The sequence below is a fragment of the Gobius niger genome, assembly GCF_951799975.1.
Source record: "Gobius niger genome assembly, chromosome: 3".
Classification (NCBI taxonomy): Eukaryota; Metazoa; Chordata; class Actinopteri; order Gobiiformes; family Gobiidae; genus Gobius; species Gobius niger.
The window spans coordinates 22,604,940-22,748,178 of NC_136854.1; the positions used below are offsets into that span (position 1 = coordinate 22,604,940).

The 143,239-nt window shown below is 41.0% G+C and overlaps 8 protein-coding genes and 5 long non-coding RNA genes across 16 annotated transcripts in view; 8 read left to right on the forward strand and 5 right to left on the reverse strand.

Annotated features, from left to right (window-relative positions):
- The first annotated feature begins 11,579 nt into the window (after positions 1 to 11,579).
- On the forward strand, positions 11,580 to 12,867 carry LOC306961309. The gene is made up of 5 exons (XR_013792749.1): positions 11,580 to 11,643; positions 11,719 to 12,084; positions 12,263 to 12,394; positions 12,602 to 12,642; positions 12,749 to 12,867. It is a non-coding gene; the product is annotated as an uncharacterized lncRNA (long non-coding RNA).
- Positions 12,868 to 13,864: 997 nt separating this feature from the next.
- Positions 13,865 to 14,961, forward strand: LOC306960941. The gene is made up of 4 exons (XR_013792734.1): positions 13,865 to 13,934; positions 14,000 to 14,383; positions 14,581 to 14,712; positions 14,894 to 14,961. It is a non-coding gene; the product is annotated as an uncharacterized lncRNA (long non-coding RNA).
- A 24,586-nt stretch (positions 14,962 to 39,547) lies between these two features.
- On the forward strand, positions 39,548 to 40,127 carry LOC306961540. The gene is made up of 3 exons (XR_013792780.1): positions 39,548 to 39,673; positions 39,867 to 39,907; positions 40,009 to 40,127. It is a non-coding gene; the product is annotated as an uncharacterized lncRNA (long non-coding RNA).
- A 4,416-nt stretch (positions 40,128 to 44,543) lies between these two features.
- Positions 44,544 to 45,998, forward strand: LOC306960743. Its single transcript, XR_013792701.1, has 4 exons — positions 44,544 to 44,659; positions 45,020 to 45,157; positions 45,638 to 45,681; positions 45,778 to 45,998. It is a non-coding gene; the product is annotated as an uncharacterized lncRNA (long non-coding RNA).
- Positions 45,999 to 47,107: 1,109 nt separating this feature from the next.
- Positions 47,108 to 48,982, forward strand: LOC306961285 (uncharacterized protein). Its single transcript, XM_079553977.1, has 5 exons — positions 47,108 to 47,133; positions 47,629 to 48,030; positions 48,458 to 48,601; positions 48,671 to 48,714; positions 48,786 to 48,982. Exons 1-5 carry the CDS (start codon positions 47,109 to 47,111, stop codon positions 48,909 to 48,911), a joined length of 741 nt encoding a protein of 246 aa, XP_079410103.1. The 5' UTR covers position 47,108; the 3' UTR covers positions 48,912 to 48,982.
- Positions 48,983 to 53,427: 4,445 nt separating this feature from the next.
- Positions 53,428 to 56,666, forward strand: LOC306960696. Its single transcript, XR_013792692.1, has 5 exons — positions 53,428 to 53,518; positions 53,589 to 53,990; positions 56,281 to 56,403; positions 56,488 to 56,516; positions 56,600 to 56,666. It is a non-coding gene; the product is annotated as an uncharacterized lncRNA (long non-coding RNA).
- Positions 56,667 to 61,697: 5,031 nt separating this feature from the next.
- LOC306960730 (uncharacterized protein) lies at positions 61,698 to 69,335 on the reverse strand. Its single transcript, XM_079553207.1, has 11 exons — positions 69,207 to 69,335; positions 67,805 to 67,916; positions 67,614 to 67,725; positions 67,358 to 67,473; positions 65,741 to 65,915; positions 65,495 to 65,672; positions 64,213 to 64,374; positions 63,993 to 64,093; positions 63,682 to 63,923; positions 63,417 to 63,609; positions 61,698 to 63,182 (listed from the first exon to the last, which is right to left on the reverse strand). The coding sequence occupies exons 1-11, from the start codon at positions 69,306 to 69,308 to the stop codon at positions 61,745 to 61,747; spliced, it is 2,931 nt and encodes a 976-aa protein (XP_079409333.1). The 5' UTR covers positions 69,309 to 69,335; the 3' UTR covers positions 61,698 to 61,744.
- Positions 69,336 to 71,555: 2,220 nt separating this feature from the next.
- On the reverse strand, positions 71,556 to 80,131 carry LOC306960944 (recombining binding protein suppressor of hairless-like). The gene is made up of 11 exons (XM_079553534.1): positions 79,995 to 80,131; positions 79,454 to 79,492; positions 79,261 to 79,356; positions 79,014 to 79,179; positions 78,726 to 78,900; positions 78,511 to 78,648; positions 74,485 to 74,597; positions 74,262 to 74,402; positions 73,558 to 73,713; positions 73,140 to 73,243; positions 71,556 to 72,773 (listed from the first exon to the last, which is right to left on the reverse strand). The coding sequence occupies exons 1-11, from the start codon at positions 80,012 to 80,014 to the stop codon at positions 72,437 to 72,439; spliced, it is 1,485 nt and encodes a 494-aa protein (XP_079409660.1). The 5' UTR covers positions 80,015 to 80,131; the 3' UTR covers positions 71,556 to 72,436.
- A 1,289-nt stretch (positions 80,132 to 81,420) lies between these two features.
- On the reverse strand, positions 81,421 to 87,512 carry hgsnat (heparan-alpha-glucosaminide N-acetyltransferase). Its single transcript, XM_079553537.1, has 18 exons — positions 87,302 to 87,512; positions 86,629 to 86,744; positions 86,397 to 86,530; positions 86,172 to 86,293; positions 86,010 to 86,079; positions 85,869 to 85,938; positions 85,696 to 85,799; positions 85,536 to 85,612; positions 85,424 to 85,454; positions 85,171 to 85,331; positions 84,967 to 85,082; positions 84,185 to 84,306; positions 82,753 to 82,879; positions 82,500 to 82,586; positions 82,351 to 82,428; positions 82,196 to 82,266; positions 81,985 to 82,097; positions 81,421 to 81,906 (listed from the first exon to the last, which is right to left on the reverse strand). Exons 1-18 carry the CDS (start codon positions 87,474 to 87,476, stop codon positions 81,725 to 81,727), a joined length of 1,956 nt encoding a protein of 651 aa, XP_079409663.1. The 5' UTR covers positions 87,477 to 87,512; the 3' UTR covers positions 81,421 to 81,724.
- Positions 87,513 to 87,909: 397 nt separating this feature from the next.
- Positions 87,910 to 89,818, forward strand: LOC306961610 (dynactin subunit 6-like). The gene is made up of 7 exons (XM_079554447.1): positions 87,910 to 88,017; positions 88,185 to 88,249; positions 88,359 to 88,464; positions 88,546 to 88,631; positions 88,705 to 88,752; positions 89,334 to 89,476; positions 89,554 to 89,818. Exons 1-7 carry the CDS (start codon positions 87,989 to 87,991, stop codon positions 89,641 to 89,643), a joined length of 567 nt encoding a protein of 188 aa, XP_079410573.1. The 5' UTR covers positions 87,910 to 87,988; the 3' UTR covers positions 89,644 to 89,818.
- Positions 89,819 to 89,827: 9 nt separating this feature from the next.
- Positions 89,828 to 98,600, reverse strand: gtf2e2 (general transcription factor IIE, polypeptide 2, beta). Its single transcript, XM_079554448.1, has 8 exons — positions 98,407 to 98,600; positions 97,842 to 98,002; positions 91,682 to 91,764; positions 91,181 to 91,288; positions 90,910 to 91,092; positions 90,689 to 90,782; positions 90,502 to 90,617; positions 89,828 to 90,422 (listed from the first exon to the last, which is right to left on the reverse strand). The coding sequence occupies exons 2-8, from the start codon at positions 97,999 to 98,001 to the stop codon at positions 90,303 to 90,305; spliced, it is 864 nt and encodes a 287-aa protein (XP_079410574.1). The 5' UTR covers position 98,002; positions 98,407 to 98,600; the 3' UTR covers positions 89,828 to 90,302.
- On the forward strand, positions 93,091 to 95,968 carry smim18 (small integral membrane protein 18). The gene is made up of 2 exons (XM_079553800.1): positions 93,091 to 93,326; positions 95,433 to 95,968. The coding sequence occupies exon 2, from the start codon at positions 95,438 to 95,440 to the stop codon at positions 95,753 to 95,755; it is 318 nt and encodes a 105-aa protein (XP_079409926.1). The 5' UTR covers positions 93,091 to 93,326; positions 95,433 to 95,437; the 3' UTR covers positions 95,756 to 95,968.
- Positions 98,601 to 137,929: 39,329 nt separating the features above from the next.
- adgrl3.1 (adhesion G protein-coupled receptor L3.1) overlaps positions 137,930 to 143,239 on the reverse strand; it is a 150,629-nt gene continuing 145,319 nt past the window's right edge. For all 4 annotated transcript variants that reach the window (XM_079553088.1, XM_079553087.1, XM_079553086.1 and 1 more), the window contains 3 exons: positions 142,714 to 142,731; positions 141,769 to 142,071; positions 137,930 to 139,768 (listed from right to left, as the gene is read on the reverse strand). In XM_079553088.1, coding sequence (XP_079409214.1) covers positions 139,128 to 139,768; positions 141,769 to 142,071; positions 142,714 to 142,731 — 962 coding nt within the window. In that variant the 3' untranslated portion in view covers positions 137,930 to 139,127. The remainder of the gene's footprint in view (positions 139,769 to 141,768; positions 142,072 to 142,713; positions 142,732 to 143,239) is intronic.

The following is a 143,239-nucleotide window of genomic DNA, read 5'->3' on the forward strand; positions in this document are numbered from 1 at the left end:
CCAAGAAACCAGCTCTAGCATGAATCCAGAACAAAACAAGCACAAAGCGCAAGTCACCCATAAAACGCTTAAACTCGGCTTACATTGTGCATTGTGCGCAATGTGCTCCTGAATCGGATACAAGGAATATACAAGCCCACAATGGAGGTGCTCACACTGTTAGCAGCAATAACACAACTGACCTGCTCACTGTACGAGTGACATGTGCCTTCCTATGGATTGGATACAAGTGAGCTCCATCCTATTCCTGCCATCCTCTCAACCAGCGCCTCAAAACACCCATTACAGTAAGTAACTTTGGCAAGGCTAACTTCAGCAACAAATGACAAGTGGCCTAGCTTAAATTAGAGTTGATAGTATCTGTACTTTATGTAGTGATATGGGGTATAGCGTCCCTGCATTTGGCTGGTGGGATGTAGGGGGCGCTCTATAAATAGAGCCCTTTTCCGCCTTACCTGCCCTCTCCTTTCTCTGACGTCACATCTGCCGGTGTGGGACCCCTGTAGCCACAGGAGGGCTATTGTTATTGTAGTTGCTAATCCGTCCTGTTGGAGCGTCAAACCTGCGGCCTGAAGGCGTAAAGCCGGCAACAATGTAGACAACCATCCTCGTTGGCACGCTGATGCTGATCTGAGGGCTTTTGGCTGGACTGTGTCGAGGGTCCGGGTCTGCGGCTGCCTCGTAGAGTGTCTAGCATCCCTACTGGGGTCCTGGTGGCACCACCATGCCTCCCTTTTGTACACTCAATATCGAAATGTGATGCAGACAACCAACTTCCGTTCGGCCGCTGATGGCTCTACGGTGTTTGGACTGTACAAAAGCAACCTAACTGGACATTGATGTGAAAATGAATGGACTGTACATGAATCAAACTTTTATCCAAGCAACGACGAAGTAACATCTTAATTTGACAAGTAAATAAATTATTGGTAACTCTTTATAAATCAAGTGCCGCTGCCCTGTTCATTTTAACTTACCTGTGTGCCTTGGAACCTTGCTAAATGTATTATCCCAGTTATACTGGGTGGCGTTGTGGCAACAACTTACTTCTATCTATTTACTTTTATTTGAACAAACTATTATAAACACCACTCTGCTACATTTAGCAAACTTTCGGACAAGCGAAAGATAAGCAAATGTGGAAATTCTATAGGTAGACCCGCTCTAGCAGTGGCTCATATGGTTGAGCGGGTTGTCTTATAACCAGGAGGTTGGCAGTTTGAATCCTGGGTCCTGCAGGTAGCCTTCTTATAACTTGTCCACACAATCCACTTTGTACAATGGATGAGTGGTTTCTTGATGTAAAGCACTTTGAGGGCCTAATGTAGGTGGGAAAGGGCTATATAAATTGAGACCATTAACATCTAAGAGGTTATTTAAAAAAGACAATACTGTACAAATCAGCTTTTGTCTCAAATTCACTTACAGTTGGAAGACTAACTTATCTTTTACTCAAGTTAGAATATTAATCCTTTATTACTCTAGAACAGTGCGACAGTGGCACAGATGGTAGAGCAGGGTGTCTCATGATCAGAAGGGTTCGAATCCTGCCTGTCCTGCCGGTGCACAATGTGGTTGTGTCTTTGGGCAAAACACTTCACCCTCCTTGCCTCCAGTGTTCACATACACTGGTGTATGAATGCAAGAGTGAATGGTTGAGTGGATCCTTGATTTAAAGCACTTTGAGTGCCTAATGTAGGAGACCATTCACCATTTACCATAAGAAGAAGTTAAAAAAAAAAAGTCTTGTAAGTAAAAAGTCGGAGACATATCTCAATTCAGAGAGTATAAAAAACAACTATAAAAGTCCAAAGACTCGTAGTCAATGCTCAAAGGGAGGGAAGCAGTTTGGTCCAGCCAAATGTCTTCGTCTGGTTGGTGCTCTTTCTCCACACATGACCTTAGCGCTGGCATGCCGTGAGAGCGAGCTGTGGTGTGAGGGACTATTCACCATGTGGGCGGACTCCAGTGTGCCCGTGAACACTGTTGTCCATTGTGTTGGCCGTTGTGTGTATGCGTGGGATTCTGCATGAAAGGAAATGAGTGGAAATTGCATCAGAGAATGATTTTTTTTGGGACAATTTGTCTTTTGCATCGTCTGAGGGTCGCTGATCATGTGGCCACTGTGAGCTTTTCTGTTCCTTACCACCAAATCATGGAAGCAGCTTGACAAAAAAAAGGGGATTCTCTGGCCAGCTGATTCCATTTCCCCCTGTTTTGTTTGATAAAGTATGGCATTCTAATAGACTTTTTGATGAATTAAAAACACCTTTTTTAAGGTTGCTGAAGGACACGCTGTCTGTGTGTCTGAGTGAATGATCTATGAAGAATAAGACTTGCACAGAACAACTTGGAGTTATCAGCCGTGTTTCAGATTCTTTTTTTTTTTTTTTTCTTGTTCACTTTATATCTCGTAATCCTGCAAAAATGTTTACACCGTTTGTACAAAGTGGGGCGGTGTATGCGGAATACTTCAAAAGCAACACATCGTCAGCATATAAAAGAGTTGGTGTTCATCATTCCTTTTTCCCTTGAAGGCCCATAACCTGACTTCTTTTTGTAGAGTAAAAACATTGTTAACCCATAGACTCTTTAGGCCGTAGAGTATATTCTAAAAGTAGTAATTTGTAGGGGGAAGATTATAATCTGCTGCATTGTGATTATGGTCCAAGCCCTGAAGATTTGTTGATACAAAAATGTAAGGTTGAAGAATGACCATGACAGTCAAATGACGACAAACCCTTTATTCCATTATTACTTTATATCTTATTGCAATAGCTAAAGGTTATATCTGTAGTGTATATTTTAGTAGGCAGGATTGAAAGCATTAGAAACTTTTGGTTGCCTAGCTGCTTTAACTTCTGCTAATTGGCCAGATAGAAGAAGAAGAAGAAGAAGAAGAAGAAGAAGAAGAAGAAGAAGAAGAAGAAGAAGAAGAAGAAGAAGAAGAAGAAGAAGAAGAAGAAGAAGAAGAAGAAGAAGAAGAAGAAGAAGAAGGAGGAGGAGGAGGAGGAGGAGGAGGAGGAGGAGGAGGAAGAAATAGAAGAATATTGAGGAGGAGGTGGAGGAGAAGAAGATGATTGAGGAGAAGAAGAAGGGGGAAGAGGGCGGATGGAGGGAGGGGGAGGAGGGAAGAAGAAGAGAGAGGGAGGGGGAGGAGGAGGAAAGAAGAAGAGGAAGAAGATTGGGAGAAGGAGGAGGAGGAGGAGGAGGAGGAGGAGGAGGAGGAGGAAGAAGAGGGAAGGGGAGGAGGAGGAAGGAGGGAAGAAGAAGAAGAAGAAGAAGGAGGAGGAGGAGGAGGAAGAAGAAGAAGAAGAAGAAGAAGAAGAAGAAGAAGAAGAAGAAGAAGAGGAAGAAGAGGAAGAAGAAGAAGAAGAAGAAGATTATTTATATAGTGCTTTACATGAGACATTTTATACATTCACTCCATACGTAGTGGTGTTGAGTTTCTCCTGGAGGAGACTGACAGAAGCGTTGTCACGACTGCACACATCTGAGCCACCACCATACATTCACGCACACAAAAGCCTATGTCTACTTCCTTTGCAAAACCACTGCGCTATAAGAGAACAGTTAATTTCTTCAAGCGGAAGAGCGAGCTTGTGATTGTGTGACCAGATTACTGTCTTCAAGAATAAAAGGCATAAATCAGTTCTTGTGTTATTGTCGTAATCATGGTTATCTCTCTTTCAGAATAAGTGTTTCAAAAATCAGTCGACATAGTTTCAGTTACCCAGAAACTCAAGGCCAGAGCGTACACAAATTGCAGTTATCCACTTATGAGTGACCTCAGATGCCTCAAATCAAACTGTATTCTGCTCGCCTTTGTGAGCCGCAGAATCCATCTATGGAACAACCTCCAGATGCAGACTGTGCCGCGCGGCGCCTATTCAAATCGCTTCAATCTTACAAGGACAAAAAAGCTCTTTCTAAAGTGTGCATAGTAGAAGGCTTTTTTTGCCCTCAAAAGCCGTATTGTTAAAGACCTTGGTCGCTGGAATGTCATTGTAAAGTAAATAAAATGGGAAAAAAAGCAAAAGTAAAAGAGGCCTCTAATCTGAACTGAAAGACCGAAAAGCTGAAGGTGACTTTTTCCACAAACTTTTCATCACCAATTATTGGCATGAATTTCAAACACTTTCCTTTCAAACTCATGGTGGTTTTATGTGATGTGCTTGTAGTCACATACAAGAGTACATTTTCAAACTTTAAACGATAATTTATTTTAGATGTTTTGACTTTTCTAGTTAGTGCTTTAGATTAATGGCTCTGAATTTTTTGATACGCTGATAATACAACCTTCATCTAAATTAGTACTCAGTCCTCAGCCTTCCTTATTATTATTGCTAGACCATTACTTATGATTGCAATACAGCCATGATTTATTTTATAACAAATATTTCTAGTATCTTGTTTACTGTGTTTGGCCTGTGCTGGCACCCATTGGACATGTTCATGATTAAGGGTTTAACAGCTAAGAGAAAATATGCCCAGTAATTGAAAGACTACATCCTGCCCACAACTGACTATTTTGGATTTTTGGGCAACTTGTTTCTGGTACAGGCCCTTTAACCAAAAGAATATGGCATAATATTATCCATGTCTTTTGAATTAATCCAAGATGATACTATGTGTCACAACCATGTCACTGGTCGTGACTGGAGTGGTTCTGTAATGCAAGGGCGGTTCTCCGTGTGTCTAGGCTCACTTTCTCTCAGCACCTCATGCTCACACTGGCCGTCAAGCATGACGTCCACCTTTTTCTTACCTTTGGATTATTTTTCGTAACTTAAACTTAACTGTACCCTGGACAATCATTAGACTCATTTGCCAAGTCACAACAGCACTGAACATAGCAGTCAAATTCATCCTGCCTTCACTTTGGCTTTGTCATTTGGATCAATCCGGCTTTCTGCAAAGGCAGTGCAGATTCAGAACACTTTATCTATCCCAGAATGCAACCTTTTGAATAATCATGACATAGTCATGCAGTACTTGTATTTGTTCACTGCTTTATCACATAGTCTCATAATGCGACCTAACTCTGTAATATCTAATGAGAGTAAATATGATTGTATTCATATATGAATTGCCACAGCTTGGGCTGAAAATGCATTGAAACAGCCAAATGACATGACTGCAGTGTCCAATGATGGCCAATGCTTCTATGAATGTGAAAATTATCCTGGCTTTAATGAAGCTTAACGGCGCATTTATGCCACAATGTTTTTCTCAGTTGGGGCCTCGATTCAAGTGCCGAGTCTGGTGCTTGTTATGTCAATTGTATTGCATTGTAAGGCTTTTCTTTTTTTCTTTACATCTTTCAGCATCAGCACCTGGGAAGGTATCAAGAAGGAATGGATGATTCAAGCTTCTGAATGGCTGTTGTTTTTTTTCTTCCCCTTCACAGCAGCCGGATTGGGATTGCATCATTCAGTACAGCTATGCACAATATCCAGTCTGTCCATTTTAGTCTGATACTGTGAGTGTGAGTATGTATATATATATATATATATATATATATATATATATATATATATATATATATATATATATATATAACCACTTGATACCTTAATTCTCAGTTTATAAACAATATTCCAATTTTCACCTTGAATAAATAGTCTATTCATTTATTAATTCTTCAGTACTTCACAGGCATGCTCGCCTTTTTAGCCATGTGCCCTGGAACTGGGTGACAAAGATGTGATTGCTTGCAGCTCTATAGTCACAGTCGCAAAATGTGTCATGATACATTGGGAAATACGTAGTGATGTATCTTGCCCAAGGACCCCACATTCATTTGGGGTTGTTGTTGTTGTTGTAGTTATTAATTGGCTGTATGTGCATGGGCTATCTATCAATAAATCCACTGTAAAAAAAATAAAAATAAAAAAAAAATAACAAAAAGGGATCCCCACCAAAACTGAGCTAAAAGCAGCCCTGGGGTTCATATGTGATTGAAGCCAGAAAACTATTAACCAAATGATACATCCTAAATGACTTTATGGCATATTATGATGCTCCTTGTAATAAAATACCATTCAGTTATTGCACAGGTTCCCTCAAATGTTATCTATCGTATCATTTCAGCAGCAAGGGTCAGAAGCTCAGATTCCGCTAAACGCACAATCTCAGCCTGGTTATGTGTAGTGTGTTGTTGCGACGTTATGTTGGTGCAGTGAGACTGTGTCGAATGAAATTTATGGAGCAGTGAAGAGACGAGAGAGAGAATAGACAGTGACAAAGTGAGAGCCATAATCGAGCATGACTGATTTTGCCATAACTCTATCAAGCAACTGAGCAGCTGTGTTTATACAACTCTGGTAGGACTGTATTCTTAACGTACAAATATAATTAATACATGGCACTAGCTATGGGGCCTTAAATGACATCACCAATGAGGCTTTATGTGACGGGAGTAAACAACAGGCACTGGCGAGGACATAGAAGCAGCCACATCGCCATCTAGTGGAGGCATGGGAGAAGTGTGGAGCAAGGAGGGGGATTTGTGAAGTTACTGTGTAAGTAAAACGCAATACTGAAGCACTGACCTTGTGTCTGTCATTGGGGATGTAACATTGATTCAAGATGGAAAAGACGTACAATAAATGCAGGCAGAAACAAAACAGACTGTCTCTTCACATTCTGTCAGAGCAGAGAGAATAGCATGTGGTCTCGGGTAATAACTAAACTGAGATCATAAATAATTTAGGCATTTCTCCACCTTAAGTCGATACCGTAAAATGCACATTTCTGACTATAGCATAGATACATTGGATATTCAGGATAGATTGGATATTCATGTGGGGTTTTACTGGCCCCTTGAGACTAACATTTCAACAATGACATGGGGGGGGGGGGAAACGTAGTACATTATGTTATTGTTGTTATAATAATTAACAATAAGCCTTGGTAAAATAATTCATACTTAGATTTATGCCATGAACGCCTAACGTCGGAGCTATATCTAGGTTGATCTTTGCACAGAGGTTGCACAAATATGCCAACTCTTATAAAATGTATATATTCACACCATGTCCACTGAGCCTGCAGTGTGACTGAGCAGTTTCCTGTGTAGATGCAATCGGCGAGAACAAGAGCGTCACACCTCACAGATATTCGCATATGTACGTGGTCTGCTGCGGTTGACCAGGCAGTCGACATCTGACAAGTGCATGGAAACTGTTGTGGTGGTTTTCAGGGCCGAGACCCATCCTTGTTTGAGCTTGAGCTGAAAATCCTCTGGGGTTACAATCGCTACAGAACACTATATATACTGTATATGAAAGTTGTTTTCTTTTGTCAATTACAAACTTTGTCTCCAGACTCTTTTCTCTAATAAACCACTCTTTGCACTTAAATTCAATATTGTGCGACTTGAGGAAATGTATTTAACAGTCTGTAAACATATTAATGTACTTCAGCTTTCATCTTTTAAAATGGACTCAAGCAGGACGGAACTACAGCATAATTCAGTATTTATTTTATTCACTCACTGCATGTAGTAAACCAATTTATTCAGACCCTGGGCCTGCAATCAAGCATTTCTGTCATCGCTTCACTTTAGTTCTAAACAAAAACAGCTTTGATAGAGTTTTTGATTCAGTAACTTGTATGCAAAAATGCACGCTTTGACTTGTGCCTCTTCAGTGGTAAATGGTGCAGTGCATCTCGCTTGAAGCACTTGGTGACAATGAAGGACTTCTAAGAAAAGGCTTGTTTGTAGGCTGCAAGGTGTTTAAGATTAGATGTTCCATAAAGATAACACTTCCCCTGCGAGAACAAAAAGAGCACAGGAAACCACAAAAAATAACAACCAGCACCAAGTGAAACCATCCCCTGTCTTAACTTCAAATACAGGCACTACACCACAAACCTAAAACATGCATAATAGGCAGGACAAGTTGCCCTAGGCATAGAAGGATGGCTCAAAGGCAGTAGGCACAATCCCCTACGGTGACAGTAAAGTGTATCTGACCCTTAACCTTATTATTGAATTTTTTTTACAATTTATTTAAAAAGATAGGTCCCAATGAACAAGAGCCGTGTTTTGGCTCACTGTGCGATAAAACTCCGCTATGACTATATGCCACAGATGCAATTTGATTAATGATTTAATGTTTTAAACAAGATATATGTGTGAGGTTATCTTCCAGCTTGATACAACTTTTCCAAATTTGGTTTGTGTTAAAATAGCCAATTTGAAGTGTAGCAGGTTCTCTTTTGCTGATGAGACAAATCAAAATTTGATTGTATAATTAATAATGTAACTTCAATAGGATAAGGTTTATTCGTAAATGTTGCGTGTATGTGTGCACGCTGCAGGGGTCGTGCAAGAGACTGATACGGTGCCTTATGCAGCATTATTGTTTTGTATTCAGTGTTACTCCTTTGTGGAGAATGTATACCATATGTCATGACTTATGGAAATGCCATCTTGTAAATGGTCTTTTATACCATGATCGGATACTGCGAGTATGTATTATCCTTTTTTTAATCCATTTTTTAAATGTATATTTTTTTGCTGTTGTTTCCTTGCTGTTTTGTTCCTTTTGCACTATATTCATTTGTATTATTTTATTGTATGGATTTTGGGGGGTGGGCGCTTATAAGCTTTTGCTTCGTCCCACTCCTTTTGAGCAGTGTGTTTGTTTGTTTGTTTATTAAGATCCCCATTAGCCATTGCCCTTGACAATGGCTAGTCTTCCTGGGGTCCAGATTATAAAATCACATTTTCATACAATGACCACAGATCACAACAGCATAAAAATATAAATACACAATTACAACATATTACAATTGTTGCAGTGTGACAATAGAGTCCTTTTAAAAATGTTTATGTCTGCAATGTTAGAAATGTCTTTAGGCAGAGAGTTCCAGGATTTCATTCCTCTGTTAACTGCTCAAATAAAACAAAATAAAATAAACAAATACTTACTCGGATCCAGAAATGACACATAGCCTAGAAGGTCAAAATCGCATGAGATGGCCCACTTGATCGAATTGTTTTGAATTTGACTGAACATCACAGCTCATAGATACATTTTTGAAGTTGACTCAGCTGAAGATGAACCAAGTCAATCCATGCTCAAAAGTAGCATATTTTTGCTGACTATTTGCACCACAAATGTATATATATATATATATATATATATATATATATATATAGTTGTTGTTGGTTTGAGTGACAATTTAGTAAAAGTTGTAATAAAGTAATATTAAATATTAAAACATGGTCAGAGTATTGCATTGTTACAACATATTTGTTCAACCTTACGGTAATATTATCGTTGCAATTCAAATTTAGTCTTCTATCATTTATTCATCATTTTATTCTCTTCCTGATTTTCCACTGCTCCAAGTCAAGATGTAATTGTCCAATAAATAGGAACTTTGGCACAGAAGAAATGCAGATATGAACGCGGTGCATAAATTATTTTAATTCATTTTTAGTGGTGCGGTGCAGTGTTAATTTTGTCGACTAAAATATTTGGTCATAATTTTAGTCAAAGAATATTTTTGCCGACTTCAATATCCAGATATTTTCGTTGACTAAAATATGGCTAAATGAAAATGAAAAGAAGAGACTGAAATCATCCAAACTTCCAAACCGCATTGCTAAATTTTTTGAAACATCTCATTTCAATTTCTGATTCTGGAAATCCATCTCTGCTCGTGCTCTTAGATCTGACGGCAGCGCTCAACACTATCGACCACAAAATTCTTCTTGCTCGCCTCGAGTCATATGCAGGAATTAAAGGCACGGTGCTCAACTGGTTTCGATCGTACCTGACTGACCGGTCGTTCTCTGTTAACCTGGGATCTTATAATTTGAGAAAATCTCCTCTCGATAGCGGAGTGCCCCAAGGCTCTGTTTTAGGACCAGTTTTGTTGTTACTTCACGTGTTGCCGCTATCTTTAAAAACACAACATGTAATTTCACTGCTTTGTTGATGATTCAGATGTATCTCTTGTTTAATGTAAAATCGAACTCAATCCAAGCCCTGCAGAAATGTCTTGTCGATGTAAAGGACTGGATGTCGCTCAACATTTTCAATTTAAAAGACAAAAAAATGACAAAAAAACAGAAATAGTAATATTAGGTCAGCTTCCTGATTTCACTGGTGCAAGTAATTTTTGAAGTTTGTATACTTTATTGTCCCCTTAGGGAAATTTATCCTCCGCATTTAACCCATCCTTCGATGCTGCTGGGGTAACCCGCCAGGAGCAGTGGTTGACGACAGTGCCGCCCGGAGACCCATCTCCATGATGTGGACCCCAGCTGGTGGTCAGAATCACCTGGCTGGAGGATTCACCTATTGCACATGTTTTTAGTGGTAGGGGAAACCAGAGTACCTGGAGGAAACCTACACAGACACTGGGAGAACATGCAAACTCCACACAGAAAGGCCCCGTCCTGGTGGGAATCGAACCCGGGACCTTCTAGCTGTGAAGCCAAGGCGCTAACCGCTGCACTAAATAGCCACCTATCGTCTTTCTGTCATCCATTTGCAAAGAGTCTTGGTGTTTATATTGATGGTGCATTTAAAATGGACAACAATAAGTTGGGTGGTCAAGACCAGCTTTTTCCAGCTGAGACTTTTGGGGAAGGTCACACCCTACCTACCACCAAGCCAACTTGACAGAGGGGTTATGCACTTATAACGTCACGGCTGCGCTATCATAATTTATTATATTATGGCTTTGACCAATCGTCCGCAAGAAAGACATTTATAAGAACTCCTTTGTGCCGAGAGCAGTAAAAGCTGCAAACTCTTTAAAGTTGTAAGAGAAGCTGTTCTTGCTGATGAGGCATTAGCCTGCATTGTTTTGCCTTTTCCAATGTTTTTAAGACTTTACTGCAAGTTGTACAATAAATGTGGTGCCACAAGATGATGTTCTGGATGTTGATGTGTTTTTATGTGCCTTAAAGGTGAAACCAAAGACAATAAAGTTTTCGTAATCATATTCATAATTCCCTGATCTGGATGTCAACATTACAGTACTGTCACAGAATCAAAATAGCAATTGAAGGTATACTCCATTAGCTAACATTAAAGGCCAGTGCTCTTCCAATGAAGACTGAGCCATCTCCCAGTTTGGCTTGAACAGTAAACAGTAATTAAAATTATATTGAACAGTGTCAGCTTGATATTTGAGCAAAGCAAGATCATTTAGAGCTTATTTTGGTTCACTTCAAACTCAACACTATAAATCTTTTAAGCAAACATTCCCATGGTTCACACGAGTTCAATTAAAAGTAAACCTAATTTAGTGGAGTAAACATTTATATAGTATATAGTAGATTATATATATATTTTCAGGGGGCCAGGACTCCCCTGATAAAGAGATTCTTAATCTCAGTGAGACATTCCTGGTGAAATAAAGGTCAAATAAAAAAATATTTAGTACAATCATTACATAGTAAAAATGTTCTTTCTATAAAGTGTGTTGCAATTTGAAACCACAGGCGTGTCATTAACCACCACAGGTCTAAATGTTCCATTCAGGTAGCCAATCACATCTTTGCTTGGTTTACAAAAATAACCTGACCACACGTGCTCAGTGCGTGTGGCATTGCTTTGTCTGAAGACATTCGAGAAATGGAGGAAAAGTTATGTGCTCTGTTTGCGATATCGGGTAAGTTTCATTTTCCTCCTGTGATTGTATTGAAATAGTTTTCAGTGTTATAAAGAATTTGAAATTCTCCACCAGGTTTTGCTGTTCTTTGCCCGTGGGTCTCTGGTTCTATTTTGGATGTGAGAGTTAAACCCGGAGACAACATCACAGTGGTCTGTGACTGTGCATGTGATTTAGGAGTCTACACTGTGTGGTACCGCATCTCTCAACAGAACCAGCCAACACTCGTTCTGAAAACCAAGAGGGAAATTCATCAGTCATGGATGAATCTACTGCCTCAATTTCAGTTTTTGAAGAACACCAAGTCTAAATGTTACAACCTGCATATCACTAATATCACAGAATCTGATGAAGGCCTGTACTTTTGTGGAACTGAGACCACAGAAGTTGTGGGGGTTGATAAAATTGACTTTGGAAATGCCACAACAAGAATTCTAATTAGTAAGTATATTTAATTTAAGACACTAGCAGCAAAAGGCTTCATCTTATATAATTTAAATACAGGTTTGTGTAAAAAGTAGAAATCAAAGGCCAGTCCACTTAATATACAAGCAATGACGAACTCAAAATAGTCATAAAGTAAACATTACCAAATGTGTCTCATGGGCCTGTTTTGCAGAGAGTACTGATGAACATGACGGTCAAAATGCTGTGAAGACAGTGCCATGGTCAGTGTGGTTAATGCCACCTGCGGCTCTTCTGTGTTGTAACATCTGCCTCATTCTGCTCTATCATTTCTGTTCCAATAAAGGTACGCTGACAGTCACAAATTATTTCTTTCTTTCTTTGTGGAATTTATCACTGGGGGAAAAAGCAAAGCGTCTTTCTAGAATCTTAACATGCTATGGAGCGTATTTAAAGTGTTTTTTTGCTTTGCCGTTATATAAAAAAAATAATAACATGGGAATCACTACTTAATATTTTATCATTATTAATATTACGTTGTGATTTTCAACAGCTTTCCACCTAAGACAAGGACTTCAGACTACAGCATGTCAGGTAACTGTGATACAATAATTAGGGCAAAATACTGACAAGATTGTGATATATCAAATGATCATGTGGGAGAAAAAATAACTAAAACTAAAATAACTTATTTTATCAGTTTGCAGATTCAATTTATACGACACAAGTTGTTTTTTCAACCAAGGACACAAAAACACAGTAACAAAACAAGATGACGGACTCTCTCGCTTTCTCTCCACCATTTCCTTTTGTTTGCACATTGTAATTGTATAATTGTATAATAATAAAACAAAAAACAGTTGCATTGTGTCTGTTCTCATTTACTCTCCAGCCAAAAGCAACATTTTGACACACGAGCTCAAAAGAGACACATTTTCACTGTATTTGTATAACTAATTTATATATATATTTTATATTTGTATTTCTACTACATAAATATTTTTTGTATAAAAAGAACTTAACATTTGCTGCCTCATTCCCAAAATAAAGCTGCTATCGGCATTGTTGTATTATAAATATTTTGTATTTATTCAAATATTTCTTTATTTTTGCTGCACTACACAAACGGAAACAACAATCCATTCTCCCAAACCAGTGTGGTTTGGGAGAATATTGGTCATGATTCTTGGTTGGTTGGTTGGTTGGTTGGTTGGTTGGTTGGTAAGTAAGTAAGTAAGTAAGTAATGTTTATTTATATAGCACCTTTCACAGACAAAAGTCACAAAGTGCTTCACAAAAATACAAAATATAAATACAAAGTACATTTACATTGACAGTCACAGAAAACGTGGTCATAAAACAACCCCTATTCCACTGGAATTTAAAATGCTTTCTGAAACAAGTAGGTTTTCAGGTTACTCTTAAAAACATCGACACTATCAAGGTTGGTTGGTTGGTTGGTTGGTTGGTTGGTTGGTTGGTTGGTTGGCAAGCGAGATCATTTGGAGCTTATTTTTGGTTTATTTTAAAACTCAGTTCTAGAAATGTTTAAAGTAAACATCCCCAAGGTCAACATGAGTGAAATTAAAAGTAAACCTAAATGGAACCTAGTTTTGGAATAAACGCTGCTCAAATAGCATATATAATACTTTATGATTTACAACTTCTAGTAAACATTTGCTTTCTATAAAGTGTGTTGCAATTTGAAACCACAGGTGTGATTTTAACCACCAAAGGTCGAAATGTTCCATGCAGATAACCAAGCAAAGATGTGATTGGCTAACAAAAATAACCTGACCACCCGTGCTCAGTGAGTGTGGCATTGCTTTGTCTGAAGACATTACGAGAAATGGAGGAACAATTATGTGCTCTCTTTGTTTTATCGGGTAAGTTTTAATGATTGTATTGAAATAGTTTTCTGTGTTATAAAGAATTATACATTTTCCTCCAGGTTTTGCTGTTCTTTGCCCGTGGGTGTCTGGTTCTATTTTGCATGTGAGAGTTAAACCCGGAGACAACATCACAGTGGTCTGTGACTGTGCGTGTCCTACAGGAGTCTACACTGTGTGGTACCGCATCTCTCAACAGAACCAGCCAACACTCGTTCTAAAAATGAAGAGGAAAATTCATCAGTTATGGATGAATCCATTGCCTCGATTTCAGTTATTGAGGAACACCAAGTCTAAATGTTATAACCTGCATATCACTAATATCACAGAATCTGATGAAGGCCTGTACTTTTGTGGAACTGAGACTACAGAATTTGTGGGGGTTGATGAAATTGGCTATAAATCCATGTACAACTTTGGAAATGCCACAACAAGAATGCTAATAAGTAAGTATGTTTCATTTATGACACTTTAAGCAGCATAGAGCTTCATCTTACATAATTTAAATGCAAGTTTGAAGTGTAAAAAGTCAAAATAAAAGGTCAGTCCACTTTTTATGCTTCACTGGGGCATAAAAATGACGAACTCAAAATAGTCATGAACAAAAACATTACCAAATGTGTCTAATGGGCCTGTTTTGCAGAGAGTACTGATGAACATGACGGTCAAAATACTGTGAAGACAGTGCCATGGTCAGTGTGGTTAGTGCCACCTGCGGCTCTTCTCTGTTGTAACATCTGCCTCATTCTGCTCTATCATTTCTGTTCCAATAAAGGTACGCTGACAGTCAATTATTTCTTTCTTTCTTTGTGGAATTTTGTGATATATATATATATATACATATAATACATATATATATTTTTTTTTTTCTTTTTTTTTTCTTTTAATAATTAAGATCATGGAAATCCTTACTTAATATTTTATCATTATTAATATTACGTTGTGTTTTTCAACAGATTTCCACCTAAGACAAGGACTTCAGACTACAGCATGTCAGGTAACTGATACAATTATTAGGGCAAAAATGCTGACAAGATTGTGATATTTGAAATGATTATGTGGGGGAAAAATAACTAAAAGTTCATATTTATTTTATCAGTTTGCAGATTCAATGTATACGACACAAGTTGTGTTTTTAACCAAGGACACAAAAACACAGTAGCAAGATGACGGACTCTCTCTTTCTCTCCACCATTTCCTTTTGTTTGCACATTGTAATTGTATAATTGTATAACAATTAAACAAAAACAGTTGTATTGTGTCTGTTCTCATTTACTCTCCAGCCAAAAGCAACATTTTGACACACAAGTTTTTAAGTTGACTCAGCTGAAGATGAACAATCAATGAGTCAATCCATGCTCTAAAGTGGCACATTTTTGCTGACATTTGTTTCAAAACATTAAGACATTATTTGTATATTTGTAGTTTATATATTTCTTATATTTGTATTTCGACTACATGGGTATTTTAGTATAAAAATAACTGTTAACATTTGCAGCCTTATTCCCAAAATAATACTGCTGTTGGCATTGTTGTATTATTAGTATTTGGGATTTATTCACACATTTCTTTATTTTTGCTGCACATTCACAAGCGCTCTGGTTTGGGGAATATTGTTCATTATTCTTATTAAAGGGGGGGTATTATGCAAAATCGACTTTTTCAAGCTTTACATCATGTTATTAAGTCATTCCCTCATTAAAACCATGCCTGAAGTGTTGCCTTAGCACATTCACGTATTTTCGAGTAATCTGTAGAAACTTTGATGGCGGCCATTTTAGGGATAAAACGCCTGATTCCTTCAGGAAACGCCCTCGACCTCCAGGATACGCCTCCGACCTTTCGTCACCAGCCGAGTAACCAACCACTGCTCCTCAGCAGAACCCCCTCCCCGCAGTGTCTAGCCCTAAGATGTAAACAGAGTCATCACGGAGGATTAGCTTCATGTGTTGTGAACCGGAGCCACAGCAGACTTTTACAAAGACACACATCAGTGTTTCTGTTACCTAAACACCCAGGATTAAAACCGGTGACAAGAACACTTATTTCAGTGTCTGGTTCTGCGCTGGGCCTTGATGATGCACAGAGCCTCCGGAGAAAGCTAATGCTAAGCTAAACCTCGAGTCATCACGTGAAAACGAGAAATATGCACACATAAAGTCAATAAAACCACCACACACATAAAGAACCGTTTAAAGGGGGGGTATTATGCAAAATCGACTTTTTCAAGCTTTACATCATGTTATTAAGTCATTCCCTCATTAAAAACATGCCTGAAGTGTTGCCTTAGCACATTCACGTATTTTCGAGTAATCTGTAGAAACTCTGATGGCAGCCATTTTAGGGATAAAACGCCTGATTCCTTCAGGAAACGCCTCCGACCTCCAGGATACGCCTCCGACCTTTCGTCACCAGCCGCGTAACCAACCACTGCTCCTCAGCAGAACCCCCTCCCCGCAGTGTCTAGCCCTAAGATGTAAACAGAGTCATCATGGAGGATTAGCTTCATGTGTTGTGAACCGGAGCCACAGCAGACTTTTACAAAGACACACATCAGTGTTTGTTACCTAAACACCCAGGATTAAAACCGGTGACAAGAACGCTTATTTCAGTGTCTGGTTCTGCGCTGGGCCTTGATGATGCACAGAGCCTCCGGAGAAAGCTAATGCTAAGCTAAACCTCGAGTCATCACGTGAAAACGAGAAATATGCACACATAAAGTCAATAAAACCACCACACACATAAAGAACCGTTTAACAATGATCACACACGGAGCCAGGCTTGTTGATTGTGTAGTTTATTGCTCACATTTCATCTACAGTGAGTCGTAGCCGAGTGGTTTTCTCCCGGAGCTAACAAGCTAGCCGCGATAAGCTAACGGTAAAATTCACTGAATACAAGCAGCATATTATGCATTGAAAACGTCACTAAAGCAGGCAACTACTTGAAGCAGCCTTTACGATGATCACACAATGAGCCTGGCTTTACACATTTGTGGTTTATTGCAGACTTTTCATCAACAATGAGTTGTAGTCGATTATAACAAGCTAACGGGTAACCTCGAAAAACCACTGTCCACCTGCACAGATAATGTCCGTCTTTGAATCGTATGGGCTCCTGCAGATCCTGGTGTCGTCCATGGGGGTATAGTTAGAGATCCATAGGGCATGGCAGATGCAAAGAGATAGCCTCCAAACAGCAGTTATTTTTCAGGCAAGAGCCCCTTCCAAGCGTCCGGTGTGGAAGGTTTGTCTCCAAATAATATCCTGTGTGGCCATTGTTCACAAAGTGATAAACAGTAGCTCCTTTCCAACAATAAAAAATAAAATGCACCAATCGTAGTTTCAATACAGTTGAGACAACGAGCGGAGTGTTGTGATGCCACAGACAGCGTGTGGAGGGGGCGTGTCGGAAAGGGTCAGAGGTTCTTAAAGAGACAGGGGCCTATTTCAAGTCATTTGCTAACGCCATTTTGAAAGAGCAATTTTATACAAGGCAGTTATTCTAATTTACTGCATTTACAGACCAACAGAAGGTTTCGTCATCATTGTAGTGTGCTATAGACTGGTGCTATGTGGCTGAAAAAAGCATAATACCCCCTCTTTAACAATGATCACACACGGAGCCAGGCTTGTTGATTTCGTAGTTTATTGCTCACATTTCATCTACAATGGGTCATAGCCGAGTGGTTTTCTCCCGGAGCTAACAAGCTAGCCGCAACAAGCTAACGGGAAAATTCACTGAATACAAGCAGCATATTATGCATTGAAAACGTCACTAAAACAGGCAACTGCTTGGAGCAGCCTTTATGATGATCACACACTGAGCCGGGCTTGTTAATTTCGTAGTTTGTTGCTCACATTTCATCTATAGTGAGTCGTAGCCGAGTGGTTTTCTCCCGGAGCTAACAAGCTAGCCGCGATAAGCTAACGGTAAAATTCACTGAATACAAGCAGCATATTATGCATTGAAAACGTCACTAAAACAGGCAACTGCTTGAAGCAGCCTTTATGATGATGACACACGGAGCCTGGCTTGTTGATTGTGTAGTTTATTGCTCACATTTCATCTACAGTGAGTCGTAGCCGAGTGGTTTTCTCCCGGAGCTAAGGCACTATTAGCCGCGACAAGCTAACAACCTTCACCTTCACAACATTCATTGAAAACAGGCAGCATATTATGCACAAATAACGTCAATAAAGCAGGCAACTACTCGAAGCAGCCTTTACGATGATCACACAATGAGCCTGGCTTTACACATTTGTGGTTTATTACAGACTTTTCATCAACAATGAGCTGTAGTCGATTATAACAAGCTAACGGGTAACCTCGAAAAAACATTGTCCACCTGCACAGATAATGTCCGTCTTTTGAATCGTATGGGCTCCTGCAGATCCTGGTGTCGTCCATGGGGGTATAGTTAGAGATCCATAGGGCATGGCAGATGCAAAGAGAGAGCCTCCAAACAGCAGTTATTTTTCAGGCAAGAGCCCCTTCCAAGCGTCCGGTGTGGAAGGTTCGTCTCCAAATAATATCCTGTGTGGCCATTGTTCACAAAGTGATAAACAGTAGCTCCTTTCCAACAATAAAAATTAAAATGCACCGATCGTAGTTTCAATACTGTTGAGACAACGAGCGCAGTGTTGTTGTTGTGATGCCACAGACAGCGTGTGGAGGGGGCGTGTCGGAAAGGGTCAGAGGTTCTTAAAGAGACAGGGGCCTATTTCAAGTCATTTGCTACCGCCATTTTGAAAGAGCAATTTTATACGAGGCAGTTATTCTAATTTACTGCATTGACAGACCAACAGAAGGTTACGTCATCATTGTAGTATGGTGCTATGTGGCTGAAAAAAGCATAATACCCCCTCTTTAAGAGAGAATGACTTTGTGCAAAACAAACCATAACAACGCCGCCCAAGAAGGGACTTCCTGTTTCAATCCAGCACACCAATATAAACGCACCATCTTATTCATTAGTTCAGCAGTTAATTAGTTCAACTTTCTTTCTGCTTAACTATTAACAGACAAAACACATAGACTGTGTGTATTTAATTATATTCTTCTTATAATTTTGCACGTACCTGCTGAACTAATCAATGAGAAGAGCTGTGTGCTTTTATTTTGGCGTGCTAGATCGAAACAGGAAGTCACCTGTTGATCGGTGCTGTCTTGATATGAAGTGATGAGTCAATTTGGTGATAGTTGTGATAAAGTTGAGTGTATCCAGATGATGAGACTGAAATGGCGGTGTTTGTGTTTTACAAGTGGATGGAAACTGTTGTGGTCTGTGATCTGCAAATGTGTTAACGCATGCACATGAAAACCTGGTCAAAGTATTGCATTATTACGACATATTTGTTCAACATTACAGTAATAGGCTGTGTGCAGAGCTAGGTTATGATTGCAATTGAAATGTGGTCTTTTATCATTTATTTTTATTTTCTCTTCCTAATTTTCCACTGCTTCAAGTCAATATGTTACTGTACTGGTTGGTTGGTTGGTTGGTTGGTTGGTTGGCTGAACTGTGTCTGCTTGATATTTGACCAAAGAGAGATCATTTGGAGCTTATTTTGGTTCATTTCTAAACTCAATACTAGAAATGTTATCGGCACACATTACTAAAGTTGGCATGAGTGAAATTAAAAGTAAACCTAATTTCGTGGAATAAACGTTTCTGAAATAACGTATACAGTACTTTATACTGTATTTTACTACTTATAGTAAACCTTTTCTTTCTGTAGTGTAGCAATTTGAAACCATAGGCGTGTCATTAACCGCCACAGGTCTAAATGTTCCATTCAGGTAGCCAATCACATCTTTGCATGGTTTACAAATGTGACCGGGTCACTGTGGGTAAATGTATGGGGCAGTCGTTTGTCCAACTGGGGTGCTGCAGTGAACGCACCATCCAAGGTGCGTGTTCACTTCCGCTTGCCCTGATTAGTAATGCTTTAAAGCTGTGGACGCCGTGCAGCATTCAGTCTCGGGGCCGTGGGTTCGAGTGGCGCATGTAAGTAGCTCGCTTTTGGTGCGTTTTAGGCATATTAATGCACATCAATACTGTCGCTAATACAATGTACTTCTGGCCCGGGTGTTTTAGGAGTTTACGGGTACTGGCCTCTCCTGTAAAGGCGCCAGAAGGCCCGGTTTGGCCATAGTCTGGTGTATGCAAGGTAGATGCGGTTCAGATTTGTTTTGTTTTTGCTTCCTAACGCACGGTGGAACTAACATGCATATGGTTGATTCAACAGTTGGCCTCTGTTGCCCAATTTACGCTCTCAGATTTGTGCTCTCCAGTTTTTTGTAAGTAAGTGAAGTTTGTCGGTTACTGGGTGGGTTACTGACGGGTCGCCCAAACATAGTTGCCTTAGAGATTAACCATAGCCCTGCCCCTAAACATAGCAATGCACTTTTCCACGTAAACATTAGCACTTAGAAACCAAGCACTTTAGGCAGTGAATGTGGATTTATCTTATTTTGTTGCTTTGACTTTGGTTTGGGTTTATTTGCAGTTTTGTTTATTATTCTATTCTTATTTCTGTTAAACTAGTCCATGTTTACTTTCTGGAGTGTGGGTGTGTGAAAAATACATTTTAAAGAAATAACCTATTGTAATAATTGTAAAATAAAGAGATATAAACTTTGTACTACTTCTGACTTTGCTCATTTTTGTAGCCAGACCCACCTGCCTATTTTCACAGGGAAACCCTCTGCTAACTTAACATACGAGCATAGTGCAGACCAGGGGGCTCGTTGCCCCGCCCTTGTCCACAGCACGTTAGAGAGGTTACACCTTTTTCTTGGCGTTGTCGGCAGGATCTGGTGAGCAAAACAGAAATAGAGGCAGTTGGGGGTAGTACCGGGTTTATTTTATTTTTTTGGAGAGCAACTTTTTTTTTTTTCAATTGAGAGCATAGGTTGGGCTGCAGGTGGCGCACCGTGGGACGTGGCTGGTTGGAGAAACACTACGTAACCGTTGAGGGCCAATCCCACTGAGCTAAGGGAGCGCAAATGTCCAGTCTTCAGAGGAACACACGGTATTGGGGTCGAGGAGTGGTTGGAGGAGGTAAAGGCCAGCATGCGGGTCAGGCATGTGGGGCCAGAGGACAAGGCTGCCTTCGTGTTTGATCATCTCGACGGGGAAGCGAGGGACGAGATTAGGTATAGGCCGGCAGCAGAACGGGACGATTCAGATCAAATCTTTGCCATTTTAAAGGAACTATTTGGATGTCAAAGGCCGTATGTGTCTCTACAGGAGGAGCTCTTTTCACGTCGGCAGTTAGACGGGGAAAGCTTGCAGGAATATTCTCATGCATTGTCTTGCTTGATGGGGAAAGTCGAGGCTAATGCACCTTATCGCTTAACTAATGTTTCTGTTATGCTTCGTGATCAATTTGCACAAAATGTTAACAACTCTGATCTACGCAGGGAACTAAAGAGACACATTCGTAATAATCCATTTTGTAGCATGTTGGATGTCAGAGCCGAAGCAATCAGATGGCAACATGAAGGTGGGGTTGGTGTCACAAATAAAAGTAGCTATGGGCCGACATTCTGTGCTGCTCAAGACGCTAGTTTACCACCTCTAGTTGAGTTTCCCCCTAGCACCGTTTCACAACTAGCCACCTTGTCGTCCATAATACAAAAACAAGAAGAGCAGTTGGATCAGATTACTAAAACTTTACTAAAACTGACTGATCTGCACCTCGGGCACATCCTTTTTTCTTTTTTTAATTCTTTTTTTTTCTTTTTTCTTTCTCTTTGTTTCTCTCTTACGACAGAAATAATGAAAACGCTGTTTTACAAATTAAAATCAGGCCGTAAGCCTAGAATTAAGACATTACATTACAGACGTCGAGCACTTCCGTTCCGCTGTTACGACACAACTGAACAATCAGCCGTTCACCAGGAGAGGGAGGAGCAGCTGCTCAGAGAGCAGGATTCAGGAGGATTACTGAGAGCTGCGTGAATGAAGCCACAAACCACTCTGGGGGTGTTTTTGATAAGGAAATAGCATAACAACATGGCTAAAAGCTCCAAAAAGTCCAAAATCCAAAATTTTGCATGATATAGGACCTTTTAAGGAGCATTTTCAAGATAAACTTAAGGCATGTCATTGGTTGGAATTGCAGGCGGCTAATGGTTTAGCCATTCCTTATCTTGGGTATTGTGGTGGTAAGTTTAGTTAGAGTTAAGCTAGTAACCAAACCGGCGCCATTCGGCCTGGCTCCCTGCTGTGTGGTTAGACCGGTTCTCCTTCCCGTATCCCAGACAGACAATAGGCCAAGACGACCCAACACCTTCCCCACAAAAGATCCAGATCCTGGGTCTGGTCAAGATCCTGGGCAGGGCCGTTTCGCACCTAGAAAGACACTAGGCGCACATGGCCCACTTCACATGACAATGGTCTCCTCCCAGGCAAAGCGCCTCTTGGCCGTTTGCATTTACATCTCCAAATGTACCACCATGTCTTTGTTCTGTTGTACCGCCTTTCATGTATGTGTGTATATAACCAGCTACGAAACCTTGCTCCGCAGATTTGCACACAGATCCGTCTGAGCGCACAATCTCCGCATGCGTAATAAATCCACATGTTGACTAGACAAACTTCTCTTAAGCTTTATTAAGTAAGAAAATCCACAACAATATTTGGCGTTGTTGGCACGTCCTAGCTCAATTTTTTTTTCCGGCGTGGAGACGATCGTGTGCGTTTGGCCGACCTGGAATTATTACTCAAACCAGCCTCCATACCTCACAGTAGCAATTTTCACGAGACGAAGGAGGGCACCAATCGCCTCGCGCGGGGAAATATTTTTTGAGCGACACGGGACTTTCAAAGAACCTGTTTGTGGTGAGTTTTTTTTGTCTTTTCAACTGTGTAAAGCCCAGGGCAGCGCTGAAGTGTACACAGCCTTTTTTTTGTTATGTTTTTTTTTTGTTTTCTTTATTTATTTATGTTTTGCTTTCGGATGTTTATTTGCTTGTGTAGAGTGTGTGAGACTTAATCTGTCGGCTGCGCGTTAGTAATTGCTTTGAAAAGCAAGCCTGATCTCTTTGTGTCTCAGCCGCCCGTTCCGATCCAAAAACGCGCGCCTGTTCTGGTTATAAACTAGCAGGGGGGGATCCGAACGCCCCAAAGTGGGGAAGAACAGGTAAAAGTCTAAGCGGGACAGACCCAAACGTTACCTTTAAAAGGGAAAATGGGGAAAAGTCAATCTACAGATGCTACATTCAGGGGAACCCAACCGTCGCCTATAACAATGGCAATGGAAAAACGCTTTGGAGTTAAAGCTCTGGAATGCTTGCCAATATGGTCGGCGTCGTTTGGTTTTCCGGAAGGTGGCTCAATGTCGTTAAATCAATTACGCGTGTTGCGTGAAAAATTAGAAGAAGAGAGAGAAAGAATACTGGGGTGTAAGAAAATCACCGCAGAAGATGTCAGAGCCATGCTTAAACATCAGACTTGTCTTGCTATGTGGGAAGATTTGGCTACAGAACGAGACCGCAAGAAAACCACTAAAATGATAGCTCCTCTACCTTCTGCAGAGGTAGAGAACATCCAGGCGCTCACAGACACGAAACCCCGTGGTAAACCTCCACCATATCGTTCCTTTTCCCCTACTAACCCTTTTGCGGAGGGAGCTGAGCTCCATGCCAAATACGCGCCCAAACAAAATGTTGGGTTAAACCACGAACACACTACTGTTGTCCCTTCTGCCTCCTTGTACCCAGATTTGTCGTCGCTTTCCTTCGTGCCACCGCCGTGTGAGGCTGCCCCCTGCCTTTTACCCCCGCCGTTACCGCAGCGCCATCACCCCGAGCAGCACCAGCCCATCCAGCCCTCACAGCGGCAGCACCCTCCAGCCCCAACGGTGCCAGCTGACAACCCGCAGGAAGTGGGTACCGCATCGCCAGCAGAAGAAGACGTGGCGGAAGCACAATGGAGCAGAAAAACGCAGTTGAGGCACGACCCGGAGCCGACAAAACATTTCGTTGCCACTTTTCCAATGATAGAGATGGTGGGACGCGAAGGACCGGAGTTGGTTTTCAGACCTTGGGGTCCGAGCGAGTTCTTATCCGCCTCACAACTGCTGTCTACGAGGCCAGAGACAAACTGTTCCAAATTCAGCGAAGATCTCCTCGCCTTTTGCCGCGAATACAAGCCCTCAGGAGCGGAGTGCGCCCGGGTTCTTGTTTATAAGATATCACCTGCGGACTTTCAGAAATTCAAGCCTTATTTGCCCGACCCATCACTACGGGCCAAGGACATCATTGAATCAGAATCTGGACCGTACATGACCGCTATGAAGAAAATGTGTGACGGGCTAGCGGTCGTTTTTCCCCGTAAATACGACCTCAGCGTTTTGGCTAAATGCAAACAGGAGACGGGCGAAAAAGTTGAGGAGTATTATAGCCGCTTGCTCGCTGTGTTTAATGAGAACTCTGGCGTACCCCCGAAGATCACTACAGCAGGAGAGGAGAAAGACAATCCTGTGTACAACGGATATTTGTGCTCCAGATTTATCGAAGGACTGCTCCCGAAGGTAGCGGTAAAGGTGCGCGACTCTTACATTGCGTTTGCCGATGGACCCCAGATAAAGGATCTACTAATGCACGCTAAACATGCAGTTTTTTGTCTGGAGGCAGCTCACAGTCAGGCCACAATGCTATCGGCTCAGGCCCGCACACCCCAAAACCCCAACGATAATTCCAACAAGGACGAAAAGATTTGGGAGAACAACAACGGGACGAGGGCGATAGAATGCTGGAACTGTGGAAGACGCGGACACAGAGCAAGAAACTGCCGCAACCCGCCGAAAAGCCAACAGACCCAAAACAGCCGCGAGCAGTACAACCAGCCCCAGTGGCAGCAAAATCAGACCCGTGAGCCACACCAGCAGCAGTATGATACGCCACAGTGGCAACAACAACAACCCCGCTATGGAGGCCCACAGGATGGGCCCTACACATTTATTCACGGAGAGTGCTATGAGGCTAACTAAAAGGGGAGAGATGGCAAGGCAGTGGCACACCCGGGGGACACACGGAGGAAAGCGTACGAGCGGCTCATCACCCGGTAACACATTCACACTCGTCACAGAAGCGATCACTCATCTGTCACGTAAGTTTGAACCAATTGCAATTGACACATACACGTTTTTGGAAGAAAATTCATGCTAAAACTCCGGAATACACGCTAACAATCAGCTGTGAAAAAAGTTACATTTATAGTTGATTCTGGTGCAACTAATTCTGTGCTTAAAATGACAGCCTTTCTGTCTCTCCTAAAATGAGTGAGCGCTTTACATTCACACTCGCAGCGTCGGGTGAAACAACCAAAGAGCAATTTACGTCGCCACTAACGTGTTTTGACCGGGATGCACACAGAGGCACCGGTCCCAACATTTGACTTCCACTGGAAATTGACACCAAATCCCATGATTGCTAATTTGTTAGCCACGACAGTGGATAGAGTAAAGCCCGTACAAGAATTAGAAGTCACCCACGGGGGAAGACTTACGCTGCTCTGCCCGGTTGCTCCCAGACTATCTTAGAACTTGAACACGCATGGCTTCAGTGTAGTGAAGATAGGCTACATATTGAGTATGTTTACTATGGTGGTTCTTTATAATGATATCAGCTAGCTTCTGATGCTTTTGAGTTTACCTTTTTGTGTACTTTGGGGTTGTTTTATTTCTGATTTTTCTCTTTATTTTTAAGTTCCCCATGATGAAGTACATGGATGCATCCCTACAAGAAAGACAATCAGGCTTTCAAAATAAGAGCGCTCACCAAATTCTGTGCAAACAAGGTGAAAATCCAGCCCAAAGGAGATAAAAATTTTCCAACAGATTCCGTGGGTTGAAAAAACATGATGAAGGCCTCATCACACAAAACTTGATTTTATTTTTTTTGTTGACCTGACCTAACGACTTTCTGCGCAAGCGACTTCTGTGTTGTGTTTTGTGTCTTTGTTGACTGCTGTGTGCGTATGTCTGTCATGCATCTCTGGCACTGATTACAGGCGTAGATGCGACCTGTAATATGAACACGATAACAAAATTCTTTTCTTCCAACAGGCCGGGCTTCGTATATAATAACCACTAACCACTAACAAACCTGAAACTAACAACTTCTTGTTCTATAGCAGGTGGAGAACGCTCTGACACATAATACGTGTCAAAAGGGGGGATATTGGGTGTTGGTTGAATAAGAAGATCTTTTAATGCTGTCAGAAAGTAAATTGTCTTGTCACAAGATCTGCCTCACAGAATGAATGAAGGCCCATGCCAAGGCCCATGGGCGCAGAGTGACCACGGAGAGCCGTGAGAGGGAAGCGCCGAGGGGACGACATGGATCCACGCCAACCACTGCTAGGTGATGCTGCCACAGATGACCCCAGAACGCTGACACCGATGGTGGGGACGGAGCAGGCACAACCGCGGCTCCCGACGCTGAAGGGGTGGGCTGTTGTGCGACCTCCGACGCTGGAACCGGCCAACAACAACAACAACAACAACGAGAGACACCCCCGAGAAGAACACAACGCCCCGACTCCCACGTGTCCCACTCTCCTGCCCAAGGCCATATCTCTGACCCCCGAGACTTGGCCATACTTGAGTCACAGAGAGCTGAACTTCGCAACCTACGTGCCGTTGCCCTTCAGAACCGGTTGGTTCTGGACCACCTGACCGCGTCTGTTGGGGGTGTATGCACGATCATTGGGTCATCCTGCTGTACCTACATTCCCGCCAACGATGAGGACGGAGGCCTCATCCAACAGGGCATAGCCAATCTGACCAAACTCCGGGACGCCATGCAAATGGACAATGTCACAGACACCCCTCACGGCCTGGACTGGTTCCTATCGTCCTGGCGAAGTGTACTCATTAATCTTGGTTTGGCCCTGCTGACTGTTTCGATTTTACTCTCATGTGTACTACCTTTGGTGTTCCGGTCCATTAGCAAAATTATGTCGACTCACTTCATGGCCGTCCAATGCACTGGCCCTGGGACGGACCCAGCAGCTAGCCCACTCAATCCCGACGCTGATTATATCAGCGATTCTGACGACGACTTTGTATAATTCTGCCACAATGTCTTTTTCATGTATATCCTTACTCTGTCTACCCTTTTTGACATACGTGTATCCCCTGCTGTTCACTTGCAGTGTGGAGGGAGTTTTTATCACACTGATCAGCCGTTGACAACCACCCCGCAAAATAGGAGGCTTGGGTGACGGCATTTCATGCCCATCAACAACTCCTGTTTTGCTCGGGACCAATGCCAGGTTCACTTAACCAAACGGGACTAATGTGATGTATACCAAAACTAGGTTTTGGAATCATCAAGAGAGAGGAGTGTGGTGGTAAGTTTAGTTAGAGTTAAGCTAGTAACCAAACCGGCGCCATTCGGCCTGGCTCCCTGCTGTGTGGTTAGACCGGTTCTCCTTCCCGTATCCCAGACAGACAATAGGCCAAGACGACCCAACACCTTCCCCACAAAAGATCCAGATCCTGGGTCTGGTCAAGATCCTGGGCAGGGCCGTTTCGCACCTAGAAAGACACTAGGCGCACATGGCCCACTTCACATGACAATGGTCTCCTCCCAGGCAAAGCGCCTCTTGGCCGTTTGCATTTACATCTCCAAATGTACCACCATGTCTTTGTTCTGTTGTACCGCCTTTCATGTATGTGTGTATATAACCAGCTACGAAACCTTGCTCCGCAGATTTGCACACAGATCCGTCTGAGCGCACAATCTCCGCATGCGTAATAAATCCACATGTTGACTAGACAAACTTCTCTTAAGCTTTATTAAGTAAGAAAATCCACAACAGTATCTTGTGCCAGACATTGAGGTGGGCGGGAGAGTCATCCCTAGGAGAGGGATCTTAGTTGCTAAAAACCCCCCTGGGTAGGTTGGTTCGCCCCAAGTGCCTGGTATAATTGGCATGAATGTCATTAGAGCTTACTATCAGCAGTTGTTTGCTCAACATGGTCCGGAGTTGTTTGATCTCCAGCCTGTGTTAGGGCCTCCCTCCTCCTGGCTACCTGTCCTCCAATTATGCCATCATGGGGAGCAGCAGAATGGCCCCAACCAGACCAGTGTAGCAAAACTCCAGGGTAGAGCGGTGGCGGTCCCTGCTGGTTGTACAAAGTTTGTCCCTGCTACTTGTTCCGCTATTTTGCGTCAACAGGCTCTGCGTTAATTGAGCCCTTGCGTGCGATGGCTGGTTTACCTGAGGGCCTGCTAGTATCGCCTTCGTTGGTTACTGTGATAAGAGGCACAGCATATGTTCCTGTGGTTAATGCGGGTGTATCTACAGTCACGTTGAAATCACGTTGCGCCCTTGGCCTTTTGTCCTCAGTGGAGGTTGTTAGTCTGCCCCCGGGCTTTCAGGAAGTCCCATGTGCACAGGACAAAGTTGTTGCAGCGGTTCGGTCCCACACCGCAGAGTCGGGTTCGGTTAAAGAGAAAATACGTTCATTTGACCTCTCCATGCTAAGTGCGGCAGTGTTTTCTGCGTCGGTGTTTTCTGCGTTTGAGGGTGATCTTGGCTGCACACAACTGCTGACACATAGTATACCGTTGTTGGATGAGGCTCCGGTGCGGCCGCGATATAGGCGCATCCCTCCGTCCGAATATGAGGCTGTGAAGTCACACATTAACCAGCTGCTGGCATCCCAGATAATAAGAGAGAGCAGTAGCCCCTATCCGTCACCTATTGTCCTGGTCAGAAAGAAAGACGGAAGCCTGCGCCTCTGTGTCGATTACCGGCAGCTGAACAAAAGGACAAGGAAGGACGCTTTCCCGCTGCCCAGGATTGAAGAGTCCTTGGATTCATTATCAGGGGCCAAATGGTTCACAACAATGGACCTAGCATGCGGTTACAACCAGGTTCCAATGGCTGAAGGTGATAAGTCCAAGACCGCATTCTGCACCCCTTTCGGCCTCTTTGAGTTTAACAGGATGCCGTTTGGACTGTGCAACGCCCCTGGGACTTTTCAGCGGTTGATGGAGAGAATGTTCGGGGCACAGCATGGACAATCCCTTTTGTTGTACTTGGATGATATTGTCGTGTTTTCTTCCAGTGTGGACGAGCACCTTAAGCGCTTGGAGACGGTGTAAAGCAGGCTGCACCTGGAAGGACTCAAAGTTAAGCTGGAAAAGTGTGATTTTTTCAAAACTCAAGTGTCGTACCTGGGTCATCTCATCTCCGCAGAGGGGGTATCCACCGATCCAGGGAAAGTCTCTGCTGTGTCCAACTGGCCCCGCCCCACCAATGTCGCGGCGCTGCGGTCTTTCCTCGGCTTCGCAAGCTACTAGAGGAGGTTTGTGGAGGGCTTCTCCAAACTCGCTGGCCCCCTTCATCGGCTGGTGGCAGAGGTCGCTGGGTCCACTGGTCGGCGAGGACGGGGGTCGCCACTGGAAAGTGCCTGGACGGAGGACTGTGAGCAGAGCTTTCATGAGTTGAAAGACCACCTTGTGAGTGCCCCCACACTAGCTTTTGCTAACTTTTCTTTGCCTTTTATTTTAGAAGTTGACGCAAGCCACTGTGGACTCGGAGCCGTGTTGTCGCAGGAGCAGGAGGTTCGGGTGAGGCCAGTCGCATACGCCAGTCGGAGTCTCCATGCTGCAGAAAAGAACAACAGCTCCATGAAACTCGAAATGCTGGCCATGAAGTGGGGAATGGCGGAGAAGTTTAAGGACTACCTCTGGGGGCATCAGTGCCTTGTGTGGACTGACAACAACCCATTGAGTCATCTGGACACTGCCAGGCTGGGGGCAACAGAGCAGCGCTGGGTGGCTGAACTTTCAGCCTTTGACTACACGGTCAGGTATCGTCCAGGGTGTGTTAACAAAAATGCTGACGCTCTTTCAAGGCAGACTACCGATGGGGGCCAGTTGCAGTTGGAACAGTTCCTTCCTGGTACAGTGTTGCCCGAAGAGCTCCATGGCAACGTTCCTGGGCCATCTCCAGTTGTCATTCAGTCCATTGCAGTCATGTCATCTCGCACGTCAGCTGACCTCGAATTGCTTCAAAGAGCGGACCCCGCCATTGCCGCCTTCATGGAGTTCTGGCAGCAGCAGAGGGTGCCAAGTCGGGCTGAGAAGGAGAAGCTGGATGTTGCTGCTCGTGGGTTGGTGAGGCAATGGGACCGGATCGTGCAAAGGGAGGGTGTCCTGTACCGCCGGATCTGGAGGCCTGATGGCGGAGAGGAGGTACTGTAGCTTCTTCTCCCTGAGAGTCTAAGGGCGGAGGTGTTGCGGGAGCTTCACCAAAACCATGGGCACCAGGTGATAGAGCGGACGACCGAAGTGGTGAAGCAGAGGTGTTTCTGGCCAGAGGTGGACAAAGATGTGAAGGACTGGTGTCAGCAGTGTGAGCGTTGTGCAGTTTCAAAGAGCACCCAACCAAAAGTCCGGGCACCCATGGGCCACCTACTCTCTGCAAAACCAAACCAGGTGCTGGCCATTGACTTCACCTTCTTGGAGCCTGCCCATGATGGACGAGAGCTGGTGATGGTGATGACGGACGTCTTTTCCAAATTCACGTAAGCAGTTCCGACTCGAGATCAGAAAGCGTCCACTGTGGCTCGAGTTCTGGTCCAGGAGTGGTTCTATCGGTTTGGGGTGCCGGGCCGCATACACTCCGATCAGGGGAGGAACTTTGAGAGCGTCTTGGTGCAACAATTATGCGAGCTGTACGGGGTCCAGAAAAGTCATACTACGCCCTATCACCCCCAGGGAAATGGCCAGTGCGAGCGCTTCAATAGGACTATGCACAATCTGCTGCGTTCCCTTCCTCCAGAGGAGAAGCGCAACTGGCCAGAGCACCTCCCTCAGCTTGTCTTCTATTACAACGCCACGACACATCAGTCTACAGGGGAGTCTCCACACTTCCTCCTGTTCGGCCAGGTGCCCAACCTACCTGTTGATTTCCTGCTCGGCCATCTCCCCGAACCTACAGCTGGCCGTGTGTGTGAATAGGTGGCAGAACATCGTCGGAGGCTTAGGATGGCTATGGAAGTAGCCAAGGACCGAATGGAACTGGCAGCCCAGAAGAGGAAGGATATTCCATCGCCCCGGTTGATAGACTTCACCAGGTTCGCCAAGTGCATCGCACCTCTTTGAAGCTTGCTCTGGCCCCCACAGATATTGAGGTTTGGCTTCCGAGTGTACCCGAGGAGATCAGCGATGAGGATGAGAACACCTGGTTGGTGTTAAGGGAGGCTAACAGCAATCCATCCACCCCCGTGGAGCCTCAGCCACCTGGGGTAGCTCATGCTCCCTCTCCTCTGCGAGTGCTGCGGACCCCTCAGGGTGATGGGACAGTTCCGCGCAAGTTTCTGCCCGAAAGACTGCGGGTAAACACTCAAACCCACATCACCTCCCATGATCGGCCAGGAGCAACGATCGTGGGGCAGCTGTCTCTCCTCTGATCCAGGGTGCCAGCAGCTTGGCCACAGCCATTTTTCGACCTTGGTCCTAATATTTAATCGGTGGGTGTTGCGGGGTTACGCCAGTTCCATGTGCAGTGCTATACAATATGTACAGTTTTTCAGTCCGCCTTTTCAGTTTTCCTGGAGCTGGTACCTGCGTTGTACCCAGCTCCCCTTCATGCACACACACACTGCCCTTGGGGTGCTGAAGGCCCCCCTTATATAGTATGAAGCCCCTCCCACAAAACAATTAACAGAGAAAACCCACGGTTTCTCTACATACAGAAACCAAAACACAAAGTAATTAATTTTGAAAAATCCCTAAAATAACTAAAGACAATAATCTGTATACTAACAGCTCAAAATACCCCAAACAAGAAAAATATAATAACGTCCTACGAAAAACGGAAAGTCACGTGATGCCCCGTGACGTCACCCGGATGCGCCCTGCGTATCACGCAACATAATGCGGAAGACGCCTTCACTCGGGTTGGCTGTGTGAGGGTGTGCGCGTGTGCTGTATACTGGAGAAATGTTTGTAACTTGGAATAATCTATGGATGGGAAAAGGATTGAGCAGCGGCCAAGTGTGCACCCATGGCGGCTGTGGTGGCTGAGAAATACCCAGAGGACAGCGGTAAACCGTCTACACGGTAAGGGAAACTTGGTCTGGGTGAGTGTGCGTGTGTGTGCGTGTATACAGGTGTGCTAGCGTCGTGGCCTCCCCGCGTTAGCTGACGGCGACTCCGTCACAGTGGGCCACCAATTCAGTTGGCGGGGGGGGGATGTGACCGGGTCACTGTGGGTAAATGTATGGGGCAGTCGTTTGTCCAACTGGGGTGCTGCAGTGAACGCACCATCCAAGGTGCGTTTCACTTCCGCTTGCCCTGATTAGTAATGCATTAAAGCTGTGGACGCCGTGCAGCATTCAGTCTCGAGGCCGTGGGTTCGAGTGGCGCATGTAAGTAGCTCGCTTTTGGTGCGTTTTAGGCACATCAATACTGTCGCTAATACAATGGACTTCTGGCCCGGGTGTTTTAGGAGTTTACGGGTACTGGCCTCTCCTGTAAAGGCGCCAGAAGCCCCGGTTTGGCCATAGTCTGGTGTATGCAAGGTAAATGCGGTTCAGATTTGTTTTGTTTTTGCTTCCTAACGCACGGTGGAACTAACATGCATATGGTTGATTCAACAGTTGGCCTCTGTTGCCCAATTTATGCTCTCAGATTTGTGCTCTCCGGTTTTTTAGAGTGTGTTGTGGTAAGTTTAGTTAGAGTTAAGCTAGTAACCAAACCGGCGGCATTCGGCCTGGCTCCCTGCTGTGTGGTTAGACCGGTTCTTCTTCCCGTACCCCAGACAGACAATAGGCCAGGACGACCCAGCTCCTTCCGACAAAAGATCCAGATCTTGGGTCTGGTCAAGATCCTGGGCAGGGTCGTTTCGCACCTAGAAAGACAATAGGCGCACATGGCCCACTTCACATGACAATGGTCTCCTCTGCCAGCCCGATTGCATTCCCATGCAAAGCGCTCCTTGACCGCTTGCATTTACATCTCCAAATGTATCACCATGTCTTTGTTCTGTTGTACCGCCTTTCATGTATGTGTATAAAACCAGCTACGAAACCTTGCTCCGCGGATTTGCACACAGATCCTTCTGAGCGCACAATCTCCGCATGCGTAATAAATTCACATGTTGACTAGACAAACTTCTCTTAAGCTTTATTAAGTAAGAAAATCCACAACAATATTTGGCGTTGTTGGCACGTCCTAGCTCAATTTTTTTTTTTTCCAGCGTGGAGACGATCGTGTGCGTTTGGCCGACCTGGAATTATTACTCAAACCAGCCTCCATACCTCACAGTAGCAATTTTCACGAGACGAAGGAGGGCACCGCTCGCCTCGCGCGGGGAAATATTTTTTGAGCGACACGGGACTTTCAAAGAACCTGTTTGTGGTGAGTTTTGTTGTCTTTTCAACTGTGTAAGCCCAGGGCAGCGCTGAAGTGTACACAGCCTTTTTGTTTTTTTTGTTTTCTTTATTTATTTATGTTTTGCTTTCGGATGTTTATTTGCTTGTGTAGAGTGTGTGAGACTTAATCTGTCGGCTGCGCGTTAGTAATTGCTTTAAAAAGCAAGCCTGATCTCTTTGTGTCTCAGCCGCCCGTTCCGATCCAAAAACGCGCGCCTGTTCTGGTTATAAACTAACAGGGGGGGATCCGAACGCCCGAAAGTGGGGAAGAACAGGTAAAAGGCTAAGCGGGATAGACCCAAACGTTACCTTTAAAAGGGAAAATGGGGAAAAGTCAATCTACAGATGCTACATTCAAGGGAACCCAACCGTCGCCTATAACAATGGCAATGGAAAAACGCTTTGGAGGTAAAGCTCGGGAATGCTTGCCAATATGGTCGGCGTCGTTTGGTTTTCCGGAAGGTGGCTCAATGTCGTTAAATCAATTACGCGTGTTGCGTGAAAAATTAGAAGAAGAGAGAGAAAGAATACTGGGGTGTAAGAAAATCACCGCAGAGGATGTCAGAGCCATGCTTAAACATCAGACTTGTCTTGCTATGTGGGAAGATTTGGCTACAGAACGAGACCGCAAGAAAACCACTAAAATGATAGCTCCTCTACCTTCTGCAGAGGTAGAGAACATCCAGGCGCTCACAGACACGAAACCCCGTGGTAAACCTCCACCATACCGTTCCTTTTCCCCTACTAACCCTTTTGCGGAGGGAGCTGAGCTCCATGCTAAATACGCGCCCAAACAAAACGTTGGGTTAAACCACGAACACACTACTGTTGTCCCTTCTGCCTCTTTGTACCCATATTTGTCGTCGCTTTCCTTCGTGCCCCCCTGCCTTCTACCCCCACCGCAGCGCCATCAACCCGAGCAGCACCAGCCCATCCAGCCCTCACAGCGGGAGCACCCTCCAGCCCCAACGGTGCCAGCTGAAAACCCGCAGGAAGTGGGTACCACATCGCCAGCAGAAGAAGACGTGGCGGAAGCACAATGGAGCAGAAAAACGCAGTTAAGGCACGACCCGGAGCCGAGAAAACATTTCGTTGCCACTTTTCCAATGATAGAGATGGTGGGACGCGAAGGACCGGAGTTGGTTTTCAGACCTTGGGGTCCGAGCGAGTTCTTTTCCGCCTCACAACTGCTGTCTACGAGGCCAGAGACAAACTGTTCCAAATTCAGCGAAGATCTGCTCGCCTTTTGCCGCGAATACAAGCCCTCAGGAGCGGAGTGCGCCCGGGTTCTTGTTTATAAGATATCACCTGCGGACTTTCAGAAATTCAAGCCTTATTTGCCCGACCCATCACTACGGGCCAAGGACATCATTGAATCAGAATCTGTACCGTACATGACCGCTATGAAGAAAATGTGTGACGGGCTTGCGGTCGTTTTTCCCCGTAAATACGACCTCAGTATCCTGGCCAAATGTAAGCAGGAGACAGGCGAAAAAGTTGAGGAGTATTATAGCCGCTTGCTCGCTGTGTTTAATGAGAACTCTGGCGTACCCTCGAAGATTACTACAGCAGGAGAGGAGAAAGACAATCCTGTGTACAACGGATATTTCTGCTCCAGATTTGTCGAAGGACTGCTCCCGGAGGTAGCGGCAAAGGTACGCAACTCTTATGTTGCGTTTGCCGATGGACCCCAGATAAAGGATCTACTAATGCACGCTAAACATGCAGTTTTCTGTCTGGAGGCAGCTCAAAGTCAGGCCACAATGCTATCGGCTCAGGCCCGCACACCCCAAAACCCCCAAAACAATTCCAACAAGGACAAACAGATTTGGGAGAACAACAACGGGACGAGGGTGATAGAATGCTGGAACTGTGGGAAACGCGGACATAGAGCAAGAAACTGCCGCAACCCGCCGAAAAGCCAAGAGACTCAAAACAGCCGCGAGCAACACAACCAGCCCCAGTGGAAGCGAAATCAGAAGAGCCACCACCAGTGGCAGCAAAATCAGACCCGAGAGCCACAGTGGCAACAACAACAACCCCGCTATGGAGGCCCACTAAACGGCCCCCACTCGTTTAATCACGGAGAGCGCTACGAGGCTGACTGACTAGACGGGGAGAAATGGCAAGGCAGCGGCTCACGCGGGGGACACACGGAGGAAACCGTACCAGCGGGTAACACATTCACACTTGTCACAGAAGCGATCACTCATCTGTCACATCTGCCTCACAGAATGAATGAAGGCCCATGCCAAGGCCCATGGGCGCAGAGTGACCACGGAGAGCCGTGCAGGAGGGAAGCGCCGAGGGGACGACATGGATCCACGCCAACCACTGCTAGGGGATGCTGCCACAGATGACCCCAGAACGCTGACACCGATGGTGGGGACGGAGCAGGCAAAACCGCGGCTCCCGACGCTGAAGGGGTGGGCTGTTGTGCGACCTCCGACGCTGGAACCGGCCAACAACAACAAGATAGATAGATAGATAGACCTTTATTGTCCCACAGGGGGAAATTTGTTTTCACAGCCGTCACAGAGACACACACAAAAGACACAGAAGACAAGCCAAAGACAGTAACAGCACACTACGCAAAAGAGAATATACGGGGGGGGGCGGGAATTACAGGTCGTTCAATGCGGCTATGGCGGAGGGGATAAAACTTTTCCTGAAGCGTACCCGCTCCCACCGCGGAGTCCTGTACCTACGGCCTGATGGCAGCAGGACGAAGTGAGTGTGGAGAGGGTGATCGGAGTCCATGGCTATAGTACGTGCGAGGCGTGTGACTGCTTTCTTATTGATGACAGAGGGGTCTGTGATGGGGAGATTAACAATTTTGGAGACTGTTTGTGTGACCTTGGTGATTTTTTTCTTGTTTTTGATGGTGAGCATGTTGAAGAAGCAGGGGGAACAGTAGAGCAGGATGGGTTGGATGATGCTATTGTACAGGAGGAGCAGGAGGTGTGGGGAAACACATAGAGCGCGGAGTTTGCGGATGATATAGAGTTTTTGTTGGGACCGTTTGTGAATGTCTGTAACATGTTGATCAAAGGTAAGCATATTGTCCAGAGTGAGTCCAAGGTATTTAAAATGATTTACTCTTTCAACAGTCTGATTATGAATGATGGTGGGGGCCAGGTCCAGGGCGGGTGAGCCTGTGTATATAAGCATCTCCTTGGTTTTCTCCACGTTGAGCTCAAGGAAATTCTCCGAGCACCACTGAGTGAAGTGATTGACTGATCGATGGTAGGCAGTAACTGAGTTACTATCTGTGAGTAGTGCGAGGATGGCAGTGTCATCTGAGTATTTGAAGTAAGTAGTGGTTGGTAGGGGGCTTAAACAGTCATTTGTGTAAAGAGTGTAGAGAAAGGGGCTGAGCACGCAGCCCTGGGGGGCTCCGGTGTTGGTGAGAAGAGTGGATGATGTGACCGAGTCTATTCTGACGGCCTGTGGTCTATTGCTGAGGAAGCAATGGATCCAGCGGATGAAGAGTGGAGACAGGCTGAGGAGTTGAAGCTTCTTAATCATCAGATGGCGTTGGATCGTGTTGAATGCTGAGCTAAAGTCGATGAAGAGGATGGATGCGAACGTACCGGGTGATTCCAGATGCCGCAAGAGGGGGTGGAGGAGACATGCCACCGCATCCTCCGTGCCCCGCCTGGCACGATACGCGAACTGGTAGGGGTCCAGCTGGGATCTGACCGCTGGAAGAATGGACTGGAGAATGAGTTTTTCCAGGCACTTGAGGTCAGTGCTATGGGCCTGTAGTGATTTGGCTGGGAAGGGCGGGGTTAACAACAACAACAACAACAACAAGAGACACCCCCGAGAAGAACACAACGCCCCGACTCCCACGTGTCCCACTCTCCTGCCCAAGGCCATATCTCTGACCCCCGAGACTTGGCCCAAACGAGTGTGGGGAAGGCCCCAAAGAGAGTCTCGTCACCCCAAAAAACCAGACCTCGCCAGGACCACCGATGCTCTGCACGCGCTCAGAGAGAGCGGCGCCCCTGAGAACAAGCCATGAACATTTGCCTTGCACAGGAAAGACTGCTGAACTCCCGCATATGCCTAGGACGGAAAAGGCTGACACTGACTCCTGCTGTCCGGATTCATCGTTTTATTCAAAACTCTGTGACTCACGACGTGGCTTGCGTTAAACGCCCTTATTGAAGAGTCTGTACCCTAAATAGGGGGTTTGGGTGACGGCATTTTGCCCATCAACAACTCCTGTTTTACTTTGTGTCTAAATGTCATGCTTAAATTCGACTCTAATGACAACAATGTTTCTCCCGAACACAAGTTTGAAGGTGGTGTGATTTCAATGTCTCTGATGCTTAACTGAATGTGATTTCTTCAAAACTGAGTTTTGTAATCATCAAGATGGAGGAGTGTTGTGGTAAGTTTAGTTAGAGTTAAGCTAGTAACCAAACCGGCGCCATTCGGCCTGGCTCCCTGCTGTGTGGTTAGACCGGTTCTTCTTCCCGTACCCCAGACAGACAATAGGCCAGGACGACCCAGCTCCTTCCGACAAAAGATCCAGATCCTGGGTCTGGTCAAGATCCTGGGCAGGGTCGTTTCGCACCTAGAAAGACAATAGGCGCACATGGCCCACTTCACATGACAATGGTCTCCTCTGCCAGCCCGATTGCATTCCCATGCAAAGCGCTCCTTGACCGCTTGCATTTACATCTCCAAATGTATCACCATGTCTTTGTTCTGTTGTACCGCCTTTCATGTATGTGTATAAAACCAGCTACGAAACCTTGCTCCGCAGATTTGCACACAGATCCTTCTGAGCGCAGAATCTCCGCATGCGTAATAAATTCACATGTTGACTAGACAAACTTCTCTTAAGCTTTATTAAGTAAGAAAATCCACAACAAGTAAGTTAAGTTTGTCGGTTACTGGGTGGGTTACTGACGGGTCGCCGAATCAAAGTTGCCTTAGAGATTAACCATAGCCCTGCCCCTTAACATAGCAATGCACTTTTCCACGTAAACATTAGCACTTAGAAACCAAGCACTTTAGGCTGTGAATGTGGATTTATCTTATTTTGTTGCTTTGACTTTGGTTTGGGTTTATTTGCAGTTTTGTTTATTATTCTATTCTTATTTCTGTTAAACTAGTCCATGTTTACTTTCTGGAGTGTGGGTGCGTGAAAAATACATTTTAAAGAAATAACCTATTTTAATAATTGTAAAATAAAGAGATATAAATGTTGTACTACTTCTGACTTTGCTCATTTTTGTAGCCAGACCCACCTGCCTATTTTCACAGGGAAACCCTCTGCTAACTTAACATACGAGCATAGTGCAGACCAGGGGGCTTGTTGCCCCGCCCTTGTCCACAGCACGTTAGAGAAGTTACACAAAAATAACCTGACCACACATGATATGGTAATCAGTGAGTGTGGCGTGGCTTTGTCTGAAGACCGTACGAGACATGGAGGAACAATTATGTGCTCTCTTTGTTATATCGGGTAAATTTCATTTTCCTCCTGTGCTGGTATTGAAATTGTTTTCTGTGTTGTAAAGAATTTTACATTTTCCTCCAGGTTTTGCTGTTTTTTGCCCTTTGGTCTCTGCTTCTATTTTGGATGTGAGAGTTAAACCCGGAGACAACATCACAGTGGTCTGTGACTCTGCGTGTCCTACAGGAGTCTACACTGTGTGGTACCACATCTCTCAACAGAACCAGCCAACGCTTGTTCTGAAATTTAGGAGCGCAAATGATGCTAAGTCATTTCCTCGATTTAAGTTATTGAAGAACACCAAGTCTAAATGTTATAACCTGCATATCACTAATATCACAGAATCTGATGAAGGCCTGTACTTCTGTGGAACTGAGACTACAGAAGTTGTGGAGGTTGAGAAAATTGACCAAAAATTCATGTACAACTTTGGAAATGCCACAGCAAGAATACTAACAAGTAAGTACGTACGCTTTAAGCAGCATAGAGCTTCATCTTACATAATTTAAATGCAAGTTTGAAGTGTAAAAAGTCTATATATATATATATATATATATATATATATATATATATATATATATATATATATATATATATTTTAATCTAAATAAGTCAGTCCAGTTTTTATGCTTCACTGGGGCCGTCATGCAAGCAATGACAAACTCAAAATAGTCATAAAAAAAACATTACTAAATGTGTCTCATGGGCCTGTTTTGCAGAGAGTACTGATGAACATGACGGTCAAAATGCTGTGAAGACAGTGCCATGGTCAGTGTGGTTAATGCCACCTGCGGCTCTTCTCTGTTGTAACATCTGCCTCATTCTGCTCTATCACTTCTGTTCCAATAAAGGTACGCTGACAGTCACAAATTATTTCTTTCTTTCTTTGTGGAATTATATATATATATATATATATATATATATATATATATATATATATATATATATATATATATATATATATATAGCTTTTAATAATTAAGATAATGGGAATCCTTACTTAATATTTTATCATTATTAATATTACGTTGTGTTTTTCAACAGATTTCCACCTAAGACAAGGACTTCAGACTACAGCATGTCAGGTAACTGATACAATTATTAGGGCAAAATGCTGACAAGATTGTGATATATGAAATGATAATGTGGGGGAAAAATAACTAAAAGTTCATATTTATTTTATCAGTTTGCAGATTCAATTTATACGACACAAGTTGTGTTTTCAACCAAGGACACAAAAACACAGTAACAAAGCAAGATGACGGACTCTCTCTCTTTCTCTCCACCATTTCCTTTTGTTTGCACATTGTAATTGTATAATTGTATAACAATTAAACAAAAACAGTTGTATTGTGTCTGTTCTCATTTACTCTCCAGCCAAAAGCAACATTTTGACACACGAGTTTTTAAGTTGACTCAGCTGAAGATGAACAATCAATGAGTCAATCCATGCTCTAAAGTGGCACATTTTTGCTGACATTTGTTTCAAAACATTAAGACATTATTTTTTATCACTAATTTATATATTTTTTACATTTGTATTTCGACTACATGGGTATTTTAGCATAAAAATAACTTAACATTTGCGGCCTTATTCCCAAATTAATGCTGCTGTTGGCATTGTTGTATTATTAGTATTTTGGATTTATTCAAACATTACTTTATTTTTGCTGCACATTCACACAAAGCGCACTGGTTTGGGGAATATTGTTCATTATTCTTAAGAGTGAGTGACTTTGTGCAAAACAAATCATAACGCCGCCCAAGAAGGGACTTCCTGTTTCGATCCAGCACACCAATATAAAAGCACCATCTTCATTAGTTCAGCAGTTAATTAGTTCAACTTTCTTTCTGCTTAACTATTAACAGGCAAAACACATAGAATGTGTGTATTTAATTATATTCTTATGTTGCACGTACCTGCTGAACTAATCAATGAGAAGAGCTGTGTGCTTTTATTTTGGCGTGCTAGATCGAAACAGGAAGTCACCTTTTGGTCGGTGCTGTTTTGATCTGAAGTTATGAGTCAATTCAGTGATAGTTGTGATGAAGTTGAGTGTATCCAGATGATGAGACTGAAGTGGTGGTGGTTGAGTTTTACAAGTGGATGGAAACTGTTGTGGTCTGTGAACTGCAAATGTGTTAACACATGCACATGAAAACATGATCAGATGAGTATTGCAGGCATATTTGTTCATTATAGTAATAGGAAGTGTGCATGTAGGTTATGATTGCAATTAAAATGTAGTCGTCTATCATTTATCTTTTTTCTTTTCCTGATTTTCAACTGCTTCAAATCAAGATGTTGTTGTCCAATAAATAGGAACTTTGCCAGTGATTCATCACCACAGAAGAAATACAGATATGAACACGGTGCATAAACTGATTTTATTTATTTTAATTCATGTTTAGGAGAGCGGTGGTTGACATTAACCCTTCAAAATAATTTTAGGGAATTTTGGAATATGGGAACAAACCAAGGAAAGTAATAAAACTTAATGATGATGCAATTCCTTCACTGGGTGTCAACATTTCAGTACCATCACAGAATTACACATGAAAATAACAAAACCAAGATATGTGGCCAGTGCTCTTTCAATCGAGACTGAACCATCTCCCCGTTAGGCTTGAACACTAAACAGTAACAAAAAAAATAACTTAAGGAACTTGGTTGGTTGGTTGGTCGGTCGGTCGGTCGGTCGGTTGGTCGGTCGGTTGGTTGGTCAGTTGGCTGACTGAACATTGTCTGCTTGATATTTGACCAAAGCAAGATCATTTAGAGCTTATTTTTAAACAAACATTCCCATGGCTAGCATGAGTTAAATTAAAAGTAAACCTAATTTGTGGAATAAACGTTTCTCAAATAACATATATAGCGCTTTATCATGTACAACTTATCGTAAAAAAAAAATGCTTTCTATAAAGTGTGCAGCAATTTGAAACCACAAGCATGTCATTAACCACCACAGGTTTAAATGTTCCATTTAAGTAGCCATTCACATCATTGCTTGGTTTACAAAAATAACCCGATACTCCTTGATCAGTGAGTGTGGAGTGACTTTGTTTGAAGACAAAGAGAAATGGAGGGGAAATTATTTGTGATATCAGGTAAGTTTCATTTTCCTCCTGTGATTGTATTGAAATAGTTTTCTGAAAGAATTTGAAATTTTCCTCCAGGTTTTACTGTTCTTTGCCCGTGGGTCTCTGGTTCTATTTTGGATGTGAGGGTTAAACCAGGACATAATATCACAGTGGTCTGTGATTTTGCATGTGATCTCTTAACAGAACCACACTCGTTCTGAAAACAAAAAACAGGAATATCGGCTAAATGAGGCATTGATGAATCTGCCGTCTCGATTTCAGTTTTTCAAGAACACCAAGTCTAAATGTTATAACCTGCATATCACTAATATCACATAATCTGATAAAGGCCTGTACTTTTGTGGAACTGAGACTACAGAATTTGTGGGGGTTGATAAAATTGACCAAAAATCCAAGTACAGCTTTGGAAATGCCTCAACAAGAATACTACTTAGTAAGTATATTTAATGTATGACACTTTTAGCAACATAGGGCTTCCTCTGACATAATTTAAATGCAGGTTTAAAGTGCAAAATTAAAAAGTCAGTCCACTTAATATGGTTCATTGGGGCCATCATACAAGCAATGACGAACTCAAAATAGTCATAAAAAAAAACATTACCAAATGTGTCTAATGGGCCTGTTTTGCAGAGAGTACTGATGAACATGACGGTCAAAATACTGTGAAGACAGTGCCATGGTCAGTGTGGTTAATGCCACCTGCGGCTCTTCTCTGTTGTAACATCTGCCTCATTCTGCTCTATCACTTCTGTTCCAATAAAGGTATGTTGACAGTCACAAATTATTTCTTTCTTTCTTTGTGGAATATATCACTGTGTGATATATCACAAAGTGTGTTCCTAGAATGTTAACATGCTATGGAGGATATTTAAAGTGTATTATGCTTTGCCGCTATATAAAAAATAAAAATGGGAATCACTTCTTACGATTTTTATCATTATTAATATTTTGTTGTGTTTTTCAACTGATTTCCACCTAAGACAAGGACTTCAGACTACAGCATGTCAGGTAACTGATACAATTATTAGGACAAAATACTGACCAGATTGTGATATATCAAATGATCATGTGGGGGTGAAGTAAATAATAATTATTTATTTATTTCGCTCTAAAGTGGCACATTTTCACTGTATTTGTATTTACATCTTTTTCTATATTTGTATTTCTACTACATTGGTATTTTAGTGTAAAAATAACTGTATTTATGTTCAAACATTTCTTCATTTTTGCTGCAAGACACAACAATCCACTCACACAAAGCGCACTGGTTTGGGGAATATTGATCAATATTCTAGTGAGTAGCAATTCAGTGAAAGTTGTGATAAAGTTGAGTGTATCCAGATGGTGAGACTGAAATGGCGGTGTTTGTGTTTTACAAGTGGATGGAAACTGTTGTGGTCTGTGATCTGCAAATGTGTTAACGCATGCACATGAAAACCTGGTCAAAGTATTGCATTATTACGACATATTTGTTCAACATTACAGTAATAGGCTGTGTGCAGAGCTAGGTTATGATTGCAATTGAAATGTGGTCTTCAATCATTTATTTTTATTTTCTCTTCCTAATTTTCCACTGCTTCAAGTCAACATGTTACTGTCCAATAAATAGGAACTTCGGCAGTGATGCAGAAGAAATGCAGATATGAACATGTGCATAAACTGTGCAAGTAATTTTAGGGAATATTGGATATGGGAACAAACCAAGGAAAGTAATTAAGCTTAATGATGATGCAATTCCCTCATCTGGATGTCAACATTTCAGTACCGTCACAGAATTACACATCAAAATAACAACAGTAACTAAAATGATGTTGGTTGGTCGGTCGGTCGGTCGGTCGGTCGGTTGGTTGGCTGAACCGTGTCTGCTTGATATTTGACCAAAGAGAGATCATTTAGAGCTTATTTTGGTTCAACTCAATACTAGAAATGTTATAGGCACACATTGGCACACACAAGTTGGCATGAGTGAAATTAAAAGTAAACCTAATTTAGTGGAATAAACGTTTCTGAAATAACGTATACAGTACTTTATACTTTATTTTACTACTTATAGTAAACCTTTTCTTTCTGTAGTGTAGCAATTTGAAACCACAAGCGTGTCATTAACCGCCACAGGTCTAAATGTTCCATTCAGGTAGCCAATCACATCTTTGCTTGGTTTACAAAAATAACCTGACCACACATGATATGGCAATCAGTGAGTGTGGCGTGGCTTTGTCTGAAGATCGTACGAGGCATGGAGGAACAATTATGTGCTCTCTTTGTAATATCGGGTAAGGTTCATTTTCCTCCTGTGCTGGTATTGAAATAGTTTTCTGTGTTATAAAGAATTTGACATTTTCCTCCAGGTTTTGCTGTTTTTTGCCCTTTGGTCTCTGGTTCTATTTTTGATGTGAGAGTTAAACCCGGAGAGAACATCACAGTGGTCTGTGACTGTGACTGTGATTTAGGAGTCTACACTGTGTGGTACCACATCTCTCAACAGAACCAGCCAACACTCGTTCTGAAATTTAGGAGCGCAAATAATGCTGAGTCATGGATCAATCCATTTCCTCGATTTAAGTTATTGAAGAACACCAAGTCTAACTGTTATAACCTGCATATCACTAATATCACAGAATCTGTTGAAGGCCTGTACTTTTGTGGAACTGAGACTACAGAAGTTGTGGGGGTTGATAAAATTGACCAAAAATCCATGTACAGCTTTGGAAATGCAACAACAAGAATACTAATTAGTAAGTATGAATGACTAATGAATAACAGTTTTGAAGTATATAAAATCACTCAAATCAGGGGTTACCAGTGAGTGTTTTCGATGTGTTCGTTTGCATGCCTCTTCCAGTTCAATAGAACATTTTCTAAATAACGACTTGTAAAATGGAAACTAAAAGTTTGCCTTAAAATCAAATTACTCCAGTTGCTTTATTGTCTTATTTACTCTTGGAGTCGCTTTGATACAACTATACTGTATTAACGTACCAGGCGTATGCCTTATTTTCACCGTGTGATGTGCATCAGTGTGCTCAGTTTTATTATTGAAATTGTGCCTTTTAAAACGAAGCTGCTTACACTAAAAAAGTTTCTGGTCAATCTAGAGTCCATTGAGCACGAAGACACCTGCCCAAAGGAGTGCGGTGTGTGTTGGACCCTGCTGTATTCCCTGTGTCCAGCCTTGACGCTTCTCTCCTCTCTGCTCCTTGTGTTTCTGCTTTACTATGACTGCCATAAACAAGGTACATTTATACTCTATTACACTGCACACACACTGCACACATTTGACTCATGCAAGGCAATGAACTGGCCTTTAGTGGAGGAAAAAAAGTTTGCCTACTTTTACTTCATTACATTTATAGAGCAGATATTGTTTTGTATTCCACTTGGTTAAAGAATCTGTGCCATTTTTCTCCATTACTTTTACTAGTAGTAAATTAAATTTGTTTGGTCATCGTTCAGTATATTTTTACATACAGTGGCTTGTGGAAAAAGACATCCATGTAAACATTTGTATCGATAAGGAGCTTGCAGACAAGTTTTTCTTCGCACTTCTGGACAGTGAGGCTGAAAAGTGGCTTGATAACAACAGCCTATAATTATTCATTAATTTTCAATAGTTTTCAGTATCTGCCCACTTTTTTTCTTTGATTCAAGTAAAATGAGAACTTACATATTCACAATAAATGTTTACTGTATTGACGGATGTAAAATCTTCAAAGGCATGAAGAGAGCAGACACCAGCGTTGAGATGAGCCAGAACGAGGTAACAGTCGTATTCAGTGATTACTTATAAGCCTATATGTTGGGTGTTTTAATCTATTTGGCAATATCTTTCATCCTTTAATTTCTTTTTGTTTAGGATGAAGATGTGTGTTACGCTGCTTTAGAAATCCGCCAAGCCTCACAAAGACCGAAGAGAAAGAAAAAGGCCACTGAAAATTCTGATTTCTCAACATATTCTGCCATCAAAACCTCCCAATGAAAATGCAAAATGAGAAAAATGCCACGACTCAACTGACGTCCAAATCTATCTTGACACAATACACATTTTAAATTCCAATTTGTCTTGATTTCTAGGTGTGAAGGGTCCTTAAAATATTTTATTTCACATTTTCTTTTTCGTGAATATACTGTTTCCGCCTGTTTACCCCAGTTGTTTTTATAATAGTCTTTTTTTCTTTTCTTTTCTTTTTTCTTCTTCTTCTTCTTCTTCTTCTTCTCCTTCTTCTTCTTCTTTGCATGATTATGGCCGGAAGTTATTTTAAACTTTTTTTTTTTTTTTTTTTACGTTTTTACACATCATGTTTCTTCAAGGTTTTATTGGGCTGTAACAGAACAGCCCAAATCATCAGTCTCAAATCTTGAGCTGAGTTTCTCCTTCTCCTTATTAAGCTCTGCCTGTCTTACATTAGGCTGCATGAATGGCAGATTATTATTTTGGAAGACTCGATGACTGCAAATAGCTTTCAGTTAATGGGATCCATAGAAAGACCAACAGGATTATGATGGTTTTGTATTTTGAATATTGGTAAATACTGTACATAAAAGAGAAACAATATCTGTATAAACTGTAAATATGTATTAGAGAGTTGTACATAAACTAAAACAAATGATCTGGAACTCACTTGACGGAAATTGTGGAGTGAAAGAAAAAAATGTCTTGTAAAGGTTTTTGTGTTCTGAAGTGAAAATGTGTGTCACAAACCTCAACTCCATGTGTTGTTGAGAAGCCTGGAGTAGGTCTACATGAGTTCTCTTCAACCTACTGCTTTTGAGTATGCACATTCATTTATTGTTGTGAACATTTGTTGTTGCTGTTTTTTATGCTGATCAAATAAACTGAATTAACTAAATTAAATTAGAGTAGAGTAGAAACAATAAAGTAAAAGACCAGGCATTGTCAAAATGATTGTGTGCCAGATGTTTTGTAAGTATAAGATGTCTGTCAAATCTCTTGTGTGTGATGCAGAGTGAAGTGCAACGTCACACTACAGTTTTGATAGCATCAGACCACATTGTTTTTGTACCCCTCCTCTTATGGGTCATGAGCCGCCACAAAGGTGAATGTTTCATTCACACAGCCAATCAGCGGACACCGCTCCATTTACGGAAAAGGCTCATCATTCAAAATGAACTATCGAGCTACTGTGACCTAAATGAATATTGGCAATGACACAAGTAACTGGGAAGATGACTTGGATTTTCTTACTTTCAGGTATACTTACATAACTATATGTTAGCGATATTAATATGGGTTCAGGGATTATAACCATTGGTGCATATGTATGCTGTTATGTAATCTGATATTGAACATATTTAAAAAATATACTTCATTTTATTTATATTAAATAATTACACTCAGACTTAAATATAGGCTGTGCCTTTCCCTATTACAGACAATTAATGTTATTTAACGCAGATCTCCACTTCCATGAAGATTCATGACATATTAATTAGTCTCTGTAAAAGTTATTTTTTTCATACTTTTTGCCTTTGAAAACATGTTTTGAAAACAGTGCTGAATCTTAACCATTGTGTATGTAACACATAGGTACAAGTTATTACACATTGTGACATAGCACATTCAATAAAGGATTATCTTATCTATGTCTAGTATTAATGAAATGAAAACAAAGGTTTGAAAGAGGTTAGAAAACGTTCTGAACCCACTGTACGTCCTGTCTAACACTGCAGCTCCTGATGATTGCAGGACTTGTGTCTTCGTGGCTTTCAGCGTCTGGTGTGGATGTGACAGTGGGAGCTGGAGACAGCATCACATTACACTGCGACTGTCCACTCTCAGTTGGAGCTTTCACCGTGTGGTACAGGAACTGCTCTCACATTTACCAGCCCTCACTGGTCCTCAGGCTGACACTGGAGTCTGCGTATCAGCCCAACAAATCCAAAAAGGCCTGGACGAGCCCCCTGCCTGGTTACCACTTTGTGAGGAATTACACATCCAATTCCTACGACCTGCTCAACAGCAACACCACAGAGGATCATGTAGGAGTGTACTTCTGTGGCACTGTTTCCCAAACCCTTGTGGAGCAAGGCTGCCTTGTTCAGTCACATCAATACACGTATGGGAAAGTCTCAACAAGGATAATAATCAGTAAGTGGTGAAATGACAAAACATGTGTCACACTTTAGTTAAAGCAGTAAACCAACAGAGCAAATACTGTACATTGTGTTTGTTATTTTATTATTATTATCTTTGTTGCAATTGTAAAGCCCTACAAGAGCATTGACAAGTTTTTGAATGTTTCTATCCAATCGTACATCGATACATTCAGTGTTATAATATAAATTGTTTCTTTTTAATTTGTTAGTATATGTTCACTTAAAACACAAGGCATTTACAATTATTGTAAACTATAGCATTTGCATTTCATATGGTAAACCTTTAATTAAGTGTTTATTTGAATAATTTCTGCAATTAGTGATTTTAAAGATTTTAACCAGAGCAGTTTATTTTTCCAAGATAAATAAAAGATGAGAAAACGTGTTAAGAAATTCATTTAGTTTCTTTTTATCTGCAGAGTCCCCTGAGCATACGGTCCCCTCTGACAATCCTCAATGCTGCGGCGGCTGCTGGACATGGCTGTTATCACTGTGTCCAACCTTTGCTCTTTCCTTCCTTGTGCTGACTGTGGTTTTGGTTTACTTTGGCTGGTTGAAAAGAGGTAAAAGTATTCAGTATGATATCAAGTTTTTTTTTAACATTACCTCATACTTTCATTTGACATTTTAAGCCCCACGCACAGAGGACACGGAAGCACAGATGGGACAAAATGAGGTATGCGGAACTCTGGATCAGACAGAATTTGTGCAAAGTGACAAAATGTTTTTACAAATGTCAAACTGTAGGAGGAGGATGTTTCTTACGCCGCTTTAGAAGTCCATCAGCTGTCTCAAAAACCAAAGAAGAAAAGGACGATCCCTACTGACTTCAGCACTTACGCTGCAGTGAAAACCTCCTCAGCACAAGTTTGATTTATACATCACAAAATATATTGTTGTCTATGTAAGAGCAAATAGAAAGAGATCAGTACTTATGTTATACACTGCTCATTTTACATTTCTGATATTAAAAGCATGCAAAGTTTGCTCAGTTTTCCCTTTTCCTGCAGTTTTTTTTCTTTTATTTTTTGCTCTCAATAAAAGTACCAGGATTAAAATGTTATACTACTTGTTAAGAAGGAAATACACATTTGTCCATGTACTTGTGTGTAATATATATAGTTGTGCTCAAAAGTTTACATACCCTGGCAGATTTTTTTTTATTTTTTTTTACTATTGAAATGAAACGTTTTTCACTTAGTGGTTGTGTGACGCCATTTGTGGTGAAACAACTGAGCTTGCTGTTTTTAAGTCATAGTGACAAAGGAAAGTACCAAAATGACCCTGATCAAAAGTTTACACACCCCAGTTCTCGCCCCCTTTAACATCAATCAGTCAGTTTGGATTCTTTTGTGTTTTTTGTGGATGAGGTTTGCAAAGTAATGGATTTCTTCAGGCGACTTGGCCATGCAGCCCATTTTTCTACAAGTGCCTCCTTATTGTGCATCTTGAAACCACTATAGCACTTTTTTCCAGAGAGTCCTGTAATTTACCTGAAATTGTGGGTTTTTCTTTACATCACAAACAATTTTCCAGGCAGTTGTTGCTGAAAGCTTTGTTGGTCGACCTGATCGTGGTGTAGTTTCAACATAGTCCCTAATTTTCCACTTTTGAACACTCCTGCAAAAACTCACTGACCTTTGGTACACACATACTGTTTTCAAACAGGTCACAGGTGAGGATGGTTACCTTTAGCAGCCATTTCTGAAATTTCTGACAGGGTATGTAAACTTTTGAGCACAACTGCAGATAGTAATGGGAGCTGCCACCCCTCGTAAAGGTCTTGCCCCCAGCTGCCACCCCATTGATGTCAGCCAGGTTTTGTCCTTGTCTAGATTCTAGTGTCGTCATCAACCTGGCACTTTATAAATGCATTGTTTCAAGGACTAGTTGCAATTCATGATGTGATTTAAAAATTGCCGCCCCCATTTTTTTTAAAAGATCTGCTCCTGACTTTAAGGTTAAGGATGTACTGTCCTACGGCGACATTAAAGCAGTACTAATTAACTCGTGCCCCTACAGGCCATAAGTACCACTGCAAGTGTCGTAGCACGTTGCGTTTTCTTACTTATTAGTTGTCCGTGAGAGTAAATACTACGCTGACAGAAAAGACAAAGGGAGAGAGGGATATTGTACATCCAATTACACAATAGAGATCATTTTTTTCACTCAAACTTGGCTGCAAATACTTTTTAAGTGGCTCTAGCCCGCAGTAGCCTGTCTTCTTTTTTGTGATTCCATTGGTGTATTGGTGGCTCTGACCTGGAGGCAGGAAAGTTGCAATTGTGGTTTTCTGACCAGAGACACCCCCCAATCATCCCATTAACCCCATATTACCCCTAGAAGGACTACGAAAAAGATTTATTAAAGGGACTATACAGAGTTTAAAAATGTTAAAATTAAGTATTTTCCTCCCCCTACATGTTCCAGCCATGTCCTAATGTGTAGAATAAGCCCAGACCTGTTCACCACAACTGCCTCTAAAATCCTGCACTGTCACTCAAAAAGGTGTCACTTCGGTCCGAATCGCCGTCATGCACAAGCTTAATATAGAAGGTGCAGTTACACATATGGTCTGAGGTGGCAGTAGTGAGTATAAAATGGCGAACTTGCATCCAGCCCCTTTAAGGTGAACAAGTTATTTAGTACTGCTTTAAAGAGGCATCCTTTGAACCTGCAAGGAGCAGTGGATGAGAACAGTGCAGCGCCCAGGGATCCATGTCCAGATGTCAGAATCAGAATAGTATTTATTGCCATTGTTTGAGAACAGGTTCACAAACTCAGAATTTTTCTCGGTACAGTCGTGCAACATAAAACATATAACACAGAATTTAGATAAAAATAATAAGCTATAAAAACTTTAATACTATAATTCTATACGGGCATAAATAAAGAAAATGTAAATAAATAAAGCCAGGCTGATGGTCAGAATCACCTGTCTGGAGGATTAACCTATTCGGAGGAAACCCGTCCAGACACGGAGAGAAACAACAGAGAAAGAAAGAGAGCGAGAAAGAGAGAGAATACTGGGCTGAAAAGTCTTGATTCTAAACAGCCCTGTTTAGATGACTACTTTTTGAAAAGTTTTACTATCATCTTGGTCACGTTTTCTTTGATGTGGGAATTCATGCACAGAAGACCATATAAACTGTAAGTGTTGCTCAAGGGCTATTTTTTTTTTCTTCTTTTTTAACAGATTTGTTTATGTCTTCTTTCACAGCCTACAAAATGTGTCCCACCCACTAATCTCAGCGTTCCATTTGTTTAGCCGAATCAGCGCTTATGTTTCCTGCTAAAACACGGCATTAGATATAATATGTAAGCTTGACTGTTTCCTTGTCATATCAACTACAAAGAGATGAGGAGATGATTGCAATACTTTTGTTTTCAGGTAATTTGATCCCTTTGGGGCATTTATAGATCTTTGCTGTAGCTATATTTGTGCCTGTTTTGTTTATTGATTTATTTTTTCTTTTTAGGATTACCTTTTTTGGGTCTCCCTTGGGTGTCTGGGTCAGTGGAAGATATTGCAGTCAGGCCGGGACAAAACATCACACTGTTTTGCGACTGTAAACTATCTGTTGGGACGCTCGTTGCTTGGTTCAGGAACTGCTCTCATGTCAACCAACCGTCATTGGTTTTGAGACTAAAGAAACGGTATTTGCCAGGTACGCCCAAGGATGAGGTGATGAGTCCGCTGCCTGGTTTCTACTTTGTCAAAAACATATCGTCCAATTCCTACGATCTGCGCATTACCAATGTCACAGAGTCTGATCAAGGCCTGTACTTTTGTGGAACGGATATTCAAAAACCAGAGGAGACTAAATTCATTACTCCTGCATATGTGTACAACTATGGAAAGGCCGCAACAAGAATAAAAATGAGTAAGTGTGCTCATATGGTGGTCTAATAATAAGATAAGAAGCTTAAAACGTAATTGCCATTCATGTGTGTTACAGTGTCCCATGATATTAGTGCCCCACAGCCTCCCCAAAATGATTGTGATGTCTGCTGGATTCTGCTGTATTCTTTGTGTCCATCAATTGCCCTGCTTTCCAGTTTGATCACTCTTGGTGTGGCCTGTTACCAAAACGGTACATACTTACATTTTCATTTTCACCCTCTGTTCATCGTCACAATGTGTATTAACAAGATATTGATGTGGCTTAATTAATGTTTTATTTTCAGACAAAAAGGCAAGAATTCAGATCACAGATGTCACTGCAGCAAAGAGAGAAACGGTACAAATTTACACCTGAATAAGTAGTAAAGTTAAAAAAAAACAAAAAACAGAAGACTTCATGGATGTTTGTTAGATGTTACTTTGTGGTCGGATTCAGAATGTGAACTGTGCAACATATTCTACGCTTTTGACCGGACATATGTGGTCAAGCTGTTTACCAGCCATTTACCAAAGCCTGTTGTTTAGTGACAGGAAAGTGTTTCGAAATAGGTCACATCGTTCTGTACCTGTACTATTGTCTTCCTGGAATATATAGAATGTCAACAAGTACTACTTCAAAGTATTATTTACAAGAAGGCGACACTGAAAGCGTAAGATTTTAAACTTGAGTTCCCCTCGCACCTCTGCTCTAATGTGATATTCCAGAATGAAGATGTGTGTTACGCTGCTTTGGAGATCCGACCAGTCGTGCAGGGACCAAAGAAGACGAGCTATTCTTCGGACTTCTGCACGTATTCAGCTGTCAAGAGCTCCCGAGTCTAAGGGAAATGACATGACATCACCTCATAAAGCTGTGAATAGTTCTTCGTTGAGCTCTGAAAAACAAAAACTTACCTATCTTTAAATTGCCTAGTGTTGCTTAGTGCTGTGCTAAATGTTAAATCTTTCCTACTGTAATCCAAAAAATATCATTATAACATGCCACAATAAATGTTGCATCAGTAAAGAGTCTTGATTTTTATGTTTGTTTGTTTTTTGTTTATTGACAACACAAAGGAGTTACTGCCGTGATACCAGTAGGTTGGGCATTTCCTTTATGCTGCCCCCGCACTGTTTTCAAAGCAGTGAGTGTATTGCATTATCTTTTTTGCTGCAGTACAATTAAACAAAGGAATTTAAGAGTGCATGATATAGAGCGGTGGTTCTCAAACTATTTAGTTTAAGTACCGAAAAAACAAATTGATCATCCATGTACTAACACTTTTACCTAAATGCATTACTAAAGCATTAAAAGATTAAAGTCTAAAATTGCAAATGACCCTGAGTAACATCAAAAGAAAGCACAGTTTGAGAACCACATAGAGCTTTGGAATATGTTATCCAATCCCAGTAGACAAGAGTAAATATTTTGTGTTCACGCCAAAGTTTTCTGTGCCCTGGTGCAAGGCAACCACAACCAACAATTGTCAGCCTGACCAGTCTCCACTTTCATTTCCTTCAAGCAGCAGCATTTACTGTAGCTCCACTTTTGTACTTCAAAAGAGCAGCCAGATGGTCTCGCTTCTTTTATTCATTGGTAAATCCCATGAATCTATTTGGTTGTTTTGTTTGCAATCTGTAGGCTGTAATATGATTTTCCTCCGCAGGGCTCTCCTCTGGTTATCATTGGGTCTTTGGCACAGTTTCGGGTGTGATGGTGCGACCTGGAGATGACATTGTACTCCACTGTGACTGTAGCACTTCAGCTGGTGTGCTGGTGGTGTGGTACCGCAACTGCTCCCACTTGAACCAGCCCACGTTGGTTCTCAAACTACGCACCAAATATTTACACGGTTTGCGTAATGACCCCATCAGCTGGATGACCCCCCTCCCTCACTATCGGTTTGTGAAGAATGATTCATCTAAATCCTACGATCTGCAGGTAACCAATATCACAGAGTCGGAGGAAGGCTTGTACTTCTGCGGAACAGAACAAAGTCAACCTGAGGATGGAGGGAGAAAAAGATACCTACACGTTTATGGGAATACAACAACACAAATCATTTTGAGTAAGTATTTCCCTTTATTTATTCAGTTTGATTCAAATGTAGGCATTTCCTGAGACTTTTAATCACTGTGTGCAGATGGGTAGAGGCTCTTTATGTTCATGTAACCCCCCACCCACACACACACACGCACGCATGCACGCACGCACACACACACACACACTATCTTGTACTTCTATCTTAGTGAGGACACTCATAGACATACACTGCGTTCCATATTATTATGCAAATTGGATTTTTGTGTCAAAAAAGTAAAAAAAAAAACAATAATAATGAAACGCATGGATGGTATCGTGTCTCAGGGCTCTATGAATCACTGACATTAATCTCAGAGACCTGGGATGATTAGTTTTCAGGTTTAGCCCAGTTAAGGGAAAAACTACTGAAAAAGGGTGTTCCACTTTATTATGCAGATCATCATTTTCAAGCAATATGGGAAAGAAAAAGGGTCTTTCTGCTGATGATAAGCGTGAAATAGTTGAATGCCTTGCTCTAGGTATGAAAACCTTCGATATTTCATGAAAGATTAAGCATAATCATTATACTGATAAGAGATTTGTGGATGATTCAGAGCACACTCGGGTTTGTGCAGATAAAGGCACAATATGGACGGTTTCTGACAGACAAACACATCAGATTAAGAGAACAGATGCTACAAAGCAGCATACAGGTATTTGAAGCCTCTGGAGTCTCCCGAACATCAAGGTGTAGGACCCTCCAGAGGCTGCAGTTGTGCATAAACCTTCTATCCGGGCCTCCCCTAAACGGTTAATTGAATGCTGATGAACAGAAACGGCTGCAACGGGCTCAGAAATACATGAGGACTCATTTTCAAACAGTCTTGTTCACTGATGAGCGCCGTGTAACCCTGGATGGTCAGATCAATGGAGTAGTGGATAGTTGGTGAATGGCCACAATGTCCCAACAAGGCTGCGACGTCAGTAAGGAGGTGGCGGAGTCATGTTTTGGGCCAGAATCATGAGGAGAGAGCTGGTCGGCCCCTTTAGGCCCTTTTCGGCTCCCTCAAGGTGTGAAAATGACCTTTGAAAAATATGTGGAGTTTTTCACTGACCACTGTCTTCTATGCTATAAAAAGAAGAGCTGTGCGTTCCCTAACAAGATCCTCTTCATGCATGACAGCGCACCATGTCCTGCTGTAAAGAATACCTCTGCATCACTGGCTGCTATGGGCATAAAAGGAGAGAGACTCATGATGTGGACCCCCTCCTCCCCTGACCTCAACCCTATTGAGAACCTTTGGAGCCTCAACAAAAAAAACATCCATGAGGGTGGGAGGCAGTTTTCATCCAAACAGCAGCTCTGGGAGGCTATTCTAACATCCTGCAAACAAATCCAAGCAGAAACTGTCCAAAAACTCACAAGTTTAATGGATTTAAGAATTTTTAAGCTGCTATCACACAAGGGCTCCTATGGTCAAATATAACTTGACCTGTTAATATTTTTTTGATTGAAATAGCTTTTGATTTCAGTAAATATGACCTCCTAATGCTACAAATTCAACAAATGACCATTTTCAGTTAATTACAAGCTTTAAAATGTATTGAAACAATGAGTTGCATAATAATTTGGAACAGTAGATTTTGAGGTTTTTACTATATTTATTTTTGAAAAAAATACTGTTATCGCTAGGAAATTTTTTCCACCACATTTAAATGATCCTCTACCAGTTAAAGACTTGAAAATTATGCTGACTCTCATTTGAGTTGACAATTTAGAAAATCTTAGAAAAATGTCATTTGCATAATAATTTGGAACGCAAATTACACTAACCTTAATCCTCACCCTAATCTAAACCCAATTCTAACCCTCACCCTAAATCCACATCTTGACCCTCAAACAGTCCTTCAAATATCACAATGTCGTACAAGAACACATGCACACGCACAATCACACACACACACTTAATCCTTGGTCAGTGTTCGCTCTGGCCAATATGGTGCCCTATAGGCAAGATTGGACTCATGGTGCCCCCTGCATCCCGAGTTTGCCACCCCATCCCACTGTGGTATTAGCGTTCTATGAGAGTATGAGTTTAGTTTCGTTTTATCAATACCTATTGAACTGAAAATAAGAATAATTTCAATGGGTAATTTGTCGGGCCCTTCAGTAGATGGGCCCTGGGTGTCACCGACTCCAGGTTTGCTATACAATTTTTTTTTAAACCTCGGGACTTTCAGCTAATAATATAATGATGTGATTAATAATGTAATAATGTGATTTATGATGCTTCGCAGCTGTAAATTCTGGATGTTTCTTCATTGTAAACTTGCAGGCTCCCGTGACCCTGTCGTCCCTCATCAGCCCTCAGTGTCATGGGTTGTAATGGTACCGGCTGCTGCAGTCCTCCTCTCTAACATCTGCTTCATTCTGCTTTATCACTCCTGTCAGAAAAATGGTGAAGTTCTTTTATTGTTTTTTGGAGCGATGATCTATGCACGATTCTGTTCACCCACTTTCATAAACTTGTATTTTGTATCAGATGCTCGAGTTCACACAAGAGCTCATCAGGTATGTCTTGTCTTGTCTTGACTATATACGTATACATACACTAACATATTACGGTAATGTTCATTTCAATGTGCTTTCTACAGGTGGACTGTTTCTCAACTACTGTGGTGTTTGGAACCATTGAAAGAAAACATCAGTAATTTTTTTTTCATCCAGTTGATAATAAGTTGTAATTTGAATGCCTGGATTTCATTATGTTTTTTTTTTCATACTGCTTATTATTTGTTTGTGCTGATTTGACTAATATCCAAGTACACTGCGTTTTATAATGCGCCTGTTGAGGAGGAATCATTTTAATGCATTTTATTTTTATTCACAGACCAAAGATTACTCAGTGCTTATATAAATGCACATCCTGTTTTCAGTGCTTGTAAAAGGTGTTAGTGACTGTGTTATGTACAGAAAGGTCAAAATAAGCAGAAATCGAAGTCTCCTTTGTAAACCACTGTTACAGGCAGGAAAACCACAGAATGCTCAGCTCTCAGCTGCTTTACTGAAACACATAACTTGTTTTGTCCAAGTCTTCAGTGTTTTGAACAGGCTTAATTCATAACCACAATAGGTTTTATGTTTGTAGTCCTGATTTTCTTAAAAATAAAGTTAATATGACATAAATGAGAGCTTAAGTGCTACTAATTGAAACATTTTAACAGTTCAGAATATAATCATACCTTCTATTGGCGTAGCAAGGATACCAGGGGGCCCCAAGCAGGAATGTCAGTAGGGTGCCCTCTGGCGGTCGTCTTGTGCTCTGCGACGGGGGTTGGGGGAGAAGAGGTTGATAGCTTGTCGATGATATTTGAAGGGAAACAATGAAGGCTGCTAAAAGAAAGCACTTCAGAGACATACAGCTACAGTAACTTCAGTTACAGTTCTTCTGTCAATTGGATATTGGATATTAAGATGTAAATATCTGGATAGAGTAACTGGGAACATGACTTGGATTTTCTTACTTTCAGGTATACTGACATAACTATATGTTAGCGATATTAATGTTTGCTCAGTGATTTAACCCATCGGTGTATATGTATGCTATTATGTATTCTGATACTGAACATGTTAAAATATATATTTCATTTTATTTCTATTAAATAATTACACTCGGGCTTAAATATAGGCAGTACCTTTCTCTGTAACGGACAATTAATGTAATTTATGGCAGATCTACACCTGCATGAAGATATTTTTTCATACTTTATGTTTATTATTTGAAAACATTTAATTTATATTCAGTTTTTGTTTTGTTTTTAGGTAAAAAGATCATGTATATTAGTACAATATTTCTAGTCCCACCTCCTGAAAGTGTCGTTGTGTCCTTGGGCAAGACACTTCACCCACATTGCCCCCAGTGTCTGCGTACATTGGTGTATGAATGAGAGTATGAATGGGTGTGTGGGTCCTTGCTGTAAAGCGCTTTGAGTGCCTAATGTAGGTGGAAAAGCTCTATATAAGTTGAGACCATTTACCATTAGTATTAATGAAATAAAAACGAAGACAAAAGAGGTACCCACTGTACGTCCTGTCTAACACTGCAGCTCCTGATGATTGCAGGAATAGTTTCTTCGTGGCTTTCAGCGACTGGTGTGGTGGACAACATCACATTGCACTGCGACTGGCCACTCTCAGTTGGAGCATTCATGGATGAGTCCCCTGCCTGGTTACCACTTTGTGAGGAATTACACATCCAATTCCTACAATCTGCTCATCAGCAACACCATGATGAAGGATGTGGAGTGCACTTCTGTGGCACTGTTTACCAAACTCTTAAGGAGTTGTGTTCAGTCACATAAATACACGTATGGGAAAGTCTCAACAAGGATAATAATCAGTAAGTGGTGAAATGACAAAAACATGTGTCACACTTTAGTGAAAGCAGTAAACCAACAGAGCAAATATAGTGGGATACTTTGAGGCATTTGCAGAGTAGTGGCCTTCTTCTGGCGACTCGACCATACAGCCTGTGTTTCTACAAGTGCCTCCTTATCGTGCATCTTCAAACCACTAGACCGCTTTTTTCAGAGAGTCCTGTATTTCAGCTGAAGTTGTTTGTGGGGTTTTCTTTACATGACAAACAATTTTCCTGGAAGTTTTGTTGGTTGACCTGACCGTGGTTTAGTTTCAACAGAATCACTAATTTTCCTCCACTTAGAGTTTGAACACTGCTGATTGGCATTATAAGTGCCTTGGACATCTTTCATCGCTTTCCTGTTTTATACAGTTCAACAATCTTTTCTCACAGAGCCTTTGACAAATCCTTGAATCCTCCGGTGAGTTTTTCCATGTCGAGATGAGAGAGAATACTGGGCTGAAAAGTCTTGATTCTAAACAGCCCCGTTCAGATGACAACTTTTTGAAAACTTTTACTACCATCCTGGTCACGTTTTGTTTGATGTGGGAATTCATGCACAGAAGACCATATGTTGCTCAAGGGCTATTTAGTTGTTTTTTTTGTTCTGATCTGTTTATGTCTTCTTTCACAGCCTACAAAATGTGTCCCACCCACTAATCTCAGCGTTCCATTTATTTAGCCAAATCAGCACTTAAGTTTCCTTTAACTGCTAAAACACGGCTTTAGATATAATATGTAAGCTTGACAGTTTCCTTGTCACATCAACTACAAAGAGATGAGGAGATGATTGCAATACTTTTGTTATCAGGTAATTTGATCCTTTTGAAGCATTTATAGATCATTGCTGCAGCTATATTTGTGCCTGTTTTTTTTTTCTTTTTAGGATTATCTTATTTGGGTCTCCCTTGGGTGTCTGGGTCAGTGGAAGATATTGCAGTCAGGCCGGGACAAAACATCACACTGTTTTGTGACTGTAAATTGTCTGTTGGGACGCTCGTTGCTTGGTTAAGGAACTGCTCTCATGTCAACCAACCATCTTTGGTTTTGAGACTAAAGAGACAGTATTTGCCAGGTTTGTCTCGGGATGAGGTGATGAGTCCGCTGCCTGGTTTCCAATTTGTCAAAAACATATCATCCAATTCCTACGATCTGCGCATTACCAATGTCACAGAGTTCGATGAGGGCCGGTACTTTTGTGGAACATACGCTTCTAAAGTGGGGGAGACAAAATATGTGTACAACTATGGACAGGCCATAACAAGAATAAAAATGAGTAAGTATGCTCATATGGTGATTTAATAATAGTTTGTGTGTTGTTCACTATTAGTTGTACGAGAGTTTAGTTTCGTTTTATCAATACATATTGAACTGAAAATAAGAATAATTCCAATTTAATTTGACGGGCCCTTCAGTAGATGGGCCCTGTGTGTCACCGACTCCAGGTTTGCTACACAATTTTTTTTAAACCTCGGGACTTTCAGCTGAATTGGTAGCACAAATACATATATATAATAATAATAATATAATGATGTGATTAATAATGTAATAATGTGATTTATGATGTTTCGCAGCTGTAAATTCTGGATGTTTCTTCATTGTAAACTTGCAGGCTCCCGTGACCCTGTCGTCCCTCATCAGCCCTCAGTGTCATGGGTTGTAATGGTGCCGGCTGCTGCAGTCCTCCTCTCTAACATCTGCTTCATTCTGCTTTATCACTTCTGTCAGAAAAATGGTGAAGTTCTTTTATTGTTTTTTGGAGCGATGATCTATGCACGATTCTGTTCACCCACTTTCATAAACTTGTATTTTGTATCAGATGCTCGAGTTCACACAAGAGCTCATCAGGTATGTCTTGTCTTGTCTTGTCTTGACTATATATGTACATACACTAATGTTCATTTCTACAGGTGGACTGTTTCTCAACTACTGTGGTGTTTGGAACCATTGAAAGAAAACATCAGTAATTTTTTTTTAATGCATTTCATTTTTATTCACAGACCATAGATTACTCAGTGCTTATATAAATGCACATCCTGTTTTCAGTGCTGGTAAAAGGTGTTTGTGACTGTGTTATGTACAGAAAGGTTAAAACAAGCAGAAATCGAAGTCTCCTTTGTAAACCACTGTTACAGGCAGGAAAACCACAGAATGCTCAGCTCTCGGCTGCTTTACTGAAACACATAACTTGTTTTGTCCAAGTCTTCAGTGTTTTGAACAAGCTTAATCCATAACCACAATAGGTTTTATGTTTGTAGCCCTGATTTTCTTAAAAATAAAGTTAATATGACCTCAATGAGAGCTTAAGTGCTACTAATTGAAACGTTTTAACAGTTCAGAATATAATAATACTTTCTATTTATTCCTAGCATTCATAAGAATATGAAAAATGTTCATCCAGATTGAACATCATAATATGAATTCTTCTGTCAATTGGATACTAGATATAAAGATGTAAATACCTGGATAGAGAATTCTTGTATTTTTAATTCAATCTGAAGTTTGGCAGATTTTGCCTGATGACCGATTGTCAGTATCTGTGCACGGTCATGTGACACAACTCTGTCAGCTCTGAGGAAGGTGGCTCGTCTCATAAATGTAAGCTTATTTAAACCTGAAGATCCATCAATGGGCAGAATAATTGATATTATGATTCTGGTACATAGTTCCAACATTTGTATTTGAATGTTTGAAATCTGTGGAGGTTCAAAAATAGCACAGCCATGATTTAGAGAAATGAATGCCTCCCCCACAGTGATTGGGTATGAATAGTTATGCTTATGCCATTGTGAAATTAAATGTTAAATGTTTCTTGTTGTTATTTTATTTTACAATGACAAACAGGGCAGACGTTTTACAAAATAAATTTTACAGAAGTCCTCAGGCACACTGCTATAATACAACATGACCAGCAGAGGGCAACATTAATACATCAACCAAAGTGAGCGCTCCTTCAACAATCAAGACACAAGAACAAAAATAGTAAGAGAAGTAAGAGAATCATTAAATATATTTTTGGAAACTTTAAATTAAAGAAAATAAAAGCAGTATTGTATGCAGTTGTGATAATAGTAATTTGGCTCGCAACCTCAAAATCATCTTGATATAAAAAATAAATAATATTATCTGCAAAGTATTTGGAGTTTGATGTATTCATTTTTCTTTATATTATTATTAGTCATTATATATTGCTTTATACACCAAATATAAAACCAGATATTTGTCTAAGATATCATTTTAGCATTAATATAAAAACATGTATATACATTTTAAATGCCAAAATTGACAAAACTCTATTCGACATAGTGAACTTTTTTTGTCTGCTCTGGTGTACTCCGGGAAACATTCAACCAAAGATAGCAATGCCCATAGCAGCTGATTGTCAGAGCTTCTGAAGTCCACTCTGAGTCTTCTCTGGACTCTGCTCACGCTTCTTTTTAAAGAGATTCTTGAGCTTTAAACTCTTCTTACCTTTGTCTTTTTCCTTGTTCTTATCATCTACTGTCTCCGGGGCCACAACTGTAACTGGTAATGCAACCTGTGCCGACTCCACCTCCCCTATCACCTCGCTGTGCTGCAGATTGGGTGTGGATGCTGAGAGACCAGTCGGAGTGGTGTCCATAGAGTGACAAGACTTCTCTAAAATACCATCATAAACAAGCTGACTCAAGGGGCCAACGCTGAAAATATCAGAGGAGGACTTCCATGCTGCATGGGATGTTGCTGTGATGTCTGGTTGACTGATTCTTGGCAAATATGTACTTGATTCACCTAAGTCTTCCCTGTTTGGCAGATGCTCAGGTGTTTCGTCAACTCTATCACTGCAGAATTTACTAGTGGGCATGTCCATTGAAATGTCAATCGTTCTGGGTATCCTTCTTCTCACTGAGGTGCCGGACATGTCAGGGTCTTCCCTGAGCATTCTTCGACTCAGTTGTTCATAGGCATGTTCATAGGCATCCTGCCTGTCTTCTGGAAAACAGGTTTCCACTGTTGTCTCGATGGGGTCCATGCGAATGGTGCCAATGTCGGTAGGATATTGTTGCTCTTCTCTAGAAAACCTTCTCACTGGGTTACGATGCATCTCTATCATTTTATCCAAGCCTGTTTTCTTACAATCCAAATCTCCCTTTGCCCATGGAGTTTTCCTGGATCCGGTATCAAAAGACATCCCCATTGTGTCCCGTCCGATTCTTCGAGACATTGATTCATAGGGGTACTCCACATCTTCTCGAAACAGCATCCTCGGGACACTGTCAATTGATGTTCCCATCATGCCTCTTGTTAACTTCCGTGGAGCTATTTTTGAGGCGTCCACTTCAGACCAAATTATTTTCCTAACATCTCGTGGTAACTCGCTTCTTTCTCTTATAGCAGAGTCTGACAAATCGCTCGGTGTATCTCGCTCTAGTCTTCTAGACGTAAAATCGGACTCAAAATTGCAATGAATTGGCTTTGTGACTAAAGGATCCAGAGGGGTTTCAAACTTCTCTTGAAATATCTTCGAAGAAGGTTCTTCTCTTGATGTTCTCAAGGAGTGTACCTCAAGAGAGGAATCTAAATATTTGTCGTGAAACATTCTTCTGCTTGCTGAATCCACAATGCTTTCTAGTTCTTCAATAGAAACTTTGCGAACTGGCGACTCAATTGGTTCTTCCAGATCTGTGCTCAAGACTTTGTTGAGAGATGTGTCAGCTGTCATCTCTGCTTCATCTGGGAAATGTTTAGGATGGGACACTTCAAGGGGAGTACCCGTATACATTTTGCCAGATGGTGGGGAAGTCATAAAGCCTGGGTCAGCATACTTTTCCTGGGAATCTCTGCAAGCAGCAAAGAAAAGAAAGAAATCTGACACCATTTGACAACGTTGACTGTTAGCAACTCCTTTCCCATTCAAACGAACAGTAACTTAATTCAAAAAGCATTAAAGGATATACTTTAAGCAGAAATACAAATACCGTACATTCACTTGGCTCCCTATGTGCTGTGATTCATTCAGATTTTGTGTCAGATGCCCTCCCTAACCCATTTCTTTCTTGTGGATCTCGACTTACTGCTTTTTCAGTTTTCTGCGCAGGAGCACTTCATCCTCCTCAAAGCATGGATAAGGGGCACGTATCGGAATGAGGAGGTCAGGGTCCGGGGAGGTCATTGAGGCTGGAGGCTGCGTGGCAACAGCAGCGCGCCTCATACGTGACGCGCGTGAAGGATGAGTTTGAGGTGAACACTTTACAGATGGCACTGGAACTGAAGACAGGCAGGTTCAAACATTACAACAGAGCTGTTTTTCCTCTTCATTCTTATAGTGTATGTGCTAACCTGGTATCTGTTGTACCATAGGAGTCTCCTCTAGGAGATCCTCAATCGACCCATGGACTACACTGTGGTGCAAACATCCAGACTGGGCTCCTCGAGGAAAACCCACTGGGTCGGCGTAAAGCTGAGCAGTCAGGTTTGCTAGGCCTGGATTCCTCATGATAGGAAAGCCACACAGGCGCTCTATCTGCTGCCAGCGTTGGAGACGCTCCCGTAAGCAGGCAGTTACTTCTGATAAAGCGTTTCTTGCAAAGGATGCAAAGGCTTAATATATGATGACTGATACATAGTGCATTAAAAATGATATGACCTACTTGGCTTCTAGAATCTTTTGGTCCACTTGATCCAGTGAAGAACTGTGTGCCACATGAAGAGTCCCCAACAAAGAGCTTCTTTTCTTCTTAATTCTTTCTGCCTGACAAAATTTAATTATTAATATTAAACATTATCACTTAATATTAATATATTAATATATTTAATATATTAATATTAATATGTATCACTGAATAGGTCTGGCCTTGAAATCAGTCATACTTCTTCTTTTGCTGTTGCAAGTTGAAGTTCAGCGCTGTGCTTCTTGACGTTGTAGTATTGGACCTCCACCTCATGTGTGAGCTGCAGCCACTGCTGTAGCACCTCTGAGGCTGACCAGCTGGCGTGCATCTCCTTCTCCGCCTGCTTCAAAACCTCACGCACCTACAATAAGTTCATAAAACAGTATATTATCTCTATATCACTGTGCAATCTCAGTGTTCATTTGAACAAAACATGAAGGGATTAAAGAAACCATATTAAAAAAAAGACATTAAAAAATAACAGTATTTACACTTACACTACATTGATACATTGTACCTAACTAAATTTGTAACAATCTGTAATGTTACATAGCACATTATATTTACTAAATTTGGCAGATACAATATATCAAGGGTAGTGTAATATAAAGCGCTACCAGAGGTTTGGTTAATTTGCATTAAGTAACATACTTGGATCTGTGACTACAACAGCTCTTTAGAATAAGGAGGGGCGAGATCCCACACCCTCACAGGCAGCATTAATTTTGACTACATATTTTGATTTAGTTCACGTTCTTGAGATGATAAGTTTTAGTTGAGATTTTGTGAAATATTTATTTTCCGTATTTGTCTAATGTTAGTAGACGGAAATGTCATGTAAATTTGGTGGACTAAATCTAAAGTGAATGTAGTCAACTTATATTTATATCACTGCATTCAAACACAATTATCATTTCATAGTCACATGGACAAAGCACAGCTTTATATACCGTGCCTCTCTATTCCTTTAGAGCGGCACGGTTACACAGCAGTGAGTGCTCTTGCTTCACAGCTAGAAGGTCCCGGGTTTGAATCCCACCTGGACGGGCCTTTCTGTGTGGAGTTTGCATGTTCTCCCCGTGTCTGCATAGGTTTCCTCCGGGTTCTCCGGTTTCCTTACCACTTAAAACATGTACAATAGGTGTATCCTCTGGCCAGATGTTTCTGAACATTAGCCTGGCTTCACATGGACCTACAGATTTCCCCAGTGGCATTGAAAATGGGTGAAACGAATTTGCCTACGGGAGTCAATAAACATTGGCTGTAGAATTGAAACTTAAATTTTAACTGTGTAGTGAAAGTTCAGAAGTTTCAATCTCTTCATGTTGTTTAATTCAACTAAAAAATGACTTTGACTAAAATTATGACAAAATATTTTAGTCAACGAAAGTAACATTGCTTTGTGCGTGTGCCCTGTGTCATTTGTATTTAATGTGATGCCTCATCTTTGTATCAGTAAGTCATGTGTTTGCCGCCTCTACCTGCTCCAGTTCTTCCTCAGCATATCTCAGGCGACTGAGTTCATTGACTGCCCCCTGTCGGAGTTTGTGCAGGCGGTGGGCCTCCTCGTGCGCCCCCATGATCTCGTCCCTCATTTTCTCCTCCAGACTCTGTTTCTCCTCAGCCACACTGCGCTTCTCCTCATGGGCACGCTCGAGTCTGCTCAGGTCAAAAACAAGGTCTGTAACAATTCAGCTAGAGTGGACACAACATTACTGGGTACTGACTGTCCCTGCAGTTCTCTGAGGCTCTGCTCAGCCCTTTGAAGGCCCTCAAGATCCTTCATCATCTTGGCGACATGGATCTTGCTGGTTTTATTCTGGGCTTGGGCGAACCAGCATCCCCCAATTCCCATGACCACAGACACAATAAGCACCAAGTCTTTAAGGTAGTTATGAGGACCTGTAATGACATTGTACAGTAAAAAGAACTTTTGCACATTAGATGGGCCTATTATATCTACAGTGAGAACCATATGTTTACATACAGTTCATAAATAGACACCTTTGACACTGTCTGACATGAAATCAGAAATAACTATTGTTTTTCTTATGTCAATTAGGGGTCAATTAGGTCAAAATCCTTTCTATTTGTCAAATTACAGAAGAATGAGAGATGGAATTTTTACTTTTTACAAAATCAGAAGTTTACATACACTAAGATTACTATACGTTTAAACAATTTGGGAAAGCCCAGATGAAGATGTCATGTCCTTGGAACTACAAGCCTGGTTCATCTTTGGGTGCAATTTCAAGACACTTGAAGGTGCCAGGTTCATTCATTCAAACAATGATGGAAATGTCCAGTCATCATACAGATCAGAAAGAAGGCGGGTTCTGTGTCCCAGAGATGAACGTGCTGTGATCTGAAATGTGAATATCAACCCAAGAACAAATGCAAAAGACCTGGTGAAGATGCGGCTGAAACTGGTAAGAGTTGTCATCATCCAGAGTGAAACAATGGGCTGGCAGGGTAAAAAAAAAAAACATGAAAAAGGCAGATTGGAATTAGAAAATAGATAAATTCGATTTTTGGAGACAAATCCTGTGGTCTGACAGAAAAAAATGTTTTGGCCATAATGGACATCGTTTGGATGAAATAGGGGAATCTTGCAAGCCTGAGAACACCAGAGCAACAGTAAATACGGGGGTGGCAGCAGGACTGGTGCACTTCTCAAAATAGATGACATCATGAAGAAAGATCACTATGTGGAAATATTGGAGCAACATCTCAAGACATCTGCCAAGAAGTTAAAGCTTGGGCGCAGATAGGTCTTCCAAATGGACAATGACCCAAAGCATACTGCCAAACTGGTTACAAAGTAGATAAAGGATAACAAAGTCAATGTTTTGAAGTGGTCATCACAAAGTCCTGATTTGAATCGAGTTGAAAATGTATGGGCAGAGCTGAAAAGGCCTGTGCACACAAGGTGGCCTACAAATGTGTCTCAGTTACACCAGTTCTGTTTGTAGGAATGGATTAAAACTCGTGCCAACTATTGTGAGAAGCTTGTGGAAGGAGGATATCGAAAATGTCTGACCCAAAATATACAGTTTAAAGGCAATGCTACCAAATATTAAAGAAATGTATGTAAACTTTTGGTTTTGTAATAAGTAATACCATTTTTTTTTTTTTTAGAAAATTCTATCTCTCATTCCTCTGGAATTTGACAAATTGATTTTTTTTTTTTATTCTAATTTAAAAAAAATCCCTCTGTATACGTATCAAAGGCGGCCTATATATATATTATATATATATTACACAAATCAAATAAGCACCATCCCATTATTTGATGGTTGATGGATACATGTATATTGCAATATTTAACTGTCTCAGACTCTTACGTGTCGGTGGTCCAAAGAGCACCACATCCAGTGCTTTGATGTTGAGCTTCTGCTTGTCCCTCTGGTCCTGGACTTTGAGCTGACCACTCAAGAATGAAGGCTCATTTGCCGCAATCCTACACATTGTGTTGGAAAACAGCTTTGCTTAAAATCAATGCAATACACACACTGCAACACAAAGTTCTTTTAATAATAGGCCTCCAAGAGGGTTGCAATAGAAGTGATAAATAGTGTGGACTTTATTGGCTGTTCATACCTCGGGAGTGTATTTCCAGTGACCTTAAACTCTTTAAAGTTCTTCTCATATTGCGGCAGCTCCACAAAGTCCTTCAGCCAGCGGAGCACTTCTTCTTGAGTCCAATTATGAACTAAAAGCCATACAGCTATAGTCAGAGAAAGCCCTTTGATTTATATGCAAACACATTCAAAACAAACACACTTCCACACCTTGGGACGACTTCCAGCCCCTCCACAGTTCCTCTACAGTGATGTGCTGGTCTTCTCTGTGCAGATTACTGTGTTTGTTGGTCTGCTGCTGTTTCATGTCTTCAATTATGAACTTTCAAAACACAGAAAAATATATACCATTATGTTGACTTCTCTCTCTCCATTACGAGTATGCAAATTTTCTGCAAACTCAACAGTGCCAAGCTGGGGCTAGTGAATGGTTGGAACGTTTTGAAACCGTATGTGCAACATGTGCAATTGAAAAATATAATCTAACAGTTTCAACACAAAATGTTTATCTAACAATAATATAAAACATCTATAACATCTCTTAAGTTATGCAGTTCTAACTCCCTCTATCACAGCATGTGCTATAAGTGTGTCTGTGAGAGTGTCTTGGAATCTGTTGGCTGTAAACTGTGGGTTCATATGATGCTTGAGTATTTTAAACCATTTGGGGATGAGCTAAGACCCCTGCCCTAATGTCTCTATAGAAACGGCAACCTGAGCTGCTGGATACAGTGTCCCAGTCCCGCATTCCCTAAGCTGAGGCACAGTACTACTTTGCTTTTCCCAATACCCACTATGTTACATACTGTGTTAATAACCTATATCACACATTTTCATATGGATGAACATACTGGTATGAGACCCGACTTCTTTGATGTTGTGTGTCATTGTTTTGGGGTAGCATTTCATGAAATGTATTATGCATTACAACAGTCAGTTATAAAGATAAACTTTGGGTAGAATAAAGATGTATTTCAAATGATTATACTTAAGTAGTGTTTGTGTTATAGTTCTAGTGTTGGGAAGTTTATGTTACAACCATTTTGACACTAATAGCATACTGTATTTAAAGTCAAGACAAACATAAACATTTACAACATAGACTTGCCAGGTTAAATCCTAAACTTTTGACGCCTTTCGAAACAAAACCTTACTCTTAAAGCGTGATTATCAAAATTAGGGCTGTTAAACTCATGATTAATCATTGATTTATCACAAATGAATAGTTTCATACATTTTCACCTAATACACTCCTGTGTCTCGAGCACACCTTACATGAAAGACAGGGCACTTGCTCAAATTACAAATTGATCATTACAAGTTATTGTTTTGTAGATGATAGCCCATGTTATGTAGGCCCAATGATAATAATGAATATAAATAATTACATTAAAATGAACTACGATCAGTCGAGATGAATCAAATTTCAAAAATGTGAGGAATCTGATTTAAATGATAAATCGATTGGTAGCTTAAATCAAAATACTGCATGTGTTCATTCTCCTGGTGGACAGTATTTATTAATTCTGTCAAATATTACATTGGAATCGTTTTCCTGAAGAGTCAGCATTCACTCATTGAGTCAACCTAATTAGAATGATGATGTCTGTACCTCAACACTCTCCTCCACCTCAATGCCTCCGTCCTGGTCATCATCCATCATCTGGTGGATGTTTCTCAGAGCCTCCAGACTGTAGCGGTCTGCCTCAGTCATGCATGGGGGAGTCACCCCTGTGCACGGGTCTGCAAATATTCAATTGAAATTGCAAATAAACTTGCTGCTATTACTATGCCACCAACATAACTACCATAGATACAGGGCAGTTCACTTCCACACACACAATGTAGGAAAGGTTGTTAAGTGACTAAAGCATTTAACTATACACGATGCTTTATAGGTTACAACAAAGTAAAGATAATAAATAGCCTATATTTGACCAACAGCTTAGCCTATATGTTGAATTACAGGCAACATGAAACTATGGGAAGATGGCACTGCTTCCTGTTATTGACTATGAGTCAGGAGCCACTTCTGTCACTCTGTGACATGGTGAGTCCTAGTGCTTTGACCGGTACAAAGCACCAGGGGTTAAAGGTGGGCCAGCTGAGGCCCTTTGAAAAGAAGCTCCGATAGCACTGGAAATTACACTGGACAATGTGAAGAACGGTGCTGCCATTCTTAACATTTTCAAGTTAAAATAGTTTAGTGACACACTGTAGGTTATGGACAAAAACACACAATAAAGAACATAGAAATAATCTGATGTTGAAATGTTGAAGAAGTTAACAAAATATAAAATATATTTCACTCTTTTGGCCTGGTTTTCTTCTTTTTTTCTTTTTATCATTTAATTTATTTATGGTTTATTTGGTAGGGACAGTGCAAGTTAGGCTAATTTCCATCCATCGTCCCCCCATGCGCACGCCCAAAGACACTCTCATACATCCTGGCCTATTGTACATGTTTTTAGTGGTAGGGGAAACCGGAGTACCCGGAGGAAACCTACGCAGAGAACATGCAAACTCCACACAGAAAGGCCCCGTCCTTGGTGGGAATCGAACCCGGACCTTCTAGCTGTGCAGCACAAGCACTAACCGCTGTGCTACCCATCATCCATTTGCAAGTATTCCAAAAGACAGTGGCAGGCATATTTGCTGCCCTCACTCACATATGGCATAAAACAGTTCGAGCAATGAGAAAGGATTTGGGGGTCATTCTCATTGGTTTGCAAGTATATATGCATCCTAGGTTATTGACCAGACCACCTTCTTGAAAAACTTATGATTCTAGTCTTGAAAATGCCTATTAACTAAAATCCATAGCATACCTGTTGGATCAAAGGCTGAATGGGGAAGGCTGAAGCTGTGCAGATCTCCAGCGCTTTGAGCAGCTGCAAACAGTGCCGCTGGGAAAATCAGCAGCAATAAGTACGAAATAAGGAGCATTCTGGTAAACAAGATCCACAAAAAATATATTCAAAGCATTAAAAAAAGTAAGTCCAGTGGTTCAGCTCGCGTTTGGATGGCACCAGTTTCCCTTTGCGCAAGTGTGAAGCGATCCGTGTTTCTATTACGGGTGCAAACGGGGCGCGATGTGACACCGATGATTCATTTGCGAAATCCCTCTTACCGGTTGGCCTTTAGCCAAATGGGTAAAATATGTTCACACAGAGATCTCTGGTGCCCTTTGAGTTATCCACATACAGATACGCCGTGCGTAAAAGTTATCCAAAAACACATTTGAGTAGACGTTGGCTTGGGTCGCCACTGCGCACCAATTCCTCGTTGTGGTTCTCGGGTTTGTTGTTTATGGCTCACAACAAAGGCCAGCTGATGCTTCTTTCACTCCAGTCTGTTTTCTCCACTTCTGTCACCTGGTTGCCAAACCAGCGTGATTTTCAGATGCGACGTTCTTGCGCGGAATTGGCCTCCCCCCTCGCCCCCTCTCTCTACCAACCGGGCCCCTAGACACCAAGCTACATTTCCTCAGATGTTCCCCAACCCAAATACTTTGAGGGCTACATTTAGGTCACTGCTTCGTAGCACGTGTTGAAGTTTTCGTAAGGCTAATCAGACTTTTCACTCTACTATAGGAAATGTTTCTCAAAGTCTTAACCACCTGACTTGCGTTTATTGTGATAATTTTGTCCTGACCGGGTTGGTTATCATTTAACCGGATTTAGTCTTAATTTATACGTGTGTATCTTGCTTAGACTTGGTTTAGTCTTTGGTTTCCATTGAGAACCAGGATGAGCTCAGGTTTACTTTTTTTCATCATGTAAAGAGAAGTGACTTTTTCCATCTTCATTGACTTACGTTCAATCTAAATTCAAAATAGTGAATGTGGATAATTAAATAGGACATCTAAATGTGCCCTGCTGTCATTTCTACATGCCTTTGGAAATTTGATTAGACATACAAAACTTACAGTGGTCACAATGTACTTAAATGATTTGTTGAAAGTTTAACACTTATAAGACACAAACACATCATAGAGCAACACACATAGACAGTATCAGAGTCAGGTTTCATTGCAGCAATCCAAGTCTCTGTTTAAAAATAGTGGGGCTAGCTTTGACCTCTATCCTGTCAAACATGCCCAGGCAACAACTGTCCAATAAGGGCTCGAACACATTCAAGGAAAAATGCACCCTTAATATAATTTAATGTTCTATAAGGAAACAATACAGTTTAATACATAGTGCCAGTTTCTATATTCCTGAACTAAATCGAAAGTTGTTTGTAAGGCCAATAGCATGAATGTTAATTACAAAGGCTGTTTTGTTTTGTTTGTTTTAATCAAAAAGAAACTGATTGGAGTATGAGTTGCCCTGAAGGCGTTTTGTGACATAGTTGTTAAGCATATCTGTGACGATAACGTCTCCGGAAAATACCATTAAAAATGTCAAAGACAGGATGCTAGAGATAGGCTGCTTTCTATTTGGTAAAGAAATTTAACTATATTACAAAAATATCCAAAATGTACCTCCATAAAAGTGTATAAAATATAATATGTATAAAATAATATAACAAATCCTTGGTCAGTGAAATCTTCCCTGGCAAGCTCTTGACCTCAATGGAATGAAAGCAAGTGAGTTATAACAGCTTTCAAACCAAATTTGCATTTGTGTTAAAAATACATTTGGTTTCACAGTTCCATCCATTCCTTGTTGCCATGTCCATCCTAATGCACAAGAGGGAGCTACAGAGGGAAATTCTCGTCCAAGCAGCTCTCACTAAAGTACGTTTTGATCATTTCTCTTTGAGGAAGAGTTACTTGTGCACTTTTTGCAGGTCCATAGGCCTCTTTGGAAAATGACTCAACGCAAAAAAAAATATTGACTATGAAGACAGCGACATAGTTGAGCCTCCTGATGAAAGGCCCGAATCACTGCCACTGTACGCCCCGTGGTTTTCCCCCAGTCCGCCCAGAGAAGACGGTGAAGAGGAGGCAGGTGACGACGAAGAAGTGCTATGAGAGCGTATGATAGCTCCAGCTGCGGTGCAGTGAGGCCGCGGGCCAGGCTCAGGGGTGTAAGTGAAAGTAAGTGCAGTGGAGTAGATTATTCCATCATTCCGCACTAGTGTGACAGGGACTTGCACCGGCTGTCGCACCCACCGCCAACCCTCTCTGAAGGCTGAAATGTCTGGGACCACACACAGCACACTCTCACCACACCTGAGAAGAGACAGATCAAGACCATTTTTTGTCATTTACTGTGAAATGACTAGTAAATAACTAGTCAATGGCTAGTCATTTACTAGGTGTGAGTTAGCAATAACTATAAACTCTTTGTAGATTACATCAGCTGCAAACTTTGCTTTGTAACTGTCTGATTGTATTGTCCCGTTAAATAAATAAAATGACACGGTTATTTTCTTATACTCATACTGTATGTCCATGAAACTACCCATTCACTCAATCCTCAAAGAGAATGGCACATGTTACCAACAGCGCTGCCCCTTGCCCTTTCTAAGGGTCACAACTAAAATATCACTCAGATTACAAGTCAAGCGGAGAACATCAGTGTGGAGTTTATTGTACCTGTACATAGTATCAGCCTCCACATCTCCAAACCACACTCTGAGGTTAGGCGTGAAATTCTGTCCAGTCAGTTCCAACATTGCTACATCACCACCACCGTTTAGCTACACACACAAAAAAAAGCAAGGTTCAACACTTTCAAGCAGGTCGACATTATAAAGCATTTAATTTAAAAGAAAAACATTTGCCAGACCTGCTACGGAAAAACTTTTGACCAAAATTGCTTAAAAGGATGGTTGTTTTAATCACCAATTATCATTTGATATTCTAATAGCATTTGGATTATTATTGATAGACTATATGATGTCATATCTGAGGTATTATACACTCTGTCATACACTTTCAAAAGATTGCATACCTTGTGGAAAAAAAGAAAAAATGTCATGAAGCATAATATGAAGTAATTCTGTTACTGAACCTGCAGACTCTCCACAACAGGGACCGGTGTGACTGGATTTGGCACAGGACCCATGCCCTCATAAAAGGTGTACTCCGCTTTGTCCGTGCTTATGATCGTCCAAGAAGCACCATCGTTAATAACTTCCTTGTTAGCTTCTTTGGAACATGGCGAAGCCTGGAGTAAAATAAATATTTAAAATTCCGGGTTCATTGACGACATTCTAATAATGCATTGATTTCTTATATAGCGCTTTTCTGGACACTCAAAGACGCTTTTCATTGCACTATTCGTTCACTCTATACTCGGTGGTGGTAAGCTACTATTGTAGCCACAGCTGCCCTGGGATAGACTGACGGAAGCGAGGCAACCAGTCTGCGCCATCGGCCCCTCCGACCACCACCAACCACTCACTCACTCACACTGCATTCGCTAGGCTTCCTGGTGTTCTCAAACGGTCTCTAATTCTAGATTTTAGTGTCATAGTTTCAGATGGAGGGCAGGGATGTATTCAAGTTTTTAATAAAATAATAACATAGGAAACCCACATATGTTGAACCTTATTGTTTATGTTAGAGTTTGGGGTCCACAAATGTTATATTTATATACATATATATTGTTAATTTGACTTTACAGTCGTGATCTTTCCTTTAACTTTAGGCTTTGGAACATTAAGATCAAGTTTCATTAATGGAAAATGTGGCTTAAAAAGAGCAGATCCTCACCTGAAATTGAATGATTCGCTCCTGTGAGAGGCAAAGATACATCCGGTCCGTATCTTTGAGGTAGAAGGCACACTTGTGGAGTTGAGACACTGGGTCATCTGCATCTAATAATGCATTCTGCTTGTCGACTTTACGAATGACCTGTGACATAACACACCATATATTGGCATGATTCCAAAACAAGTAAGCAATTGTGAGGAATGTGTCAAAGAGGTTTACATACCAGTCTGGGGAGAGCCATGCCAGTCACAGAACAGACTAGTTTGATTGTTTGTCCGTAGTGAACATATCCGTCTCTCACAGCAAACTCCTCCCCTTCAGACTCCTCATCGTCCACTGGAATATTTAAAACCAATATTAGCAAACATGGATTTAAATGGTAGGGCTGCACAATTATAATGGCTGCAATTAGCCATTAGCAAAGTCTGCAATTATTTAGGTCACTGGTTCTCAATTTTATCACATGAAGTACCTCATAAAATATTTGACCTTCTAAGTAATGCAGGCATTTATCAGGATCAAATAAGGACTAAACCAGGTCTTAAATATACCTAAATAGGACTGAACATAATCTAAACCAAACACCAACATAATCTCAACCAAACACCAACTTAAATGCATTCTAGTCTAGTCTAATCTAGAAAAGCAAACATTAAATTGTTTCTTAAAAAGATTCATAAAGTCTATAATACTGCAAATTACTTTGTGTACCACTTGAAGAAGCCCAAACACATAGTGTGAGCCAATGCATTAGGTAGGGACCAGCACAGATAGAGCCCAGGTGGTGCTCACACACCTGCCCCTTTTCTCTGTGCTCGTTAAGTTGCAAAATAAGTATTCTTACGTCCCCTACATGTTTCAGCCATGTCCTAATGTGTAACACTCTATTCATCACAACTGTTTCTAAAAACCTGCACTGTCACTCAAAAAGCTGTTAATTCGGGACCAAAGTGCTGTCATGCACGAGCTTAATATAGAACCTGCAGCTACGCGCAAGTCCTGAGGTGACAGTAGTGAGTATAAAGATGATCAACTTGCATCTAGTCCCTTTAATATACTTTATATATATATTATTTATATATTTGCCCTACTAGTAGGCCAATATCTGCTGAACATACACTGGGAATCGGATGTTTACATGCACTATATAAAAATAGTGCACGACACATGCATTTTTTCTTACTGTCTGGCATGAAACCAGAATTAACTTTGCTAAATGCCAGAAGAATGATAAATAGCATTTTCTACACGGTTTTATATTACTTTTTACAGTACATTTCATTATATTCATTTCATTTCATTTCATATTTGGTAGCATTGCCTTTAAATTGTATAGCTCGTGTCAAACGTTTTGGATTTCCTTCCACAAGCTTCTCACAATAGTTGGCAGGAATTTTGGTCCATTCCTCCAAACAGAACTGGTGTAACTGAGCCAAATTTGTAGGCCACCTTGTGTGCACATGCTTTTTGAGCTCTGCCCATACATTTTCAACTGGATTGAGATCAGGACTTTGTGATGGCCACTTCAAAACATTGACTCTGTCATCCTTAACGGGATGAGACGGAGTTTGAAAATGTTAAATGTTAAATTTATGTATTTTCCTCCCCCTACATGTTGCAGCCATGTCCTAAATGTGTGGAATGAGCCCAGACCAGTCTGCCTATATAAGCCTGCACTGTCACTCAAAAAGGTATTAATTTGGTCCTAAGTGTCGTCATGCATAAAAATGAGAACTTGCATCTCGCCCCTTTAAGCCACTTTGTAACTTGCCTGGCCTGCCAAACTACATGCTTTTTCATTGACATTTCATGACATATAGTCTGGCCTATATCATGCAAAATCGACATTTTGGAGCTTTCAACATTGTTGTTATGCTATTTCCTTATCAAAAACACCCCAGAGTGGTTTTTGACTTGCTCAGTTGTGTCGTCAGAGCGGAACAGAAGTGCTCGACGTCTGTAATGTAATGTCTTAAAGTCGGGGTATTATGCAAAATCGACTTTTTCAAGCTTTGCATCATGTTTTTATGTCATTCCCTCATTAAAAACATGCCTGAAGTGTTGCCTTGGCACATTCACATATTTTTGAGTAATCTGTAAAAACTCTGATGGCAGCCATTTTAGGGATAGGTTTGCCTGAGTCCTCCTAGGAACGCCCCCACCTCCTGGAGACGCCTCCGAGCTTTCATCACCAGCCGAGTAACCAATCACTGCTCCTCAGCAGAACCCCCTCCCCACTGATGCCACAGACAGTGCGTGGAGGGGGCGTGTCGGAAAGGGTCAGAGGTTCTTAAAGAGACAGAGGCGTATTTCAAGACATTTGCTACAGCCATTTTGAGAGAGCAATTTTATACAAGGCAGTTATTTTAATTTACTGCATTTACAGACCAACAGGAGGTTTCGTCATCATTGTAGTGTGCTATAGACTGGTGCTATGTGATTAAAAAAAGCATAATACCCCCTTTAATTCTATGCATAGGGCCTGATTTTAATTTGTAAAACAATTTTTACATTATTACTATCGTAAGAAAAAATAATAATAATAATAAAGGAAGTGCCTGATTCGCCCGTGCTGCCCCTGCAGAGAAAACAAACCCTGATGATGGAGCCAGGACAGAGCAGTGAGTCAATCAAAACGCGTGTTAGCTTGTGTGTATTACGAATTTACGAAGCTGTGTTGCAGATGTCAACTTGCATTGTGAAATAAATTCTATTTTTGCTGTGATATTTATATTTCTACTGCGGTAAAGTTGCATGAGCGGAGAGAGGGGGCGGAGTTAACCGAATCCAAGCGTTTCATCTGCCGGGTTGGAAGAATACCTCCAGAAAATACTTATATTTATCACAAAAAATAGTGCTCCATAGTGGTAGTGGTACAATATATCATATAAATGCCTATACTTTACTTTGGAATGGCCAAAACAGCATGATACAGATCCTTTAATATTTTCCAAATTATTTAAAACAGATGAAAGAGCAGAAGAATACAGTGTAACGGTCGTCGTGCCGACATCTTTAATGCTTTGGAAGAGCGCGTGGTGGTGACAGGTGACGGCTTCCGTCTCTTGGTGCGTGATTGGACCGATGTGGGTAAACTCGTGAAATGATTGGCTGCGAGCAGCTGCCCAGGCGGTTCTTCTTTTGAACAGAAAGGAGGAATGTCTGGCAGGCCAGGCAACTTTGTAACCAGTTTGGCAGTATGCTATGGGTCATTGTCCATTTGGAAGACCTATCTGGCTGATGTCTTGAGATGTTGCTCCAATATTTCCACATAGTGATCTTTCATCATGATGTCATCTATTTTGTGAAGTGTACAAGTTCCTTCCGCAGCAAAACAACCCACAGCATGATGCTGCCACCGCCGTATTTCACAGTTGGGAAAAATGTTTCCCCCTTTTTCCTCCAAACATGACAAGTCATTATCCTTTTTTAATTTGCAAACTCCAGTCTGGCTTTTTCGTGTTTCTTTTGGAGTATGGGCTTCTTCCTGGCAGAGTAGTCACTCAGTCCATGTCGGCACAGTACTTGTTTCACTCTGGAAAATGATACACTCTTGCCAGTTTCAGGCAGCATCTTCACCAGGTCTTTTGCATTTGTTCTTGGGTTGATATTCACATTTCAGACCACAGCACGTTCATCTCTGGGACACAGAACCCGCCTTCTTTCTGATCTGTATGATAACTGGACAGTTCCATCTTTTTTAACTTTTAACGTATAATAGCACCTTCAGGCGTCTTGAAATTGCACCCAAGGATGACCCAGACTTGTGCATGCTTCCAAGGACATGACCTTGTTTCCTGGGCTTATAGTAATCTTAGTGTATGCAAACGTCTGACTTTGGAGAAGTAACAAAAAATGCCTTAAAAAATCTATCTCCCATTCATTTGGCATTTAGCAAATAGAAATAATTTTGAAAAGAAGTCAGTTATGGCTATTCAAAGACAGGGGCCACAGCAGTGTGAAGGGAGCTGAACTGAGGGGGGCGCGGTATAGAAGTGCCTGGGTCAAAGGGCCAAAATGCCAAAGTGAGAGGAGCACAGGAACATGCCCAGCCTAGTGGATTATTATAGATTCTAAATATCAATGCACAACAATAACATTGGACAAACCAGATGTATGTTTTATTTGGGAGTAGATGTAGTTGTCTTGGCCCCTGTAAATCCTGACATCCTATCAAAATCGTACTCACTTGTCAGGAAAATCATCCCAAATGAGCGGCAGTGCAGTGTGTGTTGGTTATGTAACTTACAGAGGTGAATGTAGAAGGCTCCCCATTGCTGTGAACTGGCGTGGAAGTTTCCCCCATCCACATGAAGATATCTGGTGCTGACAGTCTGGGAACGCAAGCGGTTAAACAGGGCCACTTTTGTCCCTGACGCTATGCACACTGCAAAAGTAAAAAGAAATGTATTTTGTGGACAAACATAAAAACAACACTCTGAAGTAAATGAGTCTCCAACTTACAATCTGCATTTTTGAGGGATTGTTTCTTCTTGGATGGTTTGGAGATAACCTTTATCCTCTTACTCAAGAACACTCCTATGTTAGCGCTGTTACCATACAGCATCTTCACAGAAAGCATGAAGTGTTTCCGTTTATCCGAGTCACTGATGTAGAGTGTCTTTGCTGCGCAGAAGTGCTGAAATAGACAACGTACATGACTCGGCTTAATTTGTTGTATTATCGAGAAAAATTATAGTTAACTGACCAAAACATTTATTTTTATATATATTAGTCATTATATACACACACCTTTCCCTCCAGATTAAGTTGCTGCATTTCCTGCTCGCTGTTACCTATACCAATGAAGGCACAGGGCTGGGCCTCCTGCTCTGTGCAGCCTTCCTTCTCCATTTTCTCCTGCTTCTTTTGCCAGCCACTGCCCAACAGGTACACACATGGTGGTGGACAGAAAAACCTAGGACATCACACGCAGTCATTATAGCAACTTAATTTTCTGCAATAGCTGCGATGTATTAATAATTGTCATCCTACATACCTTTTCTCATTACCGTAAGACTTTTGAGCTACTTTTGCATGAAGAATTAGGACTGTCTGGTCATCTTTTTCTCTTAAGTAATTCCTCATAGCCTCTCTGAGATGAAAAAACAACACAAGAGAAAAAAGTACTTGGACACGTGCTTATACTTTGTGTGCAACCGTTTACACCATGATCAATACTTGTCCATTACCTGGTCAAACGCTGAGGATGAGGAGTCTCCCCAAACTTACTGCAGGACAAAACATTGAAGGCAAAAGATCAAATCCAAAGCAGAAGAATCACAGAAATGAGTGTGATGTATGTCTTCAGAAAGATTTTCCTTTATTATCATTTATTGATTTTTTTTTAGTTTTTTGTTTTTTTTAGATGAATCTCTGCAAAAGCATTATTAAGGACACGATACTCTATAAGAATAAAAAATAATAATAATGCCTGGCAACACTATGCTCCATGTAGCAAATGGAGATAACAAGACTGAGTCAGACCAGCTGTAAATGTGAGCGGAAATTTAGTCAATGACAGTGAACCACAACGATGTAAAAAATATATAGTTTTGTGCAAGTGGCCCCAAGCCGTTTCTACTCCTACTCTGCGCGCTCTACTTTAGGCGCTCTACTTCACACGCCACTCTCATCTGCACTCATCGGACAAACCGCGGGACGGTTCAGCCACTCTTTTGAACTCTAAAACCAACTCTTTGATTAAAAGTTTGACTTTACTTTTGCACTTACCCCGTAACAACGGGCGCCATCTTCCAAATAACTCTCCCCCCCGAAAAGTCCAACAATCGCGAGATCCCTCCCCACCCCCCTGCACCAAACGGAGAGCGCCGCAGACTCGAGGAGCAGACTGCTGGGAAGAAAGGAGAGAAAACGGGGGGAGGTGTGGTGTGTGTGTGAGGCCGTGAGGGGCACAGGGTGAAGGAGGGGGAGGGCCGACGGGCAGAGAGGGCAGACGCCAAAACAACAGGCGTGGGAAAGTTACATAGCCACGCGAGAACCGAAAAACTCTCACAATAGACACGAATAATCCACGGCGCACGTATCGCGAGACAATGATTCAGCGAGCCGCACTCACAGGGAACCATTGCACTTGATTGCACTGCACTGTCACTAGATTCCCACGCTACGTTGTGCAATAAAGTCGACAACATGCCACGGGTGATACATGCGTACTTTCAAGTTCTTGGGAGTTCACCATACGTTAAATGTTAACTGTCAAGTATTTAGATTAGACTGTAAAACAAGACAAAATGCAATTAAAAAAAACAATTGATAAAAAACTTATGCCTGGCAGATGGCATTTATATATATTAGGTTTGGTTGAATCAATGTGAATAAGCAAATTAATCCACCGTGATTATATTATTTCATAAAGACCCTGTGAAAAATGTGTCTTTTCTCTTTGTTTCAAAGTTAAGCATCCTCTCTTAGGTGTGCAGAGCTACTATTTATATCAGTGGTTCTCAACCTGGGGGTCGTGAGACAAATTTGGGGGGTCGCCAGATTAGATAAAATATACATATTTTCACTAGCATATTATCTAATGTTTTATTGTAACATGTGTTTGCTATTTTACCATTATTTGTTCGTACTTTGATGAATTTTACTTCAGCCATTTGTTTTTTTCTTTGTTTTTTTTTATTATTTAGGCTAATGTTCACGAACCCCTTTACCGGTTATAATGGGGGTCGCGGCTCCAAAAGGTTGAGAACCACTGATTTATATAAAGACCCTGTGGAGACAGTGGCGAAGAAAAATAACAAAATTCTTTTTTGAAGTGGGCATCATGTTGTACCAAGTCTGACTTTCTTCTTTATGGACTTTAGTTTTGTAATGCAGAAAGTTTCATGCTTAAAACACTTCCCGGGGTGTAAAGTGTAAACCACCCATATCGAGGGAAAAGATGTTTAGTTCCCTTCATGGAGAAGCATTTTGATCCCATATTGTTGGTTCAAGTCCATCGAGTCAACAGACTAAATCAACAAGACTATAAAATGACCATTTTATTATTTCAGCAGCACTGTTCTGCATTTAACAGCGATTTATAGAAAATTACAAAACGTATAAAAAGAATATGATTAGTAATGATTAACAAAGTAAAAATGTACAGCATCTAGATACTGCTTTATAATACGAGTTATCATAAATGGCACTCTGTAAGGTGACTTTGTGACAGGATTGTAAAGAAGCCTTTGGTTTACAGTAGATGGAAAAAAAAACTAGGTAAAAGAATCCATAATCCAGCACAAACATTAGGAATTCTGTAGAGATTATAACTATGCATTAAAAAAACATTATTATCATAAGGTTAAATGTAATTTTAAGAGTCCTGAGAATCTGGCAGAATTAAGCTTCTTTACATATACAGAAACTGTAAATGTATCACCCTAAGTAACAAAAAGCATGTGCATTGTTCACTCCACTGTAAACATGACTACTTTAGGTTGATGGTTTCAAAGTTATAACTTCCAGAAGATCTTTTTCTTATACAGTACATAGGAGATGAAGAGCCAACATGATGTTGCCACAAGGTTTTGGGTGAGGTGCTCAGTATGGGATTGGCTGTTGAGCATTCGCCAACGGAAGGGAAAGTATTCCTCAAAAACTTCATGACCCATATACACAAGAATAGAGTTCATACCTGAAATATGGTAAGCGGTTAATGCAAACATAAAAGCACAAACATGAATTGTGAATAATACACAAGTTGAATAATTACCAGCATAGTAGAAAGGAGCACCAGACCACCATTTTCTCACATCTACAATGTAGTAGATGAGCAGTAGCAGCACAAAGGCAAAACAGGCTAAAGTAGTCACATATGACAGGGACCTAGGAGTCAATTAGTCCAAAAGTAGCAATATTAAATATAATCAAAGTGCACAATCAAAGATAAAGATAATTCAAAGATAGTGTATATCTAACATTACCATAGATTCTTATTGACAGGAATGAATCCCTGGTCTTTGGAGCATCTTGTGAGAATGGCTGATATGACTCCCTAAACAGGGCACAATTTTAGACTATTACATTTTTACACAATGTAGTTAATTACACCAGTACAGTTAGAAATATACATTCTTACCAAAAACAGACCCCACATAAGAAACCTTGACATTATACTTCTGGGTAAATCCCTGTAGTGTAGGATGATTTTGCCGGCCTGGAAAAAAAGAAGATTTGGGAAAATTATAAAATAGAAATCATAGTGAAAGTGATTTTTACATTTCTAACCTGCAATCCAAGAAAAGTCATAAGAATTGAGTTAATGCTGCCCAGAACACCTTCTGGATCAAATGGGATATGCGTTGCATAAATTACCTAGTGCAAAAAAGAAAAACATGTCAGTTTAAATGGAATGAGATCATTCTAATGAGATGTCACTGTGTCTTTGGTTGAGTAAGACCAAGCTTCCAACATGAGCAGTTACAGAAAGACTAAATTGGTCATCTAGTGGTCTGTTCCACTTGTTTAGCTGCTCACTAACCCGTGAAGAGGGAGTCTGATAGATGTGTTTCTCTCCCAGCAGCCACCGGTCAATATATCCAGCAGCTCCTCCTGTGCAGTTAGCATACCAACCCATATCCCCAATTCCTCCTGGACCGAGATAGCCACTGTTTAAACATCAAAAGCATTTGTTTAATACTAAAAGACTTTGATCACAACTCAAAGCCTCTTTTCATTTCCAATGAGTGAACATAAATAGTATCAAAATAGGTAAATGTAGGTAATATAGATCTAAATAGCTTTGCGTATATTTTATTTACTGTGGGCAATGTATGAGGAATACTAGGTTACAGTGATGTCCTGGTTTACCTCTGACACATCTTGTCAATTTAATAATAAGAAATTTCCTTTAGGCTGGGGAAAAAAAGCTGTAGCTGTTTAACTGATGGACCTGTCAATTTTACGTTTGTTACGTGTGACATCACACAATAATAAGCTACTTCCGGGTCCAATCTGTTGGCAGTACCATAGACAAACTCAACTTTATCTCAATCTCCTGCTGAAATAACAACTAATAAAAGGTCACAAACTGTTTTACAACCCATTTCGCCAGGCATTGTGAATGGAAAAAATAATTTGATAATTAATGCCAGAAACGATTTACTAAAAAAATGTATAATATTTCTTTGCGATTAGATGTTTAAAAAGAGCATTAGAGCATTAGTCTGCTCTATAGCAGGTTAAAATCCCTTTATAGTGAATACGGTTAACGTTCCATTGGGTTCGGAAGTGGAGCAATGACATCATTACTTAAAGGAATAGGCCACTGTTTTTACATACTGAGATATGTTCTTACCTAACCTTAGACGAGTTAATATATACCCGTCTGGTCTTTGTCTGTGCGCTCTGTCACCAAACGGAGCACATACGCAGCCTCTCCCACATGTCATATAGCTCCAAAAAAGCTCACGATAGAAGCTACCAAGCTCTTCCACGTGTTCCCTATTTAAATAAAGTTACGTGAAGTGTTTTCATGCGAAGTATATTTACACAGAAATGTAACATGTCGATTTTATAAGCAGATAAAAAGGGGGACTATATTGTGAGGCGTAATGATACGAGGAGCACAACGTCCGCGCAGTAACTCCTAAAGGTTATTGACGGAAGTGAGCGGGGGGAAGTCTTTATTTAAATAGGGAACACGTGGAAGAGCTTGGTAGCTTCTATCGTGAGCTTTTTTGGAGCTATGTGACATGTGGGAGAGGCTGCGTATGTGCTCCGTTTGCGTGACAGAGCGCACAGACAAAGACCAGATGAGTATATATTAACTCGTCTAAGGTTAGGTAAGAACATATCTCAGTATGTAAAAACGGTGGCCTATTCCTTTAACAAACGTATTAAAACAAAATAGCAAACTGCTGCTTCAACTTTTTTTTTCAAAACCCCCGAGACTTATTTCACCGTCCACTTACGTGGGGCAGCCAGGAACAGGAAGTAGAAAAGTAAGGCAAAGCCATAACACTTCTAAGAGAAGAACACACAGCCAGGCTGGCCAATACAGCAAGATGTCAAGAACAGGTGACCACCAAGTATCCTGGAAAAAGCACACATGAAACAGCATGTAAGCAATCAGGAAACAAAACCTTCAGTGTGGGTGGGTGAGTGTGTGTATGTGTGAGGGGGGTACATGAAAATATTTTCAATATTGAAATAAAATACAAATCAGGCCTTTTGTTTCCACCACTGCTGCTAAATCTCATCTTCATTGTGTGTTGATGGCACAACTCTTTGAATTTTTAAACAGTTTGCCTCTTCAATAAATCCCTCCATGGTTTAGCTCCCCCTTTGGAGGAATTTATTGACAAAGAGTCATCAGAACCAGATCAGCCACTAGAGGGGACTGTGAGGCACCATTCAGACAAACCACTGGACAAAACACTTCCTGTGAAAGCAGCACTAGTGGGAATAGGACTCTTACTATTGGAGAGTGTCCCACTTTTACAGCATTTAAAAAAGAGCTCAATATATGGTTAAAAGCTAATCAATCTTGTGACTCTAACACTTAATCAGGCCATAAAAGTATTAACTGTTGTATTGGGGAAATTGTATATAGCAGTGGTGGTTGGTTGTAAATGTACAAGGACTACCGATGGAATGTAGACCATGACTGGTGCATTTACACTAAGTAACTTTACTGAGTGTTCTTTTATTGTGCACTGTTGTCTCTGAATGAATGAAATGAATGAATGCCCACCGTTGTGATAATATCAAGGTGAGCTCTTGCCACTAAAAGATCCAAACATGCTACAACCAGATATGACCAGGCCAGACGTTGCAGCACCCCTGGAATCCTCAGGTTGTTCCAAGACACTAGAGAAGGAAACATTTGAGAATATAATTTCCATATTCAAATAAAATGCTATATCACATAGTTTGTTTGTGTGTGTGTTTTACTAACAGGGTCCTTGACAGTAATTTGGGTTGATGATGACGACTCCAATTACAAATAGCAACATGGTCCTCCACAGCACTTTCTTCAGAAGAAAGGAACGAGTGGAGCCCGAACGCAGCATCTTGTTGATTGACAGGGCAATAGAGGTTCCCATTATAAAAACAAACCTAGTAGAAAGCAACCATACATAGGAATTTTGAGATTTTGTTTTAGGTCATGTAGTGGCGCATTTGTTCAATGAAAGAGCAGAAAAGCATACCAAGGAAACACTAGATCTGCAACAGTGAGACCTACAAGGAAGCAAAAAAAAAAGGACAGTGTTAGTATTATAAAATAACTACACTCAAAATCAGTAAATTAGCTTGCTTCACCATTCCAGCTTGCATGCCTGAAGAACCAGTATCTTCCTCCTCCATAGTTTACAAACACCATAACAATCAAAGAAATGCTGCGAGAAAGTATGTGTGATTACTTTCAGAAGCATTTGTCCAAATATATAAAAGAGGTGTTTCAAAAGTCATAACCATGTACCCTCTGAATGTATCGAGTGATTGAAGCCTCTTGCTGGGGCTGGGCGGAGGAGGCAGGATGTTGTCCGCAATTGTAGTAACAGTTCTTTCAGGAGAGCCAAGTTCCTAAAATGTATGAGCATCGACTTTGAAAACACCATTTAGGTTTTAGAATTTACAATACATAAAACTTACAGAGTTTATCAACCTCTCAGTTTCTATAGAACCTGTCAGTCGGAAGTACACTCTTCTCACTGCTGCAAGTCTATAAACAATGTACAAAAATGAATTTAAACCAATACTAGATGCACCAGTAGTCTGCAACTGATACCTTACCCTGACAGTGTTCTTCCAACAGCAAAAAGTAAGACCACTCCAACAATGACAAAAAAGGCGATAAGGATAGCTGTGATGAAAACAGAACAAATATGCTTTCCTTACTAGTGGCTTCAATTTGATCCAAAGATGGGCTTAGCTTCAAACGGATATTTGACTCACGTGTGTAACTGTTCACTGGGTCCCCATCTGTTACTATAGAGCAATCAGCCTCGGAGTTGTTGTTCAAATTTTTTATCCATAGAGAGTAATTTCCATGCTCTCCAAAGTGGAATGTGAGTTCACTGCAGAATCAAATTAAAGCAAATACCAATAAAACATCTGCAGACATATCACATGTTTTTGTTATATTGTGAAATTAGTCTGGTAAATATTAATATGGCTTACTTGCAGAGCTGCTTCGCTGAAGTGTCATTAAGCCTTAATGTAAGTTCATGCTGTGTACTCACAACAAAATCTGATGAACTGGGTTGACCGGGACTGGGAGCTGCAGTTACAACTCCTAGTTGTTGATATAGACACTAAAAAGCAGTGGGTTGCTTGTCACACAGCCTCATTTCTCTTGTAACCATTATAGCTTATAACAGACATTTGAAGAATCAATTGGGAGGGAACTAACCTGGTAACATTCTTTAGAAATCCAGCTTACTAAAACATCCGCGGCCAGCTCATTGTAAACCTTAAGTGATGCCTCATCCATTTTCAGAGGACTGTGTTTTTGATGTCGAAAGCCAGCTGTGAAAAAGAAAAAGGAGAGAGAAGCAACAATAAAATTCCAGCGAGCACATTAGATCGAATGCGAACAATAGATAAGCGTATTACTTTTCTCTCAAGTTTGCACCGCGCTTATTAAAAGAAAGACACCGATTTGTTTCCCTTTGTTGAAGTCAATGAATATTAAGAGAAGGCGACAAATGGGCAAAACGGTGCCAAACTGAGGTACGTAACATGCATACAGAATTCCGTAACTGCATCGTCTACTCCCATAATAACCCCTCAGATGGTAATTTGCATTCTAGACTATAGATCAACTAATGACAAACACCATCAATGTACTGCTCAGCGATATCTAGGATAGCAAGCTAGCTGATAACTAAAGGAAAAGGGTTTTGGGCTTATGGCTACAGCTGCAGCCTCTGTGGTCACATGATTTAATAATCCGTGAAACAACTCCAGAGGGAAGTTCAAACTGCTCAGAAGGTATCTAGGTCAAAGCGCAAGGGATAAAACTATTATGCTAGCAACATGAGTCAGAGACGAAAACGCACACAACAACACACAAAACAACTTACAACTAGGTATCTCTGCAGTTAGTGGCACGACACAAATGGCAATTATCAAAGCCAGAATGGTGAAAAAAAACGTATTGCAACTTTCTTCGCATTTCATGTTTTCAGGGGTTGCATGCACGTCTTTCTCCTTTGTAGGGAAGCTCTTTGTGGTTTTATGTTGTTTCTTTTTTGACATACCCAAATTCCCTTTGAACTACTTCCTTGTTTTGATGTTCTACTGGGTGCAATTTAGGACAAACTTCATTATTCGCGCTAATAGCTTTTATGACTTTTAATATGCGTCGTTTGCGTTTATAAATCGTCGTTTGCCGGCAAGTTAATAATAACCCAAAGACCCATATTATTAATTTAACAGTACCTTTTATTTCGTTCATTAAGCAACTACTGTTTTGTGTTTAGCTGTTTCGTGGAAAAAACAAGGAAGATTCTGAGCTAAATTTTAAGGCTACAGCGATTAGCCTATATTCAATTATGGTTCAGTGTGAAACTTCAAGCATTCGCCTTTGAAAGGTGACGGCATAGAAATGGGCGACGATCACAGACATTTCGAAATTTCAGTGAGTGGCGGTAATGTACTTTGGTGATACTATTTTCACGAAAATACAATCGGAGAAGAAGACGAGTGCGGCGCCAGGGCAGGCGGATTAATCAAGTACCGAAAGCCTCAACGGGACCTCCCTAATCGCAATGGCTGATAAACAAAACTTACAGAAAGGGTAATTTAAGTTTTATTTTTGCCATAACTGCACATAACGCGCATATAGATCAATTATAAAATAGCATAACTTTCAGGATCTACAAATGTGCAATGAATAGTTAATTAAAAAAGACTAATGCGAACCGGCTAGCTACTTTTGCTAACGTTGCTTATTCTTTTTGACAGTGTCAAAATAGCCGCTGGTGCTGTTGTTTGTGTTGAAAGTGAAATCAGGGGAGATGTAACAATAGGTAAGTTTTGTTACCTATGAACAAAACCAAATTATGAAAATGTGCTTGTTATACATTTTATAGTTTGTCATGTATGCTTTTCATACTTGATTGTACATTCTTCTTACAGGTCCTCGGACAGTGGTGCACCCAAAAGCACGGATAATTGCAGAAGCAGGACCTATAGTCATTGGAGAGGGCAATTTGATTGAGGAACAGGCGCTCATAATTAACAGGTAAAATATATCGTGTTGGGATATTACTTTTATCTGTCTTTCTCTTTCTTTCGATTATGAATGTGGTCTCTCCCTTTAAAGTTATCCAGAAAATATCACGCCAGATTCAGAAGTTGAACCAAAGACTATGACCATTGGAGTCAATAACGTTTTTGAAGTGGGGTGCAGTATCCTTTTGAGCTCTGGACAAAGACTATTGTTTACTCTAAGAGAGAAAAAAAACTCCTTAATGTTCTTTAGCATCACAAGCGCTTAAAATTGGAGACAATAATGTAATTGAATCTAAAGGTAAGTGTACTGTACTTATTGTACTTGAGTAATTATTTATGTGCACTTTTTAGAGTAGTATATCATACAGTACTTTTTACAGTTAAAAATGTTTCCTCCAAATGTGAGTAAATCTTGTGACAAAAGCTTTGTGACATGCGAAAAATGGTTTGTGTTTAACGTACCTTATTAATTATTACTTATTACCTTAATTTTTTTCCTCTTAAGTAGGCTATGCTATTTTTGAATCAGTCAGACATTTAAACTCAATGTTACTCAGTACCCATATTTTGTTGCAGTACTTTTTTTTTTTTTTAAACTTTTGAGTCATTATTTCAGAGCATTGCAACTCATAAAGGCAAATTTCCTTACCAAGTGTTAGTTGGAGCCACGTGTGTTATAAAGAAACATCCAGGACAGGACAGGTTTTCCAAGACTTTTTAAATCAATTGGGTTTTGAAATAAAGTATTTTCCAGTTTCTCTAAAAAGAATCTTGAAACAGGAAGAGTGCAGTGCCTTGTTTGTTTTTTCTCTCAAGCTAATACTCTTATTTGAATACATCTTTTGGCTACTCAACTCACCTCTGTGCCCACACTTTCAGCTGAAGTTGGCAGAAATGTCATACTCACCGGTGGCTGTATTATTGGAGCTTTTTGCCGAGTCAACACTTGTGAGGTCATACCTGAGAATACAGTTATATACGGCTCAGGTTGCATGAGGAGGGTGCAAACTGAGAGACCACAGGTAAGTGGGGAAAGGAAGCTATAAGTTATCACCCTGGTTCTCATTGCTGCATTAGTGATAATTGTATTCACTTTCAGCCTCAAACTCTTCAACTGGACTTCCTGATGAAGATTTTACCAAACTACCACCATCTGAAGAAGGTCAAACCTGGTCACAATGCTAGCTGAAGTTTGTAAATTGTAATTGCTAATGCAGCTAACAAATATGAATGACTTAATATAAGATACTATTGTATGCTAGCTTGCTGTAGGTTAACAGTATTTTTTAATTCAACTTTTGTATATCTTATTTGGAATGACTTTATTTTGAACAAAGTATTAAAACATGATCTAAATATTTTTATGTATCCAAACTTTAATGTTTACAACAATGTAAACATAGACTTGAATAAAATATTCAATCCAACCAGTAGTCACGAAGACCTTATATGCCAAACTGCAACAATGGAATTTAACAAAAGTTCTGAAAAGTACAAGATAAATGTGAACTGATACTTTTAAAAAAAAATTGTAAAGGTAGGGCCATGCTAATTTACAACATAATGCAGAGTACAAGCTGAATGATGAGCATCTATCAAAACTGTCATTCATCATACTGTACATGTGTATAAACAAGTTTCCATTTGTAGAATAAGAATGTGTCCGCATCCAGCTAGCACAGTCACTCTTGGTCTTTTCACCAGTCGTCTCTGATCCAAAATAAAAGTCAGTGAATTCCAAAATAAATTCAAAAACAGGACCAATAACCAGAGATGACAGATGACAAGATATAATCTGTCTTATACAGTGGCCACATTTAGCCATTTTGACCTAGAAAGAAAGGCATTTCACTTTTTAGCTGGTACACCATCTGAGTAGTCCTCCAAAACATCAGCCAAATGATTATTGTGAGTCTTGAACTGCCGTTTCCTATTTCCGCTTTGCTTCTTCCTCTTCTGAACAGGTAACTGGAAGACATAAGTAAAACACAACAATGATTTGAAGTCAATTAATCCAATGAAGGAAACAAAAACAAAAATCACTCACCACTTTCTTTGGTCCCGTTTCCTGCATTGAAGAAATTCCTTGTTTCTTTAAATATTCTTCAATTTTTTCTTCATCCATTGAATCCACAGGCACGCTCCTCCACAACTTTTGAAACTCTAAAAAGAATAATATTTTACAAGGTCTATTGCACTGTAATAACTTGTAACAGTTTGCAGACAATACTTGCCTTCATCAACGACAAACTGGCAGTATTTGTCATTGTAAAACAGAATCTTCTTCTTGTCCGGCCTGGTAACAAAGATTATCTGATCTCCCAAAGCCTGTGTAAAGATATGAATGGCATGCATTATTATATTATCATTTCTCACCCGCCTTGCCTTTTAAAACTACAGGATCCATGAAACATCCTTCACACACAGTCCAGTAAAAGCATTTAGTGAGCATTACCTTAATGGCCTTGGCAGCATTGGGAAGGCCCTCCTCCACATCGTCCAGCAGAACGCCTCCATGTCCACACTGGTAATGTTTGTCCAGTAGCCTCAATAGGGCTTTTTTGTCTTTTAAATTGTACTTGGGTTTAAAACCATACGTCCCATCTCGTACCTCAATTTTTGGGTTGTTGACAAGAGCCTACAATTTCGAGATGATTAAAAAGATTATTTTCATCTAAAATAAACGCTTCTATCAAAGAAACACCTGACATGAAAAAGATGCCCACCTCATTCATGAGCCAATGTTTCTGTTTCATGCCAATGTCTAGCAGCTTGGTCTCATCCAAAATTTCATCTAAGGTCAGGTAGTGAGTGTCACCATTCTGATGTCTGGTCTGTTGTGGAGATACAAAAGCAAAATACAGTATAAGAACAGTTATTCACACTTATTAAATACAACCAATTGTGTCATGAGTGTGAATGTGTATATGCACACAATAAAAGTGTAAGCACCAGATGGTACAAAATGATCTATTGAATTATGTAAATCTGTCCAAATGACTGTTCCTTCTTGAGTAGACAATGAGTCAGGGAATTACAAATTTCAACCTGGATACTCATGGGGCCAGCTGTTTGACAGGAAAATAGCATAAACGACAGCACTAGTCCGCCCTGTTACAGCTTGTGACGACATGACCCACATGTTCTCCCACTTGATGTGGTCAGGTTCAGAACTGACCCGAAACAGTACAATGACCTGTGCCAGATTTTTACCAATAACAACTTACCTTCATGTAATTGACTATTTTGGCCAAGCATCCAAACTTGTACCCAGAGCTTGTCTTAATGTTAAAATTGCCATTGGTGGATTCTGTAGAAGAAAAGAAACACACTTTTAAAAAAAATAATCAAAAATTGTATGCTTAGAGGAGAACAACCTTCAAAGTATCAATACTAGACAAAAGTTAAATACAACCAGATTTAGTTAGCTGGGCAATTACAATTACTGCAAAGAGTATTTTCATTATTTCAAGGCATAAGGCAGATGATTTTCAACTGAAACAAGTAACGAAGATTATTCAGGAAAACGCCAAACTATATGCATGAAATCATGCATCTCCACCACTGATTTTCCCAATGAGACACTAAATGTCATTGATTGTGCCAGTAATAGTTACACATTTCTCATACACAGCTCTTCAATCAAAACCCTGTAGTGTACACAACTCATGGTTTGTGCAGTTCCAAAACTCTTTACGTTTTGGAACATTGAGCTGTGCAGTGCAAGTTATGGCAGTTCTGTGTGTGTAGGTTTTGATGATTTTTTACAAAGCAAACTTTTTGCCCAAAGCAGTGCAGTGCTTTGTGAATCTTAGAAAACACTACACTGTTTAGAGATATGTTAGAGATATGTTATATGAATGAATGAATCGATCTTTATTTATAGAGTGCTTTTCATACACAGGTGCATCGCAAAGTGCTTGACATTTAAAAAGACATTAAAAACATTATCGCCCGTCAAACCCTCCCAATATATACAGTTATCACAATACACACACACCTACCCCCCTACCCTTTACTCTACAGTCACACTCACACACAGAATCAAAATCAAGTACATAAAGTACATAAGGCTGGGTACAGATGACCAAGGTGAGGAAACACCATCAGAGGAGCCGTCCTTCCCGGGAACAGCAGACCGGCTGCGGCCGCCCGGGCACCGACACAAAGGTCCCCATAGGAGGCACGGCAGAGACACCACACCTCCACCTGGGCACCCACACAGCCACAGCCAGTCACCGCTCCCGAGGCAGAGGGCTCTTTCAAGGGAAACACTGGAGATTCCAAAAATATAAGAAGCCGTATAAGAACATTAATAAAAAGTTCTAACCCTAACCCTAAACACAACAGCTTGGGAAGAAAGAAAAAGGTTAAAAAAAAAAAATGCTTGACAAATGTTGTTATCGTTGACAATTTATACATTGCTTTGATAGTGAGAAATTATAAAATACAGCCAGATTATTAGCGCAACCTAACAAGACATGAGTGATGCAAGTTTTATTCACTAACAGCGCTTCCTGTGGAGACAGTCTGGGCTCTTGCCATGGAAATGGAAAAGCGACACAGACTCATAAATGAGGCAGGCTGTGGGTGGGACCTTCTGTCTGACTGCGTGCTCTGTGGGCAGGACATTCAGCTTTTGACAGGCTGCTAAACGAATGGTGCAGAGGCAGGGCTAAAAGCTGAAAGCCAATGGCAAAGAGGAGCTTGTTTGATGAGCCCGAGCTGCAAGGAGTGGCGGAGAAAGCCATCGAGTGCACAAGAGGAGACTGAGGGTGCATGAGGAGGAAAACAGGGCGAGGAAAGCTGAGGGAGGGAGAGTGGACAACACACTCCAACAGCAAAATCTTTGAAGGACCAAAGCACACAGCGGTAAGAGTCTATTTATTTTGGGCGAGCATCTTTAATTTAGTATGTTACCGCGGAGAAAGGCAGTACCTTTTAGGCAACAAGATACATTCTTATCAGCGTTGAAATGAGCTGAGACTTGAGAATACAGCATATTCAGTTAAACTACAGTACATTTAAAAACACAACTGCCACATTTGGTGATCAAAAATCCATACTGTACAAAAGCAATAGTCATGAGAGCACTTCGAAATTTAAATTCTATAGGCCCTCAGTGCTGTGTCTGAAGCCAAGAGGACAACACGTGTGATGAAATAAATATGGGTCCGTCTGCTCCTGCTGTCTCCCAAAAAAACATCTAAATTCTGAGTGCACAGATAACTCTATACTGGACATGGATGGTGTGAGTGGGCTCCAGGGCTAATCAAAGGGCAATGATTGGAGTATATCTGTCAACTTCCCCTCCAACATCTCACTGGGGTGGGGCTCAGAGAGTGTGGCAACAGATGCTGGAGGCAGGTCTCTGTTGGTCAAACGTTCACGTTTTAGAATCGAATGTGATAATCTCAGATCGAGGGCAGGGCACAATACAACATTATGGGAGGAATACAGTTTTTGAAAGAAATCTCCAAATAGAAAAATGCACAAATGTTGAACCTGGTTATGATGAGGGCTGAAACAACAAATCGATTAATCGACAACTATTTAAGTAATCGATTAATTGTTTTCAGGTAAACACACTGTCATAGAACATAAAACTTTTTATTTTTAATGGAACCCTACTTTGTTCTTCAAGGTACAATATGTAGTGTTTTGTACATTGAACATTTCATAAATATCTCTCATCCAATCAGAAAGCAGAATTAGCACTAAGAGCTTCCAAAAACACTCACTTTAAGTTTACTCCATCAACATTTCTTCAAGCAGCTTTATGTGTTAAAAAAATGAATACTATTTTCATATACCATTCACAGCCAAGCGATTAATCGTAAAAATAATCGGTAGATTAATCGATTACCAAAATAATCGTTAGTTGCAGCCCTAGTTATGATTTGTGAGGGAATATGTACACAAACCTGCCAGAGTCATCTAAGTCCACCACTTATGGACCGGATGCTATAATGAGAAGATAGTGTGACCTGGGTTTTTCTATGTGCTGTCAGAGAAGACGCTGAACTTTAGGCCAGTTCTTGTTTTGTGTGGAAAGATAGATTAACCAATAACTATAGATCAGGTCAAAACATCGGCTTTTGCACAAACCCTACGCCTTAACATTGAACTATGCTCCTCATTCTGGGGCTATAAGTCCTGCACTGTCTGCCATTACAATTATCCTTAATAGGGAACAGAGCGTGATCTCACTAAATTACATCATTATGTTCATAAACTGAAATTAATTACTGAAGAGACCTTTCAAATGGAAGAAACTATTTGTTTCTGTAGCCCAAAATAGAGCTAATGGAAAAATCTAATTAATGTGTAATGCTTTAATAATTATGACTGAATTTCTTTCTTTTCTTCTTTTTAATTTTCTCACAGTTGCGCTCAGCACAATGGTGGATCACAGAGGCTATGTAACACGTTTTGCATTGGTTAGGTTTGCACTGTAAAGACCACTTTTCTTGCATTTTTACATCAACCAAGGTTATAGCTGTTTTTATCTGCCTTGGTCAACATGATAATTGCTTTTCATTTAAACAAATTCATTTAGAAAAGGACGAGAAGAGAGAGTTCACAAACATGTATAAAAAATGCATTGACCTGCACGTGGATTATTGTAAGAATGAGCCAACCCGAGTGCGTCTCCTCCTTAGAGGATTATGGGTCAGCGCCATACTGACTACCCTACAGGAATTTGTTATAGAGTATTGTTGTATTGTTGTAAACATGAATCGTGTGTATGGGGGCCAAAATGGGACATATCAAGAAATCTTTTAGTGTTAAATTTCCTTCAACAATGCATTCCATACATTGAGCCCTTATTACAAACTTTTAAGGTCTACCTACATGCTTTAGGTTAATATACTACCTATTCTGAACATATCAGCTGCATTCGACACAACGGATACAAAAAAAGACATGGCGAAGCCTGGACTAAACTGATCATTTCTCCCTCTCTCTCTTCACCAGAAAGCATGGCCAACACAACCACAGTCACCGTAGCACCAGTTCACTTCCCCGAGGCCGAGCTCTTGTCCTATGTGTCCATGCAGGTCCAAGAGGTCTACCCCTTTCATGATGGGTGGAACGTGGCCTGCTTCATCATCCTCCTGCTCTTCATCCTTACGGTCTTATCTCTAGCAGCATTAGCGGTTCTCTACGAGCTGCTGGACTGTGGCTGCTGTACCAAAGGCAAAACACACCTGCAGCTACAAGCCGAGGGGCCGGGGAGCTGCAGCAGGCTCATGTCCGGCATGTGCAAGCCGCCCGAGTCACAAACTGAGATTGTATGAAATGATGAAGACAAATATTTTTCAGTGCCCAAATCATCATGGGGAAAAGGGGAATTTTATATTTTGAAAAGCGTCTTAAGTCTGTCTTGAAGTTTACACTAATGATCTTGATATCATATGTCTAAGTTCACTCTTACCAAAAGTCTGCTAAACAAAGCACAAACCGAGGACAATTATAGAAGTATGGCTGGGCAAAATTAAATGGTGATCTGATACCTGTGACAATCTACTAATGTAATATGGGCACAACGTTTTTGCAGTATATCATTTTGTATGATTGTATGATAGACACACGTGTTTTTGTGCCCAAATTATTTCAACATTATTAAATCAAAGTAGATAAATCATCACAGCCCAACTTAAAACTAAAAAAGAACAACTGATGATTAAATGTCATTCAACAGCAAAGCTTTGTTTTGTATTGGACAATCGTAATGCACATTTATCATTACAAACTTGAGCTTGCTAAACTATCATGTGAATAAATAGTTGTGAAATAAAATATACAGTAAAATATTACAGACATTATTGAAAGAATAGTGTGAAATGTTCTGGCCATGTACAATTGTTATTTATTTATTTATTTATTTATTTATTATTGATGTTTGTTACTGTTTATTTTGAGAGACATTCAAGTACAGTAAATAATGTTGTGGTGTGAAGTATAGTTAGTTGGTCCACAGCAGGTCTAAACTTCAAAATGTCAGAAAAATCTATGTCATCTACTATATTCACAACTTTACACAATAAAAGCCATAAGCTTGGTGTCACATCATTTAGTTTGACTGTACAGTCAATGAGCAGTGATGAATGATGCATTGTGGTACACAATTGTGATCCCTTAACACATTGAGTGCCAAAAACTTTTTTTTTTTTCTTTTTTTTTTTAATTACGAAGCCAGACACTCTAATACACCTTATGTGTGATTGTGGTAGCTCTGTGAGGAACAGAAGTGAAATAAATGATCAAACCATCAAATCACATTTTACATATTATTGCGTTTGTTTCTTTCTTTCTCGCTCTCTGGAGCGCGTGACAAAGCAGAGGGGCTTCCCATGTACCTATCAAAACAGTTGAGATTTTAACGTTTCTCTGAGTTTTTAAGTGGTCAAAATGGGAGGACGGCTGAGAAACATACTGGTTAAGACCAATCAGAGAACCAGGCTGTTTAAATGCACACGCAATAAAAAACGATCGATCTGCGGCAACACACAGTGTTTCAAAACGTGTCAACAATGTTCTCGTTGAAAACTGACTTGAAATGAAAATATTTAGGCATTTGCCTCTTCCCATAACGTTAGTGCCAGAGGAGAGAGGTGGAGAGAGGAGTTAAATCAGAAAGGAGATTGTTTGATAAAACACTAACTATCTCCGGATCTAGAAAAAAAAATTGTGACTCTGATCCAAACTACCCTCTGTTTAGCTTAGAATTTCTCAGGAACCGAGGCACGTAGAATTAAACTGTTTTCACCCACGGAGAACTTTGATTCTAGCATGTGTCCATAACTATACATAGAATACACTGTGGTGCTACAAATATCATGAAAAATGGTCTGGATTGTTGGCACTCAACAGATAAATCCCAAAAACAGCACGGCACTCAATGTGTTAATAACAAAGTAGTTTACAAATAATATGTCATTGCTCCCACTAATGTGGGGGTGGAGTGGTAATTAACAATGAAGCTTGACAACATTATGAACTAGGATTCCTATCGTGTGATTGCAAGACCCAACCCTCCCAAATAAAGTGATCTGACACAAAGAACCTCTCACTAGATGCGCACAAAAAACATGTGATGTAAACAATAGCACTGTTTACTACTGGTCACTTTGCAGGCACAAACGTAACCGTGGGCCCACTCTGCCCATCCCGTCTGCACTGCAGTCAACATTCTCTCTCATATTTTGATGGTACATTTTTTAAGGCATACTGGCCTGAAAAATGTGCTTGTTTCTTCTACAGAATAAAAACTACATTTTCTTTCTACATAAAATAAAATTGTGTTACATGCATAGGTCTCATGTTCATTGATATGCACTGTCACGACCAGATAAACAAATTAATTTGAATGAATATGCTTACCAGAGCTATGTTTGGACGCCGAGGAGCTTTCCTTCTCAACTTTGAGTTTCTTCTTCTTATGTGAGCCAGAATCTGAAGAAGCAGGCCTCTTCTCTACAGCAGGAGTGGAGAGGGCTCTCTTTTTGAACAGCTCCCGCTCCCTCAGTAGAGCTGGATCCATCCTAAAACAAGCAAACATTTTTTTTATACGTGTATATATATACATAGGTACTTACTTATACACACTTACTTATATTAAAATAAAATGAAAAAAAATCCCTGCAGCCCTTCACTGTTACGCTATGTGCTATGTTTAACAAACAACCAGTCAAAATCCCAGATAGGCATTAACAGTAGCTAGCTGCTACAGAAGTAGTATTTAGCCTACACATGATCTGCGATAGAATATTCACAGTCCAAACATATATCTTACTTCAAATCTTAATGTTCATAACGGCATTTAATAGTTTTGTCTAATACTTGATGTTAAAGTTTCCAAAATGAATAGCGAACCTTAGCTAGCAACAAATTGCTATAAAACAGTTAGCACACCACTAGCTACCCCAGCGTTATTTTCAAACATTACCTGACACTCCGTTCCTAATCCCAAAGATACGGATTGGCTCGGGAAGGTTTTTATAAAGGTTTCACTGAAGTAAATAAACTATCCACAGCTCTTTAAAAAAAAGAGATGATAAACGCGAAATGATCAAGTAATTCGTTGGATTCTCAGTAGATCTCAGTTCTTCATAATGTAAGTCCGTCCTGTTCGATTTTTCTGTGATCAACTCAAAGTCCTTACACGATGTGATGGGCGAGAGAAAAAGTATTTTATTATTATTATTTTGTTATTATTATGTTTGTTTGAATATAATATTTCATTTAATATTTTTTCTTTATATTTTTATATTTTTCTTGTGTGTTTTCCATTTGCTGTCCCGGGTGCAAACCATGCTCCTCGGGGGCAACAAACTTCAGAGGCAAAAAGACGCTATTAAAACACTATCATTTATTAAGATCAAAAGTTGTCAACCATGAACACCAAATGCTAACTCAGACATGCTGTGAAGGAACAAAAAACAAATATGTTTTATATGTTCATTATTTGACACCTTCAATGCCTAATAGCAGCACAAGTGGAGGTTTTGTCAACTCCGTCAGCAACAGGTCAACTCCATCCGACACAAAATCCAATGGAGTTGACAGATGATGGCATTTACAAAATAGCAATAGCAAAATAGCAACTCTGTTTTCTTTCTAAAACATGCCCTGGTACACTGAAGCTAGTTGTTATTTCGTCATCTATTAGTGGTCTTATAGCCACAATAAACGCCTTAATTCAAACCAGTATTGTTATGTTATGGAGTTCATGTAACCGCAACAATAGCCTTCCTGCCTTGTTTGTCTGAAATATCAAAAAGGTTTAGTTACCATTAATTTAATGAGGTTTATGGAAAGGCCCGACGGACACTAGCAAATTTTGGCAGATAAATGATCTTTAAAGTTTCCTCTAAATGATAAATGGTTTCAACTTATATCGCGCTTTCCCACTTACATTAGGCACTCAAAGCGCAAAGTGGGTAAAGTGTCTTGCCCAAGGACACAACGAAAGTGTACCTTCAGGAGGTGGGATTTGAACCCCTGAGCTTCCGATCACGAGACGACTCGCTCTACCCCGCCACGAGAGCCTGGGTTTTATACAATATTTGTTACATTCATTTAATAGCATTATCCATAATATAGGCTACACATGAATAACAGGAGAACCTCTATGGCTCTTTTCCTTGAAACAAAATGCCACCTACTGGTCATGCAACCAACTGACAATTATACATAAAATGAAAATAATTGATAGATTATTTGTTGTTTTTTGCTCGTCTTAAAATCACAGAATTATTTGCTTGCACCACAGTAAGTGTGCATGTAATGATGATATTGTGTGTGATAAGTTACAAAGTCAGGTCCACACAATGAAGAGGTGTGTCGGATATTTCTTTCTAATGAAAAAGAATAATGCAGAATTGTACATTATCTTACTTGCCTTGATTTTCTGCCTTTAGGTGGATTGTCACTGAAATGATCAGGCCTTACTTCATCCCTTCCACTTCACATCAAAGCCCTTGTTTCAGAAACTGGTCAAAATATTAAGATGTAATAAAGGAACATTTCTGTTAGGTTAATGCCCACTACATTCATAATTAATTCTAAAACATCAGACAATTGTCTTTTCCCCCTTTTCTTAAACACAGCACAAGCTTTGATACTGGTACAACTTTGCATGGCATTTCTGCATCTAGTTTGTCTGCGGGGGTGGACAAGCCTTTCAAGACTCTTTTTAAAAGTCCTTGGCAAATAATATTTCAGAAGTAAGCGGGAAAGCACACATTTATGCAACATTCAGATGTTTTTGCTCATGAAACGTGCATCTCTAAAACGGGCAATGAAAAATTCAGCAGGCTAGTCAAAGAAGTGTGTCCACATGAATGATTAAATATGTCCTAACCTAATTTAGGGCTTCTTCCATAATTAATGAATTACAGTGTTTAGCCGTGGCAGGAGGAGGCTACAAGTTGTCAGCAGAAGATATTATTAATCCAAAGTTACTTACAGTTAATAGTGGATAAATTAATCAGTCTTAAGTCGCTTTGAAGCCAAACAAACATTCACAATCTGAGAACTGCCCTATTCGTCTGACTCTTAGTCTTAACCAGGCAGAGCTCTCCTGAAGACTGCATGAATTTACACACTTGTAAATGTTATATATTTATTATAGCTTTTGTCCTTCCTTTTTGGGTAGGTTAGGAAAAAAAATGCAGTTACAGTGCATTAGTAATCATAATAATTGATGAATGTGTGACTGGCTAAAGTGAGTAATTGCAACAACAATTAATGAACCCAGATATTCTCATCATGTGTCAACAACAGAAAAAGAACAGAAATAGGGCTTGTGATGTTACAATATCTGTTTGGTCACAGTGCAAAGTGTCTGCTTTAGTAGGCACTATTGTGAGTTTCAGTCTAGCCTCTTATTTAATCTCTCTCCACTCTTCACCTCTTTTCAGCTGAACTAGAATGTCTAAAGCCTGTGAGTCATAAAAGCACTTGAGGAACAAATGTGTTATAGTAGCTATATCAAACGTTTTTAAAGCAATCATCTGGACAAGGTGTGATGGTCCAGATGACAACTTTTAAATAATTGTTGCACAGCTAACACATTACATACTTTGAGTCTGAACTGAAAACAGTGATCAGGCATGAGCAGTAGATGGCAGTAGAGCTGCAGTGTTCCTCTTCAGCTGTGACTCATAGAGCTGCCCCTCTCAGACTGAGCAGATAAGAACAGCTCCACCTGATGCACTGACCTCAGTCTGCGACCAACCTCTGAGGACGAGCGGAGCCATGTAGCCACACAAGCATCTCAATGCTCTTGTTAGGCCAAATGGAGGAGATCGCGGGACAGTGCGTGTGTATAGAACAGGCGCCTGGCCCTGACACGCTGTTCTGAACTAAAGGCCAGCAGTCTCACACATTGTATTGTTCCCTTTCTCCCAACCTGGTATCGAAGAAACCAATGATGTGATGTTGACTGACTGCAGAGGAGTGCACCGGTCTAGCTAGGCAGTCTTTGGCTAAATCTGCCCATTTAAGAGCAGGAAGAGACGGAGTGCCTGTGCTAACTAGCCTGCTCTGTCTGCCGTGGCTGTAGCTGCTTATGTAAGCCTGCACTGCTGCTCATTGATGCGCCAGTTCTCTTCTTTTGCACAGTTTTCATCAAATCTGCACACAGGTGCACAAATGTGTCCCATCTTATAAGTCTTAGGTGAATGGAACTAGATCAAAAAGATACAGTGCTTTATTATAGTAGTACTTAAGTAGAAGTAAAAAGTACCATATGGTAAAAATACACTTCAGTAGTAGGAATGAGTAGGCTACTTCAAAAAGTAACTTACGTACATGTACTTGAGCAAATGTAACTGAGCACTACTCACCTCTGGTAAAATAGTACCTGACCTGTGTGTCTGTGGTTAAACGTGGGTGGTTGGATCTCCAGGTGAATTGAGTGTGCTCTGTCCAAACTCCACAGGGCTGAGCTAATCCGGACCAGGTCGTTTAATCTGAGTATTGAGCCCCGCTGGTGTGGTGGGAAGGAGGTATGGGGGCCGTTAGCGCCTGATGGTGTAGAGGTCAAAGCACTGTGTCAGTGCGTATGAATGATGCCACTCTTACCCTTTCCAAATGTCACAAAAGGGCCAACATCCATAATGTGTGCAGGGTTAATGGTATTTATTATGTTAGGCCTGTAAATCTGTTATCAAGATGATCAGTAACATTATTATATAATTATATAACTTATATGTTTGAATCCTAACTCATTGGCCAAAGACAATTTCTCCCCAATCAAGCAAACACACTTATCTAAGAGTGCTTTATCTGACCCATCTGTCAGGAATTATGGGCAACATGTTGAGATCTAATGCTCAGGTTTAACGCTTTTGTCACAAAACAATACGCATCATTATACAAAAAAAATGCAATTTGTATTGCAATACAGTAGTGGTCAATAATTGCAATATTTTGAAAAAGAAAAAGAAAGCACAAGTTCAATATTAAAAAGTTATAACCCAACTGATTATCAGTTTGGCCTTGAGTGAAATTATGAAAAGTCCTTTTTCTTTAGATAAAACTGCATCAAAGCTGGTTAACAATGCTGATGTACATACTGTAGACCGAAAAGGTGTTTGACAGAATAGAATGGAGACACCCTCAAAAGATTCACCCAAAACTACTAAAATAGGAGCAACTGAACCTCAGCTATTTATCTCTTTTTGCAGATTAAGTTGTTAAATATTCTGCAGAGTGTTGGCCATTTCTCTCAATACAAAGTAAACCAGAAGAAAAATGCCTTGTTAATTCTGAACAAAAGTAACCCTCCTTTCCAAGCACAGTTTACTTGCACCCTGCATGAAGGTTTTTTCAAGGTTTTATTTAATAAGGTACTGGTCAGCGGGTCAGATCTAAGTGATATCATTTTAACAAATTATTGGGTAAAGGTAATCAAATATGACTGACAAAGGAGTACAGGTGCATAAAACACTTTGGACTTGAGGGCACAGTCTGACTACAGGGTGGACTTCACGGGAAAAAGGTTGGAAACCACTGGTTTAGAACGTATATCACAAAGCGCCATCATTTCAACACTAGGGATTTGATAAAATTCCTGATGATTGTATCTTATTTATAGACATTTTGAGAAAATGTGCATTGATGATTGTGTATGATTTGTCTTTAAATATTTAAAATTTCATTAAAAACCTTTTGTTGGTTGGTTGGAATACACCAACCTTTAAAGTCTGTAACTGAGCTTGTGATGCACCAAACACAGGACTGCACTCCCCTGTGACTGTCCCTGCAGATTTCTTATCTAATATTGGATTTAAAAGCACTGGAGATCTGTATTGCAATACATTGCAAAATGTTCTTTGAGTGAATAGACTGTCATATGGGGAACGACCTCATCATCATTAGTCTGGTGGAAGCTTCTTTAAGAAGACAGAACCAGGGTTAAAACCCAAACATTCTCTATTGTGTTCAGGATTATCTCTCCAGAACATTATTGTATGGGATGAGGAGACTGTGCAGCCCACAACACAAATGCACCAATGGGCATAATGAACTACACACACGTAGTGTTCACTGTAACTGTGAAGCGCTTTGAATTGCCTTGTGTATGAATTGTGCTCTACAAATGAACTTGCCTTGCCTTACTTTGCCTGCACACTAGACAGGACAAGGCCCTGTCAGATACTAAGGCCAACCAAGCTGTTTGGAGCAGTCCACCAGACTTGCTTCAGCGCAAGGTAAAGCCGGATAAGAAGCACCCACATGGAATGGAAGCACAGAAAGTGGACTATAGTGAGACTCCAAGATCACTTGAGGTCAATAGCCAGGTTAGAAGAGGCCTTGCTGGACGATTGCCGTAACACAGAGCAACCTCTCCCTGACCGGTGACCAGCACAAATCGCCAGCAGATCGGGGGGTCACTGGAGCCTGCAGTGCAGTACAAACCATGATGTGTCTACTGTATGGCACTGAATACTCCAGCACAAGGCCATACCACCAGATGATATGAGCCTGTGCCCGCAGGTACCGTATGAGAGGTAGGCCTTTTCTCCAAGGCGTGAACCGATCAGTGTTAATTTTGACAACATATTTTTATTTAATTTTAGTCTTAGTCTTTTGACGAAAATGTAATTCAATTTTAGTCGAGATTTAGTCCAGAAATTATCTTCAATTTTAGTCTAGTTTTAGTCGAATAAAATTGCAAGTAAATTTATTTGATTCAAATTAAGCCAAATTTAGTCGACTTTGCATTCATAATATTCATTACAATCATATTTAATCTTGTTCCTTTGCTTTATGGAGCTGCTCCACATGAACAAAGCTCAGAGCTGGTCCTTTGGCAGAGAATTTACATGATATGAGGCTCTTTCATACTGTCAATAGAAGTTTGGATGATTTTAGTCTCTCCTTTTCATTTTATTTAGTCTTATTTTAGTCGACTAAAATGTCTGGACTAAAATGTCTGGACATAAAATGTCTGGACATTTTAGTCATAGTTTTAGTCTCATGAAAAACTTTAAATTTAGTTTTAGTCCAATTTTAGTCGTAAAAAATATCACTTTGACTAAAATCAAGACTAAATATTTTAGTCGACGAAAGGCAATGTCCTGGAAAAGAGGAAATAGAGCTTCTACAAGCAGTTATCTTATCTTATCGCATGCAGCACTAAGCACATTGTCTAAATCCACCTCTGTGAGGCTGAATGTAGAACCTGCACTCTTTGTAAACATAGGTTTAGTCTTTTCCATTTATTATGTCCCAACAGTGGACATGAAACACAGGACAGAGCCCATCAACAGAAGGTGGGCATGCTATGGTTTGGGCTGAGGCACTTAAATAGTGCTTACACACTTACTACCAGGCAGATTTACAATTTTTACTCTGGTGGGATCCTACACTTGTATAGCACTGGTGCTGATCAATATGGCTTCAATTACTGTATATAGCACTTTTCCACTTACACAAGGCACTCAAAATGCTTCACAGCGGGGAACCACTCACCCATTCACACTCTTATTCATACACCAATGTACGCAGACATAAGGTGGGTTAAGTGTCTTGCCCAAGCACACAACTACAGGCCTATAGAGGCCAAATTTGCCCTGTTCAAATGCCTGCTCTGGCGGCAGTGCTTGAGGTGTCTCGGATGTGGTGTTCCAATTTCCACTACAGGGTTCCACATCAGGATTGAGCCCATTCGGTGAAATGCTCTAGGAAGAGTTCATTAAATTACAGTGAAAACAGTCACTCAGCACATTGCAATTATCGATCCAATTTACCTGCCACACCCTCTTTTGCTTCTTTTTGCCACGGTTTGGCACACACCGTTGTATTGGAATTTCCGGTAAAGTATATACCGTGCATTTTATACACAAGGCATCTCAATATAACTCCACACTGCAACATGAGGTGAGTCCTATGACAGCATTGGTTACTTGGTTTGTTGCTGGTATCGTAAACCAAGTAATTGCATGGCAGTGGCGCACGTTTTGATAAGCGCCAATTTACACAGCCTATGGCGTCAGAGCAGCTAAAACTACGCCTGTGTTTGTGTGTCTCTGACTCATAAATAAATGAAAAAAAATGAAATGATAATGATGATATAATGATGATGAATAAATTGTCATTACAAAGCAAGTTATAATTGTCAAAGGTTTTATTATAGTAGATGTCATAAAATATTAGATTTGATATAATAACATCATTGTACAGTATTTGCATATGTTTTGAATGGGGGATGCACACGTGGATAACTAGGATTGGTTCTATTTTTCTTGTGCGTTTGGCGAGTTTGTACATGTGTGCATCACGCACAGCTCAGTGTGGTCGCTCCAATCCACCGTCAATGCTTCAGTGTCAAAACCTGTCAAAAAGGTAATGCTTTTGTGCAGAACAGGGTCATTAATGCGCAGAAAACGTGGCCATTGTGTCTGGGATCTAACTCTCCATATACTACATATACTCTCCTGTGTTCAATTCTAAATTTTTTGCATTTTGGTCACATTAAATTTGGATGAAAACAATGTTACTTTGTCCCATTGTTTACACACACTGACATGACAGTCAGCTGCCTGGCTGTATGTTGTTTCATTTTGTTTTTTTCCGCTCAAATGTATTCCCCTCCCATGTGACTAATGTTGGTGCAAACAAAACAAAAGCTTCACAGTGCTTTCCTGGGCTAGCATTGTCCGCCTACAGTCTGCCACCAGGCGCTCCTACTCTGCTCCTCACTCACTGTTTTGGAGGAAAAATCAATTAGCTTCAACGTTCGCTTTGGGAACGATGGACATCTCTGCAACACAGATAGAAATATGAGCCATTTTTATCACCCTTTGCAGGATATTAATATCAAGGGATGTTTTATACTCAGTTTCATAACGCAGCTTATATAATGGTACAGCAGTTAGCGCTCGTGCTTCACAGATCGAAAGTCCCGGGTTCGACTCCCACCTGTACGGGGCCTTTCTGTGTGGAGTTTGCAGGTGTCCTCCAGGTACACCGGTTTTCCCTACAACAAAAAACATGTACAAAAGCAGAATGAATCAAGTGTGTGAGTGAGTTGGTGGTGGTGGTCGGATTGCGCAGACTCGTAGCCTTGCTTCTGTCCATCTACCCCAAGGGGCAGCTGTGGCTACAATAGTAGCTTACCACCACCGAGTATGGCGTGAATGAATAATGACTGTAGCGTTTTGAGAAACTTGGCAACGGCACAATAGAAGTGTAATCCATATTATTATTAGTAGTATTATTAGGGGTAGACTGATGGAAGTGAGGCTGCCAATCTGTGTCATCAACATCACTCGAGTCGCCACATTCATACGCAAGTTGGGAGAAAAACGACAGATGGACCGAGCTGGGACACAAACTGTCAACCTTCCAGTTACAAGACGACCCACTCTAGTATCTGAGCCACTGTCGCCCCAAGCAACACAAAGTTATTCATTTTGAGTTATATTTGGAGCAGGCTCTATCCGAAATCTGTTCGAGTTGAATGAACTTCTTTGGATTTTACAGTGTAACAACAGCTAAATATTTAATCATAGTGTACAGAGTCTGACCAGAACCAAATGCCTTTTCATTTGAACACTTTTTGCAGAATGTAATGGAACAGCAGCCTCCAAATACTTCATTAGTGCATGGCTGTTTGCAAATTTATAGCACACTCTGCGGGGGACAGTGGGTGGCAGTGATTCGAAAAGGCAGGGGGTCAGACAAATAAAGCTTAAGGTTTAAAAACTGTTTTGGGGACAGCAATAAAGCTATGGGATGTCTCACATGACAGCACATGAAAACGCCAAAGTTTGCCTTATGATTAATGGCAGTTCCATGATAATTTTTCTTGTTAACAAATATTGTTTTTAAACTAATTCCTGCACAACAGTCCCAAAGTGCTACATAGATAAACCAAGATTACTAAACAGAAGTCAGGATACAGAATCAATCATATTTTTCAACTGAGCATGATTTTGAAAACACAACAGTTCATTTTGTTTTATAGAGTTCATGATGAGCTTATTTCCCCATCGACATATGGTTTATGGATGCTATAAATCACTGCTACTATGGAGAAGGCAGCATTGTCCTTGGACTAGCATTAGTAAAAAATAAATAAATAAATAAAATAACACCAGCATTTAACATTTTAAAATCTCAATTAGCTTAATATCAAGGAATGTGCCTGAAATCCCAGAATTCATGCCATTTTGACGACACAATCCCGAGCTCTATACTGAAATTCCTCTTGTTGTTTTAGCTGCCCCACACCCCTTTTCCAGGCTTGTCTCAGATGAGTTTTCTTGAAAAAAAATTCAGCAACTTTGGAAAGTACACACTGATAAAATGAAAAAAAAAAGACAAAAAAAAAGACAAAAAAATCCTATAGGCCTAAATATTTAATATATGGACTGTCCCAATGATGCTCATACTCACAGAACCAACTATAACATTTTGAGTGATTATGAGCGCACTATTCAAACAACCACATCATTTAGAGTCTATTTCAAGAAAATACTTCATAATCAAACTAATCTTCTTTTTATCACTGTGTTTTCACATTCAGGTTTATGGTCACGGAACAAGCTGTAAACACCAAATGTGACTTTTTACAAGTATTGTATTATATCTGTTGGGTGTAAGAGCCGGTGCAAGAGTGTTTCTTCCCTGTGTTCACTCCACACAGTTTGAGGATGTTTTATTTACTTTTACTTTTACTGGCATGTTTGTGTTGTGGCCTTGGATGTGGTGCAACAAGTTTTTTGCCATTTTGTGTGATATTTTAGCTGTCATTAGCCGGAGATGGCTGTGTCCAGCTCTTCCTCCCACTCTGCCTTTTCAGCAGTGTTTATTGAGGCTTCCGCACTCTGAGCACTTGCAGCCGTGCCTCCTTCAGAAGACGAGACATTAACTACTTGTTCACTTCTCTGTGCACATCCACATAAAACATGCATTGCACACACATACACACATACATCCCAGTTTTAGCACTGTTGTTTGATTACACGATGAAGGTTTCAAAAGTCTGAGAATTCAACAAGATACTTGCTTGGTTTTAGAGTCATACAATTACTTCTGAGTAGTAATACAAAGAGCAGTGTGATGCACTTTTGTAATTTGTTGCTAGCAAATCTTTGTTTCCAATTTAACTGGTGCGTCGACAATGCAATGGAATGTACGTGGATGAGAAGAACTTGTCAACACAACTTATTGCACAAAAAAATGATCAAATTCTTCTATTACTTTGAGTTTTATTAATATTACTTTTGAGGACCCTGACTACCGGATGGTAACAGCTGTCCTTCAGTCTCTTTGTGCATGCATTCAGGCTATATCACCTTCAGTATGCTGCGTAAAGTATGAAATTATTGGTAATAATTTTTCTAATAGTTTTTCAAAATGCTACTCTTTCGGCTCTGGTGACATGTATCGTGATAGAGTAATTATAATTTGTAATATGTTTACCTTAAAATTTGTAAAATAAATTTAAAAAAATGAAAAAAAAAAAATGTCATGTGTTAAAGGGACTATACTGAGTTTAAAAATGTCAAAATTATGTATTTTCCTCCCCCCCTACACCTCAGGACAACAATGTCCTAATGTGTAGAATGAGCCCAGACCTGTTCACCACAACTGCCTCTAAAATCCTGCACTGTCACGCAAAAAGATGTTGCTTCGGTCCGAATTGCCGTCATGCACGAGCTAAATATAGAAGGTGCAGTTACATGTATGACCTGAGGTGGCAGTAGTGAGTATAAAATGGCTAACTTCATCTAAACAAAAAGGAGCGTGTTATAAAAATGGCACCAAACACAAGTATTGAAAGTATTGCGACACTTTAAAGCGTATCGATACTTGGTATTACAGCACAAAGTACTGCGATCCAAATCCGATCCGATATTTTGTCCCAGCACTACTCGCCATATACTGACTTGTTTGCTAACATATGTTCCGCTCTGGAAATGTAGTTGTTACCGACTCTAACCAGACTCAATCGCTGGTACAGCAGTGAGTCTGGATTTTTCCAGGCAACGACTAAAAATCCAACTCTTGTCTTCAATATTACAGTAAATGACACAAATAACAGATACACTGCTCTAAGTGCTTAACAGCCCAAACAACTTCTCTCGCGTGGACAGATTTTTTTTTTTTTTTTTTTTTTTTCCCCCACCCATTTTATTTGCCATCAGATTGGTATCATACAGAAGACCAAATGACCTTTTATGAATACACACAATATTTTCCCTAACTAGAGAACATTAGCTGTGGACCAGAATCTCATCATATTATCTAGCATGTCACCAACTCAAACGGGTTCCAAAACAAATCGTTAAGCTGGAAGTGTGTTTGTTCATTTTTATGACCTTCAGTGTTATTAAGAATTCTTTCTCCCTGACATTGTCACGGTCCCTCCCCTTTAAGAAAAGCGATTCATCTATTTTCCAATAGCTTGCCACCCGAAGGCAATTACAGCCGGTTTCTTCTGCCACCTCTGCGACTTCTCAATAAAGTGCTCATAAACGAGGAGGGCAAAGATGCGAATCAAGGAAGTGATTTTTTCATTTTTTTTTTTCATCGTCAGGTAAGTGCGGAAATGAGAAAGCAGGGAGGTTAAGAAGAATGGAGATGGCAGAAAAGTGATACAAAAAGGCAACAGTTACAGTGGGTTCAGAAAGTAATCATACCTTTATATCAATTCCTCTGTTTGGTCTGGGGGGTCATCTGGGGGTCATTTATCAAGAGAGGTACGAAATAGCGAGTGCAAGCTGGAAAATAGTGTATATGAAGCTATTTGCAGGCATGTTGCACCATTGTTGTCCAGGTCAACACCGAAACACTGGACCAGCTCTAAACTCTCCATCAGGTACTCGGTGCTTCATTGGAGTTCACCCAACCAGTCTCTATGCGCTTTGTGGACTTGGGGAAAATGTTCGGCCATGTCCCTTGTGGCGTCCAGTGGGGATGTTCCAGGAGTATGGGGTTTGCGACCACTTGCTTAGGGTTGTCTGTTCCCTTCATGACACCAGCAAGAACTTGGTTTGCATTGCCTAAGTCAGAACTGTTCCCAGTGCATGTTGGTCTATGGACAGAACCTCTTAGGGGTCTGATTTGGAGATCATATATTCTTAGCTCGGCTGACTGCTGCAAACGGTACTGCGGCAATATATTCAGCCGAGTGTGAAGTGACTGAGATGACAATCAGCACCTCCAAATCCGAGGCCATGGTTTTTGGTCGCAAAAAAAGTGGCTGCAGTGATGTGCTGGGTAACTGCACGGCCAGGGCTAGAACAGTCCCAAGAGAAGGAGTTGCGTGCCGGGGCGAGGGCCTTTATCGCCACTTGCAGCTTCAATTGTATTCGAAACTTGAAACTTTTGGTACACCCTTAAAATCTTGGCTCACCTGTCACTGGCATCCCACTCAGGGTGTGACATTCCCACAAAACACGACTTGACACAAAGCATCTTCTCGTGCTGCAGTGCCTGTCAAAGTGTGATAAAAAACAAAAGCACACCCCTCCTGTTAAAATCACACAAATAGAAGACAGGCATTACTGTACCAATTCTGAACACATAGAACACTGTGTAGCAGTAAATAGTAGCATAATCGAATGGTTTTGCACATCTCTGAATGCTACTGAGCCATGTCATCCTTGGCTTGCTTTTAATTTATCATAATCATAATACTCAGATTGATAGATTTCACAAGCTTCTCAAAGTCTCACATTAACAAGAAAGCTGAAATGTGTCGTCCAAGGACACATCTACCATATCCAATGCTGGTAGTGGTTTTGAGCTGTTAACCTTAGGCTTATATTATATTATATTGTATTACATTAAGAATAGAATTGGATTAAAGTTAAACTAGCCTATATTAAGATGAGGTGGCAGACACCAAGTCACTTTGAAACTTTTTAAAAACTTTGAGATGTAATCACATCATGAGGAGACATCACTTTCATTAAGTTAACTCTAATTTTTGTTCGCGCTTCAAATAATTAACTTTTTGAGGTATTCGGCTTGAATTTTCATGTCGGAGATAAGACACAAAGCACAAATGTGAAATACTAACAATTCTATATGGGTCTAAATGAGAATGACTGAGTAATTGCAACACAGTGCAACCTGCACCATTCCACTTGGGCTGACGTAACACTGAATACATGTGTAATGGGTTTGGCTTGAGGCGAGTTAGTTTGGGAATATAACAGCACAATAATGGGAGACAAAAAAAAAACAGTGTCTGAGAGAGTGAGTGTGAGCCACACAAATGATGTGTCAGAGGATGGGTGCGTATAGTGCAGAGCTGATCACATAATTAAAAAGAAAATTCTATATGAGACAAACAGTGTATGCTGTAACCTAAATGTGTCTGTACCACAAAATGACACCATTGATTCCTTACAGTGAATCTTATGATATTTCATTTCAATTCAACTTTAATTTGAACTCGTCGCTAATTTAAAAAGTAGAAACAAAAGGACATGACAAATTAAATGGGAATTAAAAAAAAAAAAAAAAAAATTATGCCAGTGTCTCCTCTTGTTAGACTTATGAGAGTTTGTAACAAGTGTTAATTCTTGCACTGACATACATTTATGAGGCACTTGTATATTATTATATTACAGAGAAAATAGCTTTCAAATGATGATTTTCAAATGAGTTAACAAGGCCAGGCATGTTTATTTACACCGGGCATTTCGTACACAGGCCAACTCAATGCGCCCTAGCTATAGGAGAACTAGCAGAGAAATGCTCATTAGAGTCTTATTAACTTTTTACTGTAATCACAGATAACAGGAATACATACTGTATTATGCGTTGTGTATACTGAGATGTATAGACCTACATTGTAGTGAAGAGGTACCAATTCACAAATACAATGTTCAAACAAGATGTGATTGATTTGATGGGGCAGAGTTTTCAGCTTAGTTACTTTGGGAATATAGGGTCAGGCTGTTGCCTTTAGGAGATGTTGAGACATGCAAGCTTTACTGTATTGCTGGGTCGCAGGTGACATCACAGTGTTCTAAAGGCCTAGAATATTATATAGAGGTAAAATTATTTTGTTTTTGAAGACATTTTTGGTCTTGGACAGAGAGATGCACCCAGTGACTGACAGGCTATTAATGATAATTTTTGTAATACACAAATAGTTTTTTTGGATATGATTTGTGAAAGTATAATGCAGTTAATAGGAAAAACTGGCTCCTGCCCCCACTGGGTCCTGTGACATCATCAGGGAGGAAACTGCAGAATACGGGTCAGTTCAAGTCGATTGAGGAACAGTTTCGTACACAGGGCCATCGGGAAGCTGAACCCCCTGCACCGGGTTGGAGGCGCAATACACACTAATGGAATCATGAAGAAGAAGAAGCTAACAGGAAAATGGGAAAAGCTAACTGCGGGCAAGCACCACTTGAACAGTATTTACAGCCAAGTTTGAGTGAAAAAAATATCTCCATTGTGTAATTGGATGTACAATATCCCTCTCTCCCTTTGTTTTTTCTGTCAGCGTAGTATTTACTCTTACGGCCAATTAATCAGTAAAAAAACGCAACATGCTACAACACCTGCAGTTGCGCTTATGGCCTCTAGGGGCATGAGTTCCTTAGTACTGCTTTATAGTTCTCTGAGCTCATCTGACCAATCCTGAAAAACACAGTTTGTGTATTTGAAAAATGTTTACTTTTTAAAGCATAATTGCTGCTTCCCCTGTGCCCGGTAGTCCTGCCTCTCCACCAAACCTAACCTTCTACAAATTGCGCAAATCACTGCAGAATGAAAGGAAGGGGGGCACACCATTTTGCCGCCCCAGAGAGAAAGTGCCCTCTTCAGCACCAACAATCAAGAAATTCATTACAATTAAGATAGAGAGGGAAGGCTGAGTGCCCTGTGATGACCTCAACTGGCTCCGGCTTTCATTGCAACATGCTCACACTGCAGAATGTGGTGGATGTTTAGACACAGTTTCATTAAAATCCAAATCCACTTGATTTATACAGCACATTTTACAAACACAGACAGTTCTCCAAGTTCTGGACATGTAGTTCGTATTAAATAACTATTTCAACATTTCTTCTTTGCACAAAAACAAACCCAGAACCCTTCAGTTTGAGGTTCAACACTACAGATTTCCCAAACTTGCATATTTAAGTAAGTATGAAACAAACTGTAGCAGAGCTTGTGAGTGGTAAATTGGGACAAACGGTTTGGCATGCAATGGAAAGAGTTAAAAAAAAAAAAAGGATCTGGCAGCTGACGAAGCCCACGACAGAATGCGCACCCCGGTATCCTCTCTCACATAGCGAAACAGTATGCACAGGTTTTTCAAGTCGCGGGCCACCAAGGCAGATGCAAAATGGATGACATCTGGTCCGAGCGAGGTTTCACTTGTGCGTTTTCTCTCACTACGCTGATAAATGGAGCGATACATTTAGAAATTGTGGGGAAAGTAAATAGGAAGGGGCTTGGCAGAATATACCCAAAGATAAATCGCTTGATGTAAAGGACAGGGTTAAGGGGAGCCATGGATAAGGAGGTCTCGAAATAGAGTCGAGCTATAAAAAATAAAAAATAAAAAAGTGGAGAGAAATGATGCAGAAAACTGGAGGAAAAGACACAGCGCTCAATATTTCTGGCTTTAATTTCATGCTTCTCTATCGCTCTCCCATGGGTGCTAGGTTTGGAGTTTCTTGAGCTGTTTTGGAGGTGCACCGCTTTGAGTTCCGCTGTGGCGCGTGGGCGGTGGTAAATAGAGCAGGTGTGTGTGGGGGGAAAAAAGGGAAAAAAAGGAAGAAGAAGAAAGACGAGGTACAAAAGATCAGTGGATATAGCAAGTACTTGGAGAGCGAGGCAGAGGGAAGTGTAATCAGTCCGCGGACCATCGGGAACTCAAAGGCGTAACACTTTTGTGGATAATATTGAGTTGTGTCATTGTTACGAAGCACCAGACACACGATACGAATGGAGCAATTTGATCGTAGTCTGGAGGAGCATCAACAATCACAGATGGGTGTCTCCTGCCCAAGGACACATGAACAGTAAGGCCCGAACTGCTAAGTAAGTGAGCGGAAGTCCCTGTTCAAATGTTATGCAAATGTGTCCATATAGGCTCATTTTATCCTCATTGCTAATTTGCCCAACCCGGTCCCTGACACAGAAGAGACAATGACACAAACACAAGAGTATAATTCATACTTTACATTGCACTTATTAAATAGGCACCGTCTTTCCTGCAACGCTTTGTCACAGGATTAATTATAACGTACTTTTTGTTGTAAAGTCTAGACAGCATCTTTGTGTTGACATACACAAAAGCACAACTTAGAAGGATCTTTTTAAAAGTGGCATTGAACAGGGGGGGAAAGCAAGCTATTTGAAAAAAAGAAAAAAAAAGACAGGTGATGGAAGTGTAGAAACAAATGGGGGGAAACATGAGAACCTTGAAGTGAAATCTCTGTCAAAAAAAGCCAAAGCAACTTAAGCAGATACACATTATTTCACAAATACACTTTGATTTGATCTGATTTTTTTTAATTTTTTTTTATCCTTTTGATCCGTGTCCTTTAGAAGTTTAATGAGGCGGAGCGTGGGTGCATTTTTTACCACTTTTCTCTCATTCTTTTCTTCCTGCCTCCCACCACTCCCACTGTTCTGTGTTTCATCAGCCCAGCCAGCTTTAACGGCAGGACATTTCCTCTGGGCGTAGTAACTGTGGCACTATAGGCACTGTCACTTTTAACTTATGTTTCATGGTGTAGCTCCAACTATCGACTACAAAGGTGTAAAACTGACCATTTGATGCACTTAAAACATGCAGCAGCCATCGGAGTTTTTATGTGTGTTACAGAAAGAGCAACTGAAGGTCATTATGAATGACTGAATGATGGAGAACAGATTTTATTTTAACCATGTTCTAATGTTGTTGAAATGGATCAACAGTAAAAACAATATATATACATTTTCAATTGTTTTTGGAGAGGCATGGAAGATGAGTCATGCTGCAATAATGATCACAAGAATATCAATATCTGCACTTACATCACATTTGAAATTAGACTCTCTACATACAGTACTTAATTTGCAACTTTTATCTTTAAGCTTATTTTGACTGCTCCTGTAATTATTATAGTTCTCCCCCCACTACTGTGACCAAATCTGCCGCCTTTGCAAAACAGATCAATTTGATCATGATCTGCAACATTTGAGAAAAAACAGATTATAATGTTTAGCAGGTACTGTCTTGTCTTGACTTTTGGACAGCAGACCACAGAAATTTGGCATTAAAAATGATTTCAAATGCTTGTGTAGCGGCTCACCCCTCCTGGAACCGCCACCTTAACGTGGTGGAGAGGTTTGAGCGCCCGAATGATCCTTGGAGCTCTGTTGTCGGGGGCTTTGTGTCCCTGGTAGGGTCTCCCATGGCAAACTGGTCCGAGGTGACGGGTCAGACAAAGAGCGGTTCAGAAGCTCCTTATGAGAGACCAACAGGCCCGGTTTGAATCGTGAGGCCGTCCTTCTGTGGACCCACAGCCGTGTTTCCATCAGTGCAGTCACCTCCTCTTGTGACGCCCCCTCACAGGTGGTGGAGGCGAATGGCACATACTATATAGCGCCGCCACTCGGAAAATAATTCACCAAGAGCCTGCGCCGCCCCGTGCGCCGCCACAAGATCTGGCCCTAAATGTCCACACATTGTTGTGAAAGCCACTGAGAAGTGTGTTGCTAAAATATTACATTTTCATATGGACACATGAGCCAGTACACTGGGAGGGGATTTGGAACTTTTATACTGAAGTTTCAACCAGTTTTCAGAACTATGTATAAGTTTGTGATCATGAGCATGGAACTTTAACCCCTATACTGCGTTCCAAATTATTATGCAAATTGTATTTTTGTGTCAAAAAGGTAAAAAAAAATATTATAATAATGAAACTCATGGATGGTATCGTGTCTCGGGGCTCTATGAATCACTGACATTAATCTCAGAGACCTGGGATGATTAGTTGTCAGCCCAGTTAAGGGAAAAACTACTGAAAAAGGGTGTTCCACTTTATTATGCAGATCATCATTTTCAAGCAATATGGAAAAGAAAAAGGATCTCTCTGCTGATGAAAAGCATGAAATAGTTGAATGCCTTGGTCTAGGTATGAAAACCTTCGATATTTCATGAAATATTAGGCGTAATTATCATACAGATAAGAGATTTGTGGATGATTCAGAGCACACTCGGGTTTGTGCAGATAAAGGCACAATATGGACGGTTTCTGCCAAACAAACACATCAGATTAAGAGAACAGATGCTACAAAGCAGCATTCAAGTATTTGAAGCAGCTGGTGCCTCTGGAGTCTCCTGAACATCAAGGTGTAGGACCCTCCAGAGGCTGCAATTGTGCATAAACCTTCTATCCGGGCCTCCCCTAAACGGTTAATTGAATGCTGATGAACAGAAACGGCTGCAACGGGCTCAGAAATACATGAGAACTCATTTTCAAACAGTCTTGTTCACTGATGAGGCCGTGTAGCCCTGGATGGTCAAATCAGTGGAGTAGTGGATAGTTGGTGAATGACCACAATGTCCCAACAAGGCTGTGACGTCAGTAAAGAGGTAGCGGAGTCATGTTTTGGGCCAGAATCATGGGGAGAGAGCTGGTCGGCCCCTTTAGGCCCTTTTAGGCTCCCTGAAGGTGTGAAAATTACCTTTGAAAAATATGTGGAGTTTCTGACTGACCACTGTCTTCTATGCTACAAAAAGAAGAGCCGTGCTTTCCCGAACAAAATACTCTTCATGCCTGACAACGCACCATGTCATATTGTAAAGAATACCTCTGCATCACTGGCTGCTATGGGCATAAAAGGAGAGAAACTCATGATGTGGACCCCCTCCTTCCCTGACCTTAACCCTGTTGAGAACCTTTGGAGCCTCAACAAAAAAAACTTCTATGAGGGTGGGAGGCAGTTTTCATCCAAACGGCAGCTCTGGGAGGCTATTCTAACATCCTGCAAAGACATCCAAGCAGAAACTGTCCAAAAACTCACAATTTTAATGGATTTAAGAATTTTTAAGCTGCTATCACACAAGGGCTCCTATAGTAAAATATAACTTGACCTGTTAATATTTCTTTGATTGAAATAGCTTTTGATTTCAGTAAGTATGACCTCCTAATGCTACAAATTCAACAAATGACCATTTTCAGTTAATTACAAGCTTTAAAATGTACTGAAACGATGAGTTGCATAATAATTTGGAACAGTGGATTTTGAGGTTTTTACTATATTTTTGAAAAAAATACTGTTATCATTGGGAGATTTTTTCCACCACATTTTAATGATCCTCTACCAGTTAAAGACTTGAAAATTATGCTGACTCTCATTTGAGTTGACAATTTAGAGAATCTTAGAAAAATGTCATTTGCATAATAAATTGGAACGCAGTGTACTATGAGAGAACAAAAACAGCCAGGAGTAGAAAATCTCCACATAGTTTTTGGTGGAAATGTCAGGAACGTCTGGAGATGTTCCAGAAGTAGAACAGTGGGCCAGTTGGCAGTATATAGTGTTGGTACAAAGAGGAGAAAGTACAAGAGCGGCAACTTTTGAGAGGGGACTCTTTATCAGGGGCAGAAGATGTACTCAAAGTTATTGCAAAAATGTTTCTTTTCAACATCACAGCATCACTGAACAGAACTTCTGCAGATGAAGGAAGTGTTGCGTCTGGAGTAAAATGTCATTCTTGGCGGAAGGTTGTCGTGTGGCAGATGGGCTGTGGGTGTCAGTGTTTTAGAAGCATGTACTCATCGTGTGCAGGGTGTAGAGGCATTACCTGCTCCCTCTGCATTAGCGGTGATCCGTTTGTGATGTCTGGAGCCAACAACACCCTGTGCATGACAGAGGTGTAGGCATGGGGCACCCTTTAGAAACAGGCTATAGTGTTATCTTCCACAAAATAGTGAAGTACAAAAAGGTTATAACAACACAATGGAGAGCTAAAAATACATATACTAACCAGAAAAAAAATAGCTACAGAATGATCTTCATCTTCAAGAGAAGTACCGTAGTAAGAAATGACTAGACATTCTGTTAAAAATACATTTGTATAACATATTCAATATACAATTATTATTAAGCTATGGGCATGGGGACTACATACAGTACTTCATATTCAAATATTGCACTGTGGTATTGAGTATAAAGGCTTTTCTCAGTACACCATTGACTTTGACATGTTTCATTGTGTTAACACTTAAATATAAAATAATGTGTGCAACATTGTAATACAGGATCCCAGCAAGGTTAGAAAGTGTGTTGCTTAATTCGCTTTCTTAAAGAGTTGCCAAGGCTTTTTCTGAACTGTAAATATCAAACTACACTTAAATATGCATTTTATTTCAAGTTGTTTTTCTTTGTTTAAATTATATATAATTTTAACTTTGAACAAGATCTTTACACCCCTCTTGTTGATCCAATGTGCAGGGTGACCATGTGAACTGTTCTGAAACATACTACGGTAGTGTCATTTCAACACAAAATCCATGACAAAAATACAATATTTTAAGAACAAATGGCTGTTCAACGCCCATGTGGGTAACGACAGTGAGACCAGGGAGGGGGTGATTGGGAAGAACGGCCTCCCCGATCTGAACCCGAGTGGTGTTCTGTTATTGGACTTCTGTGCTAGTCACAGTTTGTCCATAACGAACACCATGTTCGAGCACAAGGGTGTCCATAAGTGCACGTGGCACCAGGACACCCTAGGCAGGAGGTCGATGATCGACTTTGTAGTTGTGTCGTCTGACCTCCGGCCGCGTGTCTCGGACACTCGGGTGAAGAGAGGGGCGGAGCTGTCAACCGATCACCACCTGGTGGTGAGCTGGATCCGCTGGCAGGGGAGGAAGCCGGTCAGACCTGGCAGGCCCAAACGTGTTGTGAGGGTCTGCTGGGAACGTCTGGTGGATCCCTCTGTCAGTGGGGTCTTCAACTCCCACCTCCGGAAGAGCTTCACCCAGATTCCGGGGGAGGCGGGGGACATGGAGTCAGAGTGGACTCTGTTCTCCTCCTCCATTGTCGATGCGGCTGCTCGTAGTTGTGGCCGTAAGGTCTCTGGTGCCTGTCGCGGCGGCAATCCCCGAACCCGGTGGTGGCGCCCGGAAGTAAGGGATGCCGTCAAGCTGAAGAAGGAGTCCTACCTGGCCTTGTTGGCATGTGGGACTCCTGAGGCAGCTGAGAGGTACCGGCAGGCCAAGCGTGCTGCAGCTCGTGCGGTCGCAGAGGCTAAAACTCGGGTCTGGGAGGAGTTCGGGGAGGCCATGGAGGAAGACTATCGGTCGGCCTCGAAGAAATTCTGGCAAACCGTCCGGCGCCTCAGGAGGGGGAAGCAGTGCTTCACCAACACTGTTTACAGTGCGGGTGGGGGGCTGCTGACCTCGACTGGGGATGTCGTCGGACGGTGGAAGGAGTACTTCGAGGACCTCCTCAATCCCGTCGTCACGTCTTCCAATGAGGAAGCAGAGGCTGGGGACTCGGAGGTGGGCTCGCCCATCACCGGGGCTGAAGTCACCAAGGTGGTGAGAAAGCTCCTTGGTGGCAAGGCTCCGGGGGTGGATGAGATTCGCCCTGAGTACCTTAAGTCTCTGGATGTTGTAGGACTGTCTTGGCTGACACGTCTCTGCAACATCGCGTGGCGGTCGGGGACAGTACCTCTGGATTGGCAGACCGGGGTGGTGGTCCCTCTCTTTAAAAAGGGGGATCGGAGGGTGTGTTCCAATTACAGAGGAATCACCCTCCTTAGCCTCCCCGGTAAGGTCTATTCCAGGGTGCTGGAGAGGAGGATCCGGCCGATAGTTGAACCTCGGATCCAGGAGGAACAATGCGGTTTTTGTCCTGGTCGTGGCACACTGGACCAACTCTATACCCTTCATCGGGTACTCGAGGGTTCGTGGGAGTTCGCCCAACCAGTCCACATGTGTTTTGTGGATCTGGAGAAAGCGTTCGACCGCGTCCCTCGTGGTGCCCTGTGGGGGGTGCTCCGGGAGTATGGGGTCCGGGGCCCTCTGCTAAGGGCTGTCCGTTCCCTGTATGACCGCAGCAGGAGCTTGGTTCGCATTGCCGGCAGTAAGTCAGACCTGTTCCCGGTGCGTGTTGGTCTCCGCCAGGGCTGCCCTTTGTCACCGGTTCTGTTCATTACTTTTATGGACAGAATTTCTAGGCGCAGCCAGGGGCCGGAGGGTGTCCGGTTTGGGAGCCTCAGAGTCTCATCTCTGCTGTTTGCGGACGATGTTGTTCTGATGGCTTCAACGAACCAGGACCTCCGGCACGCACTGGGGCGGTTTGCAGCCGAGTGTGTAGCGGCCGGGATGAGGATCAGCACCTCCAAATCCGAGGCCATGGTTCTCCACCGGAAAAAGGTGGCCTCCCCTCTACAGGTCGGTGGGGAGTCCTTACCTCAAGTGGAGGAGTTCAAGTATCTCGGGATCTTGTTCACGAGTGAGGGACGGAAGGAGCGTGAGATCGATAGACGGATCGGTGCGGCGTCAGCAGTGATGCGGTCGCTGTATCGGTCTGTCGTGGTGAAGAGGGAGCTGAGTCGGGAGGCAAAGCTCTCGATTTACCGATCGATCTACGTTCCCACCCTCACCTATGGTCATGAGATTTGGGTAATGACCGAAAGGACAAGATCGCGAATACAAGCGGCCGAAATGAGTTTCCTTCGCAGGGTGGCTGGGCGCACCCTCCGAGATCGGGTGAGGAGCTCAGTTACCCGGGAGGAGCTCGGAGTAGAGTCGCTGCTCCTTCACGTCGAAAGGAGCCAGCTGAGGTGGCTCGGGCATCTGTTTCGGATGCCTCCTGGTCGCCTCCCGCGGGAGGTGTTCGAGGCATGTCCTAGTGGGACAAGGCCTCGTGGAAGGCCCAGGACACGGTGGTGGGACTATGTCTCCGAGCTGGCCTGGTGTCGCCTTGGGGTCCCCCCAGAACAGCTGGAGGAGGTGTGTGTGGATCGGGAAGTTTGGGCATCTCTGCTGAGACTGCTGCCCCCGCGACCCGGCCCCGGATAAAGCGGAAGAAAATGGATGGATGGATGGATGGATGGATGGCTGTTTTTAGCCATTGTCATCATTGTCTAAATGTAGCCTTGTCACCACACAAACTGAGTTCTCCATCTAAATGTGAGTTTGAGTTTCCTCTGTGTCTTTTTGGTTACTATGACAACCGTGCAACTTTTCCAGGTCTTTCTGTCCATCATCATGACAATACATCGTCTCAAATGGTTCATGTTGTCAGTACCCAGTGCACAACCTATGTATGCAGTGTTGTGTTACTTGCAATGATTGCCGGGGCTCAAAATTGTGGGTCCTGGGCACGAGCCATTTTGAAAAGCCCATATTGCAACTTTGAAAATGATTTTAAGAAAGCCTGACAACCCTGTGAAACCTCTTTCTCTGTTGAAAAGGTGTTGTTCCCATATAAATGTGATATGCAACTGAAAAACTCAAATGAATCATTACCATCTTGCATGTACTTTAGATGAGCAAGTAAACACATTAAAGGGAAAATGTGATTAAAAAGAGGGGACTGGATGAATGGAGGAAGGGGTTCTCTGACTAAAGTCCTCCACCGGCGTGAACAGATGTTGGGCCCACAGGCTTCCACCAGCATGGAGCCCCAAAGCCACCACTGTAGGGCACACGCCAAACCAACCATCTATTATCCCCTGCTGCTGCACTGAGCAACCAGGTCATGCACCAGAGCCGGGTGAATCCGGGTGAGCGGGGCAAACATGATGGATAAAATCACTCACACAGACATTTGGTTTGGCCTATGGCATTTCACATTTTACCATTTTCCCCAAAAGTTGTCCTTTTTATTCATTTGAATATAATTATAGAATCCTCAATCATGTGCTGCTCTCTGTTTTAGTGTAAATGTAATTATATATCATTGTTTTTTACTTCAGAACACCTTATAACACTTTAACAACTGTTTTTTTTTTTTTTATGTAATTCACTCTCTCTCTCCTTCTCAGCTGCTGTAGTGCCAGTCACTGACCACTCACTTATGAACAACACAAATGCATCCAGGAAGCATTTTCTCTTTGTCGACCCTCATGTGGAGTAAGAGGTCAACAGTGTCAGTGGGTCACCATCGCACTACAGTGTGTTTAGCCAGCTCTGCCCTAAAGCTGCAGTCCACCCACGCCGCATTGTTTCTTGCATAAGGTGATTCACAGACAGACACAATGAAAAGTATTGCAATGGCCAATAGCAGAGTTTTAATTATTGCTGAGGTTTTTTTTTTCCAGCAACTCAACTCTAGGTCCAATTCTGGCTTACAGTCAAGTTTATTAAAGGGGGGGTTTGAAAGACAAATTGCATACGTCTGCATACGTGATTCTGGGATGTGGCTTCAGAAACGATCCCTTATGGGTGTATGTCATACTTACCTCACTGGTATTATTATATTATGTTTCCAATAGAAGCTTCTGTATTTATTATCATGTGAAACAAAATAATATCAAATAACAAAATTAACTGCCAACTCAGGCTCGTTTGGCAATAAAATGTTATGCACAATCATTTGCCAATATCCCTTGGAACTGTCATTGTTGCCTATTCCTTCCAGTCGCTTGTCAATCAAAAGGAGGCCCCCATTGTCGGCAACCAGTGACTGCACAATTCCTATCAGAGGTCGAAATATATCCTTGTAGATGTGACGGCGGGCGCATGCATGCGAATAAGTATAGTCGAGGTCCTTCATCTCAGTGTTTTGATAAGGGGGCTAATGGTGCTTGTGGTTGCCGTGGAAACCTTTGTTTTCAATGTGAAGTACATTCCTCTGAACACCACACAGGCGTATAGGCCTCCTCCGACTGTTTTCTGTGTCATGTGAGAGCACACTTCTTGCATCAGTGATTTGAAAAGAGGCAGTCAATAGATAATGAAGAGTCCTTGGATACAGCAACAAAAACAGGCCTTTTTAATCCTTCTCCCTCGCTCTTAGGAGGGTCTAATATCAACGCGAGTGCCATCTTATTTGAGTTAGTTTCATATAGATGTAAATTGAAGTGAAAAATAGCTATTCAAAAGCCCAGATAAATATAAACATGAGCGTCTCCACAATACGCGCACACCCACACAGACATCTTCCCAGGTTACCTGCATTCACGCTGCGATCATGTTGCTAAATTGTGGCTAATATTGTGAAGTGCATCCTGACTTATACATTTAAATGTGTCTTAAATTACATTTTAAATTCAGATGAGCTGCCTTACTTTGTTGACAAATGTGTTGTCCTGCTCTCCTGTTGCTATGAGAGGCCTCATTGCATCTTGTTAGAGACAGATATTTATAGCTTGTGTTAAGATGGTATATGGTGTTGAACAGCCATTTGTTTTTTGTTTTTTAATTAAATGTTGTACAGTTTACTTTATGGGCTGACTTATATCTCTTTTTCCTCATATGACGGTTGATGTAAGGCTCATGAAAAAGATTTAAGATTTAATGAGCAGAATTTTTAGGTTTTTGTTTTAAAGGGGCTAGATGCAAGTTGGCCATTTTATGCTCACTACTGCCACCTCAGGTCATACATGTAACTGCACGTAACTGCATGTAAGCTTGTGCATAACGGCACTTTGGACCCAAACTTTTTTGAGTGACAGTGAAGTTTAGAGGCAGTTGTGCTGAACAGGTCTGGCTCATTTAACACCTTAGGACATTGCTGGGACATGTAGGGGGAGGAAAATATTTAATTTTAACATTTTTAAACCCCGTATAGTCCCTTTAAAGGAATAGGCCACCGTTTTTACAAACTGAGAGATGTTCTTACCTTAGCTTTGACGAGTTCTTTAGGACCTGTCTGGTCTTCACCCGTGCCTTCAATCATGTAAACACAGCGCAGACGGCGTTAGCATTTAGCCTCTCCCTCTCTCCACTATAGCTCCAAACCAGGTGAAGATAGAAGCTACCAAGCTCTTCCACGTTTTCCCTATTTAAATATGGTTACGTGAAGTGTTACACTACAAAATATAATTACACAAAATTAAACAATGTGGATTTTCTAAGCGGATAAAAGGGGGGACTATATTGTAAGGCGTAATAATACCAGGAGTAGTTTGGCATCCACACAGTAAAGTGAAGATTACTGCGCAGTAAAGTGAAAATTACTGCGCGGATTTCGAACTACTCCTGGTGGCCTATTCCTTTAATATACACTGCGTTCCAAATTATTATGCAAATGACATTTTTCTAAGATTTTCTAAATTGTCAACTCAAATGAGAGTCGGCATAATTTTCAAGTCTTTAACTGGTAGAGGATCATTTAAATGTGGTTGAAAAAATCTCCCAGTGATAACAGTGTTAAATGATTGTAGTAAAAACCTCAAAATCTACTGTTACAAATTATTATGCAACTCATCGTTTCAGTACATTTTAACGCTTGTAATTAACTGAAAATGGTCATTTGTTGTATTTGTAGCATTAGGAGGTCATATTTACTGAAATCAGAAGCTATTTCAATCCAAAAAATATTAACAGGTCAAGTTATATCTTACCATAGGAGCCCTTGTGTGATAGCAGCTTCAAAATTCTTAAATCCATTAAACTTGTGAGTTTTTGGACAGTTTCTGCTGTGATTTCTTTGCAGGATGTTAGAATAGCCTCCCAGAGCTGCTATTTGGATGAAAACTGCCTCCCACCCTCATAGAAGTTTTTCTTGTTGAGGCTCCAAAGGTTCTCAATATGGTTGAGGTCAGGGGAGGAGGGGGTCCACATCATGAGTCTCTCTCCTTTTATGCCCATAGCAGCCAGTGATGCAGAGGTATTCTTTACAGTATGACATGGTGCGTTGTCATGCATGAAGAGTATTTTGTTAGGGAAAGCACAGCTCTTCTTTTTGTAGCACAGAAGACAGTGGTCAGTCAGAAACTCCACATATTTTTCAAAGGTCATTTTCACACCTTCAGGGATCCTAAAAGGGCCTAAAGGGGCCGACCAGCTCTCTCCCCATGATTCTGGCCCAAAACATGACTCCGCCACCTCCTTACTGACGTCACAGCCTTGTTGGGACATTGTGGCCATTCACCAACCATCCACTACTCCATTGATTTGACCATCTAGAGTTACACGGCACTCATCAGTGAATAAGACTGTTTGAAAATGAGTCCTCATGTATTTCTGAGCACGTTGCAGCCGTTTTTGTTAATCAGCATTCAATTAACAGTTTAGGGGAGGCCCGGATAAAAGGTTTATGCACAACTGCAGCCTCTGGAGGGTCCTACACCTTGATGTTCGGGAGACTCCAGATGCACCAGCAGCTTCAAATACCTGTCTGGTGTTTTCTAGCAGCTGTTCTCTGATGTGTTTGTTTGGCAGAAAGCGTCCATATTGTGCCATTATATGCACAAACCCGAGTGTGCTCTGAATCATCCACAAATCTCTTAACAGTACAGGTCTCTGCACTGGCTTCCTGTCACTCAGAGAATAGACTTTAAAACAGCTCTGCTTGTCTACAAGTCTTTTCATGGTTTAGCTCCAAAGTACATCTCTGACATGTTAGAGCCATATGAACCATCTCGGGCCCTGAGAACTTCAGGGAGGGGTCTCCTGGTGGTTCCCAGAGTCAATAATAAACACGGTGAGGCTGCGTTTCAGTTTCATGCAGCTAAAATCTGGAACAGTCTTCATGAGGATGTGAGACAGGCCTCAACTCTGACAATGTTCAAATCCAGGCTGAAAACAGTTCTTTTTACCGATGCATATGACTGAAAGTATTTTATCTGCACTCTCGCCTTTTACTGTAATTTATTAATTTTATCTTGATGTTTTTATTGATTCTATTTGTTTTCTTGTATTTATGCAACTGTGAAGCACTTTGAATTGCCTTGTGTATGAATTGTGCTCTAAACTTGCCTTGCCTTGCCTTACGATGATTACGCTTAATCTTTCATGAAATATCAAAGGTTTTCATACCTAGACCAAGACATTCAACTATTTCACGCTTTTCATCATCAATGATGATCTGCTTAATAAAGTGGAACTCCCTTTTTCAGTAGTTTTTCCCTTAACTAGGCTTAACCTGACAACTAATCATCCCAGGTCTCTGAGATTGATGTCAGTGATTCATAGAGCCCTGAGACACGACTTTCATCCATGAGTTAATGTTTTTTTTCCCTTTTTTTTATCTTTTTGACAGAAAAATACAAGTTGCATAATAATTTGGAACGCTGTGTACACATCCTATGCCATCTAAATTCAATCAATCAAGTAGGGGTATTTCATTTCAGATATTTCTTTAATTCTGGATGCCCTTAGGACAAAACCCCCAACGATAAAGAGAAAAACACAAACATTGTTCTCAAATTTTGAAAACTCATGCGTTAGGTCCTAACTTTTGATAATAAATGCATAAATGCCGAAACTATATAATTTGTGATCGCACAGCAATCAGTGTATTTCTTTGGCTCATCTAATGTTCTGTGAAATTTTGAGGAATGTGAAAAATAATTAACAGTCTTTCAATCAGGCGCATCCATTACAGCAAGTGATCGCACCAGCGGAAATTTAATCAAATCCAATGTTTGATGATGCTTCAGCAATTCCGTCTGTAAACTCCGGCATTTGCACACCACACTTCTTTTAGTTATTGTCAATAGTCTACTGTACGGCAGCCGACTCACCCACTGACTCTATGCAAATAAATGTGATCTATGCAAATAACGCAGGTACAGGCGCTGCTGAGAGATGAAGCTGGATTTGTTTGCATACTTTCAGCCCACACACTTCACTAACACCCAGCTCAGCTACTGTGGAAAAACACTGCTGTCACCTGTTCTGTGGTCCAAGTGTACATGCTCTTTAATAATATATGGGAAAGAGTAACAGCTTATGGAGATGCTTCTTTGTGGCTGAAAGTTTCAACATAAATAAATAAGTAAATAAACAAAAGATTGATTGAACAACAAAGTTATCACTTGTTTAAGAAAATATGTCTTGTTGTAAATAATCAGTGATCACTTAACATGACAATAAATGGAAATATCATAGTAACTAAGTAATTATGAAAGGGATAATGCATTTGGCGGCCCCGTTTCCATATACAGAGAAAATGCTATAGCCCCCATCATTATAGGGGCTAGAGTTGCCAAATCATCATGACATGCGTTCTGTTTTCCATACCATAACTACCATGTTAGTTGTTTTTAGCTAACATATTACCTGTTTCTCTGGTCCCTTTGGAAAGACCTTTTTGAATAAATAACTTAATATTTCCAAAGTTAGAACTATTGTGTAAAACTTTTCAGAGACTACAGAAATGAGTTTGGTGAAAATATCTTTGTTTTTGGCCATATATTCAAAACGACAAAAACTTGCCCTTGCTTTGACACAACAGATTGGCAACTCTGCATGAATACTATTTAAAACAGCCCGAAGAGAGCAATACGGGCTATGGTCTTGCACCGAGACCAAGAGTCTATGAAATAAAAAATAAGATTGACAGAAAAGTCTGGTCAAAATTATCTGGCAAGGTGTCTCTCTCTTAACCACAATGTACCGTAGCCATGGCAACTGGCTGCCGGCATCTCCTGACGGGAACGAGAGAGATCCATGATTCATATCCAAACAACAACAGGCCGTGAATCCAAATATACTGAGGTGCGCCGCCACCCCCAGACAGTCAGGCTGACAGCTGTGAGGGGAGGGGCCATGCGACTACACAAATAAACAGAAATCTCATTCTGTGCCCACCAAAGTGCGCTCGTGGTCATTGTTTTGCTTTCAAGGCCCCATGATGTCAGCCGTGTTGACTCGTACTGACAAAACCTGTGATGGTGAGAAGTAATAGGTTTGTCATTCCAGCGGGAGAGAAATAACAAAGACTGGCAGCTGGACAATTCAGACAACTCAAGAGAAACTGCTTTAAATGACAGCAGGAACAACAAATAAAAGATAGCTGATAAGATTGCCAATTTCATTTTGTATTATCATTTTTATATATATACCGTATTTTCCGGACTATAAGTCACACTTTTTTTCACAGCCTGGCGACTTATACTCAGATGCAACTTATATTTTAAGATATACTACTGACAGTCGCTAGAGGGTGCTCTAGGCTTGTGAACCAGTATCAACGACTGCTGTACCACTAAAAATGTAGAAAGAAAGTTTGGTGAAAAGCGAAGGCTGCTCTTACTGCAATGTAGAAAACTTAAAAAGCTAATCATGGGCTAAAAGCTCGATGGCCACAATTAAAGGAATGAGTTTCCAAATGGGTGGAGCGACTTATATATGTTTTTTTCTTCTTCATTATGCATTTTTTGGCTAGTGCGACTTAAACTGCAGAGCGACTTATAGTCCGGAAAATACGGTATATATATCGCATTAAATAAGGTAAAGGGGGAAAAAATCCAATTTGAACTAGCTGGCCTATTTTACAGTAGAATCCTGTGTTTTGTTTTGTTACTTACCAACTTACCAATGAATGCCAGTCTTTACATTAAAGTCCGTGAGCACTAGCATGGTTGCAAGGCGTTGATTTATGTATTTATTTCCCAAACTTTTCCCAATCAGAACTGCTCCTGCTGGGCCCACTGTCTGGCAGTCGCTCATTACCAATCTTACGAAAGGAGACGCTCCCCCGGGAGATGCAGTGTCAAACATAACACACAAAGGATGCTGTTGTTTTACTCCTGTGTAACAATCTCCCGCGCGTCATTCACACCTTACATCGTTTCGCGCTCGGTTGCTAGGTAGCTTTGTTCCAACGTTCTTTTTTTCCTTCTTTGTTTTGCCACTTTTATCACACTTTATTTAGCATTCTGGGCAACTTGTTACTTTCTTTTAAAAACCAACACCAAAATAATTGTGGTTTTGCAACTTTTCTTATCACTTGAAATGTGTTTTACAGATATTGTTTACATTTTTGTAAAATGTATTAGAAAAGAGGACAAAGAGTGGACAGATTTAGTACTTCTTTATCAAATTTGCAATCCTGAAGGAACACTAACATTAATGCTTGAAAACATTAGCTTGTTTCAGAAATCTGTACAATACTTTCAAAAAGGGACAGATGCTTGCTATATCAAATCATTATTGACATCTTAACTGGATGGTTTCTGTGTGGAAAACATAAACTGATGGCATTTTCTCAGTCCGCTGTACATCTCAGGTCACCTTTGATGACAATGAGGCCAAAGTCTTAGCCACGGATAAGAGATGATTTAAAAGAGATTTGAAGGAGGCCATTTTGTGCGGAAAATAAGCATGGTTTTAGATATAAGTTATCCTCTATTTACAGTAGCCTTCTCTGTCACAAGTCAATACCACAACATCAAGGGCACCATCAGCTAATAAGACATACACTCCCGGGTCATGACAGTAGACAAACAAACAGATACTAGTAAGTTGTTGATACTGATGCTCATGGTGCAATATAGGCTATTGAACAAGTTGTTAGTAGCTTTTAAGATAAAAGATGGGAATAATCATGAACAAGTCAAACCCCTCCCGACTGTCTCAGTATAAACACATCCTTCAACACAAAGGTTATTGGTTGCTGACAAAGCCCCATGAGTTGAAAGGCAAAAAGTTACATTTATCATTATGACTAATACACATTAATCTCTGTACCCCCACCATTTATATCCAAATCTATAAGCTTCTTGAAAAAAGTGTCAAAAAGCTACAAAAACGAGATAAAAACAAGGATGCAAATGCAAAAAAATCGCAACAAAAACATGTTGAAAAAGTGATGAAAATGTGGCAAAAATGTGATGAAAGTGATGACAACGCAGCAACAACGCGAGGAATTAATTTAGATGAGTTTTGTATAGGTCTTAGCTAAGCCTATAGGCTGTAACCTTGTGGATTTGGATAAAGCTGAACTGGAGAAAATGCACTTGGTTAAGGAGTTAAGAAGTTCATTGTTTGGGGTATTTCTTATGTGATATAATATACTGCCCATGCTGCATTTCAGCTATTTTGATTGCGCATATGTCAGAGCAAAAAAAAAATCCAGATGTGTCTATGGGCAACAGGTTATCATGCTGCACTATAGGTAAAAAAAAAAAAAAGGAAATGCCTTATGTTGTTTAGGCTTGACAATTATAAGGCTCAGTTTGTGCCGGCCCACGGTGGCTGCGCACTGCTCCTTCAGGTTGCCCCAGAAGCATTGAAGATGGGTTAAGTGCAGAGACAAATATCTGTGTGGAGATTAATGACAAACAACTTAACTTAACTTAACTTATAAATACAAATGCAGTTTTGTTGCATATGCTAAATGTCAAAAAGACAAGAGTTATTGTGTCTCTGATGGTCAAGTCACAGCAGCAACAATTTGGGAAAACACAGAAACGCTTTATCCAAAATGTGTTTTGGGAAATTACATGTTTTCCAAAATGACAGGGTTTCTTTTGAGATGTTGTTGTGGTCAATTCCTGGGAGATTATGACACGCATGAAGAACATGTACCCACGGCAGCCATGTTTGGTGATACCGGTCTACGTCGCAATAAGAGGAGATAAAAATGTATTTGCCATGGAAAAACGGTTTGGTGTCTATTGTAAATGACGGTCAAATAAATATGGTATATCTGATGATTAGCTCATTTACACAATTTTCCATCAGCCACTTAAGATTTAAGGGCAAAAACGTCTCTTTAGGACTTCTAATCATCCCTGTTACTATTTTTAAAAATTACACCAGTAGAAGAAAGCAGGGTGACAGGAGGCCTATACTGAAGTTGTGCCAAAACATACATTGGCAATAACCCACACCCACTGTCATATACACGGGTAACTGGCCCTGTCCTCCTCTCAGCCATCCTCTAAATATCAGTGTTTTCTGGGCTTCCTAATGCGTTCCTAAAATAGCCCAGTGCTCCTCCATGACTGCGCCTCAGAGTGTGACTCACAGCACAGGCAGCAGATACAGCGCCTCTTCCTCCCTGAAGCCAATTAAACATGCAAGGGGGTGTCCGTGTCCTCCTAAAATCCACACGAGCAGGACAGTCACACTCTCACCTATCCTCAACACGCTAAATCCATAGGCAAGACTCCCCATTTCCCCCAATTAAGTGAATTCTGTAAGAAAAGATGATACCTGTTGAGCTTCTTTTTTTCCCCCCTGTGCAGTGACAATCCTCGAGTAAAGTGGAGGTAAGGATGTGGTGTAAAAGTTAGCATAGGTTGCACCATGCGACTGACTGATTTGCCCGGGAAAATAGTTCTGCAGGTGAAGAAATGACTGCAGACCCAGAGGTCAATGTGAGGATAGCCACTGAATATATATATATGTAGTAATACTGAAAATATATTGCATACACCAGCGGCAGGCAATGTTAGCCCATGGGGACAAAATATGGCCTTCCAGCATAGAACCTCTGGCCCCAATCTGATTTAACAGATATTACATACATCAGAGATCAAATGCTGGCTAAAGTACTAAAAATCCTAAATATAGCCAATTTCTTGAAAATGTACTAAGGACAGTGTTTTGGGGAGAATACTTTGAAATTGTATTAAGTTACAGAATACTGAATACTTGCCTTAAAATGTATTTTGTAACGTATTCTGTTACTTTGTCCAATCACAGTACTGTATTCTGAATACTTTGAATACATTTAGAATACTTTTACATTGATTGTCATTATATTTATGTATAAATATGGGGTATAATGACAAAAATGAAGACTGCAATTGGTGGAACACCTGTTATAAATCCACTTACCATTAAGAAGGAACTCAAATACTCTCCTGGCAAATGCACAGGAGCAGGAGATCACATGTATTTTATTTTAGGAGGAAAAACAGGTCAACATTAAAAGTTCTTTCACAATAATGTTGTGCAATATAGAGCTCAAATTTATTGATTTGATGTATTCCCTTGATATGTGGAAAGTAACTGACTGCAGAGTACAGTTACTCAATAATAGTATTCTACATATTCTAAATACTGGGATAATGATGGGACAAGGCCTCGTGGAAGACCCAGGACACGCTGGTGGGACTATGTCTCCGAGCTGGCCTGGTGTCGTCTCGGGGTCCCCCCAGAACAGCTGGAGGAAGTGTGAGTGGATCGGGAAGTTTGGGCATCTCTGCTGAGACTGCTGCCCCCGCGACCCGGCCCTGGATAAAGCGGAAGAAAATGGATGGATGGATGGATATTCTAAATACAACTGCCCCTCCAAAAAAAAAGTAGCCATTGGTCGAAAATATTGTTTTATTTAGGGCCACAATTAGGAAATTTACCAATTTTACCAATCCCTGGTATAGGCCTACACATGTTCCTTCAAACACTTATACTGTGTTTGAACTGGGGACCCTCAAATTCCAAGGTAAATGTTCTTCACTTTTTCATACAAATTGTCTCTACTTAAAGCAGAACTAAGTAACTCATGCCCCTAGAGGCCATAAGCGCCACTGCAGGTGTCGTAGCATGTTGCGTTTTTTTTATTCATAAATTGTCCGAGAGATTAAATACTACGCTGACAGAAAAGACAAAGGGAGAGAGGGATATTGTACATCCAATTACACAATGAAGATAATTTTTTTCACTCAAACTTGGCTATAAATACTGTTTAAGTGGCGCTAACCCGCAGTTAGCTTTGCCCATTAGCCTGTTAGCTTCTGATTCCATTAGTGTGTATTGGTGGCTCCGACCTGTAGGCAGGAAAGTTGCAATTGTGTTTTTTTAGCCAGAGACACCGGGGGGAGATGAAAGACCCCCCAATCATCTCATCAACACTTGTATTACCCGCAGAGGAACTATGGAAAGGATTTATGAAGGAAACACGTTTCTTAGTTCTTCTTTAACAGTGTGTTACTGTGCTAACTACAACATTGGAGTACGTGTGTACTGTATGTAGGAGTTACTCCAAACTCAAAATTTAATTTACTAGTTAATTCAAAATGTTCTTAAGTGACATATAACAATGTGCAATCTAGTAACAAGATTGTCACGCCTTGCCATGCCACATTCCATTCACTTCTATTCGATCTTTACGTAACTAGTGGGAATAAGTCTGCTTTAGTGGCTAGTGATGCAGAAGGAGGAAATGGAATGGAAAGCCTCAAATGTCATACTGTATATTATGGATGGGCTGATTTTCCACATTTAATCAAATTCAAACCCGCTTTAAATGTCATTGTTGCCTTAATTAACAGTGTTGTATCAGGCCCGCAATGGAGACAGCTTGTTACCGCGCCATTCATTTGTATTCATAAGGCCCCATTCCTCCACGTTGCATCATTAGGGGCTGGTAGAGAGATCCAATATGAGATTCGAACTAAAATTCAATCACACAATAAATATCTAATTTCAGGCCAAACATTAGCTTAATAAATTTGGCACAAAGTGTATACTAACATGAGATACACTGAATCTGGACTAAGACTAAAAAAAGTATTTGTGCAGTTTGGTTCTGCAAAATTGCAACATTAAATGAAGGGTATAATTGTGATTTTCTTTTTCTTTTATGTAAATCCAACACAAAGTATTTCCAAAGGTACTGAGATATTATTTAGGCCTCGCAGTTTGACACACATCTCTAAACTGCTGTTCTTGGAAGAAGTGCTATTCTTACCTCAGTGCTACACTTCAGTATTCTGTTTTTACCATTGCCATTATTAATCACACAATAAACAGATCGGTTCTCCTCCTTTCTCTAAAATCCTTGCACTTGTCACTTGCCTTTGGAGCTGCTAGACTTGTCACCTCGTAAGACACAGCCAAAGCCGTTCCCCTTGAAGCAGAGGAAGCAGGGAACGGGGAGGATAACACAGGCAGCCAGCACTAACCGATCAGAGCGCTCCAACTGAGATATGACCCACATAGACCACTGCTCATTTAATCAGCCTGCTACCAGCAGCATGGCACTACTAAGGCAAGGGAAGCAAGAGGAGGGGGTGTGGAAACGTGGTATTGGGGAGTAAGGTGGAAATATTTAAAATAATTCTTTAAAAATGTTTTACTTTTTTTTGGAAATGTTCTTTTAAGCGGCCTCTGTTGTTTTACTAGGTGTTCTTCTTCTAAATCCCCTACCGCAATCATTATTCTCTTTGCCTTCTTTGATAAAGTGCATCAATGATCAAAGGAGATAAGGCATGGGGCAAGTCTTTAATATTATACAGATACCATGCAGGGCATATGGCTAACAGGGTCACTAGAAATGTTTATGGAAGTTGTTTCAGATGCAGAATCTTAAAGGCACTGAAAAGTTTGTTTGCAAAAACAAATATGTTTAGCAAACAACATATGAGGGGGACAGGGCGCATATTAGTGTACCCCCCACACGGCAATGTGTTCATAGCCTGGTGAGACCAGAATGATTCCCCTCTGCATTTTTTTATACAAAGGGATATCAGTCTGGGACCCACGCCATTATTGACAGCAGTAGAAAACCCAAACGAGCCCATGCAATCAGATTCATTTATTTGCGGTCATGTGTTGTTCGCGAGCAGCGTCACTATCGGAGCACAGAAGTCCACACAATAACAATCTACGGAAAAGTAGTTGCCAACCAAGGTATTCCAATGTTCTACTTCCATTTGAAAGTGTAATGCGCTGAGGTCAACTGGCCAGCTCCTGTTGGCTGTGCTTAAAACAAGTCTCAAATCTAAAGGAGACAGCACCTTTTCTGTGGCAGCCCCCACACTGTGGAACGGCCTACCTGTCAGTCTTTAGCACAATTTGAGTCAAGACTGAAAACCCACCTCTTTAGCCAGGCCTTCATAAACTAGTGAGGCAGGACGTCTTGGTTTAACTATTGCTTTCTATACTGTAAGTCTGAATGTAGTATTTCTGCATCTTTAAATGTGCCATATGTGATTTTCTAAACAAGTCATTGTTTTTAGTAGTAGTTTATGTGTCCGCCACAAGCCTGACTGATCAGCAATCATTGTAATTTATGTATTCATGTCAAGATATGCTCTACCCCAGTATGTGTTGGCTTAAACATTGGCATGCTATAATATAACATACTATAATGTGTCCTTGTAACAAAATTAACTTGCAGATTGAGTCGTGCTTTACTGCACACCAGCACTCACAGACACAGAGGTAGAGTGCATCCAGTTATGAAGCACTTACGTAGCAGGAAGTGTCACCAACTAATGGAACTAAACTTGTGCATGTCCTTAGGGAAGCTCCACAACAACACACAGGAAAACTCCTTTGTCCATCAGTCGATCCTGCAACTCATGATGAAATTAACTCATAAAACCAAAGCGTGTAATGATGTCTTTGAGTGTCTTGTATCTGTGCAATGTGATTACATGGAGCTGCTGAAATCATGCAAAACAAATTTCAAATACTGATCCGACAATAAAGTATCTATCTGTAAATTATCAAGTATGTGAGAAAGATGTTTAAAAACAAAATAATTTGAAAACAATAAAACACTGAACCATTTTCTTCATTCATGTGACTAACTGTTACCACTGTCTTGAGATATATGTCTAAGGAATTACTTTTAAACAAGTGCGCTGCCAGTTTGATAAATTGATTAATGAAAAAAATTCTCTCACTTTTAGAGAAAACATTCGTGGGAAGTATTTTGACAGGGAGCTTTTGTAGTTCGGAGTTACACACAAAGCTAACTCAAACCTGAACATGTGTCAGCATATCACAGCATGCGTCTTTGTTATAAAGTGGGATGACAGTAAATTTAGGTAACTTGTTAACAATGCCTGTGCTCCTTGAGTGAGGGCCATTCAAGTGAGGCCAGCTATTCTTCACCCTGATAGAAGTTCATGTATTATTTATATTTCTGTTCTTTTAGTTAAGTATGAATATTGTGTAATATTCAAAAAGGTTACAGTCTTTCCATTTGAACTCATTCACATATTTGATCATTTGTAGGTCATAAGCATTAATGCACCACTCATCATAGCTGTCTTTTGTTTTCACACAGTTTGGGTCTTTGTCGGGGTATACCCACATAACTCATATTCATTTGTTTGTTTGTTTGTTTGTTTATTTGGTCGGGACTATACATGTTAATGAACACACATGGGACTCATGCATGTAAACACACCACGCCGCTTGGCTTGTAGCCATGGGCTAATTTCCATCCGTTGTCCCCCACGCACACTCTCAAACACAGTCTCACTCACTCTGGCCTGTGGAACATTAACCTCGAGTCATCATTCTCTGCTCTCTGCTTTTGGGATTAAATATGGCCAGAGCATGTAACTCTGTAAAAAATAATAACAATTTCATTTAAGGAGTGTACCGGCATATTCAAGTGGGTCTGTATCATTTACCTTTGAAGTGTTGAGCTGTTTTGTAAACTCTAGAACAATGGGAAGTACAAAGACTGTTGAGACTGATGTTATTTTTAACCTGCAGCCTCCTCACTTCTATAAGAACCACTGAGTTCGTAAGAAAATGAGAAAATGATTGTGCAAAGCTTTGATCTTAACCTTGGTAATTCAATTGGGCAAAATAGACAAATGTATCTTTCTTATGAACCTAAGAGACGCACCAAAAGAACAACAAAGTAAAAAAGTAGTGCTGCTAGTTAAATGCAACCATATTCAACCCTTTGTAAAATGAATCCTCAAATGTATTCCACATCTAACATTGATCATGTGGCTTGGCTCATATTAATTATGATGATGACATTTATACCTAAGACAGCATTGCAATGGTTTTGTTTTCGGGGCTTGAGTTTTTTTTTGTACCTTGTTACTCACAAGCCTTCCTTACTCACATAATGTCTAGAGCTAGTCTTCTGTACATTGAGTGCACGTATCATCTCTCACCCTCTCAGAACTTACGCTATTAAGCATATTTTTGAAATTCCCCAAATGACTTGTGGCTTACATTAAAAAAGCAAACATCTTTACGCTTTTATATGCTTGACTGATGAGACTCAAGAGGCAGAAAACCGCAAAAGCTATGTCAGTAATTTATTTGTTGGCAAACAACTTTCACTGTTACAACAAATATTAGTTTGGAGATCATTCAACTTTGAACCCATACAAAAAGAATAAATAATTAGCATAATATTGTAATAATCATGATCATAATAATTTAAAAAAACAAACAAAAATAAAACAAAGCCAGTGCCACTTCATTTACTCCCATTTAGAACTAGCCTTCTATCCTCCACGCTTGTTTTGCCATATTTAAACCGATAAACAGATAAATAAATAATTTCTCTGGGGGATATGAAAAGGGGGCTTGTGGGATATATGTGCAAGCTAGACTTCATACACTTTACCATTTTCTCCTCCTACATTAGTAAACATTGGCGTCTCCTCGTTGGACAGTGCTGCAGTGGTTTTCACATTTTGTCACTACACATACCAGTGTAATCTTGGCATTTCAGGAGTCGGCGCTCCATTCTTATTTTCTCCCTTTGTTCAAGCAATGACATTTATAATTCTCTCTTGTTCTGTACAGCAACATGTCGACCAGCACATCAATTAACGTCAATTAGTATTTGGCAAAAGAGAGGATATGCTTCATAAACCGTTCGCTGCCTATTTATTTTTCTTTCTTTCATTTTTACCGTGGGCTCCAAACAATTATGCTCATTAAAATGACCAGTATTACCATATCAACCATCTCTGGAACTTCAAAAACTACACAGTGGTAAAGTATATAGTAGCAATTGATCTCAAAAGTGTAATAGTGGTGTGTCTATAAAAGGTCCAGGATGAAGTGTGTCGGGTATATGCGCAATAATTCATAAGAAGTGCTTCATTGTCTCTGTATTGATGAAAAAGTGATATGACTACGGTTGTTCCTTGCTCTTTCTACACCAGAGCATTACATTTCCAAAACAGTTCCACAGACAAAAAAGATTTGTAAACGCAAATGTAAAAAATAAGACTTGGTCATATGCAACATTTGTATCTGTATTCTGTACAATACATAGAAATAGTTTGTGGTTTCTTCATAATCCTTTTGAGAACCGAAAAAGGCGTACAGAAGAAAGGAAAGATAACTGTTTTTTTTTTCTTTTTTCCCTCAATTAAGTCTTTTTGTTAAATGATCTTCCTTCTTTTTCACCGAAGTACACAGTAGCCGCAGTCACTACAAGTCGCAGGAATGTTACACCAGCCCAGACACAACTCCATTTTTAGCAGATACGAACAGGAAGAGAGAACATCGGCGTGATATGTTTACAGTTTGTTCGCCCCCCCCCGCCCCATGTCATTCAGGGAGGCTCAGTAGTGAAGGGACATGTATCATAAGCACGTCCTCTACTTTGATTGGCAGGTAATGGGGGGGCGGAGCCTGTTCAGGGACGAGTTTCATATTGTGCACCTGCTCCTTTTCTCCAGTCTTTGAGAGAGTGACAGAGAGGACAGACATAACAACGGACAGACGGACAGCTCCTTTCACCAAGTTTTTTTGGAGACTATATGCTATGATCTGCTAAAGACGGTCCATATTTGGGGGTGGGGGGGTGGGGGTCGGGGGGGTTTGCAGGGCTTCGATCAATCCAAAGATTCCATTGTAAAGTAACAGCGAGTAAAATTACAGAATCCCTCCCCCTTTGCTGTCCAAGTCGTCGTCTTATAGGTCCGCCCGCTGACTCAATTCAAGACAATACATTCAGTTTTCCTGCTTGCACTTGCAACCGCAGCAGTGTCACATGTTATTTGGCAATCTCGGGCGGAGCCAGCTCTGTCAGTCAGATTTGGATGTTTGAAAGAGTACTTTAAGGGGAGGGACAGAAGTCTTAGGAGTAGCTCTATAGACTTGTAACCAGGTGAGAAGGGTCTATTGGGGGCTCCTCGGGCGACGAATCGGACTCGTCCTTATTGGCCGATACCACGTAGCCGTCACTGCCCCCGCGGCCCATGTGGTAGTAGCTTTGCAAATCATGGAGGTGGTTTCTCGACCCCAAATTTGGCATGCTCTTGTAGTACACGTCGTCCAGCTCTGGGGCGGTGGCGCTTTTACACGGCTGGAGCTCGCCCGAACTCTCGTCCTCGCCGTCGGTCAGCCCGTTCATGTGCGCGTCGGGCAGGTCGGTGAGCACCGGCATGCTGGTGTAAAGGGAGTCTCTGTGATTGGGCGAGTGCGAGTGCTCGTCTGTGTGCTCGTTGGTCAGTAAAGGGAAGAAGCTCTCGCTGGTCTCCTGGGGCATGCGGCGCGGCCTGGAGAAGCTGTGGGGCGGTGGCGGCGGGGGCGGGTGGCTGTCAGGGGGAGGGGGCCGCGGCGGGAGCAGAGGGGCGTTGGACTCCTCGCGGATGATCTCCAGGCCCAGGTTCTCCTCATGGGGGAAGGCCGCGGGGTTGTCCAGCACCATGGGGCCGTTGTCCTCTTTGGAGCTGACCACGCAGCCGCTGACGCCGCTGCTGCTGCTGCTACTGCTCCCCGCCATGCTCCCTGCACAAGCAACAAGAAACAGCGATTAGAAACGCACCCGCAATATGTGAAATGTTGCTTTAGTACATCTATTTCCCTCAAAAGGTTTTAATGGAATAATAATACCAGAAACATGAGTGGTTTCTCAAGCAAAGGAAAAAAGAAAAGAAAAACAGTTTGAAGTTGACTTACTGCTTAGTAAAATGCTAATTCTATTACAGCAATTAAACTGCTCTCTACATATTTGTAGAAAACCTGTTTGGGCGACAAGTCATGATTTCTGTGAAATGACACACAAATACCTCTTCACTACTGTGTACTGAAAGTGCTCAAATATACAACACATTTTTTGTCTAATAAACATGTCACAAATATAAAACAAAGTTAATCTTGAAAACAGTTTTAAATTAAAATTTGATAAACTACAATTTTTATTTGGTCTTTTATTGGTTTCTAGAAATTAGCCTTGGGCTAATTTCCATCCGTACTGCAGTCCCCCAAGCGCACTCTCAAACACACTGTCATTCATCCTGGCCTATTGTACATGTTTTTAGTGATGGGGGAAACCAGAGTACCCGGAGGAATCCTACGCAGACACAGGGAGAACATGCAAACTCCACAGAGAACTAAGTAACGTGTTTACCTTAATAAATCCTTTTTGTAGTCCCTGTGGGGGCAATACAAGTGTTTATGGGATGATTGAAAGGTCTTTCATCTCCCCCTGGTGTCTCTGGCCAGAAAACCACAATTGCAACTTGACTGCCACCGGACCGGAGCAACCAATACACACGAATCACGAAGAAGAAGCTATCATGCTAACGGGCAAAGCTAACTGCGGGCTAGCGTCGCTTTAAACAGTGTTTACAGCCAAGTTTGAGTGACAAAATTTTGCAGGGCTTCGATCAATCCAAAGATTCCATTGTAAAGTAACCCACTCTGTTTGTTGTAGTCAATTAGAAGTCCGAAACACTGAGTAAAATTACAGAATCCCTCCCCTTTTGCCGTCCAAGTTATCGTCTTATAGGTCCGCCCGCTGACTCAATTCAAAACAATACATTCAGTTTTCCTGCTTGCACTTGTAACTGCAGAAGTGTCACATGTTATTTGGCAATCTCGGGCGGGGCCAGCTCTGTCAGTCAGATTTGGATGTTTGAAAGAGTACTTTAAGGGGAGGGACAGAAGTAGGAGTAGCTCTATAGACTTGTAACCAGGTGAGAAGGGTCTATTGGGGCTCCTCCCATTCTGTAATTTGATGTACAAGATCCCTCTCTCCCTTTGCCTTTTCAGCGTAGTATTTACTCTCCAAGACAATTAATAAGTAAAAAAATCGCAACTTGCTACGACACCTGTGGTTGCGCTTAAGGCCTCTAGGGACAAGTTACTTAGTACTGTATGTCAGTACTACTGTAATGCCATTTTTGTATTTATTTATTGGTTGGCTATTTGGTCGGGAAAGTGCATGTTAAAGGGACTAGACGGAGCTTAAATATGTTAAAGTTATGTATTTTCCTCCCCCTACATGTTCCAGCCATGTCCTAATGTGTAGAATGAGCCCAGACCTATTCACCACAACTGCCTCTAAAATCCTGCACTGTCACTCAAAAAGTTGTTAATTCGAGACCGAAGCTCCGTCATGCACAAACTTATATAGAAACTGAAGTTACGTGTAAGACCTGAGGTGGTGAGCATAAAATGATCAACTTGCTTCGAGTCCCTTTAATGAACACACATGCGACTCCTGCAAGTAAACACGCCGCACTGGATTATGGGCTAATTTCCATAGATTGTTCCCGCACTCTCATTCAGTCTAGCCTATTGTACATGTTTTTAGTGGAAGGGGAAACCGGAGGAAACCTACACAGACACGGGGTGAACATGCAAACTCCACACAGAAAGACTCCAGCCGAGGATCGAATCCTGGACCGCATCGCCACCGTACTGCCCATATTTTACTGTGCAGTTTAATGATGGAGTGACATTAGCTTGTTTATAAAGACAACAGTCAAAGTGAGGGTGCTTACCTCCGTTGGTCATGTTGCTGTTGACCAGCTTGTTCATCAGGTTGTGGTTCCGCTCAGTGGTTCCTCTCTCGTGGTTGTTCAGGTATGATGGGATATAATTTGACGTTAGCTCCTTCAGGATCTTCTTTTCCAGAGTCGTTTCCTTGTGGTTGCTGTGGGTGCCGTATCCCCCGCTGCGGTCCAGGATTTGGACACAGTCACTCAGGTACTCGCTGCTGGCCATGCTGTAGTTGTTGGCATGGTTGCCGTTGAGCGGGAGAGTATCCATCACGCTGGAGTCTCTGGCATTGTTCAAAATGCCCTCTGAAGGAGAAAAGGATGAATAATTAAGTAATTGTTAGAATTTGTCAAAAGAGATTTTGCATTAATACATGATATTATTAGAGGGAACTGAGAATACAAATGGTAATTATAATTTTCTGAGTCAAAAAGTGCTTCTAGCGTTCATAATTTATTTAACAGAATCCAATGATGTAATTCCTTCTCTCATTTTACTACCAAGATAATAAATATTAGTTTGTTGCTAGAGTAAAATAAAATGCTTACAGATCAGGCAAAACACAGTTTATCAGAACCAGCATTGGATCATCCATCTTTCCCCTTTTCAAAGATCATATTTATGCCTGATTAATATTATTTGTCTAGAATTATCTTAAATATGCACATCCAAACAGAGTAATGGGAAATATAACCCACTGCTATCCATATCACTAAAAGTAATACTGTAAATCTCCAACAGAAAACTGTAACGGCAAATTCCAGCACGTCAGATTACATAAACTGGAGAACTGAGGCAGTGTGTTAACATGGCTGACAGCCAAACAAAAGCTGCTCCTCTGATGTAGATTGGTGTCAAATTGCTAGTCGTAGTGCTTTTGGAACTAGCTGAGAGAGAAGACAGTGGATTGTGTTGAAGTAGAGGAGTAAGTATTAGTTTAACCGTACTTGTGTCTCGGTAAGGTGCTAATGGACAGCATGAGGGAGGAGAAGGAGAGAAAAGACAGATACGTGAGTGCACAGTTTAAAGTTTAAACAATCACACTATCAGCAAACCATGATTCATTTAGAAAATGACTGTGTTTTGAGTGCACTCTGCATTTCATAGAGTTCACATAAAAAAAGAAAATGAAAAAAGATGCACAAAACAAGGTCACGCAGAAATGGACAAACTCAAAAACATGTATGGCTCCCAAGTGACTTGCATGAAAAAATGCATTTTGATCAATATGCGTGTGCAGTTTTGTGATGTCCAATGAGCCAGTGGTAATTTGGTTCGTTTGTTGTATTTCAGTTCACTGATGTGGCTCGAAGCGCTTTCCTAAATAGCGCCTGGTAGCACTGTACTTTATGTTGTTCTTTTTTATGTAACATTTCTTAATGATGTGTGTGTTTTTACTGAATTGGTTTTAATTGAGCCTTGTTGAAAGATAAATTTCTGCTCTTTTTAACAGACAATAAAGTTCTATTCCAC

What these genes read in the sequence shown, in the direction of transcription:
- hgsnat (XM_079553537.1), bottom strand. Translation starts at nt 87,476, where the DNA reads ATGTCAAAAAAGAAACAACATAAAACCACAAAGAGCTTCCCTACAAAG. An exon ending in AACTGCAGAGATACCTAGTT is followed by an intron (nt 86,745 to 87,301) that starts GTAAGTTGTTTT and finishes TCTTTTTCACAG; the next exon opens with CTGGCTTTCGACATCAAAAA. An exon ending in AAATTACTGTCAAGGACCCT is followed by an intron (nt 85,083 to 85,170) that starts GTTAGTAAAACA and finishes TTCCTTCTCTAG; the next exon opens with TGTCTTGGAACAACCTGAGG.
- LOC306961285 (XM_079553977.1), top strand. Translation starts at nt 47,109, where the DNA reads ATGACTTGGATTTTCTTACTTTCAG. An exon ending in TTGGATTTTCTTACTTTCAG is followed by an intron (nt 47,134 to 47,628) that starts GTATACTTACAT and finishes TGATGATTGCAG; the next exon opens with GACTTGTGTCTTCGTGGCTT. An exon ending in CTCAACAAGGATAATAATCA is followed by an intron (nt 48,031 to 48,457) that starts GTAAGTGGTGAA and finishes TTTTATCTGCAG; the next exon opens with AGTCCCCTGAGCATACGGTC.
- gtf2e2 (XM_079554448.1), bottom strand. Translation starts at nt 98,001, where the DNA reads ATGGATCCAGCTCTACTGAGGGAGCGGGAGCTGTTCAAAAAGAGAGCC. An exon ending in GGCGTCCAAACATAGCTCTG is followed by an intron (nt 91,765 to 97,841) that starts GTAAGCATATTC and finishes TTTCTTCTACAG; the next exon opens with AATCCACCAATGGCAATTTT. An exon ending in CCAGTTTGTCGTTGATGAAG is followed by an intron (nt 90,618 to 90,688) that starts GCAAGTATTGTC and finishes TATTCTTTTTAG; the next exon opens with AGTTTCAAAAGTTGTGGAGG.
- LOC306961610 (XM_079554447.1), top strand. Translation starts at nt 87,989, where the DNA reads ATGGCTGATAAACAAAACTTACAGAAAGG. An exon ending in TAATGTAATTGAATCTAAAG is followed by an intron (nt 88,753 to 89,333) that starts GTAAGTGTACTG and finishes CCACACTTTCAG; the next exon opens with CTGAAGTTGGCAGAAATGTC. An exon ending in TGCAAACTGAGAGACCACAG is followed by an intron (nt 89,477 to 89,553) that starts GTAAGTGGGGAA and finishes ATTCACTTTCAG; the next exon opens with CCTCAAACTCTTCAACTGGA.
- LOC306960730 (XM_079553207.1), bottom strand. Translation starts at nt 69,308, where the DNA reads ATGACTGAGGCAGACCGCTACAGTCTGGAGGCTCTGAGAAACATCCAC. An exon ending in AGGTGGAGGAGAGTGTTGAG is followed by an intron (nt 67,917 to 69,206) that starts GTACAGACATCA and finishes GTGTTTTGAAAG; the next exon opens with TTCATAATTGAAGACATGAA. An exon ending in ACTGGAAATACACTCCCGAG is followed by an intron (nt 67,474 to 67,613) that starts GTATGAACAGCC and finishes CACAATGTGTAG; the next exon opens with GATTGCGGCAAATGAGCCTT.
- LOC306960944 (XM_079553534.1), bottom strand. Translation starts at nt 80,014, where the DNA reads ATGGCGCCCGTTGTTACGGG. An exon ending in GCATGGCTCTCCCCAGACTG is followed by an intron (nt 74,403 to 74,484) that starts GTATGTAAACCT and finishes GTTATGTCACAG; the next exon opens with GTCATTCGTAAAGTCGACAA. An exon ending in CTGTTGTGGAGAGTCTGCAG is followed by an intron (nt 73,244 to 73,557) that starts GTTCAGTAACAG and finishes TTGTGTGTGTAG; the next exon opens with CTAAACGGTGGTGGTGATGT.
- smim18 (XM_079553800.1), top strand. Translation starts at nt 95,438, where the DNA reads ATGGCCAACACAACCACAGTCACCGTAGCACCAGTTCACTTCCCCGAG.